The 128492-nt window shown below is 34.6% G+C and overlaps 1 protein-coding gene and 1 non-coding gene across 14 annotated transcripts; one reads left to right on the top strand and one right to left on the bottom strand.

Annotated features, from left to right (window-relative positions):
• Positions 1–12965: 12965 nt before the first annotated feature.
• SCN3A (sodium voltage-gated channel alpha subunit 3) lies at positions 12966–114790 on the bottom strand. Of its 13 annotated transcripts, none has more exons than XM_044666548.1 (27): positions 114524–114790; positions 109904–110022; positions 104462–104551; positions 96284–96412; positions 95662–95753; positions 94378–94650; positions 94053–94116; positions 91526–91667; positions 89609–89815; positions 89134–89136; positions 84662–84946; positions 79274–79624; positions 78028–78160; positions 73866–74104; positions 64845–65018; positions 63424–63780; positions 60936–61412; positions 48608–48728; positions 45894–46048; positions 44960–45133; positions 34030–34152; positions 31370–31642; positions 28495–28548; positions 27589–27726; positions 25894–25998; positions 23560–23830; positions 12966–14161 (listed from the first exon to the last, which is right to left on the bottom strand). In XM_044666548.1, the coding sequence occupies exons 1-27, from the start codon at positions 114788–114790 to the stop codon at positions 12966–12968; spliced, it is 6012 nt and encodes a 2003-aa protein (XP_044522483.1). The 13 variants fall into 13 exon arrangements, with proteins under 13 accessions (XP_044522483.1, XP_044522482.1, XP_044522480.1 ...); XM_044666547.1 differs by lacking the exon at positions 95662–95753 and adding an exon at positions 95477–95568; XM_044666545.1 differs by lacking the exon at positions 89134–89136.
• LOC123243375 lies at positions 38928–39034 on the top strand. Its single transcript, XR_006505918.1, has one exon. It is a non-coding gene; the product is annotated as a U6 spliceosomal RNA (small nuclear RNA).
• Positions 114791–128492: the final 13702 nt, after the last annotated feature.

Below are 128492 nucleotides of genomic sequence, written 5' to 3'. Positions count from 1 at the left end.
TCTTAGTTGATTCTCTAGGATTTTTTAAGTAGACCATCATATCATCTGCAAAGAGTGATAGCTTAGTCTCCTCATTGCCTATTTTGATACCTTCGATTTCTTTTTCTTCTCTAATTGCTATTGCTAGTGTTTCTAGTACTATGTTGAATAATAAAGGTGATAATGGGCATCCTTGTTTCACTCCTGATCTTATTGGGAAGGCTTCTAATTTATCCCCATTGCATATAATACTTGTTGATGGTTTTAGGTACATATTGTTTATTATTTTTAGGAAAGGTCCTTCTATTTCTATACTTTTCAGTGTTTTCAATAGGAATGGATGCTGTATTTTGTCAAAGGATTTTTCAGCATCTATTGAGATAATCATGTGGTTTTTGTTTGTTAGACTGTTGATATGGTCAATTATGTGGATGGTTTTCCTAATGTTGAACCATCCTTGCATTCCTGGTATAAATCCCACCTGATCATGGTGGATGACCTTCTTAATTACTTGCTGGAGTCTCTTTGCTAATATTCTATTTAAGATTTTTGCATCTATGTTCATTAGGGAGATTGGTCTGTAGTTTTCTTTTTCTGTTTTTGGTCTACCTGGCTTTGGAATGAGTACCATATTTGTGTCATAAAAGGAGTTTGGTAGGACTCCTTCTTTGCTTATCATATCAAATAATTTGTATAGTATTGGGATTAGTTGCTCTTTGAATGTCTGATAGAATTCACTTGTGAATCCATCAGGTCCTGGTGATTTTTTCTTAGGGAGTTCTTTAATGGCTTGTTCAATTTCTATTTCTGATATGGGATTATTTAGGTATTCTATTTCTTCTGCTGTTAATCTAGGCAATTTATATTTTTGTAAATATTCATCCATATCTCCTAAATTATTATATTTGTTGCCATATAATTGGGCGAAATAGTTCTTAATGATTGCCTTAATTTCCCCTTCATTATAGGTGAGGTCTCCCTTTTCATCTCTAATACTGTCAATTTGGTTTTCTTCTTTCCTTTTTCTTATTAGATTGACTAGTACTTTGTCTATTTTATCTGTTTTTTCAAAATACCAGCTTCTAGTCTTATTTATTAATTCAATAGTTCTTTTACTTTCAATTTTATTAATTTCTCCCTTAATTTTTAGTATTTCTAATTTAGTTTTCATCTGGGGGTTTTTTATTTGTTCACTTTCTAATTTTTTGAGTTGCATGCCCAATTCATTAATCTCTGCCCTCCTTAATTTGTTAATATATGCACTCAAGGATATAAATTTCCCCCTGAGTACTGCCTTGGCTGCATCCCACAAAGTTTGGTAGGATGTCTCATCATTGTCATTCTCTTCAATGAAATTGTTGATTGTTTCTATGATTTCTTCTTTGACAATTTGGTTTTGGAGAATCATATTGTTTAATTTCCAATTGGTTTTTGACTTGCCTGTCCAGGTGCCCTTACTGATTATTATTTTTATTGCATTATGATCTGAGAAGGTTACATTTATTATATCTGCTCTTTTGCATTTGTTTGCCATGATTCTATGCCCTATTACATGGTCAGTCTTTGTAAATGTACCATGTGCAGCTGAAAAGAAGGTGTATTCCTTTTTGTCCCTATTTATTTTTCTCCACATATCAATTAAATCTAATTTTTCTAGGACTTCATTCATCTCTCTTACCTCTTTCTTATTTATTTTTTGGTTTGATTTATCTAGATCTGAAAGAGGAATATTTAGATCTCCCACTATTATGGTTTTACTATCTATTTCCTTCTTGAGCTCTGCCAATTTCTCCTTTATGAATTTGGATGCTATACCACTTGGTGCATATATATTGAGCAGTGTTATTTCCTCATTGTTTATACTGCGTTTAATCAGGATGTAATGACCTTCCCTGTCTTTTTTAATCATATCTATTTTTACTTTGGCTTTGTCAGAGATCATGATAGCCACTCCTGCCTTCTTTTTCTCATTTGATGCCCAAAAGATTTTGCTCATACCCTTAACCTTGAACTTGTGTGTGTCTACCCGCCTCATATGTGTTTCTTGTAGACAACCTATGGTAGGATTTTGGTTTCTGATCCGCTCTGCTATTTGCTTCCGTTTTATGAGTGAGTTCATCCCGTTCACATTCAGAGTTACAATTGTTAGTTGTGTATTCACTGACATTTTTGTATCCTCCCCTAGACCCACTCCTTCTTATTACACTATTTTCTTTTACACCAGTGGTTTGCTTTAAGCTGGTATCCCTTATCCCTTCCCTTGATTGACTTCCCTTTCTGCCCCCTCCCTTGTTGTTTCCCTCTTTTTGTTTTTTTTAAAGACCAAATGAATTCCCTCCCCCTTCTTCTCCTCTCCCTTTTTTGGCCTCCCCACTCCCCTGCTCCCTTTGGTTTATCCCTTCTGACTTTCTCAGTAGGGTTAGATAGAGTTTTTTATCCGGATGGATAATAAGGCTACTCTTCCTTCTCCGGGTTGATTACACTGAGAGTAAGGTTTGATTATGCTCTCTTCCTCTCCTTCTTATGATATTATTCATCCCCTCCCCTTCCCACGCCCTCTTTGTGTGTAATAGAATATCTTATTTTTCTTATTTACTCGGATTTTTCTTGGTGTCCCCTACTATTCCTCCCCTCTTTCCCACCCCCCCCATGTCTTCTTAGACCATTTAGTATCCTGTCCTCTCCCTATGAATTATTCTTCTGGTTGCTATAATAGTGAATATTATAATAGTGTATAGAGTTCACTACAGAGAATTATACATAGCATTTCTCCACCTAGTAATACAGATAATTAGATCTTATTTATGCCCTTAAAGAGTCAAGCTTAAAAGACTATGAGTTTTCTTTCTTTTCCCTCTGTTTCTTATTTACCTTTTCATCTTTCTCTTGATATTTGTGGTTGAGTGTCAAACTTTCCATTTAGTCCCGGTCTCTTTTGTGCAAAACCTTGGAATTCTTCAATTTTGTTGAATGCCCATACTTTCCCCTGAAAGTATATGGTTAGTTTCGCTGGGTAGTTGATTCGTGGCTGAAGGCCCAGCTCTCTTGCCTTTCTGAATATTGTATTCCAAGCCTTTCGGTCTTTTAGCGTGGAGGCTGCCAGATCCTGTGTGATCCTTATTGGTGCTCCTTGATATTTGAATTGTCTCTTTCTGGCTTCTTGTAAGATTTTTTCTTTAACTTGAAAGCTTTTCAATTTCGCTATTATATTTCTGGGTGTTGACTTTTCTGGGTCCAGTGTAGAGGGTGTTCTATGGATCCTTTCAATGTCTATATTGCCCTCTAGTTGTAGAACTTCAGGGCAATTTTGCTGAATAATTTCTTTAAGTATGGAATCCAAGTTTCTATTAATTTCTGCCTTTTCTGGAATACCAATGATTCTCAAGTTGTCTCTTCTAGACTGGTTTTCTTGGTCTGTCACTCTCTCATTGAGATATTTCATGTTTCCTTCTATTTTATCAGTCTTTTGACTTTGTTTTATTTGTTCTTGTTGTCTTGAGAGATCATTGGTTTCTAAATGTTCGATTCTAGCCTTTAAGGACTGGTTTTTGGCTTTAATGTTTTGGTTTTTGGCTTTAATGTTTTGGTTTTCCTTTTCAATCTGGTCATTTTTGGTCTTCAGTTGTCTTGTCTCACTTTCCAATTGTGAAATTCTGCCTTTTAAACTGTTATTTTCTTGCCAGATTTCTTCCATCTTCCTCAGCATTTCATTTTTAAACTCTTCCATAGCTTGTGACCAGCTTTCATTTTTTTGGGGAGGTTTGGATTTTTGTTTTCCCTCCTCTGTTGTCTGGATTTTCTCTGTGTAGAAGTTGTCCAGTGTTCCAGAGTTTCTATTGATGGTCTTTTTCTTCTGGACTTCCTTATTGCTGGCCATTGTTAGCCCCGCCCCTTTTCAGCTTTGTCTTTGCACTCAGGGTCTGCCTGGGCCTTGCAAGCTTGGGGTGGGGGGGCTCCGGTCTCCTAGTCCTCGGGGTCAGGCCTCCTGGTAGTTCCCGGTCAGCCCCTCTGCCCGAGGTTCCTTCAGCAGCCTTTGGGGCTGCTTCCACTGCCATGCTCTGGTCTGCACTGGGTGCTCACTGGAGGTCCAAGCCTGGGCTGGAGATCGTTATTCAAGCCTAGGGCACTGCCTTTGCATGCGCTGATGCTCTTAGGGCCCTGCCTTCACACCCCCCCTCCACCCCCCTGCAGAACATAGTGAAAATCTGTGGGCTGGAGATCTTTATTCACACCTGAGGGGATGCTTTCAGCGATTGGGAAAGGCGGTGTTTTAGGGGCCTTTGTCCTGGCCCGAGGGGGTGCCTTCACCCATGTGGAGGCTTGGGGAAAGTCCATGCGTGCCCCTAGCCACCTGGGATCCCTCCTCTTGCAGCACACAGGTACAAGCCCCGGGTTGGCCAGTGATTATCTGGTTGCCCCAGTCCTGTTTTCACTCTTGTGTGTTGGCGTTGTTTGAGGTTTGGGGGGTGGGGGAGGGGCTTCCTCCTCTCCCGTTTTAGTGAGAGCTGTTTCACCCCTTTATAGCGTGGAAATGCCCCGATTCTGCGTACCTTCAATGCTGCGCCCTGTTGTGGGGTTCCTTCGTTCCTCTGGACTCGTTTTTATTTCCCCTTGAGGGGTCCTGTATGCTTCAGTCAGGAGAGATCGAGCAGCTGCTCCTTACTCTGCCGCCATCTTAACCGGAAGACCTGTTTAGTCCGAATTGTATTTTTTTGTCTAGCATGCTCTTTCCAAATTGATTTACTTTTTGGCTAAGGATTTGATTAGTAGGATTTATCTTGACTCTAATGTCTAACAGTGGCCAGATTAAAAGTGTTAGGTATTTTTTCCCCCTTAGAGAGTCCTAAAAATGAAATAATATTTTAAACAGCACTATCACTTTGTTCTATTATATATAATTTAATGCAAGGGATAACTATGTATGCTAATTTAAAAGCTTTTAATATAATCCTTCCTTGAAATCTAATTATTATATACAAATGAAGTAAAACACAGAAGGAAAATCCATGCTTCCAATTGTTTAAATTTGCAATGGTTGTATCAGAAAGCAAAAGCAAACCTTAAGTATGCTTTTGATGCAGCCAGCCTCCTCCCAACTTTATATAACTAAATGAAATGATACCTTGTTGACAGAATTGGTGCAATGAAATTTTTTTCCATAAAGCAACATACATTAATTGCTAATCACAGCCTCACGACATTTAGTATTTTCATATTTTTCATTATTCTTCATTGATTCTACTTTTGCCTCAGCAGCAGCTGAGGGAAATCTAGAAGTGATAAACTGGTAATCATCAGTGAGGGGGTGCAGGGGAACCAGCCTTCTGACCTGTTTTTTTTTTCCTTTTTGAAATGGGTCTGACTTTCACAGATTTCATTTGCTACTATCTGAGATGAGCGACAATACTGCTGTTTTCTGCAAGAAAAAAGAAATATTAATAGACACTATCATAAGGTTCGCAAATAATGTGTTTTTTTTTGTTCTTCTCCAATTGTTACTCCAGTGAATAATAGTAACAACAAACTTAACTTCTTTGCTAAATAATAGAATAGATTAATATGAGAAATCATAAAATGTTAACACTTGAAAGAAGTTGAGTATTATCTAACTCAATAGATTTATTTTGTAAATGATGAAACTGAAGCCTTGTCAGAAAAATGGAATGGCTTGGTTGAGCTCATATGGTCCCCATTAAAAATAGGCCTATTTTTCTGTTCTCTTAACTCCCTGAGGCCCAGAAAGGTTCAGTAGGCTAGTCCAAGGTTATAGGGGGAGTGAATAGCTGAGCCAGGATTTGAACTCAAACTATATTTACTCTAGAGCTGTGATGCTGAACTTACGGCACGTGTGCCAAAAAGGACACACAGAGCTCTCCCTATGGGCTCATGAGCCATTGCCTGCCAGAGTTTGTTATTAGAAAGGCAGAGGGACTCTGGTGGAGTTGCTCCCCTCCCCCTCTCCACCATGTTTGATGACATTTTTTCACATCCCTGCCCCACTGCCTAGGGGCCAATGGGAGCACACAGGGTAAGCTGGGTGATTCACAGGTAGCAGAGATGGAGGGGAGCAGAGCACTGGAGCCATTCCCCTCCCCATCTCTGTACTTGGTGAGGACATTTTTTCACTTCACTCACCCCTCTTGCCAAGCATCCTAATGGGAACACATCACATGTGTTAGAGCTGGGAGGGGAGCAGAGAGGAGTGCTTAGGCCACTCCCCTCCCCCTCTCCACTTTACCCGCCCCTCTTCTCAGCAGTCCAATGGGAGTGCTTCCTCCTTTGTCTGGGGTAAGGAGGGGTGCCCAGGTGGCACATAGTATCTGAGGGGATCACTGCATGCGGTCCCTAAAAGGTTCGCCATTGCTGTTTTAGAGTTAATGTTTCACTGCCTGTCATAGAGGGGAGCTACAATTAGGCTTTGAAGAACAATATTTGATCCAAAGTAAAGTTGAATCTATGGAATTACAAGTCATATGAAATTAGTTGACTATAATTTATATTTAAACCAAAAGTACTAACTGTATTAGATATCAAATACAAAGGTTTCATTTTACCCTAAATCATCATGTTGATTCTCTCTATAATGATAACATATTTGCAAGGCAACCTTTACATTTACAAAGCACTTTTCTAACTGCAACCCCTTGAATCAGTACAACCATTTTCCATTTTATGGATAAGGAAATTGATGCACTAGAAAGTTAAAAGAGTTGTTTGACATCAGATAAGCATCAAAACATGGGCTAGCTTTCTTTTTTTGTACTTTAAGATTTATTATTTTTTAAAATTTTATTTTGTTTACCCTCAATTATATGTAAAAACTATTTCCAACATTTTATTTTATTTTATTTTATTTTATTTTTTCAAAACCTTTACCTTCTGTCTTGGAATCAATACTGTGTATTGGCTCCAAGGCAGAAGAGTGGTAAGGGTAGGCAATGGGGGTCAAGTGACTTTCCTGGGGTCACACAACTAAGAAGTGTCTGAGTTCAGATTTGAACCCAGGACCTCCCGTCTCTAGTCTTGGCTCTCATTCCACTGAGCCACCTAGTTGCCCCCTTTCCAACATTTTAAAAAGAATCTTGAGCCTCAATTTCTTTCCCTACTTCCCCCAGTCACTGAGATGATAGTCTCATATAGATTTTACATGTATAATCATGTAAAATATTTTTTCTTATTAATTGTTTTGTAGAAGAAAACAGAAAAAAAATCAGAAAGAAAGTGAAAAAAGCTTGCTTTGGTTGGAGAAGTTTTCTAAAGTAAAAGTCTAATCAGTTTCTGCTATTACACTGACTGCCTATTTTTGAACCAGAAGCCCCTAAAGCTGTGGCAAATTCAGTTTTCTCATTGTAATTTAAGTCTTCTATCTTGAAATAGGGTAGCTTTGAAATATAAACTCTCTCTGCTATTAAGTAGAACTCTGTTGAAAGGTATTTAGTATTCAAAATTCTGAACCAAGGATACTGCAAGTTCTCAGTATATCTTCTGAGTGATCAAAAGGGAAACTGAACATGTTCAGAATAGTTTTAGTTTTAAATATATTTTAATATATTCTAACTTTGGGGAAATCTTAAACTTCACTTAGCCATAATGTTAAACCATTAAAATACTTATTTCCTGGACCTACCAGATAATTCAAAAAGAATTTTTTTTTTACCAAGTAAAAGAGTAGGAACCTAGCACCATAAATGTGAATTTCTTTGTAAATGTGAATTCTTTTCACTGGATTTCCATGTTTTTATTCTTAGGGCCAACTCAACCAAACATTCTGGAATTTCTTTGAGAAACAGATCTATGTACAAGCTTTAATAAGAGAGATTTTTTTTTGCTAGAAGTGATTTTAAGGCTGACAAGATCCAATTGGCTTTCTTGTTTGTTTAAATCCATATTTTGGGGAAAGATATTTAGAGGAGTGAAAAGGGCATCAGATCAGGAAATCTAAGTTCAAATTCCAACTCTAATATTTTTTATTTACATTACTATAAGACCATAGGTTGGAGGCAGCTAGTTGGTTCAGTGAATAGAACAGGGGGCCTGGAGACAGGAAGACCTGAGTTCAAATTTGACCTCAGATATTTATTAGCTTTGTGATCCTGGGCAAGTCACTTAACCTCTGTTTGCCTTAATCCGTTGAAGGAGGAAATGGCAAACCACTCCAGTATCTTTGCCAAGAAAATTGCATGGCTAGTATGGTCCACAGGGTCACAAAAACTCAGACCCGACTCAACAACAAGAGCATAGGTTGGTTTCAAATTCATCTGTAGTGTGGGAATAATTATATTTATTCTATGTAACTCATGGGGTCATTGTGTTACCTGAGCTTTGTACAACAATGTGATTATAAATGTTACTATCCTTTTACTGGTGTAGGAATAATGAGAGCCAGCTACCAATATTGTGATAGAATGGGAGAGAGAGAGAGTCTATGAGGTGAGACTCTCTTCTAGCTCTCCCCTCCCGCCAGTTATATACTGGAGACTTCGAGGGGGTGTCACCCCGAAACTGGGTGACCTGGATTGTTGTGCTGCCCCATAGGAGTTGGGGGAGAGGCTTTCCTATAAGATGCAGTATGTGCTACCTTAATCGGATTCTGAATGAGGGCGGGGTTCACGCAAGCCTCCCCCGTGGTCAGTCAATTTCACAGTGAGTGGTCTGGCTTTAAGATGGAGGCAGCTAGACCAAGCTGATGATTCCTTTCCCCCTCGTTGTCTCTCAGGCACTATGGAACACTATCTGACTAGTGAATGGCTTTTATTATTCACAATTTAGGGGTTGGGGAAAGGGGTGAGAGGCAGAGGGATTTTGGGGTGCCCTCTTCTCTATTTCTATGGGGTCCATCACTTGGGTGGGAACCTTTGGGGTTCCCACTCCCAAGCTTCTTCCCTTGCCTTTTCTCTTTCTGTTTCTGTTTCTCTTTCTATCCTTTCTATAATTGTAAGTTAGACTAGAAAGGGTCTCGCAGCAAGGTTGGTAATGGGGGAAGGAGCCCAAGAGATCGCTCCCAAAATGGAGTCCAAACACTTAGCTGACTCTGAGGTTGAAGTCTTGATGGGTGAGATGCAATGGAATCTTTAACCAGAGAATCAGGGTTTCAGTGTCCAAAGAAAGATCCTCAGGACTGGATCTGAGCTGGGATGTCCTCTGCTGGAACCCTCTTCCTCCTCTTCCTTTCTCTGGAGCTTTACCCAGAATTTTCTCTGGTCTCTCAACTGTCAGTAACTGTCACCAACTGCCAGCCACTCCTTCTTTGGCTCCTTTTCTCCCATCCCTCTTGCACAAATCCCGTCCTTATATTGGAAAGAACTTTGAATATTTTTTTCCATGAAAATTTATTCCAAATCACTTCATTTTGCTGATGGGCAGCTGTGCAGTTATTCCCCAACATCATCCTACTCTTATTCCTTATTGTGTCAAAGAAATGAGCCTGGGTTCTCAGAGGTGATGCCAGTGAAGCATGCAAGACCTGCCAACCTGGGAAGGCTTTTGGTCTGAATCTGGAAATGGACTGTATGTCATGAAAAGACTAGCTTAGTAAAAAGGAAGAGGTTCATTACCAGATTGGCTGTAGAATGGTGTGTTTTTTGGCCACAGCAATATTTGAAGATTATCTATTCAGTTTGATCTGAATCTGAGGTACACATACACTAATGAAATTACAGCGTTAAGTGTTTGAGATGTATTATTCAGTTGCAATGCAAATGATTAATAAATTAGTTGATTAATGATGGCATCATATGATGAGCAAGCTGACCAGGAAATTGCAAAGCATCATGTAGCATCTCCATGATGTTTGTTCATCTGTTCTGATGAGCAAAAAACCACAAGCAGATGAAACCCACAGAGTTTCATCAGTCATTATTTATCACTTAATCAGAAATGTTAGAAGCAATTTAGGAATTCTTTCTATTTTAAGTAATACCACACTTAAAAATGTATGCTTGGTAATTGAAGATTTTTCCAATGACCCTCACAAAAATGGATTAAATAGCACTAGTAAAAAGATTACTAGACCACAAACCAGAATGTCCAGGTTCCAGTTATGGTTCAGTTTCTAATTAGCTGAGACTTTGGGAAAATCACCAAACCTATTTCTGGATTTTTTCATTTGTAAAATGAAGGAACAAGGCAGATCTTATAAAATCCAGCTCTAAAATTATCTGATTATGTGATTTTAATAATTAAATTATGTGATTATATAAAATAAATTTAATTTAATCTCCCCCTCATAAATCTTTAGTCCAAAAAACAGTGTAGGATTTCATAGAAAGCAAAACTACAAAACAGATGATGTAACATGCTAATAAAAAAGTTGGAGAAAGAGCCCAATTACTTTGGAAAGATTTGGGATCAGAATTCAGGATGCTAGGATAATAATCATTAGGAACTGGCAATCATAATTAGGAAGCACTATTAAAAATATTATAGAAGGATATTAATTTTGCTATTTATGTTTTGGGGACAAATAGGAACAGGGAAGCCATCATACACAGAAATGTTTACATATACACTAATACTAATAATGAATCTTTTTTTTTCTCTTCTTGAGATGATGTACCATATTCTTATAATAATTAACAAGAAATTTTACAAGTTTAGTTATGAAAATCTGCACAAAATTCCCAAATTAACAACAGTCTATCTTTTTAGCTTTCAACAATAAAAGAGCAGAGGCCAAGAAATTAAATATAATAAAAAATGAAATATTTATTCTTTTGGCTCAATAATAATGTATCTCACCATTCTTTAAGGGAATAGCATTTTCTCGCATGCAAGTCACCAAATACACTCACTACAAGTTAATAGCTTTATAAAAGGAAGGACTCTAGACATTAAATTTTTGCTTGTGTAAGAAACACAAATTGTTTTATGTTGGGTAATTATACGATTTTGCTACTTCGCTTTTGTGACTCAAGAGTGGTGATCCCACAGAATTTCTGCAACAAGTCTAGAGCAGCATGGATTAAAGAATATAAGAATTATCTATGCAAATAAATACTGAAAGATCGAATGATTACAAAAATGGATTATGTTGCAATGAGTATAGTTGGAAACAAATTAACTGATTTTTTTTCAAACAATGCATTTTGCAATGTAAAATGATTGGAAATATTGTATCAAATCAAAGGAACCCACAAATACCCTTTCTCTTACTTTTATTTTGAGAAGTTTTTCATTGAAAAGTATTATGGATTCAAAAGTTTGTAGTTGTTACTCGTTTTTTAAAAAAAGTGAAAGCAGAAAGTAAAATAAACTTGCCATGACACCAAACTGAAAATAATTTTCTTATGTACAGAATGCTGACAAATAAAACAAAACTTTTACAATATTTATATTTTAAACATGTTATAACATATGTTTTTTAAAACAAAAAAATGATGTAAAGGTGTTTTAACAGAATAGCAGGCAATCTGCAAGGTGTTTTCTTAAATCTTGATAGACACCATATGATATTCACTTAAAATTTGAAAAGCAAAACTAAAGAAGCTGTTAAAGAACTGTAAACTATTACTCATGACACAGTAGACAGAGGTCTGGTTGAATATTTGTTTTCACTTTTCCACCAACATATGGCTTCCTATAATAGACATGAAGAATGGAAAGAGTCAGAAGCTATAGCAGCAGCACAGGCAATATTAACATGCGTTAGTGAGAGCCTCCAAACTATGTATAATGAATGGTACAGGATACATCATATTTGTTGCTGCACGCTTGCAAAAAAATACACATACTGTGGTACATATTTGATTCAATAAAAGTTATTTATCTGGCCATATATATTTGCTCAAACATGCACCACAGAATAAAATAATTATTTACATAACAGAGGCTGTTTCATTGACAAAAATGTCAGCTTTGTTGAGAGCAGAAGATGGCTAAGCAATACTGCAGGAGAATGTGGGAACAACTATACTCATGTGATATGTTTTGTCTGTTACTTTGCTGAAGCAGATTCACTCATCTGCTTTCTAGAAAGCAACATTTAATCGAAACAAAATATAGGACTTTGATAATTGGAAGGAAATTTGCACTTGCTGAAACAGAATTATTTTCATAAAAACAATCCATTTAAAAAATTTGAAGAGACTTTACAGGCACATAAAAACCGTTTAGAATGAGATACACATAACAAGCTGAAATACTACCAGATTTAGGGCCATATAAGAAATGGAAGGATTGCAAATATTGTTGACATTATGTATCATTTCCCTCCCTGGGCATAAACTAGAATTGTAGCTATCATGATAGCAAATAACTTCTGTCTGTATAATTGAGGAACAATAGAGCAGAACCCTTGGTTCTTATCATTTTCCTAAAAAATTTAAACACATTTACAGAAAGAGTTACAAAGGATAGTGAACAACTTGTGGATTAAGGAAATGATAAAATAACTCGGTCAAATTTTGCTTTAAAAAAACAGCAAATAGGGGCAGCTGGGTAGCTCGGTGGATTGAGAGTCAGGCCTAGAGACAGGAGGTCCTAGGTTCAATTCCGGCCTCAGATACTTCCCAGCTGTGTGACCCTGGGCAAGTCACTTGACCCCCATAGCCTACCCTTACCAATCTTCCACCTAAAAGTCAATATACAGAAAGTTAAGGGTTTAAAAAAAACAAATTCATGGCAAATATCACATGTGAAATACAGTGGATATAGTTACTATACTAAAAGTGTTTGGTGTTTATGTTATCACATTGATCACTTTGCAGAACTTAACCGATCCCTACAGACTAAGTAGCCATTTTGTCTTTTCTCTTCTGCAGTGTCAGTTGGTAGTGAGAACAGAAACCCTCTGTCAGTGTTGTTACCCTGTTTTACAGAGTTACAGTGATAGAGAAGGGTCACTGTCTTGTGAGAGGCACTGACCTTAAGTATGTTTGAAAAAAAACAGTCAGTTTGGCATAGACCTCCTAAAGGAGTCCAGTTGACACAAACACATCACCTTCACAGGCTGTAAACAATTGATCACAAAGACAGTTCTTTGTTTCTTTTTACTTTTTATTTTCCCTGACATCTTTTCCTTTACTTCCATTTTCTAGTTTGTCCATTTCAAACTTTTCTTTATCTGGTTTCGTTACACTATCATATGAAGGTGGAGAGGTGGTAGAGGAACTTTCATCTGTCTTTTCTGGAGTAGTGTTACCATTTAGTTTATCAATAATTAAATGTTCTTTAATTGGTAGGTCTACCCTACCTTTACCATTATCATCGTTATAGTCATTTGGTACCCTTTTAAGCCTTTGTCTAAAAAGATAGCATTTGAAATTTCGCTGAATGATAGCAGCAGAAACTTCTTCTTGTTTCCGTTTCAAAGTAGTTGTGATTGGCTCATAAGAGACTTTGGAAGGATTAGATGCCATAAACCGATCTTCCATCTGTATTCGGAGAGCATCCATCTCTCCACTTTCACCCAAAACACGCTTTGTAAAAGCAAATAAGATGTCAAGGCAGTGAATTCTGTCTCCACTTACCATGGGCAGATCCATGGCTATGAGTTGGACTTTGTTTGGTTTTGCTATAAGAAGAGGTGGATCGAGGGCGGCTGCAAAATCAGAGAGTTTACTGTATTCTATGAATTGGGTAGCATCGGGGTCAAACTTCTCCCAAACCTCATAGAACATCTCAAAATCATCCTCACTCAGCGGCTCAGCACTTTCTTCAGTAGCAACACTGAAGTTCTCCAGGATCACAGCGATGTACATGTTTACCACCACCAGGAATGAGATGATGATATAACTGACAAAAAAGAAAATCCCAACAGAGGGGTTGCCACAATCTCCTTTGACTGAGCTTCCAGGGTGAATTGTTTCTGGGTCGCAGTCTGGGGGTCCACTGTTAAGAATGGGTGCGAGCAAACCATCCCAACCAGCAGATGTGGTGATTTGGAAGAGGCAGATCATGCTGTTGCCAAAGGTCTCAAAGTTGAACATGTCATCGATTCCATATTCCTTCTTAACATAAGCAAAGTTGGACATTCCAAAGATGGCATAGATAAACATGACCAGGAAGAGCAGGAGCCCGATGTTGAACAGAGCAGGGAGGGACATCATCAAAGCAAAGAGAAGTGTGCGGATCCCCTTTGCTCCTTTGATAAGACGGAGGATTCGTCCAATCCTGGCAAGACGGATCACTCGAAATAGGGTAGGGGACACGAAATATTTTTCTATCATTTCAGCTAGAAACATACCTGTTGGAAAAATGAATAAAATCTTTGTAAAGTTCATCTTTTGTAACTTCTTTAATTTTTACTAAAATGATATATAAAATATTAAGCTAGACATTGCATATGCACATTTTATTTTAGAATTCTGCTTCTACAAAGTGTCATGAACTCATGGTCTGAAGTAAACTTATTAATGAAATATCATTAAATTTTAGTAAATAGTTTGAAGGTTTCGCAGAACCAAATTGCATGAGTCAATAAAGTCACTTCCACTTAGGAATCTATAAATATTTTCATTTATTTATTTGTTTGTTTATTTATCTATTTTAAACCCTTAACTTTTGCGTATTGGCTTCTTGGTGGAAGAGTGGTAAGGGTGGGCAATGGGGGGCCAAGTGACTTGCCCAGGGTCACACAGCTGGGAAGTGTCTGAGGTCGGATTTGAACCTAGGACCTCCTATCTCTAGGCCTGACTCTTAATCCACTGAGCTACCCAGCTGCCCAAGGAATCTATAAATATTAAATCTTGCCCAGCTAATCTAATCTCCTAATATCCTTATTAAATCTGAGATAATTGCAATTAACTTCAAGTAAATATTCATGAAGTACCTACTATGTGCAAGTCACTATAAGATGCTAGAAATATCTAGATAAAAAATGACACAATTCCTGACCTCAGGGATTTAACTAACATGAGGGATAAAGATGTGTGTAAAAATGACAAAAGGAAATGTGCAGTGGGAAAAACCGAAAGATCCAGGCAAAGTTCTTTAAGAAAATTTGATGAGTAGTTTCTGCAGCCAGGGGAACAAGAAGAAATCTTTCAGAGTAGGTGGTACCCTTAATGGGCCTTGAAGAAAAGGACTTTACTAGAGGGAGTTTCCTTATCTACAGCTTCCTACTATGATGATATAACAATCTGGACAAAATAGGAAGCTATCGAAGGTTTTTTTTTTTTTGAGGAGAATGGTATAGATAGACTTATGTATTATTCTGACAAGTATGAGAAGGATGAACTGGCATGGAGAAGAAGGGAAGGTAAGGAAGGCAGCTTAGGAGACTGTGAGAGGTAATAAATGCTTAAACTAGAGTGCTTGTAGTATGAGTGGAGTGAGATAGAAGTATCAAACTCAAGGCCCACAAAATCCCTAAGTATTATCTGAACCAAATTAAAATGTAATTGGGAAATGATTAACAAAGTGATTAAAATGCAATACATATAGATAATGTTAAATTGCAATTTTCTAAGACAGTTCAGGGTCCTACTTCTGGTTGAGTTTTACACCACTGACAGAAGAGATATAGTGGTCATAGAATCAATAACATTAGATATTATGATTAGGAGAGAAGGAAAAGACCAAGATGACAGCTTGTAGCCCAGGTAACTCCGTTATTACCAGTAATAGGAAAGGGAGTAAGACCAGCATGTTTTGACAAATATGAATTCACATTTGGAATTGCTGAGTGTGAGGTGCTGGTGGATTGTCCATTCAGAGGGAGAGGTTTAGCAGGCAGTTGGAATAACAGTATACAGAAGAATCATGAATCAAAGTTGATAGAGAAAGAGCCTCAGTTAGGAAAACCAGAGTTCAAAGTCTTTCCTCTGCAACACACGTACTTAATGAATGGAGATAAGTCATAGCCTTTCAGTATCCCAAACATAGTGTCAAACTCGAATAGAAATTCGAGGTGGTATATTGACTTAGAAAACCACAAATTAACATTATCTATATTATATTTTACTTTTATATACTTTGTTAAACATTTCCCAATTATGTTTTAACCTGATTCAGGTTCACTTGGGAGTTTTGCTGCTATGTGTTTGACACCTCTCTTAGACTAGTTATAGAATAGCTGTCTAGCTGTTTTAGTGAAGGAACTTTTCTTTCCATAAAACCCCCATATCTATGCAGTCACAAGTCCATAACTGACCTTTCCAAACATAATTTAACATGTGCACATTTCATTAGAATGACTATTATTTTTATTGTCACAAAACCTCCACATTTTCTTTGTAATTTTGCCCAACATACTACTGTAATATATGTGGATGCCTATTTGGTCTTTTATTTTTGATAAATAGTGATATAACCTACTTCCTTTTTAGCACACATATCCTTGATGGTGTCTTTTAAGCTACATTGTTACTTGAAACTCATCTTGGGTGAAATACTATAGTATCTCTACCATATTTTTTTCATTTCCCAATAAAGCAGCTGAAATTCTCATTTTTTTGAGATCATAAAGTATGATGATTCAGAGATGGATAATATCATGGAGAATATTGTCTTAAAAGATGGACTTTTGAGACAAAGTAGTTTGGGATCCATGACACAATGATTTCCTAAGGATAATTCAGTCCAATTTACTCTTCCTATTGAATTCTACACCCAACTCATTGTTCATTGACTGGTCAACATTTAGGAAGCTTCAAGCCATCTTCTTGTTGCATTAAAAACCTTTATCAAAGTGTGAACGTGACCCTGGATTCTTGAAGGCTAGGCTAGTAGATCACCAGCTTCAGCAGGATCTTCCATATCATAAAGGCCTCATGTATGACTTTGCTAAGAGAAGTTTGTTTTCTGAGGACCAGCCTGAGCAATTATAAGCAGAGCATCATTAGTAGGCTGTACACCTGCTGAAACCTTTTTTTTTTTGTTTTGCCTATGGAAATCCATTAAATGAAAGTATGGTTAGGGAAAAAGAAACGAGAAGGATAGAATAAAAAGAAGCTTTGTGCCTCTGTATTATGAATGCTTTTTAAAATAAAATTATTGGTAGGTATTAAACAGGGGAAGCACCAAATAACACACAGGAAAAGTTTGTTACTGATAAGGTAATTATCTATCTGTATAAAGGCAGACCATTGACTCATCAGAACTAAGGTGAGATTTTATTTTGAAAAAAAAATGAGAAAAATACATTGAACAAAATTAAAATGATTGGACCCTGAATTATCTAAACAAGTATTTGAAAAAATATGAATGAACAAGAGAACCAACATTAATATAAATTATAGTTAGAGTATTAGACCTGGAATCAGGAAGCCGGAATTCAAATCTAACCTCAAAGACTTACTAGCTATGATGATCAAATGAAATAATATTTTTAAAATACTTATCACAATGCCTTACATATAGAAGGTACTTAATACATTTTTTTCACAACCCTCCATAATAATTTTATCCAAAAAGTTTAAATACTGTAAATCAATTGCCCAACATAGACTAAAAAGTCCAGAATCATTTTAGTGAGTGAAAACATCTGATTTCTTCAAACTGTGGGATATGTGAAGGCAACATCATGTTTGAATATAAACTTATCTGCAAAATCTTATGAAGGAAGGGTGATTAATGATTATGAGTAATATAATATCAAAAAGAAGAGTAGAGCAAAAAGGGTAAATTCAGTTTAAAGAAAATGTGGCAAGATATTCAACTGAAATTGAAAATGGTAAAGATTACAACAGAAAAAAATGGAAAATCTTTTTTAAAAATCTTTTTAGCAAACTTTGTCCATCAATAAAGTAAAGTTCTTAGAAAGGAAATTGAAATAACAATAAAGGAATAAAATAGGAAAAGCAGGTGAATTGGACCAAGTATATAGTCAGTCAAATGAGATATATACTGGATAAATGATGAAAATCTTACAGGGAAGACATTAGCATTAAGGAGCATCAGGAAAGGCTTATTTTGTAAGTATAATGTTAGCTGGGCCTTAAAGGAAGACACAGGAGATGGAGATAAAGAGGGAGAGAATTAAAGGCATGGGATATAGTCAGTTCACTGAGTAGGGTGATAGAATGTCCTATGAGAGGAAAAGCAAGGTCAGTGTCACTGTATCACAAAGCAAATGAGGGTAGAGTAAGGCTTAAGAAGACTGGAAAGGAAGTGGAGGCAACTTATGAAGGAGTTTGAATGCTATGCAGCAGATTTCATATATGAGACATGAGGTGAAAGGAAGTTCCTTGAGTTAATTTAGTTAGGGCAGAGTGAGTTGGCAGAGTCAAACCTGTTCTTTAGGAAGATCACTTTGATAATTGGGGGGAGAGAATTATGACAAGGAGACCAAACAGGAGGCTATCATGATAGATTAGCAGGAGGTGATGAGGGTCAGGGTAGTAGCAAAGTAAGAGGAGAAAATCATTGGCGTAAAGATAATCATTGAATCCATGAAAGCTGATGTTATCACCAAGTGAATAGTATAGAAGAGATGAAGGGCAAGGATAGAATCCTGGGACACAGCCATGATTAGCAGATGTGACTTGGATGAAGATCTGGTAAAAGAGACTGAGAAGGAATAGTCAGTTAGGAGGAAAATCAGGATGGAGAAATGTCACAAAATGGGAGATGTTGTAAAGGTCAAAGCAACAAGACATGGCAATGGACTGGATATGAGAGATGAAAGAGTAGTCAAGGATGACAGATTACGAGCCTGAATGAATAAGGGAGTTTTATACTACCCTCTATAGCAATGGGGAATTTAAGAAATGGGAGGTTTTGGTGTGAGATCAGTTTTTGGCATGTATTTAAATTACCTAATCTCTTCAAGATGTCCAATAGTACATAGAGACTAGAGGTCAACAGAGAGGTTATGCCTGGAAAAATAGATTTAAGAATCATTAGCCGAGACATGATAATTAAATCCATGGAAGTCAATGATATCACCAAGTGAAATAGTATAGAAGAAGAAGAGATGAAAGTCTAGTACAGAATCCTGGGGGACATCCAGGTGCCAAGGCATGACTTAAACAAAGATCCGGAAAGAGACTAAGGAATAATCAAAATAGGTAGGAGAAGTGTAGTGTCACCAAAACATAATGAAGAGTATAAAAGGAGGAAGAATGATCGACAGTATAAAAGGCTACAAAAAGGAAGTAGACGCTGGAAGCAATATGATTGTGAGTATGTTGAGAGACTAATATATAAAGTATTTGAAGGAACTGATGAAGCTAGGAAGCACAGTGCATTATATTCAGTCACAAACACTTACTAGTGTGATCCTGGGCAAGTCACTTAATCCATTTGCCTCAGTTCCTTCATTTGTCAAATGAACTGGAGAAGGAACTGGCAAACTACTCCAATAGCTTTGCTGAGAAAACCCCAAATAGGATCACAGAGAATGAGCACACCTGAAATGGGCTCAACAACAACATCTCAAAGGCATGGGAAAAAACCCACAAACCTTGTTAATACCAAAAAAAATCCTGTCCTTCAATGTATATATAAAATCATTATGAGAGTCATTTATACACAAATCAGCATTCTTGATAAGAGTAGTAGCAGGGAACAATAATCTCTCACAAGTGGTACTAAACAATGGATCACTTCCTTATTATCTCACAATTAAGTGAAAGTTGTAGAGTATTATAACATCCAATTGTGCTTATTGTTTTTTAAATTTGGTTAGAATGAACAAATTCTGTCCTAAAAGCTCTTTGAAGAAAATTTTTGCCTGGCTAAGGTGGGTGGGTGTACGTAGGATACAATAATAATTAATGAAGAACTCTAAAGAAGGACAGGATTAAAGGACATCAAAAAGGAAGTGTATGGCAGAAAAATGGGCTGGCCATGTGGCAAAGAGTGAGAGGTAACAAGTAAAAAGAGTATTCCACTGGTATAGGAAATATTTTAGAGGAAGTGAGGAAGACCTCCACCACAGGAGGTGGACCCCATATGTTGAACTTTTTTTTTTTTAATTTTTTAAACCCTTAACTTTCTGTGTATTGATTTTATAGGTGGAAGATTGGCAAGGGTAGGCAATGGGGGTCAAGTGACTTGCCCAGGGTCACACAGCTGGGAAGTGTCTGAGGCCGGATTTGAACCTAGGACCTCCTGTCTCTAGGCCTGGCTCTCAATCCACTGAGCTACCCAGCTGCCCCCATATGTTGAACTTTTGGAAAGATATGGACAAGAATCTCACAGTATGGGTATGCAAGGATAGATTATAGTCTGAAACAGTAAAGGGAGCTCCCAAATCAATGAGATCACAGATCCATCTGAGTATTCTTCTCATTCACATATGTAGACATATACATACATGCATACATATATACACAAACTCAACAGGCTGGTTATGCCACTACAGGTTATAATCTGGGCAGTGAAAATTCTAAATTAATTTTTCCTTAACATAGGTAGCTAGTTTTATCTCTCATTGAGAAAATCCTATAGTGTCCTGGGATTTGATGCAGTCAACACAATGTCATCCATGAATAGTGGCAGTCTAAAAAACTGCAATTAATGGGAAGGAAAATACTTGGATTCTGTCTTTTACTCTATTACATAATATTTGTGTGAGCTTGGACAAATCATCATCATATGGAAACTCAGTTTCCTCATTGGTAAAACTAGAGGGACAAAATAAGGTCCACTTTACCCCTAAAATATACTATAATCACTCTTCTGCTTACATTCTGTGAATGACAGATATCCACCATGATAGACACAGACCATCTTAGGTGAACGCCTACTCTTAGTTGTATGTCTTATTTTGACATTGGTCAACATGTTTCTAGTGGCTATATATTCTCTTATAATTTCAAAATGTATTAACTTTTTAAAACAACTGTTAACAGGTAGCATTTTGTACTAAAATAGGAGTTCTTAAACTGGGGCTATGAACTTTTTTCAAAAAATGTTTTTGGCTGCATTTCAATATAGTTGGTTTCTTCATAAATCTTGTATTTTTTTCTCATGCACTTAAAATATTCTGAAATTTTATCTCATGCACTTAAAAATATTCTGAAAAGGTATCTGTAGGTTTGACCAGACTGTCAAAGGGTTGCATGACACAGAAAAATCAGCAATGAGGTCTTATATTTTCTATACATCTTATTCAACTGTAAAGCCTGCCAAAATGTGCATAAATACAAATTTTTATAGATTTAAAGAAGTAGGGATAGTTGATAATATATCCTTATTTATTTGTAAAGTATCTAGTCATTTTTGTTTTGTTTTTTTGTAATCTCCCTTACTTTAAGATATATTGAAAATCAATGGTGATCTTATTACACAAAGATAGTTAATTTCCAATTGACTGCTAAGTTGTTTTTCTATCTGTTGAGATTCAGTCATTTAAATTTTATGATGTTTAATGTTTCCATGTTAAGCTTCCTCTTATTCTAGAATAAATATTCATAATGGACAAAAATGATGCTTTTTTTTGGTGCCCCTTTTCATTTCTTGATCCTGAACTACATTTTTTGAAGCAGTTCCTTCCAACCACCCCTGTGCCTATCATTGCATTATTGTCACCACAGTATCCAGGTATATGTTAGCAGTTTGAAAGATTTTATCATGTTATTCATAGATATTTTCTGTCTTTATCTTCTGTAACACATTGAAAAATGAATTCTAATTATTTCATGGTAGTTTGTCTGCTTCATGAGCACCTCATGGCAATATGACCAAATATTACTTGGAATGATATTCCTTATTACCTTAGACAGTCAATGAAACCAGATCAACAAATTCTTTTGTTCTCTGCAGGTGAAAACTAATAAACAATCTTCATATTTGTCTTTTGATTCTTTATGTTTTAGTCGATTAGTCAGTAAGTATTTATTAAGTCCCTATTAAGTGCTAAGCACTCTGGTTAGCATTGGGGATACAAAAAGAGGCAAAAGATAGGCCCTCAAGGAGTTAACAATCTAGATTCATTTAAAGTATGAATGTCTGTATGGATGTAGTTTGTTTTCCTTGGTAGGAGATCAGCTCTTTAGTCCTTACCCAAAACTTGTACATTGAATTCTGATAGTTAAAGCAATATTTGTGATTGTCTATAAATTATTTGATTCTTAGCATACCCAGATAAGAATTTAATTTCTGTCATCACTTCCAGAGGAGCCTTCACAGAGCTGGGGCCATTTTGTATTTTTGTCTTCTTTTTAGTTCTCTTAGCCAAAGAATTCTTGTTTCTCTCTGAATTTAACTAAGCTGGTCCTTGGACAGTAGATAAAACCTACAATCTATGATTACCTAGAGTTAAATCTTTGTCATTGGAATGATATCTTATCTTTGAAATAGAGCATTTGTAAGGGGATTCTAATTATTAATAGAGAAAGACAGAACATTTATTAAATTTCCCAGGATGGATTCAGAGATAAGGGAGAGAAGTAGAGCTAGAGGAGAAAGAGAGGAGAGAAGAAGAGTGGGATGGAGAGAGGAGAAAAGGATAGAGAGGAGGAAAGAAGAGAGAGGGAATGAGGGAAAGAGTGCTACCCTGATTACTCAGCCATTTTGTTCTTACCTTTAAATGCATTTGAATGACAAAGAGCATGTGGGAGATGAGGGGAATCTTGTTTTACTAGACAACTCATAGCACCTCTGGAGTTTTATCAGCTTCCGTTTTTTAATAGGCTTTAGAACTACAGACCTTCAGGGATTTAACTGGAGTTAAAAAAAATGTTCTTACTCCAAGTCTGATGGATGTCTGATGAGTCGGCATCAGGGAAAAAAGAGAGTCAAAAGAATCAACTTAACTTAATGGGAGAGGCATTATCTGCTGAGGGTCACAGAGACTACCTCATTGTTCGTAAGGCCAGAGGACCCAGTGTGACAGAATCAAAAGACTTCATACTCAAAGCCATGCTGAAAGTGTAATGCAGAATTATGAGAATTATATAAGTGTGGTTTGTCTTGGCCACACATATATGCCCTCCATATGTTTTCTCTAGTCACATATGTTTCTGGTTTATCGATCCCTTCTCTTATGTTCCAGTCAAACATGTATATATACTCCATGAATTTCTTGGTCATATATATTCTTTTTGTGAACTTTCAATCTTTTGATGTATGGTAATGTGGGAAAGTGTACCCTAATGTGGGCCTGGAGATACATTTTCCTATAACATAATTTTGTAAGTTATTTGATTAAATTTCTTTTTTGTGATTTACTGTATCTTTTGGTTGGCTAAAGTAAACACAGTAGGGACTCATGAACAATGGGTTCAAATGGGTGCTAACCTGAATGCTGACAACCTAGCATCACATCTGGGGAACTTCTTTTTTTAATCTTTTTTTTTTTTTTTTTTGCCTTTACCTGCCATTTTAGAATCTTTGATAAGTATTGGTTCCAAGGCAGAGGGGTTAGGCAATTGGGGTTAAGCAACTTGCCCAGAGTTACACAGAGGGGAAGTATCTGAGGCAATCTGTTAAATCTAGGACCTCCCATCTCCAGGCCTGGTACTCTATCTGCTGAGCCATCCTGCTCTCCCTTGGGGAACTTCTTAAATGAGGAGTTCCTATATGCCACATGAAGTTAAGTTAAACATCCATATACTTAAGATATTTTGTGGTATATGTTTTTTGGTACCTCCAGCAAATATGTCTATATGTATATAGATTTATGTTCTAATTTTGAAGTAAATTTAAACCAAAGTCAACTCTATTTGAACTCTCCTAAAACAAAGCATATCTTACCCACAATGGAAAGGATGACCACCACAAAATCAAAAATGTTCCAGCCTATGGTGAAATAATAATGGCGGAGAGAGATCATCTTCAGTACACATTCTCCAGTGAAGAGGACAATGAACACCAGGTTAATTCGGGACAGAATGTTAGTCATATCATCGCTCTGATCGTCAGTCTCCACCATCATGGTGACCATATTAAGGCAGATGAGAATCATGATGCTGATATCGAAGACTTGTCTGGTTACAAAATCAAAGACCATTCCCTGGAATTTATTCTGCAAAATATAGAATGTTGTCATTTAATTTCTTTTTCTTCAAAAGAAGAATGAAAGAATTACAAGTGCAGTATAATGACAAAAAAGTCCTTATTCATATGAGTGTCAGGATTGGTAGACAAAAGCAGCTCTCCCTAAATTATCATTGTTATTTTTATTCATATACTTTCTTAAAGGCTTTCCCCTTTTTCTCCATTTTCCTCTCCCTTGTTGTATTATGTGGAAAAAAAAGTTAAAAAAACAAACCAACTCTTTAGCATCTAGTAAAATATTTAAAATAAAAACCTCATTAGCCTATGTGAACTTGTTTTGGTCTCATGAGAAACAAAAAATCAAGCATGTCAGAAACTGAGCAATTAACTCACATTCCTTTAATACTCATAGACCTTTTTTGATTTTAAGGATAATGATTTAGTTCCTGATACGGAACTAACAACCTATTGTTTATGGAGTTGTTTAATTTGGAAAAGCTTTGTAAAAGTTGATTACATTATTAAAAAATATTTCCAAGTGGAGCAATGCATAAAGTCTGGATCTGCAGTCAGAGAGATCTGAGTTCAAATATAGCCCTGGTGACCCTAGATAAGTCAATTCACCTCTACCTGCCTCATTTTTCTCATCTATAAAATAGGAATAATAATAACACCTATCTCCAAGGATTGTTGTGGAGATAAAACAAAATATTTACAAAACATTTTTCAAATCTTAAAACACTATATAAAGATATTATCATCATTGTTTTGAAATAATGTCTTAATTTTTGTTTCAAATCCATTGATTTGATAAAATATTCTCTTTAAGATTTATGTATTCATATTTAAGATAAACACAGTAAGAAGTACTAAAGAAAGAATTTTTTAGAAAAAAACACTAAAGCTAAAGTCAACATGATTTAAGCTTAAATTCTTACTTGCTAAGACAAATTCAGAAAGTATTTTCTCTGATTCCTCATTTTCCTCACAACAGAGTACAAATTTCTTAGCCTGATATGCAAAATCTCTGCATTCTGGTTCCAACCTATCTGGTTGGCTTTATACTATTCACTTTTGCATATTTTGTTCCAATCAAACTGTACTACTCAATCTTATTCTTTTTTCCATGTTATAGTTCAACCCTGCCTCATCTCTGACAGTTGAAATCCAACCCTTCTTTAAAGGTCCAACTCAAGTCTCATCTGCTCCATGAAACCTTCTCTGATGTTTCCAGATGGAAATAGCTTCTCCCCTTTTGAACATTTCACAGAACCTTTTATGAGCTTCTGCTCTGCCCTTCTCTAAGGTATAAGGCTGGGTCTATCTCAGAATCTCTAGCACCTAGCATTGTGTCATTCAAGTAATGGTTCTGCATTTATGTCTACTGGATTAAATGAATTGCTCTTTGTTAAATTCTGAGATGCAAATTTCTTCCCTGGAAGTAGAGGGTGGGGAGGGTAGAAGTCACTCTTTTATGGAACTTCCTGTGATTCCTATGTGGGTGCTATCTGTACTTTTATATGACTATCCACATGGGACTTTGAGATAAAACATGATAAGCACATTGACTATTTTCTGAAACACTGGATGAAATACCGAGTTGTTTCAGTAAAAACTTCCTCTTTAAAAGAAGACTATTTTCTATCCAAAATGGTAAACAGAGCAAGACAAAATAAAGCAACAGAAAAGGATGACATAAAAATGCTGAAAAGGGACAAGTTCCTATACAGTACAGTGGTGTGGAAGTTGAAAAGAGATAAAAAAATACTGACTAAGCTGTGGGAGAATCAGATAAAATTTTCATGATTTGGCCAGGGCTACAGTCAGACTAATGAAGACTAATGCTATTTTGTCTAGGGATGTGTAAATTTGGAGCATTACTGTGCCTAGATTACAAATGGGTAATTTCATTTGGCCTCATTTTTAGAGGCTGCTAATTCTTAGTCACATTCAGGACAAGAACAAATTCTTCACTCTTAAATGAACCTTGCAATAAGAACCACATAGGGATGATGCCACAAAAATGTGTTTGATTTGCATCACATTCACCAAGCCAATATGTTCATAGTTAAGATAAAGGGTTTTTCTTACTGCTGGTCTAGGAATAGGTTTCTGGGGTTTCTTCGATCCTAGTTTCTTCATTGCATTATAATATTTTTTCTGTTCCTCCGTCATAAAGATGTCTTGCCCTCCAAAGTAAAGAAACATTATGAAAACTGGTTACAACCATTGTCACATTCAATATGTTACAGAAATTATTTTAATAAAATACTTCTGAAATACTAAGCCAACTTGTTTGGGTTTTGAAATTTTCATGTTTGCATTCTGAGTTACTAAGTTTTATGCTCCCCAAGGTTATATGGTATGAAAGGTTAAGGTTATGAAACATTTATGGAATAAATAATAGAGTGGTTGCTGGCCTTCAAATCAAGAAATCTCTGTGTAAATCTGGGCTCTGATACTAATTGTGTGACCATGGACCAGTGACTTCCTCAATTTCCTTTTATGTAAGGTGAGAAGAACAATTTGATCTATATCATTGGATTGTTGCTGGGAAGTAGCTTTGTAAAACTAAAAAACAATTCCTAAATAGGAGTTATACTATAAATAAGAAATAATGATTCACATTCTTTTATAGCACCTTTGATTTAGGTAAACTTGTTGAATATGGGGAAAACTAAGTTGTTTGTTTATAAAACATGGGAGTACCCTTGCAAATATAAGTCCCTAGCCCTTCATAACCTGTCCCCACTTTATCTTTCCAGCCTCATTATTTATTATTCATTATTCTTCTTCTTGTACTTTATAATCTAGCCAAACTGGCTTTGTTGTTCTTCACACAACACATTCCTTCCTGACTCTGTGCATTTACCCTGGCTGACCCCATGTTTACCATACACTCTCTGCTCATCTCCTCCCTGTAGAAGTCTTTGCTTCCTTTCTTACTCAGCTCAAACCCTACCTAACACATAAAGCCCCTCTTGATTCCTCTAGCTGCTGGTGCCCGCTCTTCACTAATTGCCTAAATTTAATTTTGTATCATTCTATATATGCTTTTATCTTTACAAGCTGTCTCCTCTCATAGAATGCTAGTTCCTTGAGCACAGGGATTGTTTTATTTTTGTTTTTGTATATCTAGTGCCAAGCATAGTACCTGGCATATAGTAGTAGGCACTAAATAAAAATTTATTGGTTGATTTCAGTTCTCTGGTAGGTAAGCTTTAAGAGTAAATTCATAATGAAATAATCTTTTTGCTTTGACATAAGCAAAAGAAACAGCAACAATAGAACAGTTTGTTCTCTTTCATCCTATAATCTTTTCTGAGAATCATCTTTAGATAATTCCTTAAGCAGTTTGTAGATTTTTGTGGATAATTCTAAAATGATGTCACCAGGTTCTCCTCCTACAATCATGCGAAAGCAAAAAACACTTGTTCTTTCAAACACAGCAAATTAATTTGATTATACAGTGAGAGAGGTAAGGGAAAACTCTCTTTTGTTTGAGAAACTGAATCTAGGTAATATTTTTCTTAGTTACTAAGCCACTTTCTAAATCTCATATGCAGCTAACTGGACCAGAATATGAAAGAGTCAGTTGGTTCATTTTACTATGGTGGATAATCTGGATGGATTCACTACAGCTAAGTGGAGCATGCCTACATCTAGTTAGAGTGTTAAAATGGTCACTATCTGGGTATAATATAACCAGATCTGGTCTGGTAGTTGTAGAGGGCTTCTAGAGACCTATCTCAGGCTGGGATGAGGTAAAATATCTGGAATACTTATCTTCTTTTTCTGCTGGTTGAAGTTGTCTATGATGACACCAATGAATAGGTTCAGGGTGAAGAATGACCCAAAAATGATAAAGATGACAAAGTATAAATACATGTATAAATTGACTTCATAGTCAGGTTGTTGCTTTACCTAAACAATAAGCAAACATAGCATAAGCATTCAGTCCAGATTTATATAAAGCAAGCAAGTTTGTGGGTTAAGGTAAGTTATTTAACATAAAAACAATTTCTATTTTGTAAAATGTTTAATCCAGAGTATTTGTTCCAAATTACTGTGTTCGACCTCACTAGAGTTTCAGACACCAAGTCTTCTGACCGACTCAAAGTGCACTTGGCTTAGCTCTAGGAAGCCCTTTGGAGCTAAATGAATACTAAAGAAGACAACAGAAGGTTTGGAGTCAATACAGAGCATATGTGTTGTCAGCAGAAACTGAGTTATACTGTTATTACTTTCATTTTTAAGAGAATATTTAAGACAAAATAAACAAATTCTGAAATGGTACTTTAATTTTCTCAGTATATTTGAGTCAATTGGAAGTTGCTTGATTTTACATTTCATCCTGAAGTTGCTTCGCAAATAATCACAACTTATTCTTTCAGAGCCAAGAAGGATCCTAAATATCTGTCCCTCTTTCCCATTCCTCCCAAGTTCTCATTTCTGTCATGAACAATCTTACTAGATTGGACAATTAAGCATCACAAGTCATTCAGTTAGAAGTTCTTTCTTACTTAAGTACATGGACATTTAGAATATTTTGCTTTTCAAAATGTAATGCTTAAAACAACTGTTATATTATAATTTATAACATTCTGAGCACCCAATCTAGGAACTGTAATTCTAGTACATGTTTATTATAGAAAAATCTAACTATATAAATAGCATATAAATGATACTCACTTCTCGTGAATCAACAGCTGCATACATAATATCCATCCATCCTTTAAATGTGGCCTATAAACAAGACATATTTAAATTCTACAAGAAATCCTGCTTCTGGAATATAAATGGCACTTTCTCAGACAATTACTTGATAGTCTTATTTTAAATAACTATTTTCATCCATTATTTTAAGATGCTGTTATAAAACAAGATTTGCAGATGTAGGCAGATTCTTGGCTTCTTTTATTTATTCTTGGAAACATTTTCCATTTCCGTTCTAAAAAATTACAAATCCAGTAATGCATGCATTATTCTTAATGCATACAACCATCCAAAAAGTTCAAGTCATTAATAACAAATTGAATTCTTTAAGTGCTAAGACAGTTTCTGTATCTACACATGACTGACTCTACTTGACAAAATTATTAATCAATTTCTAGAGCAAATAATACATATATAGTAAACTCAACGAGGAGTAATTACTAAGTGCTTTCCTGTTTACAAGACAGTGTACCCAGTGTAGAATATACAAATAAAAAAGTAAATCCTTTACCCTTAAAGAATTACATTCTCCTAAAAGAGAGGGTGGTGAATATAGGATGTAAACATTATAAATGTCAATATAGTCAATCTAATACAAAGTAGCATTAAGAAGGAGAGAACACTAAGAATTGTGAAGATAGAAGGCTATGTGCTGGAGGTGGCATTTCAGGAGAGACTCAAAGACAGTTAGGGATGAAATGTGGTGAATGAGGAACAGTAAGTAAGCCAATTTGACTACGCTATAGAATGCAAAATGGAGGAGTAAAATGGTGTGTTTGGAAATAGAGGTTGGAGTCATATTGTGAAAGGTTTTGCCCATCAAACAGAGGAATTTACTTTTGGTCCTGGAGGCTTGTTGTGTGGAGGAATGATATAGTTATGGAATGTGAGGGAGAGTTTAGAGTCAAAGATCACTCCAATGTGGTGAACCTAGATATCTGGAAGAATAGAGTTATTCTAGACAGAAATGGGCATGTTTGAAAGGGAGATGGGCTTGGAAGGAAAGATAATGAATTCTATTTGGGACACATTGACTTTAAGGTGACTAACAAGAAATTGGTGATTCAAGAATAGAAAGACAAAGGATTTATTTATATTTTCATATGTATTTATATATATGTATATATTTGCATGTATATATTGAGTTAACTTCGGAGACTTAATAACTAAATTTAAGAGAACAGATGAGATTGCTGGAAGAAAAGAGGTCCCAAGAGAGAACTCTGCAGAATAATCATGGTTAGGGGACATGATATGGATGATGATAGAGAACTGGAAAAGAAAGTATCATTAAAAGTCAGAGAGAATAAAGTATCTAGGAAGAGGGGGTAGTCTACAGAGAGGCCAAAAAGATAAAGAATGAGAAAAGACAATAACATAGGAATTATCAAGGACTTGATAATCTTGGAGAAAGCAATTTCAAACAAGTGGTGAGGTTGGTAACCATATTTAAAAGATTTAAGAAGTGACAGTGAATAAAGAAAGTGGGGGCAATGAGTTTAGATAGCTATAAAAGGGAAGAGAAATATAGCGTCATAATTTGAGGGGATGGCAGAGTCAGTTGAATATGTTTTAAGAATGGGGAAGCCCTGGGCATGTCTATAAGCATCAGGGAAGAAGCCTGTGGGAAAAGTGAGACTGAAAAGTAGAAAGAGAAATAATTGAAGGGACAAAGCTACTGGAGTTGCAAGAAAGGGAAAGAATCAAGAATATAATAGAAGGGTTGACAGAGAAAGGTCAACCTTTTGTCAGAGACAAAAATTAAACGAATGGTGGGGAATGAAGTTTAGGGGATTTAAGGTATGGAATTAGGGAGTAAAAACAGGTCATGAGAGACTAAAGTACTTTTTAGTCTTTTGGTAAAGTCTAAGGAAACATCCTGTCTCAGGAGAGGGAAAAAAAGGTAGGATTTGAAGAGAGAAAAAAATGTTTTGGACAGATGCTGGGAGAAAGTGATAGTTGATATTAAATAAGGAGAAAGGATTAGCTTGCAGCAATGAGAGTCCAATTGATGTTAGATAAACATTTGTAGTGGATTTAATTGGTTATTTCCTTCAGAGATGTTCACCAACACACAGAGTAGTGGAGAATTAAGAAGTAAAGGTTTGGCAGTATGTGAGGAATGATGTGCCTCTTGGCCAGAGTATTCAAGGGTAGATGATATTGTTAAGTGGAATTGCTTAGGTATAGGATGAAAGCAATGAAAGGACATAAATGTGGCTAAAACGGGAATAATGAACTAGGAAAAACATCGAGGAAGGAATGGAGTGACTAGAAATCATGATGAATACAAAGAATAGGCTTAAGAAGAATAAGGCAAAGGAAGAGGTGAATGGAAAAAAGGGTTGCAGTCTAAAATAGCAATTTCAATAAAGAATCACTTTAGCTAAAATGTCTAAACCATTTGTAGACAAAGGCAAAGTTTGTGATATTATACTAGGATTTTAACCTCGCGTTATAGCGAAACTCTGCAATCATATGTATATTAGAAATATGTTTTTTCTCCTTAGGAAACTGAGTATAGTAAGTAGAACCTAGGAAGGCTACAAGTCTGCAAAATGACATAATAAGGATATAAAACACTATAAAATAAAATTCACTTTAAAAATTAATTGGAGAATACAGAACATTTAAAGGAACTACAAATCATTTTCTTCTCAAAGTTTAAAAAAGTTTTCCAAGTGTTAGGAATATAAACTGAATTAACATCATCCATTTTTCCATCATAAATTTAAACAATCAAAAAGGCCATCCCAACAGTGTAAGGATTATACTTGTTGAAAAATTTTAGGTCACCATTCACTTTGGTATTGCTAATCATAACCATACAAGCAGACTGATAGATACTCACCACTTGAAGCAGGGCAAGATATCCAGCTCCCACATTATCAAAGTTTACTTTCACATTTTTCCACCGAGCCTGATCTCCAAGAGCCTGACAGTCAGTAATATTGTTGACTTCCTTAACCTCGAACTTGATACCAGTTGTGACATTAACACAGTGGTAAAATTTGCCAGCAAATAAATTTACTCCCATGATGCTGAAGATGAGCCAGAATATGAGACAAACCAACAGGACATTCATGATGGAGGGAATGGCTCCAACCAGAGCATTCACAACCACCTAGCTCAGAAAAAGAAAACCATACATTAAAAAAAATGAAACAACTTTTTAACTTAGGTACTATTTGATTTCCTACTAAAATAGCATTGTGCATGTTTTTAGCAAAACATGCATAAAAGAATTGTAACTTCCAGCTTCAATGTTTAAAATAAAATAAATATTTGGTAAATGTAAAAGGAAGTGACAGAACTTAAGATCTAAAGCATATTTGAAAAGCAATAGTATGCCAAAATATGAAAAGAAATAAAGGAAAACCTGGTAGTAAGATGGAGTCATAAAATGTCTGCTAGAGGAAAAAAAGGAGAGAGAGAGGCATTAAATATCAACAAAAGAAATTAAAAATAACAAGCAGTACAAAATAATTTGCAGGAAAAAAGTTAGACATGAAATTAATGAACTTATAGACAGGATGGTTATGCAAAAGACTTTACAAATAAAACAAAGTGTTACATTTTCCTTCAATTTTTTAAATGTTCAGAATCTGAGAAATATTAATAATAATTTGTTTCCTTTCTACTTGCTTGTTAATAGTTTCTAAAAAGTATATTGCTACAAAAGTAAATTTTTGTCTGAAGACATAACATTACCGCTCCAAATTTGTCTAAGTATGTTGGTGGAATTTGAGATGTCTTTCATTTAGATCAAGGCACATTTTATTTAAAAAATCTTAAGTAAGACTAGGCACATTTTATTTAAAAAATCTTAAGTAAGACTAATCTAGTGAGGAAATAGAATACTCTAGTTTTTATCTGAAATGAGCAGGATCAGCCTAGCCTAATGGTAAGATATTTGAAATTTTAAAGAAAATTTAGATTGAACACATAATTTTCCTTTTAGTTAATCAGCCCACTTCCTCAAAGACTATAATATACTCTTACTTTAATTTAGGAGACTAGGTTGCACAGTGGGCAGAGCATAGAATTTGAAATCAGAAGGACCTGAATTCAAATCCAGACTTAGATACCTATTGGCCCTAGTAAGTGACAAAATTTCTGTCTGCCTGTTTCTGCTTCTGTAAAATAGGAATGACAATATTAACACTCCTAGGATTGTCATAAGGATAAATTGAGTAGATATTTCTAAAACATTTCACAAACCTTAAAGCACCTATTTTTGTATATTCAGTATACAAAGATAAGTGGTAGACTGAATTTGGCCCTTAAACTGTAATCTATCAACCTTTAATTTAGAGTAAGTATAAAACAAACGATGTATTCAAGAACTTAAAAAACCTGAATCTCAATAAACTTGGAATTAATAACTCACATGACTGGTTTGAGGGTCAAAAATATTAGTTTTATGACAGTTCATTTAAAAATTAAAATAAAATGTAATTGTCTTCTATTTTTATTATTGTTATTTCAAATCGTCAAGGAAAACATACACACTAAAATTATTTTTTTCATTTTTTATTACTTTACTTTTACAGAAATTGAAAACTATAATACAAGGTGGCCACTTATTCTTATCCCCAAAATAATGTGTGGAAATTACCTTCATAATGATGTATGCTTAATTTTATACAATTTCAAACATACATCAGAAGTCACTACTATAATTAGTAATAAAAAGGGTGTAACTATACTCTTCAAATTAGAATACAAGTAATAAGAAGAAAGTGAACTATGCTCACTGTTCAGAGGTCTAGGATATAATTTATAATTACATAGGTAGTTAATGAAAAGAAAAAGATTTCCTCAAAGGCAGTTTTGTCTTTAGTAACTTCCAACTTCCTATTTTTGCTCTGCCTCCAAAACTATTAAAAGAGGCTGAAATGTTAGGCTTTTTTCTTTTACATTAAAAATTACGTATTACTATTACATAGAAATTATTTACTTTTAACTACCAATAAATTTTTGAGAACTCTGAATAATACCTGTGAAGAGGAAAAACATCTATCTGTTCAGGCTTTACTCTGTATTTATTAGCTGTGTGATCTTAGAAAACTTGCTTCCCTTTTTAGGCCTCAGTTTCTTAGTTTGTAAAGTGAATGAGGATGAATTAGATACTTTCTTCAAACTAAATCCTATGTCATTATTATTGATTCGAGTAAGAAATATGAGCCAAAATGAGTTAATGTAATATGTGTGGTTACATATAGCCTATTATTTGTCAAGCAGTGTGATTTTGGTGCAGTAGAAAAGCCAATGAACTCAGAGTCAAAAAATCTGATTTTTAGTCTTAATTCTTCCATTAATTAACTATATGCTCTTGTCTGGTTCATAAAATCTCTTTGTGATTTAGATATCTCAAGATAAAGATGAGCCAAATTCTCTGATTTTATGATTCTTTGAAATATAAGCAAATAAATTAAGTACAGCTTCATAAATTGCTCATTTTATTATTTGGTAAAGCATAATTTTGAGAAATTTTCATGTATTTCTTACCCTCATTCCTTCAAATCTGGATAATGCTCTCAGAGGTCTTAAAGCTCGTAGTGTTCGAAGGGATTTGATGGCACCAAGTTCTGAGTACCCCAGGGCATTGGCTACCAAGCTAACCAATGATACCTATGCAATTCAAAAAATAAAAATAATAATTTTAATTAAGCAGTTCTATCATAAAATGGACAAGGATATAAATGCCCATATCTTAACAAGGGAAATTTACCTGAAAAACTTTTTAACAGACCATAAACACTTAATAAAATCTGGTTACTATTTGATTGAATATAAAACCATGGGCAATTAATTCTTTTTACCTTTTTGAGCCTCAGTTTTCTTAAGTGTAAAATGAAGACAATATTTGTAATACATCCCTCCCCTGTAGGGTTTTTTTTTTGCATGGATCAGATGCATGTATTTATGTAAATTGCTTTATAAATGTCAGCTATCATTATCAGTACCATGTTAAGTTAAACTATGGAACTAGTTGGCTGGATTATAGATGTAACATAGCTCTGTAGCTCTACAATCTCTACATATATAAACATTTGAATTGGATACTTCGATATTTCAATGAATCTGATTTAATTGATGTATATACTTTTTCCAGTGTGCAGATGACATATTTTCTCATGTTGGCTTATTCTTTTCCATGTTTTTCCATAAATCTTTCACAAAGAATCTACCCAATATGTGAGGGTCTTAATATAACACAGCACTTTAAACACAGGCACCAGTATAGTACACAGTCTATTTATATGTTATTACTTTTTATTGCTATATAATCATGGAACCTCATTTTTTATCCCATCTCTTTGGATGCTATTATTTATGCCATTTCTTTCATAGAATTCATTTTTGAAAACACATTGAAGCCTATTAACATCTAGTTTTGTCATTTGGGTGACCTGCAATTTTACTTCTTTAGGATAGTGGTATTCTATTCTTTGGTTACTCTTTCATTTTAATACAGTAAAAATTGATAAAGACATGTTCCTTTAAAAAAACTACTTGAGGGGCAGCTGGGTAGCTCAGTGGGGGGCAGCTGGGTAGCTCAGTGGATTGAGAGCCAGGCCTAGAGACAGGAGGTCCTAGGTTCAAATCCGGCCTCAGACACTTCCCAGCTGTGTGACCCTGGGCAAGTCACTTAACCCCCATTGCCTAGCCCTTACCACTCTTCTGCCTTGGAGCCAATACACAGTATTGACTCCAAGACGGAAGGTAAGGGTTTTAAAAAAAAAAACAAAAAAAAAAAACAAAAAAAAAAAAACTACTTGCTTTTACTGTGTTTCAAGATGGCTTACTGAAGTCCAAGTCATAAACACCTAAAATACCTTTTGGTGAGGTATCAAATTTAGCCAAAATCAGCCTACAATCTATAAAAGTTACTGTGGAACAAATAGGCAAACCCAAGTGCTAAGTGATTGAGTTAAACAGACCTTATTTCACTCAAATAGTTCTTGTTAAGATAGCTTGAAATTAATTATTTTTGTGCAGTTGTGGTGCATCTTCCCTGACCATTTTAAATTATTTTGCTACTGTAGTTCTGAAATAAATTTATAGCCCAAGAATTACATTCTAAAAACAGAAACCATTCCAGGAGTTCTTCAGGAAGAGGTAGCTAAGAGCAAGTCCCCATGAGACTTCAGCCTGAACAGCTTTAAATATGCAAGCTACTTGATAGTTCTCTGTAGCTGACCCAAGACAGATTGCTGAGTTTAAGCATCAGTAGTTGAAAAAACATATACAGTGATCAAAAAGCATTCAAACATGAAAAATAAAGTGGCAAGATTCTCAGAGAGAGGGAAGCAGAGAGGGGGAGTAATCCTGAAAGACATGTCATATTCAATTCAATAAATATTTATTTAAGCACTAGCTTCAGGCAGGGTGATGATGCAAGATAGAGTGCTGCATGTACTTCAATTTAGGAAGACCTACGTTCAAAGGCTGCTTCTGGTACTTATTAGTTGTTTAGGCAAGTCACTTAATCTCCCCCTAAGTTTCACACAACTTTGACTAAGTTATATATGAATTACTGGTTTGTAATATGCCTCAGTGGTGATATCTACTGCACCAACAAAATCCCAGGTTGTTAGCATATTGAATTATGTGCAAAGCACTTTTATGTACTAGGGGAGATTTCTCCCTCCCTCTGATTTGTCCTGAGATTTGTCCTGAGGAATTCCCCACAAAGAAACTCTATAAATGTAGAGCAGCACTGGCCTTGCCACTTACAGGCTGCAAAAGCCTTAGATGGAAAGTGAACCTAAGTCTTCCTGACTCAAAGGCCAGATCACCAGTGAAAATACATAGTTTAAACACTCTGTTTCTTTCCTCATGAAGTTCCGGGGTCTATTTTTAAAATGTGATTATAAACCTCAGAATTATCTCTGGGGCACCTTCCTACCATAATTTCTATTACTGCGTATGGGGTCAGAGCGGGCAAATTCCATTTATACCCGGGAAAGTCCAGAGTTACTGTCTTTCAATTGGGTTTTCAGATGCCACAGAGGAGGAAGGAGACTATGGGAATAATAAAATTTGGTAAAGTGAATCATACTACTATTTCTCCATTGCTCAGATGATCAATGCCTCATAAATATGTATAAATAATAGGGAGGCTTGAACCCTGCTTCACACTTTGCTTGTAAATTACTATATATAGAAATCCATAAATCGAATACCTATGTCATATATAGATTGGCAATTCAGAAGAGAGTGGGAAACAGAAGAGAAAAAAAGTAATTCTAAAATAAATATTATTGTCATCCAAATTACTCCAAAAGAAAATTTTTAATTGTACTTCATGGGGCACTATCATCCTTTAAGTCTTCCAGATTCACCTTGGTATCATCTTCAACTAATTATTCTTCCCTATCCGAAGTATTTGGTCAGTTGCCTAAGCTTGTTTTAGATGTCATCTCTAGAATATATCTTTTTTTCTAAACTCAAAAAGCCACTACCACAATTGAAGCCCTCATTCTCTCTCACCAGATTTATCTTAAAAGTTCCTAATTGTCTTCTTTTACAACATGATGAACATGGAATTATGTCTTGTATGATAACACATGTACGACCCATATCATATTTCTTACCATCTTGGGGAGGGGAGGAGGGATGGGAAGGAGGAAAAGAGCAGGGATTGCAAAATATCAGGAAATGATTATTGAAAATTATATCACCATGTGATCTGTAAAAAAAAAAAAAAAGCTAAAAAAGAATTTAAAAGTTCCTAATTGGTCTCCTGCCTGTGAAAATGGAATTATCTCTCCCATATTTATTCTTTAGACTTTAGCTACCAGGAATGTATACACCCCACCCAACTTAAGAATTAAGTGGCAAGGGATGGGGTTGGGGGTCTATGACCCATGTGTGCTAGCGAATCACAAATCACAAACAACTAACTGCCCCCTGGGCAGTCCAAAGCAAGGTTAAAGCCGACATTTGTCCACGTAAAACTGGAAGGTGGACACAGGAAATGATGGGAAGAACTGCCTTTTAAATATGATGGTAACTTCCTGTGTGTGTGTGTATGTATGGGGGATTTTGCCCTTTGAACTTGGCCTTGGAGGAGCTCGGGCTTGAGACCTCAGACTGCTTCCTTTTGGATTGCCATATGGGGTAAGTGAAGGGCTGACTCTCTTTCCTTGGCTTTTCTGGAGGCACTAGCCTCTGAAGAGGCCTCTTTTCTTGGAAGAGGTTTCTTGCCTTGTTTAATTAACCTCTGTGCTTCCCTTTGCTGGGGCCTCTAAAGCCCTGCCTGGTTTGGACCTTTGGACCAGGCTGGAGTAATTCATTAATTCTCTCTCTGTCTCTCTCTCTCTCTCTCTCTCTCTCTCTCTCTCTCTCTCTGTCTCTCTCTGTCTCTCTCTCTCTCTGTCTCTCTCTCTCTCTTTCTGTCTCTCTCTGTCTCTCTCTCTCTCTCTTTCTTGTTTTCACTCTTTCCTACTTGTAAATAAACTACCATAAAAGTCATTCTGACTTGAGTCTTTTATTTGGAATTGAGTAATCAATTCCTGGCAAACCTACTCTTAAATAATTTGGTCCAACCATAATTTTTACCCTTTACATGACTCAAGATGCAGACCAACCACTGCTCAGTTGCAAAAGTGATTTTCCTGAAGTACAGGAATGACGGTCATTCTCTCCTGCTCAGAAAACTTCAGTGGCAACATAGTGCCTCTAGGATAAAAAATAAACTTTCTTGGTGGGTATTTAAAGCTGCTTTACCTGACCTCTTCTTCCTTCACTGGTCTTTATACACTGTCCACATGCACTGTGTCCAGTCTTCTTGGTCTAATAGCTGTACCTCAATAGGATAATTCATCTCTCATCTCCATGACTTTGTACGGGCTACCTATCCATCATGGCTGAAATACTTTCGTTCCATATCCCTATCTCACAGAGTCCCTAGGTTGAGGCTTGGCTCAAATCCACCTCTAGTAGAAGGCCTTTCCTGGTCCTCTTAGCTCTTTGTTCCTTCCTTTCCAAGGTTACCTTGTGTTTTGTGTCTTTGCATATTCCCTGAATATTTTCTTATAATATATAATGCATAATATTTATGTCATATATTATGTTACCTTATGTTGTGCATCTTTGTATGTTTCCTGAATATCATTGCACATGTATATGTTTTTTTTCCCACAGGGGCTATTTCATTTTTGTCTTTTTATCCCTAGCATCTAGCACCTATTACAGTTCCTGGCACATAGCTGGTGTTTTATAATGCTTGTTGCCTTGCCTTTCCTATCCTTTGCTCTGTAATTTATTGTTCTTTTAAACATAATGGTGTTATATACACTTATGCATACTCTCTACTTTAGTTTCTTTTGAGATTTTGCTGAATTAGAGCTGCCACTGATTACAAGATATACATACATATATATGTGTGTGTGTGTATAGTGCTTGCTTCAGCAGCACATATACTAAAAATGGAATGAAACAGAGAAGATTAGCATGGCTCATGTGCAATGATAATATGCAAATATGTGAAGGGTTTCATATTGAAAAATTATCTTTGTGTGTCTGTATATATGTAATTCTCTTTAAATAATTTGTGATATCAGTTGAGTATATATATATATATAATTTATAGAAATAAACTGCCCACAATTTTAAATATATTAGAAATTCTACAATTATTTTTTACAAAATGAAATTAATTTCATTAAAAAATTTAAAAATGACAGCACTTTAAAAAAATTTATATTGTTAGTGTGCCAATGACATGTATATCCTCCAACTTTCAGTTCTCTAGCAGTTAGAATTATAGCATAGTAGCTATGATATAATTTGTATATTTTCAAAAATAAATAACAATATTTGTTAAACACCTACTAAGTGCCAGACTCTGTTTATAACTGGAGATATAGAGAAAGGCAAAAATAGGCTCTACTATGAAGGATCTTACAGTTTAGTGGAGGAAACATTATATAAACAACTATAAGCAAACATTAGATACAGGATAAATCAGAGATTATCTCAGAGAGAAGGCACTATCATTAGGGAGAAGTGGGAAAGGCTTCTTGAAGAAGGGATTTTAGCTGACACTTAAAGGAAAACAGTTGGAAGTGTAAGAATAAAGAGAGCCATCCTTACAGAGGAGATGAAGGAGAACATTCAAGTCATGGTGCACAGTCAATCAGAAAGCATGGAGTGAGAAGAGGGAGCTCCAAGCTCAAGGAATAATAAGGATGCCAGTGTCACTGGATGATAGAGTTTTTAGAGTAAATATGTTCTATCATCCAGTGACACTGGCATCCTTTGGTAAGGTATAAAAACCCTAGATAAATAAGAACTCACCAAATATTAGGATAAGGACTCACTATTTGACAAAAACTGCTAAAAAAATTAGACAATGGTATTGAAAGAATTAGAGTTGGATCTATACCTCACATCTTATACAAAGAAAACCTACAAATGTGTATGAGATCTAGATAATAAAGGTCACACCATAAACAAATTAGAGAAAGTGGAAAAAATATCTATCCAATCTATGGATAGGAAAATGTGTATGACCAAATATGAATAGAGAGGTTCACAAAAGAGAAAATTGATCATTTTGATTACCTAATATTAAAATAGTTTGCCAAATTTAACAATTTAAAATTAAAAGGGAAAACACATGTGAAAAACCTTTGCAGCAAGTTTCTCTGATAAAGGTATCATTTCTAAGACATATAAAGAACTTGTTCAAGTTTATACTAAAAAAGAGCCATTCCCCAACTAAAAAATAATCTAAGGATATAAACAGGCAATTCTAAAAAGGAAGAAACCCTTGTTATCTATAGCCATATTAAAGATACTCTAAATAATTACTAATGAGAGAAAAGCAAATTAAAGGAATTCTCAGATTCTACCTCACATCCATCAGAGTGGTAAAGATTATAAAAACTCTAATAACAAATGTTGGGGGGGGCGACTTTTGGATAACAAGCACATTGATACAATATTGGTGGACCTGTGAATGGGTAAAACCATTCTGGAAATTAATTTGAAATTATAGATAAGAAATTGACTAGAAAGTATATGCTTCTTAACCCAGTTATACTACTGGTAGGCCTATGCCCAAGAGAGACTAAAAGAGGAGGAGATCTTTTGTGTACAAAAATATTTGTAGCCGCTTTTTTGGGGTAGCAAAATCTGGAAAGTAATAGGATTCCCATCAATTTCATTTCATTATTTCTCTTGAGATTCTTAACCTTTCCCCCCTTCCATAAGAGTTGTGTTATTTTTTCTATTCTATAAAGTAATACTTTAATATTTTGGTAGGCATTGCATTGAATAAAAATTGTGGTATTTGAATATGATAGAGTATTGTTGTGCTTTAAGAAATGAAGAAATAAATAATTTATAAAGGAAAAAGAAAGACATATCAATGGATACAGAGTGAAGTGAGTAGACCAGAAGAACAACATATATTATGGCATCTATATTATAAATATGAAAAATTTTGAGAACTTTTTTAGCTGATAAAAAATGAAAAGAATAGAATCTGAAAAGCAATTCCTACTAATGTATGAACAGCACTATAAAATGAAACAACTTTGAAAACTTCAAGAATTAATGACCATTCATGATTCCAGAGACCTGATGATGGACTGCATACTATCCATTACTAAGAGGAGAAAGATTTAGAGCGAGGAATGATATATATATATATATTTTTTTTTTTCCTTCAAACAGTATCTAGTGTACTTTTTTGGTTCTGTTTGTTTCACTCTTCATAATTTCATGTATGTCTTTCTATGTTGATTTTTTTAAACCTGTTTGTCATTTCTCAGAGTACAGTAAGTAGTATTCCATCCCAATCATACACCACAACTTGTTTAATCATTCCTCAGTTATTTTTCAGTAGCAGAATGCCACTGAACTCAGGCCTTATGAGTATATGCAAAGTGCCATTGATAACAGTTCTCCAGGGAAGAGGCTGGGATGGGGTTTAATGGAAGTGTCTTAGAGGGATTTTGAGCATGCACAGATATTTTGGAACTAAGTTTGCTCTTTTTATTAAGGGATTATCACGAGCCTCTTTGATTGATTGCATTTAAAGATCAAAGAGCCTTCATCAGCTTTTTTTCCCTTTCTTGGCTTGACTTCTCTTCTTTGACTTTTTCCTGCTGTCAGCGTTCAAAAGAGAAGAAAGATAAAATTCTATTCACTGGTAGATGAAAGTGGGAAGAGCCTATTCCACAGGTGGACTATGGCATTAGTAAAGAAATTCCTCAATTTTATTTTCCTTGAGAGGGAATGAAGTCAGGTCATATTTATAAAAATGGAAAAAAAAGTTAGCACTGATCCTTTGAAAAATCGCATTTATTTTTCCACTCATAAAAATAGCCATGTATCCCTATTTTGGATCTTTTGTTTTTTAAATTAGTTTTCTCTTAACAAAATATTTTCATGGGTTGCATTATGACTTAATTTAAAAAAGGAATTTGTGTTCAGTTCACCAAAAGCTTTTTTTTTTTTTTCAAATCTAAACAGTATGATTAGACACTCATTTAGAGATACAGCATGGTATAATAGAGGGAAATGCTGAACTTGGATGCAGAAAAAAAACTTTTTTCAAAATTTACTTTTGTCACTTCACAGTTTTGTTATCATGGGTAAGTTATTTAACTTCACTGAAGTTTGCTAATTAATCTGTAAAATGTTAATAATGACTTAGGCAGCATCTACTTCACAGAGCTATGGTGAGGCTTAAATGAGATAGTGTATTTAACATGTTGAGCAGATTTTAAAGTACTATATAAGTGTCAGTTACTATTATTCTTTGGTGAAATAGCAATTCATTATTATATTGCTTAAAACAGGTATTCCCCTTTAAAATATCAACTCAATAATTGAATTGGTTTAACAGCTAATAAAATGAAATCCATCTACAGTATGCTATATTAGAATCAAATTAGTGGAATTTTGAATTTTTTAGTTTCTTGAGTGATAGTAATTAATTGCTGTGCTTTCTCTTAATATTGTCAATGATTATGCTGTCAGGACTCTTGGCGATGTGACAGTATATGTATTTTATTGACTCTCACGACTGAGCTCTTGTGTATGGTTGCTGGACTATAACATTTATACTCTCTAGTGGTTGTAGATTCCTAGTCTTTTTCTCTAAATCTCCCTTAGTTCTTTGTTGTTCTTTCTCCCACATATATTTAAAGACAAAGAAAAAAGATCTTTTCATTCCCAAAACTCTAGTTGGTATGCATAGAATTATGCAATGTGAAGAGCTTTTTGTTTCATTATAAATTTGTGCTAATATAATATGTTGTTTTAGTATGTCTTGGCACCAATTTTCCCAATGGAATGCTTCATCAATTGTAGAAGAAAAACAGAAAAAAGAGCACGTGTGGGAAACAAGAAGTCTAGGTTATAGTCTGGTCACTAGGTAACCATGCAAATTTGTAAGAATTAATTAAATTTTCTGGGCATCATTTTCCCTGTATTTATAAAGTGATAGGTTTGGACTAGATGATCTCTAATGTTTCTTCCATCTTTGAATAGACTATGATTTTGGGATATTAATTTTCCTTTTATGAAAAACTTGTTAGAAATCTCTCTGTTTTGGATATTAAAGTATTGCTATGTTGATATTTTCATTGGGTTACTTGGCGTATCAGAACTGAAAATGCAAAGCAATTGCTTGCTTAGGTGAAAGCTAGTGGGTGGAAAGTTTGTTAAAGCAAAACAAAGCAAATGGATTAAATATAATATTATGATTAAAGAGGTAAGAGATGCTATATATTAAGGAACATTCAGACTTGAGACAGAGGACCAGAGATGGCACAAGAGGGTAAAGAGAATGAATATAGATATATTATGACCTGTGATTCATGTTGGTGTATGTTACAGTAGATGATAAAGTGACCACGAGTAATTAATTGTTAACCCATCAAGACAATGTTATGTGTCTTGTTTAGTTGAGCTATTTCAGTGTCACACAATGAAACATGGAAGACCATGCAAAACTAGGCACGCGTGTTGAGTAGTGACAGTATTTCTTCCTCAACAGGAAAGCAGAAAAGAGTCTATTAGCTCTGTAACATATAATTGGCAATGTATCAGTGACTACACTATAGAGCAGTGATTCTCAAAGGGGGTGCCACTGCCCCCTGGTGGGTGCTGTAGCGATCCAGGGGACTGGTGATGGCCACAGGTGCATTTATCTTTCCTATTAATTGCTATTAAAATTAAAAAAATTAATTTCCAGGGGGCTAAGTAATATTTTTCTGGAAAGGAGGTGGTAGGCTAAAAAAGTTAGGAACCACTGCTAACCAGAGGCATCTGCAAAAGCGAGCTCTGTATCTGTCTTTCCACAGAATGTATGTCTTAGCAATGCACATAAGAACATAATATATGTATATACACACATACCCTCTCTGAAGATATGTGTATGAATGAATGTTTCAATAAATGAATGAGGTAAGTTTTTGACTCTATTATGTTTATGCTTTAGTAATAATTTCCAGATTTTAAAAGTGAAATTTATATCATTGATGATCTGTAATCATTTCTGATTTCACTATCTTAAAATCTTTCTCATCAATAATAGACACTTCTGTTTGGCATGTAAAGTCCTTCATAAAGTGCCTCCAACCTAACTTTCTATATCTTAGCATATATTACTATCTTTAAAGCAGTCTAGTCTAGTTGGTCTGGCCTGCTTGCTGTTTCTTAAAAAAATATCCCATTTATTTCCCTTTGCAGTCCTCCTCCATGTATGTTTTACCTCTTTCCTTCATCCCTTAGCATTCATATTTCCCCTCAAAATTCAGGTGAAATACCAACTCTTCCATGAAGTATTTCTTGATTTTTCTAGCTATTTGGTATCCTCTTTCCCCATTCTATTACATTGTTACACACATACACACATATATTATATAGATATATACATATATGAAGCATACATTTATTTTATTTAAACTTCTATGTGTACATGAAGTCTCTTCTCTATAGCATTTGAGCCCCCTGAGAAGAGGAACTGTTTCATTTTTGTCTTTTTATCTCCATTGTTTATCTTTGTACCTGGAATATAGAAGATGCATAATAAATCCCTGAGATTGGTTGGTTGATAGAGCCATTTCTAAAATAAGAGTGTGGATCTAGTAATCAGTGTTTTCATTTAATGCAGCTGATGGTAAAAGCCTGAATACTGTAGTTGTCGCTTCATAATAAATGAACAGGAGTTTTAGTTTAGAAATAATTGTCTGATCTCCTCTGCTATTTTCTTACAACTCTCTTTGTCCCCAGTACTTCTTTCCTAATTGCTACAATTAAAAAAAATAATTGCACAAATGTGCACAAAAGTGGCCTCAGGCACTCGCATTGACTGAATTTTTACCTGAAGAGCATAGCAACAATTGATTTAATATCAACCATGACCTTTTTTTTTTGGTAAACAGAATATTTAAAAATTTATATTACTTACATCAACAATCAAGAAATCCAGCCAGCACCAAGCATTAGTGAAATATGTTTGAAAACCATAGGCCACCCACTTTAGGAGCATTTCCAGAATGAAAATATAAGTGAAGACCTTGTCAGCATATTCCAACATTGTCTTAATGGTCTTTCGTTGTTCAATGTAAATGTCTTCAAAAGCCTGTGAACCATAAGGTTTTTTTAGACTATTTTTATCCTCTAAGTATTATACAAGACTGTTCAGTACAATGCTATTCCCAAAGTGGAACCTGATAGATATTGGATAATGATATAAACTATCTTCTAATTCAAAAGGGAATAATAGATGTCAGCAAGAAAATGAACAGAGAGATTTCAATCTTTCCACCAATGTCTCTGAGTCCATTTCCTTTTATTTACTTGGTTCTAACACAACTCTTACTATATTTCAAATTATCCTTATAAAATGTAACTGAAGAGAATTGAGCTTGTAGTTTGAGCAATAGGTTTACTTATTAGAAATGGAGGTATCGTAGATGTCTCTTAGGTCATCTCTAGTCCTAGTATTCTATGATTATATGAAAGATTAAATTGATTAGATGTTTAAAAAACTGAACAGAATATATGATGCTGTAAGCATCATGTTTATTTGGAGAAGACTGAATGATAGTTTATGTTGAATGTAACATTCTATTGGGCTATCTGAAAAAAATGAGAAAAAGTAGTCTGTTTAAACATCTGTTAGATAAACACAAGATGAGAAATTCCATCTGGCCAACTGATTTGTTTGATTTGTTCTGTACTAAATTCTCTATTATTTCATTCCTTAAATGGCAAACTCTGCAGGATATGGTTGTTTCCCCTCCTTTCATTCTGAAATGCATCGAAGATTTAACAATATTTTAGCAGAAAAATAAATTTGATCAAAATCTTATTTATTCACAGTGATGTGTTTCACTTACCAGAGCACCACTGCTGAGAAGGATCATGAAGACAATAAATGTTTCAAACCAATTGTGTTCAACAATGCTGTAGCAGGTTTTCCTAAGATTCCACCAGATTTTTCCTTTGCCTTCTTCTATACTTACTTGGCAAAATGGGAACTTCTTTATGCAGCCTGAAAAAAATGTCATTTGAGCATGACAAATTTGAAAAGAGGAATCTCTTATTCTTACTAGTTTTTGAAGGAGTTAATAACACATCTGCTTATGATTGTACCAGTTTATACACAGAGACAAATGCTTAGACTAGTGTTAATATGAGTTACTGTGAGATATGCCAGGGGTCACCAGTCTACTTATTTACATAAAAACATTTATATAAAAGCCTATGAATGAACATAGGGCAAATCATCTCTCAAGGGGGTAGCAACATTTCAAATCATGTTGGGCTACATGGCTCAAGATTATCAGCAACTTGTATCACATAGGGGAAAAGCCAGGGACATCCCTAAAATTTAAGCACCCTGTAGTTAATGTGGGTCTTTCCCACTGTTACCATTTAAATCAGGGGTTGGCAACGTATGCCTCTTGAGCCATATCTGGCTCGTTTGAGGATATGGCTCTTTCTGCAGGAGCCATAAAGTCAATTTTTTTTCAGGCGCTGTTACAGGAGCGCGCACTGTGAGCACTGTACGGCTCTCATGAAATTACATTTTAAAAAATGTGGCGTTTATGGCTCTCACGGCCAAAAAGGTTGCCGACCCCTGATTTAAATTATCATAGGGTATCTCTGACACATAGTAGGTACTTAATAAATAATTAGTGACTTTTTAAAGCTATAACTTCAATTATCTTTTATATCACATATTTCCCAGATTGAAAATTCATTAAACAAGAGCGTAAGGAGTCTAGGGCTATAAACTGTATTTTGGACTAAATGTATGATTTCTTTGGTGTATCAAATGTCCAGTAAGGACAATCTCTCTACCAATTAAAGTTGGCCCCTTCTTTGCTACGTAAGTCTTAGAGAGCTGCCTAGAGTGACTTGCCCAAGAGCATATGATCAAGATGTGTCAGAGAAGGGACTTGAGCCCATGTCTTCAGCCAGATCTCAGCACCATGTAATCTGTGTACGTAATAAAAATATATGCCAAAATACTATATACAGAAGTGAAAACTTTATAAGTACACAGTGCAGTTACAAAGTCCTTTGCCTAGGTAAAAAGATGTTACCTCTCAGGCCAGTTAGTCTCTTTGAGGCTCTAGGTTCTTGATGTATTTGACTGTAACTCCCTTTTAAGACTTTTTAAGACTGCCTTTTATATTTCTTTGTATCTCCTGAAAGTATCACATTGCCTGAACCCTAGTCAGTGCTCAACAAATGCTTGATAGTTATTGACTGATGTATAAAGGTGTCCTTTCTGGCTGACACCTTGGCACAATTTGCATGCTCATGTCAAAGATGCTCTTCCAAATTATTTCTTCTGTTTTTCCTGATATGTATGCCCAGAAATCTTTCTCTACTGGATCTCCTTACAAAGTGTACAGTCCATTATCAAGTTCCCTAAGCATCTCCTTTCCAGGTCCTCCTTTTGGTTTAGTCACACTGATAAGTAACTGTGACCGTCACCTCCCTTTGTCCATTCATAATCCCTTCTCTACAAATATCTATTTTATACATTCCTATGCTACAACCTATCAGTGATACTACTTGTTTAATACAATTAACAAATATTTTTGAATACCTACTAAGTGCACTGTGAAGAATATCACTAGTAGCATGATTATTTTTGTTCCTATAAGTTAGACCTCTGGTCCATTACAAATAATTTTTTTGTAAGTTAATTGCAAGGAACAGTAATGAAGAATTAGCTATGAAGTCAGGAAGACCTGAGTCCAAATTCCTGGCTTTGTGAATCTTGGCAAATAACTTAAGCTCCCAAAGCTTAGAGGCAGCTCTATTAAAATATAAGTTGCTGAGCTGCCAACATGCATTGATAGAACAATTTTTCTTACCTGAGAGTTCTCAAACCAAGGAAATCTCAAGTTTTGCCCCTACACATATAACATTTTAAAATAGGGTTTTATCCATATCAATTAAAAAAGGTGCACAAGATACTCCATAATTGAAGTGAAAATGACTTACTATAATAGCACATATAAAGCAAATCACAGCATTTCGGTCTTAAGAGTAGAATCAACTCAATAATGCATATTATCTGCTGCTGATCATAAAGGTAAGTAAGGTGATAGAAAAAAGACAACGACCCTCTAGTTTTGAATACAAATATGTTCTATTATATTCATTTCACATTTTAGTTATTATATATTCATTGTTCACCTATTGTACATATCATTTCATGCATCAGTTTCACTCTGCTACAATTCATAAAAAATCATGGCTTCATTATTCCTAAATCCCTCCTTAGGGCCAAGCCCAGTTTTTTGCCCATACTAAGCACTTCATAAATAAATCAGTTCTGAATAAACTAATGCTTTCATTCATGACCACTACAAGGATTCTAGGATATTCTCTCATACTATTCCAGAAGTATATCTAATCAGATTTCTTGGAAAAGAATTACATGATCCTGTCCAATGAAAAGACATTTGCAATGAAAGTGTCTTTATCATTTCTTCTAAATTTTCCTCATAAATTTAAAAAGTGTCTTTTTAAAGAACATAGCGTATATTGAACAAAATTGTGTTCAGTTGTATTAAATAAAATGCCTAACCTTCAGTAAAACAGGCTTCTGGCTCAAGGTCTTCTTCAGGTTCAATTTCAGCTTGTTCACCTTCTCTGGGAGGGGCAACATCAACTGTGCTGCCTTCAGATGAACTGGATGCATTTAATTTCTGAAAACAAAACCCCATAAGCAAAATTTTTTCTCTTTGCTTACAGTAACTGTAACATTCTTGATATATTATAAGACAAATTGCAAAGATGGTCTACAAATCCTTACTAGGATAACCAATAAATATGCATTGAGAGCTTAAAGATAACTAATGCCCCAGTAATGTGATTACTTATATGAGAGGAGAAATAAAAGATAATTTCTCTTAGATGAGGGCAATATGAAAAAGAAACATCAATTATTTTCAGAAACTTTACATATTAGGCTTCATTGTGAATTGACATCAAAATGTTCTTTTAGAAAGGCCAAATCAAGTGTAGTCTGATAAAAAATTTTTTTGGCCTGCTTCTACCATTATGGATCGCATTCATTAAATATGTATCACATCAAGCCAATTTCTACCTCTGAAATTGCAACTCACTGGGGTAAAAGAATATGACCAGTTGCTCCTAAGCACTGTCCATGTGTCTATAATTTTAGAAAGGAAGAATATCCCATTCATATTAGTCATCATCATCATCATATTTCAACTTTGAGCTATATTTTTCTCTGGCTCACTTATTTTTCCTTTTACTTTAAGAAGGCTCATAAATTTTGTTTTGAAGAACTGAATAATTACCAAAGAATTTTGAAAGAAATTGACATTTCGTCACATGAGGAAGTTTCAAAAAATTATGCTAAATCTAATCAGGAGAACATTCTGAGTTCAATATGTAATCAGATTATGAACACCTACTTTAAATTATAGTGATGTGCTAACTGGCTAGAAAAAACATATTTAATGTTACAGGGATGTATTTGGTATTGCGAGGTCATTTTCTTGAACATATTACAAAGTGTAACGTATTTTATATAAGTTGATACAAACACATGAAGCAGAATAGATATTTGGAAGTGGAAATATTTTAATCAATGAATATATAGTCTGAAAATAATAATCATGCTAAATTCTCCCATAACTTAAGTAGGATTCAAAAGGTCTAAGAGTTAATATACCTTACAAAAGTGCCTGAATTGTTTCTCCCATGTAGCCTAAGTTAATGGAAACATTGGGTACTAGGTGCATAGCTCGTTAGAATTCTAATGCAGATGCACTTTCATACTTCAGAGTACATGTGAGTTAAATGAAGCAGGCAGGTTGGAATAGGGTGGTGTGAGGCATCTTTAGCATGTCATTGAAGTCAGAAGACCTGGGATACAGGACTGCTTCAGACACATACTTGCTGTGGCATCATGGGCAGGCAAGTTACATGACTTCTCAGTGTCCTAACCAAGACTTCTATGATTTTAACTTAGAGATGAGATTCTGATCATTGTTGGTGGAGGAAATATCTACACTGAGAATTTCCATTCACCAAGAAAAATCACAAATTTGGACCAAGAATGTAGATTGTTCTTTCTGTGGCACTTCAGGTGAAGTAACAACCAGGTAATAGCTAAATAAAGATATTCTGGTAATTAACTTGGGGCAGAATATAACTATAACTTGGATCCTTGAATCATAATTATGAGAGCTTATTAATTGAATCAGCACCATGAAATGAGTAGACGAGGCTCATTATTGCTGATGAGCATGGAAAGGAGCTTTAGAAGATGATTATAGTAAAGGAATTTCTACAATGGCCTTTGTTCTGTCATACTAACCAATGTATTTTGCCTCATCTAGAGGGGAAGAGCCTCCCATTCTCCTAGAACTCCTCAGCTACCACTTGTGAAGGAAAAATAAGCAGAAGAGTTGCTCATATCTCTTTCTAAGAGATAAAGGAAAGTACTTAATAGAAAATACACCAGCAGTTATAGGGCAATTGGGAAAACTGTTTTTCAGCATAATTAATGTTGTTTTCCCTCATAGGCTTTGCTCAACCCTGTTTGATGACTAAGAAATAGGGCTGTTAATCAGTGGCAATCTGTAGAAAATCTTTCCTACCTATCCCCACTTCTTGAATCCCTATGGCATTTATAGTCTGCATTTTATATTCTTGCATTCATTGCTGTTATAAGTTCATGCTGTTTTATCTCATTCCATAGCTTTTAATTATCTAGTGTGATAAACTCTAATCATTTGGAGAGTAAAGTCCATGTTTTCTACTTCTTTTGCTTCTCCTAGGGTGTATACAATAGATCTGGGAACAGAGTAGGCTAATAAATGCCTATTGACTACACAATAGCTTCAATTCTCCTTCTTTTCTTGTATGACTATCGATTTCTTAATGTAAAACTCCCATGTAAAGGTTCATTTTTATTATGGAGTGTAGCAGAAATTAGTTAATGAATGTTTTGTGTATAAAAGCACTTGGGTTTTTCTAAGATTAATTATTTTTCTTTTATGAAATGCAGATTTCAAATTTTAAAATGGGCAAATGTTAATAAAGTCATATATATTTAAGGGACTTCAGAAAAGCACTATGGTATAGTGGGAAAATATCTGGACATAGAGCCATAGGAACTGAGTTACAAACCTGGCTGTGCTACTTATTACCTGGGCAAGTCACTTAATCTCTCTGAGCTCACCTATAAGATGTGAGGGCTTTATGACTTCTAAGGACTCCTTCAGTTTTTATCTAAGATCCACTTATCTTTTGCTTTCGCAGATATCACTTGTTTCAGTGAAGTTGCATGATAATCAGCTTTTCACTCTACAGTTTACTGCCATATAGTTTATTGATACATTCTCATATGTGAAAGCATTTGATTTTCTAACACTTGGAAAAAGGCTGAATTCAAAGTTCCTGAAGGAATGGCATTTATTTATCTCAGTTCTATCTTATTGTTTCTGAAGCACACAATGACACGCCTTCTTTAGGAATGAAGGGGGGAAAGTCCCCCACTTGTACTCCACTCTATGATTCTCTGCCCAAATGAATACAAATCCATTTATTGTAGGGACTTGTTATTATCCTGTAGCCTATGAGATTTACAACTTCTACAGCTTCTTAAGCTCTGAAAAGCTGCTTAAGGAATGGAACAGCATGGTGCTATCGCTGTTCAATTACAGGATGCAGGTACGTAGGACTCTAGAGCACCAGACCAAGGCTAATGTTGGGGCTTAAGTTCTTGCATTATTCTGGGTAAAATCATATCCATTTCTCTTTCATGAATTCATAAAGGACATCCCTTAAATTTTATAATTAGCAGCCTCTAACTTCTGCATTTGTGTTTTAACATCTTAATCCAGAAATATCATTGTAATAATAATTTTTGATCCCTAGTCTATAACAATGCCTTCAAAATATAGGGTATGGGGAGAAATACTTATTCATATCTAATATATAGTAATTTCCAAAAAGTACTGACATGTGATTTTCATGTTTTAAAATGATTTTATTATGAAAATACATCCGTTTTCTAGACTCTGGTAACTGGAGTATCCCCCAAAGACCCTCCAGTCACTGGGAACATAGGCCATTCTACTTCTACTCTGAAAAGTAGCACAAAATTAAAGTCTAAATGATCTTTAAGATAAGTTAAATTTGGTAGAATGATATTCATTTAACCAAGGTCAAATTTTCTCTCTCATGAGGATAGTTCCTCTTTATGGCATACCCTATAATAATCCTATCAACACAATTGCTCATATAATTTAAAAGCAAAACACAGAATGGTGATTGATAAACATGACAAATAATAACTCATTCCTTTACTGAACTATAGCTGAATGAAGAAACTCAAATAAGTTCACATTTTGAGGAACTTAAATTCTTCTGATGAAATGACTTTACCAAGTAACTGAAATAAATTTGATTTCTGAAGTACTTGGAAAAGAGAAACAGGTAATAGACATGATGTAACAGGCAAACTAAGCATAACATGACCAAGTGCAAGTCAAACTCGTGTTCTTAAACTTTTTTTTTTAATATTATGTTTGAATTTAGATTTCCATCCCTTGTAGACCTTAGTCTGGTCCTACAGAGAGATGGTGACTTATACTCTATATATACACACTGAAAAGCATGTTATGTTATTTGTTTTTTGTTGTTTTTTATTTTTTTTTAGGATGCAACATTCTCAAGGCCTGATTCAGCCATGAAAAACATGCCTGGCTCGAGCAGAAGCCCAGCGCAATGCTATGGAAGCTGCATACTGAACAAAGAACCATGTTCTCAACATCAAGATTCTAATATGTGGAATAATCCCAAAAGGTAACTGAAAGTACTACGTGGAGGAATAGACCAATTCAAGATAGACAATGACATAATCAGCACTAAAATGGGCCACAAATACATCAAAAACCATCAGACTTTGTTTCTACTTATATATCATCCTATATAGGAATTCTCCTTTATAATGAAATAGCTCTTGTTTTTTAACCAATTAAATGATGAAATTTAATAATACCCAGGAGAGAATAGTGGCCTATTTCCATGAAATGCGCTCACAGTTCATTTATTTTCAATCAGCTACTAAATGTTTGAGTTTCATGAACTGTCTTATGATTCAGGAGTCAAAATTTAAAAGAAGAGATTCAGCCATTAAAGATGGTCTTTAGATAAATACATTACTCTTAAACCTCACGTGCTTTGTCTTGCAAATAGAGGGGGGGATAAAACACAACTTTTACACACACACTTCCAGGAGGGCCTTAGTCTGATCTTTTGGATTTGCTTATGCATATCTTGACTTTAAATATTGTCACATGCACTACAGCCAGGGGAGGGAGGAGAGCTGCTTCCCTCCTGGCCCCAGGCATTTAGACCAAAGATAAACAAATAGCTTTCTGGATCACCTGTGGTCATTCTGACACCATGAAATACAGGAAGAAAGCTACTGAAGCCACCTCTCACCATCAGAGGTTTCAAATATACCTTCCCCCAGTGATCCTTATTAACCTTATTCTCAGGTTAGGAAGCAATGAAGGTGACAGGCAAATAAAGTATTTAAAGTTTTTAAGCTGGTATTGCTGAGACCTGAAAACAGTGTGCACAGCACACTCTTCCAGCATTTTGAAGAGCAGGAGATATGAGCACAAAAAAAAAGCCAAGAGACAAAACATATGCTTGTGGTATTCATCTTGTAAACATATATATACACTTTCATCCACACTAGCCTTTTTTCAAACACAATTAACTGAAGATACTTGATAATTACCCAGAGCATTCGGTCATAAACACTTGTCATTCCAACTCTCATCTTTGCCCATGGAGAAGCTGTCTCCATCTGAGCTTCCAGAAATGTAACTGGAAGATATTGGGGCCACAGAAGGAGAGGGAGAAAACTAGAGCTGGATGTGATTTTTGTAAACAACAAATGACTAGACAATTCATATAAAAAAAAGAGCAAACGGTTTTAGTGGACCAAATAAAAGTAAACAGCACCATCTGTATCAACAATGTGACATGGCAGCCAAAGAAGCTAATGATATTTTAGGCAGCATTAACACGGGTATAAAAAGCAGCTGGGGATGCCATCGTTTATAGTCAGGATGATCTGAATTCAATCAGATAAAGCCTGTGGGATGCTGGGCAAGTCACTTTACCTCTGTTTACCTCAGTTTCCTCATCTGTAAAATGGGAATAACAGCAATCTAGTTGTTGTGAGGATCAAATGACATACTAATAGTAAAGTGCTTCCTAGCACATAGTAAGCATTATAGAATATTATCATTGTTATCACCATCATCATCATCATCATCATTATCTCAAAAAGGGAAATAATACTCCCACTATAGTTAGCCATGTCTCACTTGGATCATGATATTCAGTTCTGGCTACAGCATTTTAAGATAGATATTTATATGTCAGAATATAACTAGAGTCATGTGAGATGGGTATGTATTATGGAAAAATAAGATTGATGTAGAAAAGAAAGCCGATGGGAGACTTGCAGGAGCTATGTTTAAGAAGAATGAGATAAGCTCCATTTCCCAAGGGAAAAACTAGGACCAATAAATGGAAGTTTAATGGAAGATACATTTCAGCTTGACCCAAGGAAAAAACTTTCTAATTATTAGATGTGTCCAAAATTGGAATGGATGGCCTTTAAAAGTAGTGGGTTCTCCATCACTGGGATTCTCTTCAAGTAGATGCCAGATGCTTATATTTCATAGATGTTGTTAAAGGGATTCATATTTAGCTTTGGTTTAGGGATTAAGCTAGACGACACCTGAAATTCCTTCCATCCTATAATTCCTCACACTCTAAAAGCATTTAAGAATGCCTAAAACTTTGCACATTATAGGCATAAGCCTTCAGATTTAGACAGGCACTTGGGATTTCTAGAAATTGTTTTTATTCTGAAATTCATAAGAAAAGGTCTTCTTGTTATAAACATATTGCTTTCATTCTGCAAATGTTAGATTATTTTCACTTCTGCTATTGAAAGGAATTATCAGATTTTCTATAGAGTGATTTCCCCCTCCCCTAAAAAAATCCTATCTAAAAGTTCAGTGCTTAGTGAAAAAGCATTGAACAATTCACTAAGCACTCACTGTCCTCTGTCCCTCACTACACTGTTATTTCTGGATTTGTATCAAAATATAGTAAACTAAATTATTACTGATTATAAGGAAAGTAGAAATATATTAGATCTGCAAACAACTCAATCTCTATTTTAGAGATTAACTTATATTTCTTTCTGTAAAAAGATTTTGCAATAGCCAAGATAGCATTCCAGCGACTTATGATTCAGTATCTCCCTCCCACTGCCTTCATTCTAGTGGAGGTTTAAAAAAAAAAGCAGTTAAATGAATGAAAGGTGAATAGCAGGACAGAAGAAAATTAGTCAAGGAAATAATCCAAGCATTTGGAAAATCCACCAAGTATATAATTGGCTTGGGAGTTGACTTTATTTACCAAACAATTAAAAATAATAAAGACCATAAAGTCCCCAAGCTCCATTTTGCCTCCTCAATTCTAAAGTAGAGAATTTAGGAAGAAAATGTCATGAAACTTATGTGAATCATGGAGGGTCTAAAACAAAAGGTGAGTGTAGAACACCAATTACACAAAGGCTGATGATACTCTGCTAACCTTTTAATTTTTCTGGGATGATCACCATTTCCTGCATATCCAAAACACGATAATTAATCACACTCATGATGTAACCCTGTAACATGCCATTTGCTACACAGAATTTCATAAAAAGCCCAAGATATGTGGTGCCCAAATGAATACAGACTACGGCCCTTCAAATCTCAAAAACTCAGATTACCTCTCATATTATAAAATATTTTCCAATATAAATAAAAACAAATGTTACCATTTGGAGCATCTGATTTGAGGGTACTGTAAACTAAGGCATGCTGAATATAGCTGCTTAGGTTGTTATTGGTCTTATTTTAGACATATTTCACTGATTAGGGCTGAATCAAGAAAGGGTAGTGGTTTCATTTTTGTAAAGTTAAAGCAAACAAACAGGAAGTACATGCTCCATTTATCTACCCTTATATATATTATTCTTAACCCTCCTGTCTAGCTTAATTGTATATTCTAAAGCCTCCTGAGCATGCAATCATTTTTCTTGAGGATGGCAGAGAATATAGCTTTAAAACCTCAGTAGCAAAATCTTGTATGATGTTGGGGCTGCCCATCTTGCCTGACCAAGCTGTGATGTGAGTTACATGATTCAGCAGAGAGCAGCTGTGCATGTATCTACTGTTTTGCGATGGAGAAGGGAGGGACGTAGCTGAGAAGCATGCAGGCCAATCAATATCCATTTTAAAAGTTATTATATATGTAGAACTTGCTTAGGTAACCTGGGTAAAAGTGATGGCACGTGCCTCTGTCTGGTTAATAAGCACCAGAGCTGCATTCTTGATTGCTCCAGCTTGATTTTACCCCTGTGAGAAGTAAGAATGGTAAGTAGTGAAGTTCATGATAGGATATTGCTAGATTTTCCTCTGGAAACTACTTCAAACATGATTTTTAAGAAAAGAAACATTTCATCTTTTTTATCCCATTTTTACCGGCATGAAAGTAAATGAAACCAACACATTTTTAATATCTAATGATAAAATTGGAATCGGAACTTTTATACCTCAAAAAGCATAATTAGCAAAATTCCACATAATACCTTAGCCATCAGACTTATATCAGGCTAAATACAAAGAAGACTAAAAATCACCACTTTTAAATTTATGTTTTAGGATCTCCTCCATTCCTTCAAAATTCTGCTTACTTATATACCAACCATTATTGCTTAAAGATTCAGAAAATTATAGCAAAGATTCATATGTTTCCTTAAAGGTTTCAGAAATCATCTTTTCCTACCTGGATTATTAATCAGTTAAATTTTATTCATAAGAAGCAGAATAAGTGAATGTTGAACTTTACAAATACCTTCTATATTTGCCAGTATTTACTGCCTTTATCCAAGCAGAATTATATTTCCAAAGATTTATTAGATGTGTCAAAGTTGGTGTATGGATTGTTTACTTAAGACAAGCTAAAAAGAATGGTTTGCCTTCTGAATCAGAGCCAAGCATTTGACTGTCTCTAAATCTTGTCTTATAAAAGAAAAGAATTGTCTTTTACATGCACTTGACAGGTATGAATAATTAAAAAAGAAATAGGCAAACAAATAAAGTTAATCTAGATTGAATTTAATTCGTATGTGAATAATTTCTGAGTATTTCAAATAAAATGTGCATTTCATAGGGAAATAAATAAATCTCCTCAGCAATCTAAGAGCACAATACTTTTTTACTTTTATGAATGTACACATTGGCCTTCCTTGAGCTTTTTATCCTTACCCCCCTCCAAAATAGTTCCTTTTCCAAAATATATCATCTCTATCAATGGTACCACCAATCTTTCAGTCTCCAAAGCCAGAACTCTTGAAGTCATATTTGTGCCTTCTATCTCCTTGATTTCCTAGCTACCACCAAATGCTATTTCTTCTAAGATTTTTTTCAGTTTTAGACCTTTCTTCTTAATTACTATTGATACTTGACATATTAAGAATGCCAGATACAAGAAATTTATTCCTCTAATTTCATTTGATTACCTATAGCAAATATCTTATACTATTTGAAGGTATACTTGTGTTCAACCCTAAAACTAAAAAAAAAAGGTTTTTAAAACTGTGTTACTTATGGCATTTATTTTCCCATTAATTTTCCATATACATTGAACCATTCTGTTATATTCTACAGGTTGACAACTTATTTAGCACCATCTTGAAAGAGAAGAGTGTAGTATAATAAAATCACCAAGTATATGACATTTTATAAATGGGAATGAAAAGTGGGCAAGAGTTTGATGACAAGTGAATTATTGAATTCTGCATTGAATTCGATCTAATTTATGGAAGGATTCTCTCTAGAAAATGAGAAGAACTCTCTTGAGTAGACATATAAAATATCCATGTACTTTAATCAGGCTTAGATATATTTTAAGACCATATACACTTTTTATTCTGAAATCTCTTAAGGTATATACCCTACTTTCCAAGGCACTAATAGAGCAAAAACTATAATGTTTAAAAATGGCTACCCTTGTGTTTTTTGTTTATTTGTCTTTTTATCTTTGAATGTTCCTTTTTCTCCTTCTGTTTCAAAATTTGAGTGTACTCTAAGACTCTGGCCTTTGCCCTCTTCACAAATAACTATAGATATTCCACTGATATTCTAGTCTTTGATACATTTCATAGTTTACATTATCAACTTATATTGATGATTCATCAATCTATATTTGTTTTCTTGAACTCTTATCCAAGGAATCCCATAATTCTACTTGACTATGCCACAAATATCACTTTAATCTCAAATATCTAAAACTGAAACTCATCTTTCCCTCAAAAAAATTGGCTTCTTTACCTAAAGACATCATTTCCAGTAGTATCACCAAACTTTCAGGCTCCCAAGCTAGATATCTTGGGAGTCATCTTTGATCCTTTCTTCTTCTTCTTTCACCTCTTTACTACTACAAAATCAAAGCTTATATGAAGTTTAACACTTCCTTTCAATTCCTATTAAAAACTATTCTAGCTCAGGCCCTCATCACATTATTACTAAATTATTATAATAATCCTCTAGCTGATCTCTATGCCTCTTGTTTTTCTCTACTTCAACCTGACTTACATATTACTGCCAAGCTACCTTCCCAGAGTACCATTTTCTTATTTTTTAAAACCCTTATCTTCTGCCTTGGAATCAATACTGTGTGTTGGTTCCAAGGCAGAAAAGTGGTAAGGGCTAGGCAATGGGAGTTAAGTGACTTGGCCAGGGTCACTTATGCTGCTATGAAGTGTCTGTGGCCAGCTTTGAACCTAGGACCTCCTGGCTTTCAAAGCACTGCCACATAGGTGACCCATAGGAGTGCCATTTTCATCATATTCCTATGCTTAAGAACATACGAAGGTTCTTTGTTTGCTGTGATATCAGGTTCAAACTCTTCTGGCTGGATTTCAAGGCCATCCATAATATAATTTAACCATTCCTTCAACTAAGCACTTTCCACATTTGAGAGGCCAGTCTCATCATTGTCTTCTATACATATGATACTTTTGCCTCTATGTTTCCGCTCATATTGCTTTTTTCTCTTGAAATGCTTTCCATTCTTTTCTGATTTTACCTTTTTGTTATTCATCCTTCAAGTTGCACCTTACCAATAATGCATTTTCATTCTAGTACAGCTTGCCCTGAACTCTTCTTTCTCTTGCAAATCAGAATTGCATACTTAGCACATTTTTCTCTTAATTGTTTCACATGCATGGGTTTTCTCTCCTTAGCCAGATGGTAAGTTTCTTGGAGCAGCAGAAACCACTAGAATCTTTTGAATCCAGTAAGCCTAGCACTGTGCTTGTCTGTGCTAAATAATTTTGGATTGATGGGTTTTTCTTTTTCTTTTCTTTTTTGTTTTTAAGAAATCTAAGCCAGAAGTTAAGGAACATATTAATTTTTAAGCATGTATAACTACAATTAAACTTAATTTCATTAAAGAGATCCATAGAATTGGTTCTGATAAGAAATGATAAGAATAATCAAATACTTTTGCATAGTGCTTTAAAGTTTACAAAACACTTTCACATTAGCTATGATATGTTGGCAACTGAAATTTCTACAAAATGGCTAGAATAGAATGAGTTGTAACTTGGTTACTCACTGCAGTAGGTATTCTGATGTTATGTAATTTGGGATAAAAATCCCACATCCACACTAAAAAAAGTCTGGTCTCAAAATAGAATTAGACAGCAACATGGATCTGATTACTATGCTGGCAATACTAAACCTACATAGCAAAACATCAAGTTTTATAACATTTTCTATTGACATGCTAAGTATATCTTGAAGGATGATTTGAAGAATTTATAACAGCTTCTAATTCTTGTCTACACACAAACTTTGAGTTGCCACATTTGGTGGTATTAATCTTACTATATCAGTTGGCCCTACCATGGAAAATAGAGTATATTCTGTGTATCTGTGTTTGAAATTTGCAGTAATAAGACAAGAACATATTTATAAATGTATGAAATAAAGAATCAAAATTGGGTTGCATTATCAGGTTTAAGAATAGTACTTTTTCAGAAAACTGATATCTCGTTCTAATTGGCAAAAGGACAAATAACCTTTATGATTTCTATATGCTATATCTAAAGACAAAATACCGAGGCCCTACAAATAAGATGCTATGTACTATGAATGTCTAAACAATTTTTTGGAATCAGTGTTTAGAAGACAAGGCAAATTATTCCAATATTCTTTTCCCATTGATTTATTTATACCCTAAACATGCAACACTCACTCATTGCCCCATCAACTTTCCAGATATGTGGAGAGAGTAAAATTTTAGTTATCTAATTGTCATTAATTATATTCATGAATGGTTTATTTATGTAGGTTCAGATGTGCATGGATAACTGTTAAATAATAAATAAACTTTCTCACCAAATGTTTGCCATAAATGATATATTGTGCATCATTAGGTGCATACTTGGAGTAACAGAACTATAATAAATATAATTTCCCAAACAAGAAATGATGCAGTGCTATGTTGTATGGGGGACAGCTATTTTTGGAAGGCCAAATGGAGTTTGTTAGAAAGGCTTTTTTTTAAACATAGAACTTGAGAAACATTTTTTTTGAGAAAATTAATTTCTAGACCTTTCATAGACATTATTTTCATGTGAAAATGTGTGATTTTCTAAAATAGGCGTAAATGCTATAGGTTTATAAATTTATCAGAAATATAATAATTGATACCATATTGATATATAATTAAGGCATATATCACTATCAGTAGTTACACAAATGTAGCTTTAAAAAACATACCTCTTTGCTTTCTTCCAGTTCTGATTCACTGCTAAAATCTTCAGTATTTAAGTTTTCAAAATCAGATTCTCCAACTGCAATTGGTACTGTTACAGTAAGGCTGGGGTTGTTTATGAATGACATGTAATCATTTTCATCAATTATATATTTTTCCACACTGCTTCCTGTACCGACACCACTGGTAGTTCCATTACCATCTTTCAGATAATTAAGGTCTTTGCTTATTTCAACTGGAGTATTATTGGAAATGCAGCTTTCTATCTTATTGCCTTCAAGGACTTTAATTTCTATAGCTTTTGGCTTTCCAACAAATGCTTTTTGGACACATTCCCGTATTTCTTTTTTCACATAATCTATCCCCTTCTGCATTCTCCCAACAGCAATCTGGAGATTGTTCATTTCATTATCATCATCAGTAGCAGCAAGATTGTCTGAACTAAATGAGCTCAACAGCAAGGCCAGAAACAGATTCAGCACCTAAGGAAAAATAGGAGATCAATGTAACTGCATTTATTTTTACATATGTTCAAAATCTTCAAACATTACTTTCCAAATAATTACAATTTAGCATAAAGTACAGGACAACATAGAGGTGCATGGTGATTATGAATAGACTGCAACACATAACAAATTAGGACTTGTGAAGAACTGGAGTAAAGCATACTATCAAAGAAATATATGCTGGAAAAAAAGATGGACTGGGCATGTGGTATGAGCAAAATACAACCAGCAAAATGCAGCATTAAAGTTTTGTGAGTTCTTAGACCCTACACTTACTACTAAAACAAAACAAAGCAAACAAAAGCAAATCTCTTCCTGTTACCAAAAGGATAATGAAACATCACAAACTTCCCACCCATCCTCTTCTGTTGCTGTCCCATCAACCCCCCCCCAACCCCGAATACAATTAAAGCCTTGCTAGTTATAAAGAACAAACATTAGTTAACAATCATGGTAAGGCAGAATGTTCAGCAAATAGATTCTAGTTCTATTGAGTCTTTATTCTTAAATCCAAACTGTGATAAATGTTGGCATTATTAGGCAGTATTGCCATGGTAGATATAAAAGGGTCTGTTCTTTCTCTCCCTTTCCCTTAAACTAGAAGCTTTAACACTTTCCTGGTTTGAACTTTCTTTTTGTTCATTATTAAGTGACTTCAAATATAGATTACCTTAAGTAAGACCTTCTTCAGATAAAGGGCTGTTATAATAGAGCAAATTATTTTAAACAAAAATTTCTAGATAGGAAAATTGTACATTTGTACAAGGCTTTAAGTGGTCTTATCATAAAAATACCTTGCAATTCATGTGTGCAAATAATTTAAAAGAGAGGCACATGCAGATAATTTGAACCATAATCATGTGCACAAACTGCTTTTGTCTCTTATCTTTTGCCACCAATGAAATATGATGTGAGTTGACAAGCCAACTGAAATGCTAGCAACAGCAACAGGAAATGTGGAAGCAATTAAGTGATAAACTAATAAGCTATGATGGATACAGTTGTATTCTGCTATTGCTGACGTAAAGGGAAATTTATTTAGAGTTATTTCTGTGGCATAAGGTGTCTCCATAAATTCATTATCTATTTGATAACTAGACACATATGAGAGATAAAGATCCTAGTTTGCCTCCTAGCTCTCCTCTAGATTCTCCTAAAGCCTCTTGATTTTGAAATCTGAAAAGGATAATTTTATTTATATATACATATGTGTCTACATCTACATATATATTATCATACCATTATAAATTCTTTAAAAAATACAAACTTCAGCTTCTTCTAAGAGGCCAGTCTAATATCACCAGGAATTGCTTTTTAATTCATTGAAAGATGATTGAGACATTTTAACATTAAGTAACATAAATTCACAGTTTATTCAATTATGCTTAAATTATACCTCCTATCAGGACGCAGCTCAAATGAATGGAGGCTTATAAAATGCCTAGCAAAACTGGGAAATCTAAACAATTTGTATAATTTAGATCCAAGTCCCTAGTTTCTTCTCCCTTCCCCCCACCCTTTCTTTCTAGGTAATTCAAACTGATAACATGAGGGAAAGCACTAATAACTTATTCCTGTTTTTGTCACTGTGCCCATCAGACCTAATGCAAGGCTTTGTGATTAATAGGGATTCAGTAAATATTTGTTTCATGAATTAATGAATTAGTCAGTAAAAGAATTCAATACACTCATTAGGTATTCTGTAAATTTAAAAATGTTTTTTGTCTGAAGTATATAAATTATATAAACTGATTTTATCCCAGTAAATAAAATAGCATCAGAGTTTCAATTCTCTCCAAAGTTTGATAGTCATGTAATATGCTTTCTCATATTTGGCAAATATTATTGGGATATAAAGACAGAACAAATTATAGAAATATTTCTGTCAGAACCAGATATGTTCCTACATGCATATTTGTATATGGACAAATAAGTTTATATAATTAATGACAAATATATCTTTGAATTATTTGTAATGAAAACATACCACCAGGTTCCCAATCACCATGACCAACATGAAAACAATAAGGCACATGGTTTGGCCTGCCACCTCCATACAGTCCCACATAGTCTCTATCCATTCTCCACACAGCACCCGGAACACAATCAGGAAGGAATGGAAGAAGTCATGCATGTGCCAGCGTGGAAGTTCACAATCACTAGAGATCTTGCAGACACATTCTTTGTAGCTCTTGCCAAAAAGCTGCATGCCGACCACAGCAAAAATAAAGACAATGATGGCCAACACCAAGGTCAGGTTTCCCAGAGCCCCCACTGAGTTGCCAATGATCTTTATCAGCATGTTCAGTGTTGGCCAAGATTTTGCCAACTTGAAAACCCGAAGCTGGAAACAAGGGAAAAGATGCTTTCAGTATTAATCATAGCGAAGGTTTGGAAGTTTTTTGTTTTGTCTGAAATGTTTTCAGTACACCTCTAAATGATGGTGAAAGTCAATGCACACTACGCCAATTCTATTTTGATATTTTAAAAGAAAATTCAATATTATTGGTGCCCGAAACTAAGAAATTGTATTATTATGAAAGTATTCATGCTGTATGATTTCATAGTGCATGAAATTCTTGTTAAATAGTAAAGAAAAAATAAATACTTAACCAGTGATAATGAAACCAAAATTATTGAAGGACTTATCTTGTCAGAATAGTGAATTAATTCTAAACCTGGCTTAGAAGATAAGTCCCATCTCTGACACATATTGGTTGTGTGTTCTTTGATAAGTAGCTACTTTTCTGTGCTCTAGGCAATTTTCTTAGATCATGAATTACCAAGAAAGTGCTGACTTTCATGGGTAGAGGGTGTTTCCTAATATGAGAGTTCTTTGTACCAGTAAAATTCACAGATCCAGTCCCTATTCTAGCCTCAAAAAAGAGAATAGTTAAATAGTATTTTAAGTGATTTTTAAATCAAATTTAAAAAAGATATTTTTAAGAATAAAATATATTTTCCATCAAAATTTTAAATCATAATACCTATAGATTTTACTAAGCATTTATTGAAGAAATACTAAAGAAAAAAATTAAAATACTAAAACATTTTGTAAAATTTTGATTTAATGTAGTGAATGGCTCAGGTTAATAATGATTTGTAAATTTAATTATGTTTGACATAAGAAATGACAAAAATAAACTGTTTGCTTTATTTCTTTCAAATTCCAAAAGCACATTTACTGGTCCTTTACATATCCATCAAATGTTATCATTTTGTTGTAAATACCAACAGTTCTCTTGGTTCTTAGAGCATAGGCATTCATATCTAAGCATTTATGGAAACTGCATCATCTCACATATTATTTCTTCTTGAAAGTTGGTAATCATAGAAACATACAATTACATTTCAAAATAAATTTCAAAATAATAAGGCAGAATATAAAGATAGTGACTCTGCAGCTACCAGTCTAAATGATCGGAGAACTGACAATCCTTCCACGTTGGCTAGGCCGAGCTCCATTAAACTAAGGCTGACAATAATGCCATCAAAGATATTCCAACCCTCTTGGAAATAATAATATGGATCCATAGCAATTATCTTGAGAACCATTTCAGCTGTGAAGATTCCAGTAAAGACCTAATGTAAAATATAAATGATTACTCTCATGACATTAAAAAATGCTGATACAATTATTTACAATTCAAATATTTAAAAAGTGAATAATATGGTAGCTCTTAATATAATATTACTCTAATTTAGAAAGTAATTTAATGGTGGAACATGTCTATCAAAGTTTAGGAAATTTTTTTAATGTAGCTTAAAGCATTGAACTTTTCCTCCAATTATAAAACAATTTATGTTGTAGGTTACTGGGCAAATGCTAATTTTTATTTTTAATTTCATCATAACCAATTTCTAATCTGTGGTTGATATACTACTGAAATGACTGCAATGATGTAATCTTTTTGAAATACGTATCTTTCCCACTTCCATCATCACCTATTTCATTGCCAAATTAATTTGTTTCATTTTTTTTGAAAAGGATAATAATACATCACTTATAAGGAAACCTTGATCACTTTTCTAAATGCTAATAATAAGTTAAGAAAATTATCACAAAATGATAAAATGATAGTATTATCCTTTTTTTGCTTAAAGCTCATTGCTTTCTTATTATAATAATATAAGCATTCCCTAAACAATAAAAACATGTTTTCACAAGTGTTGTAAATTAGTGACCTCCAGGTGCATGCTCTAGATTAAGGTTAATGGATTCATACAGTAAGTAACCAAAGATTTAATTAAAACCATTGAAAAACATCCTTAGTTTGCACATACCCCTAATTAAGATTAATGAGTTATTTCAGTAAATAACTAAAGTACTAATTGGAGCAAGAAAAGAAAACAATGAGACAAATTCAAAGTTTGTGTTAGCTAGAAAAGATTGGTTAAAATGGCCAAGAAGATGGGAAGAAGCCTATCAAATTACACATCCAGAAAATTGTTAAGCAAATCATATTAACTTGGAATAATTGAAGACCATATTTTAAGGAGGTACAGTCAAGCTTACCCTCTATTTAGTTGCCTTAAAGGAACATTGTAAAAGTGAATAAGCTCCAAAACATGTCGTCTCCTAAAGTACAACTTTAATACAAAGAAAACAATCAGCTTTTCTAAATGTGTCAATGTTGATAAAATCCCAGATTTCCCAAACTACAGAGAGTACTAGACATAGGTGAATTCAGTGATTGGCATGTGAAATGATGTTACCCATTCCCCGAAGCACTAGAATATTGTACTCTGTGGAAAAAAGATATATACACATATATATGTATGTGTACATACATACATATATAATTTAATGTATACACTAGGAAGGTAGTCTTCATTTTGCAATACTATTCCTCGCATGGAAGAAAAACTCATTATAACATTACTTAAATATGTGATTGCCTCAAATACTTCTGCAATATTATTTTATTTAAATACCCTTTTCATAAAATGATAATACTATTAATAGCTAGGATTTATATATTGCTCAGTGTGTGCAATTCTAAGTGCTAAAGTGCTAGACATTTAATAGATTATCTCTTTTGCTTTTCACAGCAACCCAGGAAGATAGGTACCTCTATTATTCCTATTTTACAGTTAGAAAACTGAGGCAAACAGAAATTATGTAACTTGCCCAAGGTCACAGAGCTAATAATTGTCTGAAATGAGAGTAGAACTCAGGTCTTCCTCACTTCAGGTCTGGTGCTTTATTCACTAAGCTACCTAGATACCTTGATAGGATCCCACTATTTTTCAGAAATAAATCTATTATTGCATAAGCTATCACTGATAGATAATAGATAATGAATTAAAGATAGATATATAGATAAATAGAGATCAAAAATGGAAAGATATTTCAGATAAAATGACCATGACAACTATGGTGAATCCAGGTTGTTTGTCTAAAAACCTCTATTTATGAGAGAAATATGGGAAAAATAAGATAATCTTTTTTTTCAGTGTTTTTTATTATTACTTATTCAAGGACTCTAACAATTGAATAAATGCTTTAAAAACAAACTTTTTCATCTGAAAATTTCTACATGTATCATAATAACATTTTTAAAAGCAGCTTGTTATTCTAAAATTATTCAGTTTAAAATTGCAACTATTCATATTGCCTTGGCATTGGAAATAGAATTCATTGTAGAGAGCAGAAAATATCTTTCTTCCAATATATAGCTGAAAATTCTTCTCAATTGAAGAAATGTAAAAGAATGAGTTTTTAAATTTATTTTCCTGTTAGTTTAGTTATCTCTGTCATACAAGAGCTCCCATGAAATAGCTTTCATTCTAGATAAGGATACACCAGCATGGTTTTATGGCTGTTGGACTTGGACTGCTGGTCTTGAACACCTGGGTTTGTTTGCCAACTCAGACACTTATTGAGTGTGGCCTGCATGAATTATTTAGTTTTTCTTCACTTCAAGGTCCATAAATATAAAATGGAAAAATACTATTTGAATTACCTGAAAATACTGTACATGAAGAAAATTCTTTGAAAACGTAAAGGCTATATATTCCTGAGTGTTACTGTTGTAATGTTGGGAATGGAGAGTAATTTGATCTGTAGGATGCTATTCAATTTGATATTTATCCCCCTCTCTATCAATCTGATGGGATTTCAAAACCTTTGTTAGAAAATGGAGGAAGACAGGTACCCTATGTCCTTACTGAACAATATACATTCTAGCCCTTGCTAAGAGGACACAAGGAACTTCCTTAATTTGTCCCCAATGATTTATTTAGCTGATCCAAAAATGAATAGCAATTGTCAGTTGGGGGGCCTAGATTCTTGTCAGGGAAACCCAAGAGTGAAGTGAGAAAAAAATTTGTCTTTTAAAATCCCCTTTCCCTTAGAATTCCAGTCTAGAGTGCTACAGGAACAGAATTTCCCTCACCCCCCTTTCTCCCTCCTACCCCCCAACTTCACTCACATAGCTGTAGCAAATTTTTGGTAAACATTTCTTTTCTATGAACAGCAGTGAACTCCACATGACAGTGAGAATCATAAGCTTGCTCAGACAAACTTGACACTGGAGCTTGAGAACCTTCCAATTACTGGCCACCTTTTTCTGTTTCTTTTTCTTTCCTATGTTGGTTCTTAGTGATACTGAGAAACGGAAGTTTCCAGGCTCAAGGCTTTAACTGGTAGATAATTCTAAGTTCAAGTTCCTGAGCTTGGAACTTATGTACCAGCTGTTTGGAGGTAAGAGTTTTTCTTGGTGGTATGTTTATTAGAAGAGAAAAGGACCATGACAAGGAGAGTCCTGCCACTAAAGAACCTCGACCTTGCCAATCCTCCTTGATAATAACTGTCATTAGCTTGCACAGTGCAGAATTGAGGTGAATGGGAAATGTCTGAATAGCATTTTCACAAAGGGTATTTACTTTTCAGGGTATTGTAATAAATTTAATGGGTTAAGTGGTAGGTGGTGGTGGTGGAGTTTTTCCTTCAAATTGTAAATGTACTTGTTCAGGAACACCTGTAAATTCATTGCATCCTATGCATTTTCTATGGCAAAGGAAATAAAGTTCTCCTATGTCAGATGGCCATGTTGTGTGTAAAGTATCTTTGTAGAATGGAATCTATTACCCACTTTTGGAGAAGTATTATACGGGAGCCATACTTACAATTTATTTTAGAGATTTCCCTGGAATTTTACAAATTTGTTCCATATGAGACTAGAGTCCCTTCTGATGGAATCCCTGGACCACAAGTTATAGTTACTAGTCCATAAATTTACATCCATAATTTCAATGTTTGATCTCCCAGAAATATTTTAAAATGATTCAAAATACCTTCTGTTAGAGAAATATTTTCCACATTGCTTAATCAGTCTATCAATCAGTTAATCAACAAATATTATTAAACTCCTATTATGTGCCAGGCACTGTGTCATGTTCTGGGAACAGAAAGAGGCTAATGATAGTCCCTGCCTTCAAGACTTCACATTCTATGTAAATTATCTTAAGGTGTTTGGATTTTATTTACATATTTAAAATCCCTATTGAATCTACATAGTATTATAAAACATAAAAATGGAAACTAATAGGACTAAATTCTAGGGGAAAGAAACAAAAAGAAGTGGGCAGAAACACTTGAATTTCTTTAAAAGGAGAAGTCAGCTTAAAGGTCTTTGAAGCTATGTAACAATAGGCAGGGTGGACTTTGTTTTCATATTTCAGTAAAAGGAAAATTAGAACTCTAATAGAAACTTCTTTTTTAATGTTACGTGCTTTCTGAAATCAAAGGTTACTGCTGTAAAACATGGTTCTGCCAATACAATGCTGATTTAAATTTAGTCAGAATTGCTTTGCAAGCAGGATACAGTTGAAAGGACTAGATTTAGAATTTTTGCACCAAAGTTTTAGAGAAGTTTAAGCATTAACATGAACATCAAACTTGACCTAAGAAGAAAATAAGTTACATCTATACTAAATGAAATACTTATTATGACTTCACTTCATTTTAAAATTGGTCTGAAAATCAAAGAATCTGGGCTCTGTCACTAACTAGCTAGTGTGACCCTGGGCAAGTCATCTGGTCCCTCATTCCCCTTGCACAAATCCCATTGTTACAAAGGAAGGCATTGAACAATATAGTCTCTGAGTTTCTTCTTGGGTCTACTGTGGTTTATAAGAGGAATTTCTTCAAAGCTTTAAGGGATACACTGAATAGTAGAATCCAGATAACAACAGGCTGGAAACTGGCCTTAATATAAAGAAATAAAATGGAATAGAGGTGATGATAGAATCCTGTACATAGGTTCAAAAAACCCAAATGTACAAGATGGAAATAAAGTGACTATACCACAGTTCAGGTAAAAAAGACCTTTGGGTTTTAGTTAACTATGAACACAACATCAGTCAGTTTAATATGTCTGACCAAAGGCTCATAGGCTTATGGATTGCTTTAGGAGAAATCTAGGGTCTAGAATAAGAGAAGTAATGATCCCATTGTACTGTCATCCTGGCCAAACCACATTGGGAGAATTGTGTTCAGTTATGAGCAAAGCATTTCAGGAAGATCATTGACAATCTATTTTGTTTTTATTTGGAAGAGGTTAATGGGTTCTAATAAGGGATTCCACACCTTGGAGGATAGTGGGAAATAGGGCTGGAAATTAGACTGGGACAAAATTGTGGGTACTGTAGTCTTAAAAACCAGTCAGAAGAGTTTGGATTTGTTATAATAAGAAACCATTTTTGGTTCTTGATAAAGAAGTGATAGGGTAGAAGTTGATAGGATAGGAATATTGGTATAGGAGTGATATGTAAGAGTAAATGGATGAAGGAAATGGAAAAGAGAAATTTTTGGGAAAAAAGAAAATGACAAAATTGGTGACAAATTGGATAAGAGGAATGAAATAAAGGAAAGAGTCAAAGATGACCCCAAGGTTTCTGTCTTGGAGATTGGGTGTTACCTCTGAATAAAATGGATTTTTTAGGGAAAAGAGTTTGGAGATGAGACTAATGAGTTCAATTTTTGACCTATTAGATTTAATATTATGGTAGGGAGTTGAACTAGAGATATAGGCTGTTAAAAATTTGGAATTAGAGAGCCATAAATACAGCTAAGTTCACAGATGTGGTAAGTGTAGAAATAGAAAATCATTCAACCAAGGATAGAGCGTTATGGGATGTCTACGTTTTAGGATGAGAGGAGGAAGAGAAGGTAGCAAAGGAAATTAAAGAGTACGGTTCATAAAAGAAAGAAGAAATTCAGAATGTTCTAGAGTTATGGAAGCCTAAGAAAGAAAGAGGTAACCCTGTTACTTTTCAGGGCAGCTATTAACAAGTTTTGTCATTTTAAACTCCACAAGTGTATATATCTCCTTTATCACTCATAGCATCACCACCCTAGTGTAGACCCTTATAAGCTCATGCCTGGATTATTGCAATGACTTTCTGCTTGGTTCCCCTGTTTTGCCTCACCTCACTTTATTCTGTCTTTCACTCAGCTGAACCAATCCTCAGTTTGGTTTTTAAAGCCCTTGAAACCTGGCCCATTCCTACCATTTCAGTCTTTTTTAAACTTTACTGCCCTCTAGCAATACTGGTTTTCTTGCTGTTCCTTGCAAATGACACATGCCTGTAATGTTCCACCTGAATACTCTTGTCTCCTGGTTTTACTAACTTCTTTCAAGATTCAGGCCAAATTCTACCTTCTTAAGGAGCCTTTCCCTGATTCCCCTCACATATTCCCTCTGATATCTTTATCTATATCTATATCTATATATATTTGTGTGTGTATACATATAGGTATATGTGTATATAGATATATGCAAGAAAGAAAACAACTTACAAAAGTGACTTACTCTTCTAATATTAGGCTGTCAGCCAACAAATATTTATTAATAAGTGCTAAGCTCAAGGGATACAAAGAAAGAAAAAAACATGGTTTCTTCTTGTAAGGAATTCATACTCTAACTGGGAAGACATCTACTATGTCAATACAAGAGAGTGATAGGTAGATTTACATGTCTATGCTTATACATATCTCTCTATTTGCACATGTGTATTATAATCTCTACATGTCTATAGACATATTTATACCTATATATACATTTGTATACATATAAAACATGTACATATGTATAGAAATATTCATATATACCTGTACATATATTAAGAGCTATCTTATATTTATATAATTATCTTTCTAATTAGAACATAAACTCATTTAGGAAAGGAATAATATTTTGCCCTTTTTTTTTTGTATATCCCTAAGGCTTCTTATAGAACCTGGCACCTATTGGGGATGTAATAAATATTTGTTGTCTGACTGACAGCAAATGAGTAGAAGAATAAGTCACTAGTATAAGTTATCTTTTTTCTTTCTCATCCATCACCTTCTTTGGAGTAAATTAAAGTGAAAACATCTATATATAGTTGACAATACAGTATAGGTATATTTGATCAAAGCAACACGTTCTGTGTGTGGACACAGAGTCTTTTTTTTTTTAATTTGGTATTTCAAGTTTGGAATCTCTGTGTCACCACTGAACAGAAATGAATCCCTGAGTCCCCCCCTGAAGGGAACTGGGCCATTCCTTTTAATGTCCCTACTTTTATTGACGGTGCATCACTATGCTTCTAGTCACCTAGCTATTCAAAATCTATGTCAGAATAAATCCCTGACTTTTCCCTCACTCTGACATCCAGTAAGATGCCATATCCTGTATTATAGCTCTTCCCTCTAATGAGTCTCTTCATTTATTCAGTCTCTACTCATGCCACCACCACTCTAATGTAAGTCCTCAAAAAAAGACTATAATAAAAGTCTTCCTGACTTTGGTCTTTCTCCAACTCAATTTGGATTTCTCAAAGCTGCCAAATTATTCTTTCAATTACACAGGTCAGACCTGTGCTAAAAAGCACCAAATAAAAACAAATAAAAATCTTTAGTGAAGCTTTATTGCGAAGAGGATGAAATATAAAATCTTTAACATTTTAAGTTCTCCATAATCTGGTTCCAACCTAGCTTCCTAGCTTTAATTCTATAAAACTATGGCCTATCACACCATACTTGTAGAACTACCTAGTCCCACCCTGGGAGCTACCCATCTACCCTGACTCTTTTTGAATCATTATGCTTCTCAAGAGTTTACTCTGGAAAAATTTCTGAATATACCTTTTCAGTTTTCCTATTTGTGGATCCAAATGTGTCCCAGATTCCTTATAAATTGTCAGGATAAAAATGCAGATGATAGGTTTAGAACTGTCTTTAGTCTACTCCCTAGAAAATGCAAAGGACTCACAAGATCCCATAAATAATACACAAAACAAATAACAGAATCATTATGGTTCATAAACAGAAAATACAATTCTCTTCCCACTCATGACTCCCACTTTCCAAAATAACATATTCAGTCCCCTGGATTTACAGAATCATCCTGTGATTTGTATTTCCCTTGTCTGGGAAACAGATTTGGGGTTAATAGAGAGGCAACTCCCTTCCCACTGAACTTGCATTATTCAAATAACCCTTGGAAAAAGCATGTACACAATCCAGGTCTTTTATTACCCACTATATTAACTTGGTTTCTTTGCTGTTAATCTTGCTTCAAGACCACATACATAATTTTCTCCCCAAGAGGTAGGGACAACTCATACATTTAGAAAGTACACTTTCTCTGATATAAGGCTATATTGTGCAAAGACAAGTCCCAAGACTGGCCAGCACTACCTAGAAAATCTTCTTTGATAAAAAGTTAGATTCTTGGAAATATCCCTCACCTTTTACTCTTAAGGCTCTCTTTCAGAAATCACAATCTTGGGGGTCCTTACGGGGACCAGCCCAAGGTGGATACTACATAGGAGTTTCACCCCATTTTTTAAAGAAAGATGGGATTTAGAATTCTCACCATTCAGACCAGGTGATTTCCCTTTCCAAAGCTACTCTGTGTTTGGGAGAGTGTATCAGTGCTTCTCCAAGGCTGTTGTAATCGGCCTTGGAGGACCACAAAGTCTGGACTGCCTAGCAGGCTTTTTATACAGCCATTACAGCTGAACATTTTCCCTTCTGATGAGTTTGTCAGATTATCACTGGGGCCTAATATACTGTGCCTTGGCATGGATTCCTCTTGTCTGGGTGTCCCCTCACAAAATCCCTTCCTTCAAAATCTGTCTCAGTTTTATGGTTACGAACATTCTTCCCCTATTGTAAGTACTGTGTATATCTTTTCAATTTCCTTTTTTATGTGTACTTGTTGCATTTCCCCAGTCAATTATAAACTCCTTGAGAGTAGTACTGATTTTGTTTAGGCCTTTATATTCTGGAATATCTAGTTGAGAGTCTTGCATGTGGTAAGCACTTCAAAAATGTTTATTGAATGCAACCAAATTGAATTTTCTTCTGTCTAGTATACATGGATTTCTCTAATGAAATATATTTGCATATCACTTTGTGTATTTAGATGGACTTACCAGGTTTCCTACAGACAGCACACTGTTGAATTGCTGAGTCATAGGGTAGTGTTCCATGGCCATAAATAGAGTGTTTAAGACAATGCAGATGGTGATGGCAAGATCAACAAATGGATCCATCACAATTAGATTAACAATGCGTTTCACTTTTAACCATGGATCCCAGCAGTCCCAGATGAGGAAAGTATTAGCAAATCTATACCAACATGGTGGACATTTCTGCCTGGATTCTTCAAGTTCTAGGGGGAAAGAGGAGGAATTGTAAAGGACTAAATACATCGTTCCTTCTTATTGTTGCTAATAGAAACAGATTATATTTACTAGCTAATATTAATTCTGAAATCTAAAGAACAAATATTCCTGACATTAAGTTTAATTCACTATAGAAAACAAATCCATTATCTATTTTCATTGATGTTTATTAATAGGAATTTCATTTATATGTCTTGTCCTTGGCTTTTATCCAATTCAAAAATATTTTTTATTAAACTAATGTAATAATTTAATTCTGATTGAGTGACAGGGTTTAAGGTAAAAAGCCATATGCACTATAACTGTCTAGCTTAATAGCTTATTCTTTTAAAGTTATATCCACATTCTGATTTCACTTGGTAACATCTTTCTTTCGATATCTTCTATTGCTCCTATTCTTATTCATACAAGTGCTTCTCTATCTCTCTTCTCTAGAGAGCAGAATCTTTAGGTTAATTCCCTTTATCTATAATGAGAGTGTACATATAGTCTAATTTTAGATCTGGGAACATAATTACCTTTTTCTTCTTCACTTAGCCAATTTCTGAGAATATTTTTAATTATAAGAAATGAGTGTTTAAGAAATATATTTAAGATGAACTTAAAAATAAATTATTTTGTGGTTTATGTTTATAAATAAAATATAAAAAGACCAAAATTTTATAGATTACTTGCAAATTTTATATCTATGTGTCATGAATACGCTATTCAAGAAGAGAGACCAAAGTCAACAGATGCAGGAAATAGAATTCAAAAATGATTTGAAACCATTCATATCTTAGCAGACAAGAAGCTAATGTCTGCTTGCTAATGTGGAAATTATTTCAGAATCAGCTGTATTTGTGTAACCAAGTCTTAACTACTTAGAGTAAGGAACAAAATTAATACAAATTAGAAGGATAAAGATACGTCATGATTATGAGTTCAGATCTAACTTTTTTGAGTATCCTGTTTATCCTGAAAAAAAAAAGAAATAAAAAACTAAAGATATTAACTTAAATGAAAATTAATTTCTTAGAAAAGTTTCAACATTTAAAACAATGACCTTTTCTGGGGCAAAAGACCTCAGAAACCACATTACCCACAAACATGATCCCTTTGTCTAGACAAAAGATTTGGCATCTAAGGGCAACATTATTTTAGAATATGAGATTATGTTAAAACATTATTCAGATTCATGATACAAAATTATGACTAATATCTCACATCGCTAAAAAATCCAGGGGAAGAAGAAACAAGCTATAAAAATGATTGTTGTGAGCGCCAATTAAGTCAGATCATTCCAAGAGTAATGATAGAAAAAAGTAATCAGAAGATAACAAATAGAAGCAAAATGGAACAGATTTGTCAGCATTTTGAGAGATCTATTTTTATCATCATTGATAGTGGAACTACCACAATTAGATTCTAACATTACTATGCTTAATGTGCTATGAGAGGAAGCAGATATTTCACTTAAAAATAGGTGAGAAAGATTGGACCTGGTTAGATAAGAAATCTGTCCTAGGATTGATTGCATTTTCAAGGCACTTGTGGATTGATTTTCAAAATGCTTTTAAAGAGAAAGTTTGGAAGAATGAAAATAACCCAGGATGGCATTAAAACCTAAAAAAGTAACTCAGAAGACTTCAATAATTTTTAACCTATATTTGTCTAAGTTCTTATATTTTGAAGGTATGCTTGATGAAAATATAAGGAGGAAATAGGCATATTTTCAAAAATGATATTCTACAACATAACACATGAAGGTAAAATTGACTGGACAATAGAGAATACAAGATCCCATTTTCCTGCTTTATTGACTATAAAACATTTTATTGAATAGAGCAAAATGTAGCTTTCAGGGCTTTCCTGAAACAATGTATTTTATATGTACATTTTAAAATCATATAAGATTTCCTGATAGATGAAATAACAGAGACACTTTTTCAATAATCCTTTGATTATTAACATTAAGTGAAGCGTAAAACAAGGAGACATGCTCACCAAAGTACATTAGAATCACAGGAGATGTTTTATATTGAAGTGCATATAGAAGAAGGATATCTTCTTTATGGTTGATAAGGTACATATGATAGCAAGCTCTAGAATATGAGAGGACTTACTAAATTTGACCAGTAGCTATTCTAAATAGGTTTGCCTAACAATCCATATCACAAGAACCAAGTGGATGAAGAATGCTTCTCCTCTAGATTATGGCATATCTGGATACATCCTATTCGGTTAAGCATTAGTACTTACAGCTTTCAAACATCTGCACACTACAGAAGAACAGTGAGCTCGATACAGAATTGTAATAGGATAAGAACAAATTGGTTGGATTACATTTGGAAATTTATTCAGTACTTTCAGACATCTCATGCTGCCATCTGATCACAAATGCCCATTTATTCAACACTATTTTCCCAGAGATACTACATGTTGAAAATTCATAGAACACTGTGATATCCAAAGAATTTATAATTAATACTGAAGTTGTCACAAAAGAGAAAGAAAAGATGCATCATGAGTATAAACAGGTGAGAGCATATTACATATAATGAGTTCAGTGCAAGGAGTGCTGTAAAAGTTATCATCAAAAAAATATACAACTGGAAAAGGAAGCAGACTGATCAAATAACCAGAACAAGAAATAAATGGATAGCCAAGTGTCGGATTGGTATTCAAAAATATTTTTTAAGACTTAGAAGATGGTGTCCAGAATGTTGGGTATATCTTCTATAGAAGACTTATAGAAGAGTATTGACATGAATTATATGTGATGAAAAGGTATTGGTGGGTTGCGATCTGCACCAGTGGAGGTAATGCCCATGTCAATTAAATCTTATATACATTGAAATATCTATGGATATGCAGAATCTTCAAGTATAACTATAAAATTATGTACATCGATGGTCATGCAAAATAATGAATTTTGGATTTTTACGTTTATTATTAGACTTTTGGTTTAAGAAATTGGAGACCTTATAACCTATACTAGGAAATTTTGTTATTAAATCACAACATACAAACATACACTCAAATATGCTTTCAAATGGTCAAGATGATTAATATTATTAGTATTTTTCTGAATTGTGGTATGTTGGAATTATATAACATATATTGTGACACCAGTCACATCATGCCTTACTTTCCATGGGGGTAGGGAGAAAGAAAAATTATCACAAATGCTGCAGTATATAATATGTACTCTTTTTGACAAATTCAGATGAGGGTATGAGATATGGTTCCACGACTCATGCTTCCTTGACCTACTTGAAAGACACAAATAGATTTTTCTCCAGTCACATGAGAGTGACCAGTATGAACACTAATTTTTTTCAATGTGTCTGCCGTATAAGGGGAAGGAACCTTTAATCAATCACTTTGACTAAGTATAATGGAATTCCTGAAATGTCCAATTAATTTACTACTTTTCCCTCTAACACTGTAGAATATTGGTTCCTTGGGTTAAAGAAGAAAATCCAACTGATTTTTGTCTTGAAAACCATTTTTTAGTAATCTACAACAGTATTACAAAGAGTTGTTTTATCCAAGATTATGATTGTTGAATTTTTAAATTCATATAAGAAAACATCATAACAAGAAATGTATAATAATGAAGTACCTTAGCATTATGAGCTGCAGTGCTTTGGATCAGAGACAGAGCAGAGCTCAGAGAGGAAGTTTAGCAACTTTCTTATCCATAAGACAGAACTATATTCAATATGTTAGCTCCCATCAATCATATTTCTCTGATCTCATGTATTCCAAAATGAATTCTAACTTTTCTACGAATTGGATTAATTTCCAAGGTCAAAGCCAGATATGTACGGACAAAGCATATCACAGATATTCATTTTAAGAAAGCAATGACTAAAGATCAGATGATCCCACGACAAGTCTGAGTTTTGTGCAGCCCACTACATACCTTCCATGGTGTTAGTTAATATGCTGGCTATACTCATAGCTCTTTGCCTTCCAGAGGAATCTTCTAGCATCTCCATAGAAATCTGGTAAGAACTTAACCTCCTTTTTCTCACTTCAGTTTCTGTAGTGGTACCCTGCAAATAAAATACTGATGGCTCAAACCAGTATCTTAAATTGAATGCTAAAGCATTACAAAGCAACTAAGAAGACTTTTAGAAAGTCATGCTTCATGCAAGCTTGTGTATAATGTAGTATAGGTTATGCAATTTGTCATTCATTTATAAAGCAGATTTATTTAACTATCTAAATTTGATAGGTTTTACTAGGGATTCACCTGTTTAGTGAGCAATCAATATTGAAAAATCCTAACATCAGTATATTATTAACAATCACCAAATTTTTCAGTGATAAAGGTATTACTATAATTTTGAATGATAATTTTTTTCTTTAAACATACCAAAAGCCATATATAACCAGTTCTATATGACATATTCCTATTTTCATTAAAACATAAAAATCTTTTGCTTATTCAAAATTATACTGTTCAGTTTTGTCTGAATTTTATTTTTCTCTCAAAAGAAAAATAAATATTTGAATTCAATATTCTTTAGGTGGATTCATTTTCTTTAATGCTACATTACAACACTGACATTCATGGGCCAATTTTTTTTTCTCCATGCACGAACACAAATGTGCACTGAAATGTGTGTGCTTTCCTATTTCATTTTTAGTTACTTTAAATTTGGATTTCTAACCTGAAGAGTCACCTAGAGGTCTCTAAATCAAGAAACAAAATAATAATAATAATAATTTCATCTTATAGCCCTTTGAACATAGCACTATTAGCAATGATAGATTCTCTGATTAAAAGTAGTGCTACCAAAAAGATCAAGTTAATATCCATGAACCAGAATTCAGAGCAGATTTTTAATAATATATTGGTTTTATAGATCCTTGTATGTGACTGTACACTTTTAGAATGAATGTACATAATGCAAAGCTTCAGTTCCAAAATAATCATTTGTAAGTCTATGAAAAATGAGTTTGCTATTTAGCTTAATGTTTTAGAGTACTAAAAGAACTCTGATGGAATCTCTTAGATTCTGTAGTTTGTCACTTAGCCAGACAGTATTTTTGTGATTTTTGTTGTGTAGAAACACAGTAGCATAAAAAAACAAACAAACCCCGGCCTGACCTGTGTCAAATTCACGTATCATGTCAATAGTAGTGTGTTTATCTATTATCACCTCTGGTGGAAGATGTCCAGGAGGTGAAGTAAGTGTTGAAGGTCCACCCACCAAGGAAACCACACCATTGCAATCCACAGTGCTGTGCATCTTCCCATTGGCTGGAAGCACTGGCACCACCATCCTGGATGACATACTGGCCTGACTAACGTTACTGTGGCGTCGTTCTCCATGTCTGTGCGGCACAAATAGTGAGTCTCTCCTGCTCTCATTGTCTTCAAATGTGCTGTGCTCATCATCAGCAAAATCATTTTCAGAGCCGACATCCTTTGCTCGACCTCTGAAGCTGAAAATGCTCGTTTTGCTATTGCGCCTTGGGGAAAACAGGGAGCCACGGATGCTCAGCAGAGACTGAACACAGAAAAGAAAAGGAAAGCAAAAATTTCAATACTTAGACTGTGGATGCAGAGGGCTCCTTAGAAATCACTTCATGTCCCTCATTTTGCACACAAGGAAACAGGATCAATACGGTTAAGTGACATGTCCAGAGTCAGACAGATAGTCACAGAGCTTGGGTCCTCTTTGCTCTCTATCCTAGTCTATGTTAAATTCTTTAAAATGTTCAGTTATATTTCTTTCGAGTCAGGGTAGCCATCTTATAGAACTGTGTAATCAATGTTATTTAAAACACAAGTCACTTTTGGGGGAAATTTTACTGAGGAACATATCGAAAGTTAGATGCAAAGCATTCTTTCTGTCTGTGAAGGTAATGTGGCTAGAAATGAATGTGACTCGGAAAATAATTCTTTTTGCCCCCTCCTATCCTCGAACAATATGAATAGGTTGTTGACTGGAGTTAGAAATTCTTATCAAAGGTTCCCTTTTATGGAGTCTAATAAGGAAGTAAATTAACTGTTCTTTTCTTTCCTCCTTTTATGAATATAGAAGAAAATTAATTTTACTTTCATGTATTGAGAAAAACACTAAAAGCAAGTGCATAAGATTAGTCATATCTGTCTGGCCATCCATGCTTTTAGAACAACACTAATGTTTCTGCAGAGTTGTCTATAGTATTTCTGATAGTTGCTTATGGCCAGCTCCACTGAGTATTTCCAAATCCAGGAAAGAAGTTAGCAGTTGGAGTAAGGAAGATTTGAGTTCAAATTCTGTCTTAAACACTAACTGTGTGACCCTGGACAAGTTTCATAATGTTATTCCACCTTGATGAGAATAGTAATAGCACATACCTTAAAATTGTTGTGAAGATCAAATGAAATAACATAAGCAAAGTGATTTCCAAACCATAAAGTGTTATATTAATTCTATCCTTCTCCTCATCACCATTTATTATTTATTCATCATTTGATTAACCAGGCAGTATTTCTGTGTTGCTTGTTCTGTAGAAATATTGGCTGGCATAACAGAGAAAAGACTATCCAGGCTTTACCTTTGTCAAATATATATTAAAAATTCTAAGATTGATAAGAAAAAGAAGCAGATACATATGCAGCTACCAAAGACTACAAAAATAGATAATAGCACAGAGGAAAGAAAAGGTAACCAATCTCTTCTGTTATCGCTTTAATTATAATACAAAAAAAACCTATGATTCAGAGAATGTCATCTACCACCTAAATTCACAAATAAATAAAACAAGTACTAGTTCTATAGCTAGTGCTTGTAATCTAGCATTGAATCTGCCCTTTTACTGTTATGAATATTCTTTTTTTTTTAAATCAACTATTTTAGAGCTCATGAGATGTGCTCATGAGATGCACTCATTAGCAACACTAAATAAATATGTTGTTTAGGCAGCATTTCAAAAATAATTGAATGCAAAATTTTTGTTTACTCCACTTGCCACAAATGTGATCTGTCCCATACCTCATCACCCAATACCTTTCTTCTTCTATTTCTTCCTACAATACTAGAGTAAAAGAACAAAAGAGCCATGGGCCAACAATAGCAAAAGCCCTCAGAATTCTCTGGTTCTCTTAACTAGGTTTCCATGAAATTAAAAAAAGATAGTAGGAAGGTCAGGTTGCAAAGAATAGTTATATCTCTTTTAGGCTTCTTGCCTAATTATGAATATGCTATTTTTTGTAAGTCTCTAGGCTGCTAATTATTTGCATGCTCTTCCCACCCTGCAAGGAGGATGGTACATTAATTTGTTTTGATGGGACTCTGAAGAGATTGTTTATATGTTCTCCCCACATAACATCTTTGTGCTTTGATTGGAATAAACACCAGCTCTGCTGAGAGGCAGGTTGTTGATGTCCAGTGCTAGACTTGGAATCAAGAAGTTTGGGTTTGAATCCTTCCTCAGATGCATACTAGGTATATGACCATGAAGAGATCATATAACCTCTCAGAGTTTCCTCATCAACAAAACAGGATAATGCTCTCTGCATTACCTATTTTTCATGTTTGTTGTAAGGAAAATGCTTTTCAAACCTTAAAACCCCTTGTCAGAACACTGTTTGGAATAGGCTATTCAGTTCTGAGACTCACAGAGATGATCATCAAGTTATAAAACCCATAGCTTTTCCTTACTTAATGGCACCAGTCATGCTTTTTGCTATCAAGAAGTAGCACATTGTTTTTAATCTTAATTGGTGAAATGAAGAATAATCATGATATATATGTATATAAATTTAATTTGCAATTGATGCTAGCCACAAAAATAATCATTGTGATATAAAATATTTTAAAATTAGAATAAGAAATGTAGATCTTTATTATCCTATGCCTTCTAACTCAATTTTTGTTACTTTTGAAAACTGTTTGGCTATGTGATAATAATTACTATTGTATAGTGTTTAAGATTTGCAAAGTGCTTTCTACATATTTTTTCACAATAACCTTGCACTCAAGTACTACAGGTGTCATAATCTCCATTTTACATAGTGGGAATTTGGGGCTCTGAGTGGATTTGTCAATGACTGTATAGTTAGTCAGTGTCACAGCCAGGATTTGAATGAATTTATCTTCAAACTTCAAATTTTTTCCAATATATTTTTCTGCTTCTTTTTTTTAAACCCTTAACTTCTGTGTATTGGCTCACAGGCGGAAGAGTGGTAAGGGTGGGCAATGGGGGTCAAGTGACTTGCCCAGGGTCACACAGCTGGGAAGTGTCTGAGGCAGGACTTGAACCTAGGACCTCCCGTCTCTAGGCCTGACTCTCAATCCACTGAGCTACCCAGCTGCCCCCTAATCCGCTTCTTGATTAAGTGGAAAAAGGATTTGTCTTAGACTCCAATGATCTGAGTTAATGTCCTCACTCTAATACTTATTAGCAGTGTGATTTTGGACACATCTTTTAAGGTATCAGTTTCCTTATTTGTAAAATAAGTGTTGGATTAGATTACCTCTGAGATTCAGTACAACTCAAACACTTTGCAGTCCTGTTTTTAGAAATAAGTTACAAGAACTCGAACTCAAACCTAGTAGTTTTTCCTAATGTGGGAAGCACACTAGAAAATTATTTTACATTTGAGGGAACAAAAACCTCTTTTTGATATTTAGGTTAATTATCACAGACACTATAGACCATTTAGTCTCACCCCTTTATTGTACAGATGTGAAAGTGAAGGTTAAAGAAAACTGAAATGATTTGCCTACTACCACACAAGTAGCTAGTAGCAGAACTGATAACCATATTAAAATTCTTATTATCAAATAATAATGGAAGTTAATTATTCTACAAAACACTAAGCTGTTTTGACATAGTAAAATATATATTAGAAATAAAATTGAATTGTGATTTCAGAATAATATTGTATATATTTAAGAGAAGGGAAAAGATGATTTTATAAATGGACACAGCATAATGCTGTGACCAATAATTTCTCAGTTCAAACAAATGTAGTTAAATATAAGAGTCAAAATTAAATAAAAATCTCATCAGAGAAATCAAGAAATGAATAACAATTGGTGGGAAAACCTAAATAAAAATTTAAACCTGCTATTTCCTGACTAAATTACTATTTTCAAGCCATTTGAACATCCAGGCTCCCTTCTTTCTCTGCCGTGCTCACCTCTCTATTACTCTTTTTGACCAGGCATTCCTTTGGACAATTCAAGTTTTTTAATTCAATGATTTAAAGCTTGCTGTATGCACATTCCTGTTAATCGACTATTCTGTGTGAAGTATATGCACAGACATATTTAAGTCCCATTTCCTCCGAGCTATGTAAATAATTAGTAAGGTAGTATATTTGAAGTTTATGTGATTTATGTCTTTCAGTAATAAAACTCATTATCAAATAACTAATTTGCCTGGGTGAAAAGAGTTTCTTCTCTTGGAGTTACCTGTAGTGACTAAATACTAGGTCCAGATTGGGGGAAAAAATAAACTAATCAAGTACGTGCTTGCCTAATAATGGAGCCTAATAAATATGCCTAATATTTATGCCTAATAAATATGGAAATAATTGTTTCCTTAACTATGAGTTAGTTGTATGGGTGAATATACACAAACATGCATATATTCAAGCTTGATTTGCTCTTCCCTTTCAATTAAACTCAATACAAAGCCCTTCCAAATATTCATGTCCCTAATATTCATGTCCCTAATATTGTCAGAACAATATAATCTGTTGAGAACTCAGATCAAGAAAACAATCCAAAAATATGACTAAAAGGAGAAAAAACAACAACTTTAGGTCAATTTCTACAGAAAGTTTCTTTGACTTTATCTGTACATATTCTCAATCTTCTTGCATTTGGGGAAAATAAACTTTCATACTGTGTGTAGATAGATATAACATTATAAATAGGATCATGTGATTTTTTTTCCTAATTTAGTCCCATGATTGGTACTTTTATGATGCAGATGATTGTTATTCAGGAGTTCATTCCAGTATGATATGTAGTCAAACCATAGCATCACAGAAACTTCAAAGTCCAAATTGTATTTATTCTAGTTTCCTAAACATACATTTATTCTTTTTTATTTTACCTTTAAGATATCTTGATGTGATAATAGTATAATGGAAATTCAAAATAGTACAGTTTTCATTTATCCTCTGTCTGAAAGGAGGGTAGATCCAAAGAAATATCTTTTGTTCTATCTTCATACCAATCTTACAGTTACTACTTTTGACAAATGTAGAATTTTTCTGGCAACTTGAACATCCTGATAATAATTTCATTACTGTTTCAAAAGGACACTGGTAGAAAAATGAAGAAATTCCAGACTGTCTGACAAAGAAGACATTTCTGATAAACTGCTTCATATCTATAAACTGAATTTTCTCAAAGCATGGGAATACTTTTAGTTGAACAAGTGGAAGAAATACATGGTGGTGTTTTATGATTTAGAAACACTGATGAGTAAATAAGTACATTAAATGTAAGTTCATCTATTCTTTCACTTTTTCAGACAATGAAATCACAATTATGTATTGCCACAGCTTCCCAAATAGTGAAATTAATAAGGATAAATACCTGGTGAGGAGAAGAGAATCTCTTTTCATAATTCAGTCGACTTCCATCCACAGATATATGGAAACTTCTCCTGACACTGTCTTCGGATTCAGATTTGGGAAACTTATCACTCTCTCCTTGACCTCCTCCAGATTGCTCCTTCTGTTTTCTTTTCTTCCTTCTGTTTCTTCTTTCTTTAGCACTTTTAGAGCTCAATTTTGATGCTTCTGAAGAGCTTTCCAAGAGCTCCCCTAGCCCACCTATTCCACTGAAATCTCTTGACGCAGCTGATGCTGCTGCTACTGCCTATTGTACCACAAAATCATACACTTTAGCATGCAAAACTTTAAAACACCACAAAATTAACTTACACACTTTACAACATACCAAAACAAATATTTCTAATTTTAAGTTATATTTGAAAAATATTCCTATATGTTCAACTTTTATATAAATTGATCTTATCTAGTAGTGAGAATTATTCTTTCTTTTTGACTTAGGTAAGATACAAGCTAATATGATTTTTGGGTTTCATATGGCATGGACTATATTTCCTGGATCAGTCATTTATTTTTTACTCACTACCTAATGGTAAAAAATGATCCCTTAGTATATCCATTGTTACCAATTATATGAATTTTCTATGATATTCTTAGATAGCACTGGGAATTTTGGTGGAGTCATCATGACAGCCTAGCACAAATGGTAGATTCCATGGTCATAAACACTGATAGATGGAACTAATAGTTCGATCCCTTCTTTTAACTGTCTTTTTTGAGAGTGGCAAAATAGTAACTGGCATTATTGCCCTTACTATAGGAAAAAATACATTTTGCTTTCTTATAAATCCAGAGAGCATGCCTCCTAGCACTAACCTTAGGTACTGGCCTTATCATCAAGAAGAAAATAGATACACTCAATTTTTTATTTGGATTAAGTGATTTCTTAAAGTTCATGATCTTGAATAAAATTTGGACTTAGATGATGTTGATTTATTGTATTTCAAGCGTTTCCCGCTAATGTTTAAATTCTAAAACTATTTATTCATTAAATGAAGGATAAGACAGAACAATGCCTTTACGATAAATTCCTTCTGTATTAAGAAACCATACTATATCCTTCTCTTAAGCTTTCAATTTGAAGCACCCCACAGCAGTTTCACAGATTCTTTTAACCAAGACTACCTCACTACTTCTGAAAGTCAGCCAGATCTTAGGGGGAAAAATGGCAGCCATTCTATGATTTCACTTTGAGGATAAATATTTTCAGCATGGAAATTTAAGTGTTATCTATTAACCATATCTACAGAAAAGAAGAAAATAAACAGAGGGTGAATGGTAGAGCACAAATCTTACAAGAACAAAACAGCATTGTGATATCCATCCTTTTATTAACTTGTATTATTAGTAAAGTCACTTAATGTTAGGATTTCAGGCTCATGGCTTATTTATAGCCTGGTAATGGGACTGTATTTTAAATGAATAAAAATATTTTGTATAAGGAAGGAAAACAATCTTATTTCAACCCACATGAAGGACAGAGAATATAGAAGTGACTAGAATTAGATGGCAGCAAGCAAGCAATTTAGAAAGTAATTAGATGTTGCTTACAGACATGAAAACTAATTGAAATCAGCAAAACACATTGGCCAAACTTTTTTTCAAATTTATATTTCTGTTTTGGTGATTCAGCTGCATTGCCTCCCTGGCAGCGCTAACACAGAGGTACTTACCAACATAATATATTTTTTATCTAGTCCTCTCTGTTGCTCATAACTGCCACTGTTCTAGTGATTTGTCATTAGTACTGAATATGAATGTTTCTTATTAACTCTTGGGTCTATATATCTGTTCATAGCTAACATTGCAACGTTGTCAGTGTACTATTTTGCTTAGAATGTTATTACTTTCATAACTGATTTGCTAATCATAAAAGAAACAAGATTATTTTATTCTCACAGCTTCCCTGTATTCTAAGAATTCTGGCCTCTTATAAGTGTACTTTCCATTAATTCCTTAGGGTAAAAATCAGATATTAAAATTTCCCACATGATTAAAAAAATATAGGTTCTAACCCTTTTCTGCATGTAGGACTATATTTAGTTCTCATAAATTACATTTCTCATTTTTCTATTGTCTTCTAAAATGTTTTTCTTCTGAGTCCAATAGAATCTGCTGTACGTGAGAGATAATGGGCTGTATTGATGCTCCACATTTAAAGATCAAATACTGAGTGGCTAAATATAATTGCCCAGGACAAAACTACCTATTCTTCTCTTGTGGTTTTGTATTTTCCCTTACTATTTAAGATGCACTTAGGATATGAATCCACTGGGCTGATCTTTCTCTATATCTAAACATTGATGAGTATATGACTATCCCATAGCAGATGTTAAACTGAAACTGAGATTCATTAAATCATTGGTTGGATGGTACCTTGTAAAATATTGCAGGTGGTGAGATTTGATGATTCAGCAAGATAAATTGGGATATGAAATGATCTCATATGTTATACTCCTCTGTCTTATCGTCTGTTACTTCTATTTTGTTGGATTGCATTATAATGGCAGACCTATGCTCTTTTTACTTGAAAATTTTATAATTTAATTAAATTTAAGAAACATTTTAAAATTAAAAATAAAGTATACATAGTGGAATATGATCATGGCACCAACTGCTAAGAATTTTCTGGTTGTTAAACTTTTTGTATGTAGAAAGTGAAAGGTTCACCCATGTTTTATTTTATTTTATTTTATTTTTAAAACCCTGACATTCTGTCTTAGAATCAATACTGTAGGGTTAGACAGTGGGAGTTAAGTGACTTGCTCAAGGTCACACTAGGAAATGTCTGAATCCAGATTTGAACCAGGCAGGACCTCCCATGTCTAGACCTGACTCTCAATCCACTGAGCCACTTAGCTGCCCCTATCCACTTTTTATTAATTGAGCAGTGGAATCTAATAGCATTCTTTTGTTAAATTCAAAGACGCAAACTTTAATTTTGCTAGTCATTGCTAGTCATTTGCTACTATATTTATCGATTTACATTCTACTTGTCTAAACTCCATTTTTACTTTCTGCTACATATAACAGGTTCTTATTTCCAAGAGTGTACTCATGTGAATGGTGCCACATTTTACCCTCAAAAATGACTGTATTTCAGAAGCAAAAGGTTAACTTATAAAATTTGTCAGTCTAGCTTTGTAAAACTTGCTGTATTCTTGCATGTTTTGTACTAGTATTATTCAATAGAGATAATGTGCAAAGTATTGAGATTATTTCTTACATAGCATCAGATGCATATATTAAATACCAGAGCAAACATAAAGAGTCAGAATAAAGTAACTTCTATCTTATGTCAGTATCAGTTTGTTGGGGTGCATATTATTCTGTTCTCATTTAGTGAGCTAAAGTAAAACATAAATAATTAAAATATCTTCAATACAACCCCCCTTCCCTGAGAGTTAATGACTTGCTAAAGACACAGATGGCAAGAAGTAGGTTCAGCATTTGAATCCAGGTCTTCTTAGTCAAAATCTAAAGAATGTGGCACTTACTACTCTACTATGCTGTTTCTTAGAAAGATTTCTCATCACACGACGTGTATTTGTTTTAAAATCTCAAGGAAACAATGTGTGTGGGGTGGGGGATGGCAAGACTGTACTCATTTAGTGATAAAGATGCTGAGAGAAAGAAAGGTGAAAATATTCTTTTAAAGGCCTCACTCAAATTCTTTCCACACAAGAACAGCACCAGTAAAGAAATGGACAAGTTTGTATAGTCCTGGATAGTACTTTGGAGTAACTGTAATTTAATTTTTCCTGAAACATCTTTTAGAAAAATGGTTTTAATTGGAATATTTAATCACTTGGATGTGAGAAAAACACATAACCTGTTTGTATACTGTAAAGTTGAGAATGAAGGAATGATTGTGAATTCTTTGAGGCCAGGGATGGTCTTTACTGACTGACAATGGTTTATCGGGCTGAAATGTATTTTATGCAAAGAAGTATCTAAGGTCACATTTGAACCCAGGACCTCCTTTGTTTAGGCTCTCTATCCACTGGACCACCTAGCTACCCCTTTCTGCTTATATCTTAACTTTTCTCCTAGAGTTATACTCTCTTCACTATTTCCCCCATAACTGAGCCTGCTTTAATTTCATTTAAATGGACTGATCTAAGGCGGTAAGCTGGTTATAGGACTTTTATAAGATATAGTGTAACATCCTTTCATAAACTGTGCATTTTAAAATCTACTTTGGCTTAATCTAGGCCACAGGCAAGTGTTTTAACTTTTTTATATCATAGATCCCTTTGGCAGTGTGGTAAAGACTCCATGCCCCTTCTCAAATTAATGTTTTTAAGTGGTAAAAGGAAATGTTATGTTTCAGTTAGAGGTTAAGGAAAAGAAATAGGTCATTTTTCCTCCATTCAAGTTCATAATCCCCCATCCCCAGAAATATCTCTGTGGACGTAGGTGTGTGCTGGAGACAGCCTGTATAGGCTTGTTAAGAGCCAGATTAAATTTATTTACCAACATACTCCTTAATGGGGAATGAGGTATCTGAGGATCCCTGGTTAAAAACCCTAGAGACAGTATAATGTGGAAAGCAATATAGCATGCTTATCATTTTTGTATTGATTATATTCTTTTTTCAGTTCCAAATTAGATACTGACACATTTCATGAAAGAACATTTGGTATCATATAGCAAACCTTAACATGAATTTATCTATTTTTACAGCTTTCAGTCAATTTCCTTAGATATGTAAATATTTTTATTGAAATGAACTTAGTCCAATTTAATTCGGAAGAGATTTTAACTTTTAAGGAAGATTCTATTCCTTATGAAAATTCTTTTATATGTTAGAGGATGCCGTGTTCTAATTTTATCTGTCTAATGTAGCAAAAAAACACATTTTGGAATATAGGACCAAGAATAAAGCATTTTAATACTATAACTGTACCTGAGCTTCTTCTTGTTGTTTTTTAAGTTGTTCCAGCATCTGCTGAAACTCAGCCTCCTTCTGTTCTGCCTCTTCTAAGGTGGCCTGATTTTGTTCCTCATAAGCCATGGCAACCACAGCTAGGATCAAGTTCACCAAATAGAACGAGCCCAAGAAAATCACCAGAACAAAAAATATCATATATGTTTTTCCTGCAGCACGTAGTGTCTAAAGAAAAGAAAAGTCAGTACTTTAACCTCATAATGCAATGGAGGAGGCTGCTTCCACAAGTTAAGAGGTCAGCCTCTAATTTATTCATAAGATTTTTTTCTAGAACAAATGAGGCTACTGGATTCAGTCTAAATATAATCTTTCTTCAACTTGATTTCCACTTCCTGTTCTTGCCACAATATTTTAGGAAGGGGATTGATAAGGTACTCTTTGGAGAAGGCGAAGGGCTTTGAGGAAATGCCATATGAAGAGCAGTTGACTGGAATAGTTGATTGAGGACATGATAGCTGTGTTTAAGTATATGAAGGATTGTCATGAGGAAGAAATACTAGCCTTCTGCTTAGTCCTAGAGGGCAGAACTAGGAGCAGCAGGTAGAAGTTGCAAAGAGACACATTTAACTTGAATGTTGGGAAAAACTTGGTATTAAGTAGGGTTGCCCAAAAGTCAGATGGGCTGCCTAGGGCAATAGGAAGTTTCTGTTCCTGGTAGGTCTTCAAACAGAGATTAGTGGATCACTTGTCAGAGCATTGCAAAAGAGATACACGTTTCTCTATGAATAGAAATAGATGGTCCTAGAGGTCCTTTTCAATTCACTCTGAATTTCTGTGATTGTATAATATTCTAACATTTTGACTAAAACTCAATTATAGTACAAAAGACACTTTATTCCAAAAGTTCACTATAAAAATTTCACTGCTATAAAACTTTATTTTTAAATATGCATGATATGTATTGTTTTGGGGGTAGTCATATCTCACCTTCATGAGTTTCTTCTGGAGAAAATAGTATTTGTCCCATCTCTGAACTCTGTACTTACTCACTATGCCACAAATTTGGCTTTTTCTTTGGTGCAGAGTTGTAATTTCATTAATGAGAGAAGTTGCCCTTCTAGGGATATACCAGCATGGAAACGCCTTCCATTGATAATGATTGACAGATCCCTCTAAAATTTAGAGTCTAAATGATTGTTTTAGGAGACTTGCCAGCAATCATATAGCTAGAATGCGTCAGAGGCAATACTGGAATCCAGGCCTTCCTGACTCCAAACCAACACTCTAACACTTTATTACCTTATATCTTTTTAGTTATATGATCATGTAATTATGCTTTTTCCTTCTAACTATAATGGAAAGCTCCTTGAAGTCAAGATATTGTGTCTTATCATCATCATAATCCCTAGCGTTTTTATAGTATTTTAAAGTTTAAAAAGAACTTTGCTTGGGGCAGTTGATGACTCAGTGGACATAGAGTCAGATGTGGAGATGGAAGGTCCCGAGTTCAAATATGACCTCTGACACTTCCTAGCTATGTGACCCTGGGCAAGTCATTTAACCCCAATGGCCTAATCCTTACCATTCTTCTGCCTTGAAATTATGTATAAATTCTAATACTAAGTATTGATTTTAAGACAAAAGGTAAGGATTGAAAAAAACAAAGAGATTTGCTCATTTAACTATTTTAATCTCATGTAATAAGATGATAACAAAGGCCTTAAAGTTCTTAAAGTCCTTTGTATTCCCTATGGTGCCTAGCAAAGCATCTCATCCATAAAAGGTGCTTAGTGCATATTTTCTGATTGATGAAGTGACAAGATAGACTTTACATTAAATTGTACTGTATAGCAAATAACATTATATTAAGGTTTCAGTTACATATCATCTTTTATGGGATCATAAATTTTTGAAAATCTATTACACAAGCCTCACCAGCTGGTAAAGGTTTTCCCAGTAATCTTGAGTCATTAGTCGGAACAAAGACAAGAAGGCCCAGCTGAAGGTGTCAAAGCTAGTGTAGCCATAATTGGGATTAATACCAGCTTTCACACATATATATCCTTCTGGACAATGACTGCAAATGATAAATAGAAATGAAGATATGGTTAGTATGTTGATTTGGGATCATGCGAGCATTGAATAATCTGAGTATCCTTGTATAATGGATTTGCTCCCCTTTACTCTTATAAAACATTTTTGACTCTAACTATAGTTAAATGTCTCTCAGATGAATTTTCCTAGGCAAAAGAGTTATTATAAAACTAAGGTTCCATATTTGACAAAAACTGCTGGGAAAATTAGAAAACAGTATGGGAGAGATTGAGTTTAGAACAACATTTCACACCCTACACCAAGATAAATTCAGAATGGGTGAATGATTTGAATATAATGAAGGAAACTATAAGTAAATTAGGCAAACACAGAATAGTATACTTGTCAGATCTCTGGGAAAGGAAAGATTTTAAGACCAAAAGCAAGAGTTAGAAAAAATTACAAAATGTAAAATAAGTAATTTTGATTACATTAAATTAAAAAGGTTTTATACAAACAAAACCAATACAGCCAAAATTAGAAGGGAAGCAACAAATTGGGAAAAAAATCTTTATAACAAAAACCTCTGACTAAGGTCAGAGCTAAATCAATTGTACAAATATATAAGGAGCTAAATCAACTGTACAAAAAAGTAAGCCATTCCCCAATTGATAAATGGGCAAGGAGTATGAATAGGCAATTTTCAGATAAAGAAACCAAAACTATCAATAAGCACATGAAAAAGTGTACTAAATCTCTTATAATTAGAGAAATGCAAATTAAAACAGCTCTGAGGTAACACTTCACACCTAGCAGATTAGCTAACATGACGGTAAAGGAAAGTAATAAATGTTGGAGGGAAAGTGTCAAAATTGGGACATTAATTCATTGCTGGTGGAGTTGTGAATTTATCCAACCATTCTGGAGGGCAATTCGGAACTATGCTCAGAGGGCTTTTTAAAAGACTGTCTGCCCTTTGATCCAGCTGCACCACTGCTGGGTTTATATCCCAAAGAGATTATAGGGAAAAAGGCTTGTACAAAAATATTTATGGCCGCACTCTTTGTGGTGGAAAAAAATTGGAAAATGAGAGAATGTCCTTCAATTGGAGAATGGCTGAATAAATTGTGGTATCTGTTGGTGATGGAATGCTATTGTGCTCAAAGGAATAATGAACTGGAGGAATTTCATGTGAATTGAAATGATCTCCAGGAATTGATGCAGAGCAAAAGGAGCAGAACCAGGAGAATATTGTACACAGAGATGGATACACTGTGGCACAATCGAATGTAATGGACTTCTCTACTAGCAGCAATGCAATGACCCAGGACAATTATGGGGGACTTATGAGAAAGAACACAATTCACATCCAGAGAACTGTGGAAGTAGAAAAACAACTGCTTGATCACATGGATTGATGGGGATGTGATTGGGGACGCAGATTCTAAACAAGCACCCTAGTGTAAATATTAATAATATAGAAATAGGTCTTGATCAATGATATATGTAAAACTCAGTGAAATTGTGTGTTGACTATGGGGGGCTGTTGGGGAGTTCAGAGGAGAGGGAAAGAGCATGAATCATGTAACCATGGAAAAATATCTAAATTAATTAATTAAATAAAACATTTCAATTAAAAAATAAATAAAACTTAGCTTCCAATCAAAGATAGGAGCATGGAGAAACGAATCCACTTTTGTCTTTTACAGTCAGAAAGACCTCTCATATACTGATGCTACTTTCGAAGGGATAAATAGGAAATAATTAAAAGGGAGAAAACCCTGGCATTAAGAAGGGCTGGGGGATTTCTTGTAGAAGATGGACTTTTAGTTGGGACTTAAAGGAATCCTGGGAGGTGCGAGTGGGAATGGAAGAGGTAGAGTTTTCCAGGTCTGGATGATCATCTGAGAGGATGCTGATAGCTGGAGATGTTCATGGAATAGCTAAGCCAGTATCACAAGACTGAAGAGGATGTGCCCAAGAATAAATTGTTAGAAGACTAGATAGGTAGGAGGGGGCTTGGTTAGGCAGGGCTTTGATACCTGGTCCCCCTCTACCACAAACATACACATACAGATCTCTCTAAAACCTTTTTGTCCAATATCCTGTATTCATTCAGGGCCTTATTCTCTACTTTCCAAGTAAACAAGTAATGAGTGCAATTATGTATGGATAGATTTTAATGTAGTAATGAGAGGCCATTCACTAGACTCTTATTTTGCTCCACAGATGCCATGTAACCTTCTGAAGACCAGGGCTTAACTCAGAGGAACAGCTTTCTGGTGTAAAGTTTAGGTGATGTGAGAAAAAAAGTAAAGAAAAATTCCAAGTCCCATTGGGAAGCCTGTTCTTTCTAGGTTCTTGTGTCTATTTGCTTCTTCTGCTTTCGATATTATAATAAAACATGCTTCTTAATAATCTTCCTTACCCTGCATCTGAGCTGTTTCCACAGAGTAAAGCATCATTTTGTCCATCCAAAAAATAAAAATGGCCTGTTAATTAAAAGAATAAAACATTTATTAATTCCATTAACATGAAGTCAATACTATATTGTCTACAAAACGATGATTTGCATTTACATTCATTCCATAGGCCTAAAATACTCCTTACTTTCCATAAGAACAGACATTAAATTTCTCAATAGCACTTGATGTCAGATATTTACAAAAAAATAACTCTCATCTCTTCATCTATTGGCATTTATAAAAGTTTTGGCGATAAACAGGTTAATATTATATAGTATATTTTCTTACTTTTATCTTCAATGTAGTCCTTCCAGTTAAATGTGCTCATTGTTGTGTTAACAGATGTCCCATTTACATCTATTGTACTATTAAAGTAGGAAGTAATGTTTGTTTCAAAAGTAAAATTGCCTGGGGGCCATTGCAAACATTTATTCCTCAGGTTGCCCATGAACAGCTGGAGCCCAATGAGTGCAAATACACTCAGACAAAACACAGTCAGGATCATGACATCAGAAAGCTTCTTCACTGACTGGATCAGGGCCCCCACAATAGTTTTTAAACCTGCAAAGAGAGAATGAGAGAAAAAAACATGAATATAGCCACAAATCATGGTTTCTTATTAATCATGCATGAGCATCCTTTCCTCTTCATTCCCCAAATGATTGTTTGGCTTGTGAGATAATAAAGCCCAGAAAACAACCTAAGGGTTTGGGAAATGAAAGAAGAACAAATTTCTATGTAAGCAGTGCACTTTCTAGCTCCCCAATATGACTTTTAATTTTAAAACAGGAAATTTTGTTCATGTGCTACATGTCCACAGGACCATGTAAAGAAAATCTTCCTGTTCTTTCTTTTTATTCAGCTCTTTCTTTTTACGTTTTCTTTCCTTTAAACATTGTCATATACTATTATTTGCCTGGCAATGGTTTAGAGGAAAAAAATCAAAATAACATTTTAAAAATCCAATGTTATGTTGAAGCTATTTTTAAAAATTATCTTGTCTCCCTTGAAGATAACTTTTTTCAAAATAGATTTCTATTTTCAGTCATAAGCATTTTTAATAAATGGTAAAATTTAAATCAGTAATTAAGCTGAATAGTATTAAAGCTTTTTCTAAGTGAGAGAAAGCTTCATAATGATGAAGCTTCATAAAAATGAGACTAAACTTCTTTTAAAATAGCTGTCTCATGCAATACTTTGTTAAACTCAGAGGCTGACTTTATAAATACAAATATAAAAATGTAAAGATTTATTATCATTAAAATTCTTCTGTGTATTTACTGCATTTTATTAATGTAAATAACCAAAGAAAGGCTAATTACTGCAAAGTTGTGCTTTCAACTTGAATATATTTAAAATCAGCCTCGATGTTTAATCTCACTCTCACCTGGAACGACCGAAATAGTTTTCAGTGCTCGGAGAACTCTGAATGTTCTCAACGCTGAGACATTGCCCAGGTCCACAAATTCTGTCACATATCTGTATAAGGGAGTTCACATACAAACACAATAACACACAAGAAATAGTTGGATATATGAGGGGCCTAATCCCTTACACCAGTTAACTTCTTACCTGGGATTACAGAAATAGTTTTCAAAGCTCTCAAGACTCTGAAAGTTCGAAGAGCTGAAACATTGCCTAGGTTTACAAATTCTGTTACATACCTGTAGAATTAAACCAGAGTTATTGAGGATTTTGGCAGAGTTTATGCTAAAAAAAGTAATTAATGTTGCATTTGGCTCACAGACCACTTTGACAAAAGAATCTAATGAAATTGCTAGAGTTTGAAGTTAACCTTTCCTTTCAATTTATACTTCAAGAATATAGTTTAGAGATTATTAATTAGTTCAGCTTAAATGGCAAAAGTTAATGTACAAAATTTATTTCCCCAATTGCAGCTGGTGGCACTGGAATATCTAAAGTCAGAAAATAACTTTAACATATTCAAGTAGAAAGAATTTAGGATATTGGTTAATGCCCCTTCCTTGCAGTTACTCTTAGAACTTATATGTAATATCTACTGCCTTAGTTGATTTTTGTTTTGAAATAAAGAACGTGTTCTAAAAATACATGCAATTGACAAATAGTTATATCAACTAACAAGAAATCTCTATAATGATAAAATGAGGTTTAATATGTTTTTTGCTGAAATTAATTTCATGCCTTTCATTATCTGAGCATTTCAAACACTTACGCCATTAAAATGACACTGAAATCCAACCAGTTCCATGGATCACGAAGGAAAGTAAAGCCTTCCAAGCAGAAACCTCTTGCCAAAATTTTAATAAGTGATTCAAAGGTATAAATTCCTGTAAATGTGTACCTAAGAGAAACATCCAAACAAAATTTAATATTGTATAATAGTTTTCAGTATAAGGCTTTTTAAAACTCCATCATCTCACTAATACTTTTCACTATAGAACAAAAATACAGGTCTCTCTTGGGCCATATTCAAGGGAATTTAGTAACTGACACACTATAAACATGGTATTATAAGGTTGTTCACCTTATAATACACAGGAGTGCTTTTTTAAGCCCTCCCCTCCTATCTTAGAAATGATATTGGTTTCAAGACAGAGTATCAGTGAGGACTAGGCAGCTAGGGTTAAGTGACTTGCCCAGGGTCACATGGCTAGGAAATGTTTGAGGTCAGTTTGAAATTAGATTTGAACCTGGATCCTCCTGACTCCAGGCCTGGCTTTCAATCCTCTAAGCCACTAATGACTGAGTTAATTATTAGTTAAGTAGGTTGCTATTATTTTTAAAGTTCTCAAATAATTTTAGAATGACTTGATAAATTATATTCTCAACATTTATAATAATAATAATATTATAATAGGGAATATAATTTTCAAACTAGTAGACAATTTTAAATACTAAGTTATATTTTTTAAAGATGTATTTTTTACCCATACTTCAGTCTGTTAATTCTTCTATATCAGCCCAAAGAGCCACCATGTTTCTATGCTGCCAGTGGCTGTGAAGAGTTCCTTTGACCTTTTGATATGTCATCTTTCTTTTATGAAAGGCCTGCTGAACCTACTCCTCAACCTCTGAGAGGGAGGGAGCAAGTCTAGACCTGAATCTGAGAACTAAAAAAACAATTACAGGGCTTTACTCTTTCCTTTGGGCCCTTAAGGTTACAGTCAGGAGATTATCAATTATTCTCCCCCAATCCCTAAAGAGTTCTTATGCTTGAATAGAGAAATGAAAGCCAAGGCAATCACAGCAACCTATGACCTTTAATTACACAGCAGCTGTGAAGTATGAATAGTCACCAACAATGAGAAATGAACATACTTCTTGCCTAAAAGGGGGCCACCCCTGTATATTTGAAGAATATGCCATAGGTATTTTGCGGATTTTCATAATCTTTCCCCAATATACCATTAGGCAAAATTCTATAAAGGATTGTTAAAAAATAATTTGTGAGCATTTAGAAAAGAACATGAAAATCCATAGGCATCAGCAAAGGTTTACTAAGAACATGTCAGGTTTCCTTTTTACTAGGTCAGAGAAATGCCATACACATAGTATATCTTGATTTTATGAAAGCATCTGACAAAGCCTCTAACATTCTTGTGGCTAAAACAATGGAATGCAGGCTAGATGATAGTAGTGTTGATCCTTAGTCCCATCTTATTCAGCATTTTTACATGAAGATATGAAAGGTGTTTTTATTATATCTTCAAGTAACATAAATGTTGGAGGGTTAATGCCTACCATAACACCTAGAAGAGTGCCTTACAAGGTAGGGAATAAACAAATATTTGATGAATGAATAAAATCTTGATGGTAATTGACAATATCAGGAGTAAACTACCTTGATAGGTTAGAATAATAGATTAGAATGAACAAGATGAAATTTAACAAGGATAAATATAAAATGAGACACTGTAATATTTTGTTGCATTAGGAGGAAGGAGTATGAAGTTCATGGAAAAAGATTTAGGAGTATTACTTGATCATGAGGTCAATATTAACATATAGTGCCAAAAAACTATTTAAATTTTGTTGCAATCACAGATTTCTGGTGTTCCAGTAATAGAAAATAATAGCTTCACTTTATGTTATAATGCTCAGACTATATCTGGAATACTATGTTTAGTTTTGGAGCTCATATTTCAAAAGATACATTGAAAACTAGAGTGGCTCATGAAAAAGGTCACTTAGATTCTGAGGGAATTTGCAATGTATGCCACACAGGGCATGCTGGTAGAACTGAAGATGTTTAGGGGATAGAGCACTGGACCTGGAATCAGGAAGAGACTTGTGTTCAAACCCAACCTTAGATATTTGCTATCTGTATAACATTGGGCAAATCACTTAGTCTTAATTTACTCATCTATAGAATGGGAAAAATAATACCAACAAGTTGTTGGGGGTATACAGTGAGATAAAATTTGTAAAACTCTTTGCAAACATTAGAATGCTTTTTCATGCTAGCTATATGATAAGAAAAAACTAAAGATAAATATTATCTCTTTCTTTTAACATTTTAGGTATTTTCATGTGGAAGGAATAGTAGACTTGTTTTATGTTTTTCCAAAAGACAAAACTGGAATTACTCATAAATTTTAAATTTCTAAATATGGATATATCTCATTGTATATGGAAATTGGTTAAGTATTAAAGCTAACAGAACTATGAGTTACTTAGTGAAGTCCATGAATTCATAAAGTCTAGATTTATTCAATTAGAGGTTAGATGATAATCTGTCAGAGATGAGGAGGCTGAACTCAATGAACTCCAGGGTTCCATACAACTCTTTAGATTCAATGATTCATTCTTCTTTTTAAAAATTACTTTATATCTTTATATAAAATAACTTTATATAAAGTTTATTAGTTACCAAAGGCAATGAAAAGTCTCTTGCCCCTTATTTCTACATAGCAAAGTTGTTTGTTTGTTTTTAATGTCTCTTCAGACCTCCAACAATTCTGCTTAAGAGTATAAACTAAAGAAAAGATGACATATTTTTAGATTTCTTTAATACTAGATAGTCCTTAGGGAAACTGATTCTCACTGATTTTAATAAAAGTGTTGGTTTTTTAAAGACATCACTTTCATTTAACATATAGTCACAAAGATTGATTCTTGAAACTAAATTTTCTTGTGGACAATTATGGGAGAGAAATTGCCCAAGAATTTCTTGACTATTATGCTTTTTCTGTCAGGCACATTTTATGTCTTTCCCTGCTTATTTAAAAAAGTCGACTTTCTTAGATCATTAAAAGAATCAGTGCATTAATTAACACTTTACAGCTTCTCAAGTAAGTGAATGAAAAGATAATGTTTTTTGGCATTACAAATATAAAACATGTTTTTCAAAGTGGAAAACAATATTTTTTATAAAATATAATACCTGAAATTGTGCTATATTTCTGATTATTTGAGAACTGTTAGGAACAATTAAAGAAAACCAGCACAGTTTTCAATGCCAGAATGACTAGTTTCTCCCCTTTCACCTTCTTCCCTTTCACTTCTTCAAGTATTGTTTGTTTGTTTGTTTTACATCTCAGGTCATTTCAAATTCTCTCTTTCCATCTCCTCTTTCCTTAAACTCAATGTACATTAGCAATACTCAAAGTAGGGTCACAGATATTAGTTATTAAATAAATACTCCTGCATGTTTGAAATTACAACTGGAGATACTTGCTTAACTTTTCTATGACTCATTTTCTTTGCCTGTAGAACGACTTGATATTCTCCCACAGTTGTTTCATTTTAGCGTTTAATTTTCCTTTATGTACTGTTTACAGTTTTTTTGTTTGCTGTTCTTCTCAATGGGACATTTGAGGAAGCCAATCAGTGAGTCAACAAATATTTATTAAGTGCTCACTATTTGCCAAGAGCCATGCTAAAATTTGGAGAATACAAAGAAAAACAAAAACAGTCCCATTGCTCAGTATCATCACATTCTAATGGGAAAGACAACTTGTAAATAAGATATGTTCATCTATGAGAGGTTACCAGGGAGGGCAAGGCAGTAACTGCTGGGGCTGGGAGAGGGGAAAAGGGTTAGCCTCTTATAGAAGATAGGATATCAGCTGTGTCTTGAGGAGCCTCTGAATGTTTGGTACTAAGAGCCAGAGCTGAAAGCCCCTACATTCATTTTATGAATAAAAGCCAGTGCAAATAAGGTAGAGAGAAAAGGACATGGAGTGTCCTATTGGAGAAATGGCAAGTAGGCCAAAGTTTCTCTTATTAACTATGATATTCTTTAAAAACAAAACAAATTTAAAAAAAACCTAAATTTCTCTTCCCTAGGGCATCCATGTCCCCAAACTACAATGGTTTGATTTACTAAAAACTGAATGTGTTCTTTCATTGGTATAGTGAGCTTTTAGAAAGATAAATCCCTCTACCAATCCTTTCATTTGTCACTTTAAATATATGCCACCGTTGCTTACATTTTGACTTGACATGTGGAGAAACTATGGTAGTTAATCTAATATTCTCAAAAATATTTCCTGACTACATTTCTCTCTCTTGCAAGAGCTCAGAGAATGTGTGAAAGAATTGAGAAATCGCTCCAACTGTTTAAACTTTTCTATTTTTTCCCATGCAAATAGGAGGTATATACATGAATATATTTCTTCTTCTCCATAGACTGTCATTTTCATGGGGAATATTTCTAACAGCTATAATTTTATGCAATTCAAGAGAAAGGATCTAGATAGGCTAAGATTTATCTTTTATTTTGTAAAGTAGATTCCCTTTCTGACTTTGCTGAGTGAGTCATTATTTTTATGATCTGCGATTAAATATGTTTGTAGCTACCATGACATTCTAGAAGGAGGTGTTACTTAATCCACAAAACATTTTTTGATCATTCCCTTCCTTCCATCCTTTCCAATTGGTAGTATTATCTCTAACCTTAATTTATTTTAAATCCTGATTAGTACAAATATGAATTCTCTCCTTGAAGTGGTTGCATTATTTGAATTTTCAGTACCCATTTCAGTTGGACTGGAACCAATTAGCATACTTCACATAATTATAACTTTGAATAATACAAATTTTAACAAATGATACCACTTCATGGGATCTCTCTCTCTCTCTCTCTCTCTCTCTCTCTCTCTCTCTCTCTCTCTCTTTTAAGCAATCAGGACCTAGCTGCATTATACTGATTTTAATGCAAGTTAGATGTAGACTTGTCCACATTAAGATGTAAGTAACTTGGAGTAAGAGTAAGGATCAGTTTTGGTTTTGCCTTCATAGCTTGGTACGGTGCTCTGCACATAATAAATATTTAACAATTATTCACTGAATGAAATTGAATTAACTGAGTCTAAACCTTTAAACTGTGCTTACCATATCACTAGTCTTGTCCCAGTGCTAAAATATCAATACTATATTAAGGTTCTTGTATCATTCCTTCATGATTGAATCTAAGAAAGAAGTTTCCGTTCTTTTCCTATTCCTTGGTAAATAAATGATTAAGACCATCTCTAAGACATCCCAAGAGCACACTGTGAGTTTCTTGTGAACAAGCTCAATAACACAAACTACCTGATTTGGCTTGATACTGTTCTTGACACATAAGTGCTCAATGAAATGCTTGAGTGGGAAGCAAAATACTCAAGCTTTTTTCCTGATTCAAATATTAACTATGTGACCCAAAACACATGAGTTAAACTTTCTGTGCTACATTTTCTCAAAAACTGAAATGAGAACAAAGGTACTTTAAATCAGCAATGTTTAGAAATACATATATGCACATACATGTTTGTGTGTACATAGACACATTTATATGATCATTTTGGTCATCATTTATCTTCTTTTCTGATTAAACTTCACCTAGCAAATTCCATTAATAATTGATTTTTGACATTGTTTCTACCCACAGACCCTCTTCTGTTAAATAGTTTGAATGATCTATAAACAACCGCTTAAATACTCTTACTTCAAATAAACTTGCAGAGTTTTAGTGGCTTCCATTAAATATATATGAGCAAGTTATACATTTACAAAATCATAGGACCATAGATTTAGAGCTAGAAGGAACCTAGGAGCTCATTTAGTCAAATCTTATTTTACAAATAAGGAAGAACAGAAAAGTTTAAAGAATTGTCCAAGATCACACAGAAAATAAATGACAATGAAGAGATTTGAACCCAGGTCTTCTGATTCCAAATGCATTGATCTTTTCATCAGACTATCTGCTACTTAGTCATCTACAATCTAGTCCTAGCTTACTTATTCAGCCTTATCTGATACATTCTCATTCATATAGTCTATACTTTAATCAAAATGAATTCTCCCAATTTTCACCATTCCAGTCAACATGCTATTCATCACACAGTCTTCTATGTCTAGAGGCATTTTCCTCCTCTACTGTTTTCCATCTCCACTTGTTTATTTCCTTCCTTTTAATGCCCAATTTAGGCATTTTCCTGATTTCCCTACTTGAAGTGATTTCTGTTTCCCGCATTGTTCTTTGTTTTCATATTGCTTTTGCAGTCAATCTATCCTATTTATATTATATTAATTTGTGTCCAGGGATTCTACTTTATCAGATTTCAAGTTATTTGAGAGCAAAGATTTTCTTATTTTATTTTTGTTTTTCTATTAGCTGGGACAGCAACCTCACTCAATAGATACTTCATCAGTGTTTGTTGAATGACTGAAAATTGTATTATTTTGAGAAGCTAAGATCACTTCATAATGGAAAAAATGACCAAAATCACATTTTTATCTATTTTCTGAGTTTATATTGTGTTATGAGTCACTTTAAGTAATAGTAACTTCTTACATGCTTATATCTTATGCACTACATGACAAATAATTTGAATTTTTCAATGGAAAGATACCATATGGAAAACACACATTCTTTTCCAATTATGCTGTAAATGGAATGGATGGTGCATTGAGCCTGTTAAAGTAGGGAATTATTTAAAAAGAATTATACTCTGGGTATTGCCATGTAGACTAATAAGCAGAAGTTATGACTAGAAATGTATAGGTCAAAACTGAGAATTTTGATGTCCTGATATCAGTCCAGAAAAAACATAAAAGCATGAGTTGTTGGACACTTTTAATTATTGGTGAGTTGGCAGCAAAATTTCTTAAGTTGATCTGGCTTTTACATCTAGGTAAACTTGCCTCATCTTTGTGAAAACAAAAGTTAAGTACCTTGTAATGCCAATATGTTACCCAGTCAAAGGAACCAGACACTATTTTTAAAATCTAGTACTACTTCTTACCCTCTTTATCGCAACTTCTTCCTCTGAGTGGTTCTATTGGTGATCTTTTCCACATTATATCAAACTATTTGTTTTATGTCTAATAAGCCCCACATTCTAGACTACATGATGCTGTTTCATGAATCTCTACATTATATCTACACACAGCATATCATCACCTTTCAATTAGCCCCTGTTCTCTCTTTGACACTAATCTTACAATGGATATTGGGCTTTACTGCTAAGTGAACTTAAAGTAAATGTGTTTAGTATGAATAAAAGTTCTAGTTTACAATATTTTCTTGGAGATTAGACCATCTGGCCTAATGCTTGTTTGATATTCAGGTAAAACTAAAAAATAAGGTTTGTGACTCAACATCATATACACAAACACAAATATCACATGTCAAGAGTTCAATTGCTCTTTTTCCATCTAATGGCACAAGGAACTATAAACAAGAACCAAGGATATTATTCTTAAATAGGATTACATAGGTAGATAAACACAGTGGATAGAGTCCTGGACTTCAAGTCAGAAACACCAGAGTTCAAGAATAGCCTAACTTTGTGACCCTGACTAAATCATTTAAACTCTGTCTATCTCCATTTCTTTATTTAGAAGTGGGGCTCCCAGGGATGTTGGAAAGTACTTTGCAAACCTTAAAATACTTTATAAATTCTAGGTATAGTGATTTAATCAATGACTAATAAAACTCAATAAAAACAACTTGAAAGGAGACATTGTGATACTTGGAAAGGCTTTCTTTTTCTTTTACATTCCCTTTTATGATATAATAACATTAATAGGAACTTCCATTAGGAAAAATACTTTTTAATCATTAACATGCAGGAAGCTGTAGTCTTTGCTTTACTTAAAATGATCAAATATATTCTTGCACTAAAAACATACTCTTTACATTTACATTAATTTTTTAGCATACCACGTGTTGATTCAGCACAAAAATTCAGTGAATATCCTGAGGGGGGGAAAACCCACTTACCTCATATAATGACCTCCTCATCTTTATATACATATGGAATAGCCCTTTGTAGAAAAGGAATTATGAGGAAAGATATTCAACCTAGTCTCAGAGAGTGGAATCATCAGTAAGGCCAGAGGCAAAGAGTCATATCTAAGAGCATTTTTAAGTCAATCTCATATACCAAGAATCATTTCCACTTACTCTACATTCTTTGTCCATTCCGGAGGGTTACTCATGGTCATAAATACACAGTTGGTCAGAATAGTGCACATAATGAGCATGCTGAATAAAGTAGATTATAGTTAAGGAAAAGATATGAGTAGACTTAATAAGATAAGGATAGTGAGATAGTGATAACTCTGTGGAAACTGAGAGATTGCCTATATATAAAATATCAATTTTTTTTACTGTCCAAAGAAATATATGCTTTTCTCATTTTAATGTTAATTAAAAAATAATTGCCAGAACAAATTCCTGGAAGGTAACCTCATTTTACCTGGGGCAGCTAGGTGGCACAATAGAAAGCCATCTTCATGAGTTCAAATCCAGCCCTTCAGATACTTACTATCTCTGTGACTTTGGGCAAGTCACTTAATCCTGTTTGTCTTGGTTCTTCATCTGTAACAATGAACTGGAAAAGGAAATGACAAACCACTCCAGTAATTTTGCTAACAAAACCTCAAATGGGGTCACAAAGACTTGGACATAACTGAAATGCTTTTATCTTTTTATTATTATTTTAGATATGCAGTGGTTAGAGTGGTGTGCCTAGAATCAGGAAGATTCCTGATTCTTCCTTCTTGAGTTCAGATGCAACCCCTCAGATGCTTACTAGCTGTGTAAGCATTGACAAGTAACTTACTCTTGTTTGCCTCAGTTCTTCGTCTGTAAAAAAAGAACAGGGAAAAGAAATGGCAAATCACTCCAGCATCTTTGCCAAGAAAACTCCAAATGGGGACATGAAGAGTTGGACATAACTGAAAAATGACTAAAGTCCCATTTTGCTCCATAACCAATGGATTATATATACCTCCTTTAAAATTTAATTGGAATTCTCCTTTCAAGTGAACTGTGGCTCTATCAGAGGAAGAGACCTTTTTAGTAAGTATAAAATACTGTTTAAATATGTAGGCTGAACTGTGGGCATAATTTAATTCTCTATTTCCATACAAAGATTAATGATTGCAATATAGAAAGTTGAGAGTGTTCAGATAATAAATACATTGATTTATTCTCTGCAACTAAGAATTAAATAAAGAGTATGTCATAAATAAATGCTATTGCAGCTCTGCACAATGCAATTAGTTATTTACCAGCTGAAAAATAGGAGTATCAGAAGCCAGAACCAATCTCTGATTACTTTTCATAGTATCTTATCTGTGCAAAGGGTTATTGTGTTATTCTATCTCCCTAAAAGGTAGGAGAGTAGAGGAAGAGTGGTGAGTTTGTTTGGACATAAAAATGTGATTTTGGACAAATTTGTTCATCTGTCTAGGCCTCCACAATGGTAAGTGAGGACATCTAGGTGGTTCAGTGGATAGAAAGCCACGCCTAGAGATGGCAAATCCTGGGTTAAAATCTGGCCTAAGGTACTTCCTAGATCTGTGACCCTGGGCAAGTCATTTAACTCCAATTTCCCAGCCATTAGCACTTTTCTGCCTTGGAGCTGATACTTAGTATTGATTCTATGATGAAAGGTAAGAGTTTTAAAAAAGTAATGGCAAATGGACATATTGGACAAGATGAAATATGGAGTCAAATGGGAAAAAAGATTCATCATAAATTTGGCATTTTCCATTATTCTGGTCATTATTTTAAGAGAGTTTTTAAGTCCCTTGCCTAAAGTTCAAAGTAATCATGACCTTCCTTCTTCCAAAACAGATTATACAAACTACGTCAGCAGATTAGCACCTGTTGTTGGTGGTGTTCAGTCCTATCCTACATGTCATGTTCCTATTTGGGGTTTTCTTGGCAAAGATGACAGAGTGATTTGCCATTTCCTTCTCCACCATATTTTATAAATGAGGAAACTGAGGCAAACAGGATTAAGCAATTTGCCTGGGATCATATAGCTAGTAAGTGTCTGAGGCCAGATTTGAACCCAAGAAGATGACTCTCTGCCTCCAGGGCCTATATTCTATCTTCTGCATCTACCTACATGCCCAGATTGACACCTACACTTCTTTAAAAGATTGCAGAGGGGAGCAGCTAAGTTGCTCAGTGGATAGAGAACCAGACCTAGAGAAGGGAGGTCCTGGGTTCAAATGTGACTTCATATATTTCCTAGCTCTGTGATCCTGGGCAAGTCATTTAACTACCTTTGCTTAGCCCTTACTACCCTTTTGCCTTGGAACCAATACACAATGATTCTAGGACAGAAGGTAAGGTTTTTTTTTAAAGGAATCTTTCAGAGAAGACTTCAGTCTCATACTTTCTTAGCTTTAGCCTAAGTCCTTTATGCTGAAATTTAAATAATTTCTGATCCTTCAGTTACCCCATAAAAGACTTCTAAAGGTAATCAGATTCATTTCCACTACCTCAGAGATAGATTTGGTTACTCTCTATTCTGAAGGCTCCTTGACTAAGTGCCTTTCTCTTGAAACTCCCTCTCAGTGTTAATCCTGAATGCTGTAGTTTGTAACTTCACATTTTTCATACTAACTCTAATTAACTCTGAAGAGTTGAGAGCAACTTATACATTTATATGAATTAATTTTACCATATGACCCTACACTTGCAAAAGCATTTCTTGTCTCTGGTTGTTCCAGGCTATTGCATCTCTTCTTATCTCCACCTAAAATATAAGATCTTTTCCAGAAAGGATGTTTGGTACCATCTCCCAAAGAAACAAAGCTTAGTGCTGAATCCACATGTGACAATTATTGAATTTTGAAATGTTTTCACAATAGTCAAAGTAGTACCAAAGGCTGTGTTCATGAGATCACTTGGTGAATCCACCAGTTCCCCTGGGTTTAGTTACGTCTAGGTACATGATAGGCAGAGCTGTATATCCAGCCCTAATCTCTATCCTGAACTAGAGTTCTCATCAGTAGCTGCCTTTTGGACATCTCCAAATGGATTGCCGTCAACATCTCAAATGCAATATGTCCAAGACAGAATTCATTATCTTCTTCCCTTCCCAAACCATGCCTTCTTCTAAGGTACCTTATATACTGGAGCCATAATTCTGGGACCTTCATTATTCCCTTATATCACATACTGAATCAGTTGTTAAATCTTGTTTTTCCTGCATAACATCTTTCATACACATTTCCTTCTTTCCAATTTTAGAGCTATCGGCCTAGTTCAGGCCTTTATCACCTCTTGCCTGGGCAATTTCGACAGCTTTCTGGTTGACCTCTCTTCCTCAAGTCTTTCCACTGAAGTCCATCCTCTACTCAACTGCCAGTGTCTGACTGTGCCCCTTCTCTCTCCCCTGCCAATTCAGTGAGGTCCAGTGAGTCCTTATTATCTATAAGGTAAAATGTAAAATTCTTTGGCTTTTCACATATTTGCCCTAAATGCCTTTCCAATATTTTTTTTCTTATACTTTGCTCTTCTCCACTCACTCAATGCTTTTGCTATATTGGCCACTTATTATTTCTCTTTTACAGCCTGCCACCTCTCATCTCTTTTCCATTGCCTTGGCCATTCCCCATGCCTGGAATGCTCTGGTTCCACTCCTTCATCTCTTAGTTTCTCTGGTTTCCTTCAAGACTGAGCTCAAATTTTACCTTCTGCAGGAGGTCTAAACTGGTTCTCCTGCCTGCCCAATGCCTTTTCTTCTGAGTTTTCCTTCTCTATTCTGTGCCTGTCTTGTATGTCACAAGTTCTTTACATGTCTCTCCCATTAGAATCTGTACCTCCTAGGGGCAAGTGTAGTTTCTGACTTCCTCTGAATCTTTGGTGTTTAGCCCAGTGCCTGGCAAATACCAAGTACTTAATAAATGCATGTTGACTAATTGACTGATTGTTCTGTTAGTAATACTTCAGTAAGGGTCTTACTGTAGGTAATAGATGGTATAATTAGAATAACATATTGTTCTCATGTAATGTTTTTAACTCCTATAACCCAGGATCAAAAAGCCTTTTTTTTCCAACTCTTACCTTCTGTCCAAAACTATGTATTGGTTCTAAGGCAAAAAAGTAATAAGAGCTAGGCAATGGAGGTTAACTGACTTACCCAGGGTCACATAGCTAGGAAGTGACTGTGGGCAGACTTGAATCCAGGACCTCTCATCTTTTGATCTGGCTCTTTATCCACTGAGCTACTTAGCTTCCCCCTTAAAGTCTTTTTTTTTAACTCCAAAATTAACCATTTAAAAATATTTTAGATTACTTATATTCTGGGTATTGGGATTGGTGCTAGAGATACAAAATAAAAAAATGTAATTCTTGCCTTCAAGGAACTTGCATTCGATAAGCAGAGACAATCTGTAAACATATAGATATAAACTTGGCTTCAAACCTGTGAAAACTCTATGTTGGTGGCAAGATGGATGACTCAGTGCTGCAGACCTGTGTGAGGCACAAATTTGGTCTAAGAGATTGAAAGCAGAAAATTCTTCTTCCTTCCTACCCTTATAAGGGATTCATGTAATTCCAGCTACTCCTAAAGAAGAAATTCATTAACACAGTAGGAAAAGCTAAACCTTTATCATGTCCCTGATTTCTGGTTGCCTTCTTATTAGGGGAATTTCTCCACATGATCAAGGCTTCTCTCCCTTGAGTGATCTGAGGGTGAGTTTGTCTCATACATTCTAATCTCTATAACTTCTCTGATTTTTGTTACTATCTGCTTAAGTAAATGGCTTTATTCTTTAGTCGCTCTATGTTAGTCTTTTGTGGAATCACCATTTACTAGTAAAAAGTCAAGACTTTAGATAAAAACTGATATGGTCATCTCTATGCTTAAAGAAAAATCATTTTGGCAGTGTGTAGATGAATATCAGAGGGGGTAGCCTTGAGATAAGGAGACCAAATAGAGTCTAATTGCAGATGGTAGCTAGGTGGTACAGTGGATAGAGTGTCAAGTCTTGGACTCAGGTAAGACTCAACTTCCTACGTTCAAATTCACCCTTAAACATTTAACTACCTATGTGACCATAGGTAAATCTCTTAATCCTCTTCACCTCAGTTTCTCATCTATTAAATGAGCCAGAGAAAGAAATGGAAAACCACTCTAGTATCTTTGCCAAGAAAACCCCAAATGGGGATGGGGTGGGGAGTCATGAAGAATCAGATATGGCTGAAATGACCGAACAACCACAAATACTGTCTAAACTAAGGTTATAGGCAAGTGGGTAGAGAGAAAGGGAGGGATGCTAGATATGTTGTGGAGGTATATGGGATAAGACTTGGCAACTGATTGGATGTGTGGGATGAGGAAAAATGAGAAATAACACTATTTACCTGAATAGCTGAGAAAATGGTATCTGAAAAAATTGTTCATTAATTGCCTCAGCAGTCAATGTCTCTATGTATTAATAGCCGAAAATCAGAGTCAAGAACAAATTAAATTAATAAACCAACATTGACTTCAAAGACATTCTTTACATAGTTAATGTAGAAATGTTTTTTTATCTTTTAAAAAGTCAGGTTTTTAGAAATATAAATTAAAAAAAAAACATTCCAAAAGGATATGAATGTACCAAAATCTTAATAGCAATTTTTCTAACAGGGTTGAGAGGAGTTAAAATATACAAGGCAGATGTGGCACTGAATCGAAAGATTGCCTTTCCTTTATTCAATACTATAAAAGTCTGAAAAAGAAAAAAGAAAATATTAAAATTATAATAATAAACAATTAGTACAGGCATATATATATTATAAGCAAATTTTATAGACAATTTATATTAGCTAATTTGAATTTTCACAGCAGCATGAAACTACAACTTAACAATGTAATAAATTATCCTATCTTAGATTTTCTCTATCAGTATTTCACCCTTGCTTTCAACTTAGAACCAGTTCTCATTCTTTTTCTATCATTTGCTTTCCTTATGGAATCTTTTATTGCTGCTCTTCTTAGAAGTTTCTCATTTGTTATGTTATGTTCTGCTCACACCCACCAGGCACCTCTCAATTACCTTAGGTGTGATGCTCATTTTCATAGTGGCTTCCTACAACATACTTGCAAATATCATCCATCAAGAACATTCTTCAGCAGGCTGTCTAATACTATTTGATCATCTCCTTGAAGAACTGGTTCAAAACTCACCTGCCAGTAATCTCATCCAATCAAGCAGATATTAGTTTAGCATCTACTTGCAAGGGAATATACTGAATGCTGCCCATTCAAAGACTTTTCCTTCAGAAAACTTTTCCAGAGTAAATCCACCTTAATCCGATTACTGAATGTGTCTTTTCAGGATTAGATCATCATAAAGTTATCTTACATTTGTTGATATGGAATTTTACAATTTTTCTTAAATAATTTCAAAAGTACATTTTTGACTTCCTCAATTTTAATATCCTTCAAGGCAGAGAAAGTGAAATTGTTTCCTTTTCAACCACAGTACTTAGTATAGTGTGCTCTCTTGTCCTCTTTCCCATCACTCTCTATGTATCCATACATATGCATATACATACATATAAGCCAATGCATATATTTTCAACTTGCAGTTTTTCAGTATTTCATTATTTCACATCTATTTTGATCTGATAGATTAGAATCTACTTATAGATTCATCTGCTTAACTTTTTTAGGAAGAGTCAAGAATATATTTCTGCCTTTTAGCCAAAAATTCTTAGTGCTCCAATTACATATATTTGTTTTCTTGGCAACAAGCACTATTAAAATAGAAATATTTACATTCTGGCCAGCTAGGTGGCACAGTATGACAGAGCACTAGGCTTGGAATCATGTTCTTAAGTTCAAATCTGGCCTAGACACTAGTGTGATCCTAGGCAAGTCACTTAACCCTTGCTTCAGTTTCCTCATATGTAAAAATGAAGGAAATGGAAAACCACTCCAGGTTCTTTGCCAAGCCAACCCCAAATGGGGTTATGAGGAGTCAGACATGACTAAACAACAACAACAAATTTACATTGTAAATTCAATGGGCTTAGAGAAAAAGTCTTTCCTTTGTGTTCTTTGTGTTTAAAGACCATTCTTTTTAGAAAAATGCCTTATTAAGTGTTTTCTATGAATTTCACTTGGCAAATTTGAACGATTATATAACAAGGATAAATAAACTCCAAATCTCCAAAGCAAAGACATTATCCAAGAGGCATCTATTAACTTTATTAAGGTAGCAGAGAAACTGTAATTGAGAATCTGCTAAATGATTTCTCATAATTCAAAATCTTAACAACTTAGCATTATCAGTCACAGATCTAAGTAACTTTTCTGGTTTTTAATTAAAATATTTGAATGTAAAATTCACTGTTAATCAAATTTAAAATGAGAATATGGATGGCTACTAAGAAATAATTTAGCCTTCTAAATAATTTGCCATTTGCCACATCAGAAAATAATTTAGACAATGACAACCAATACACCCTATAACAACCCCCCCATCCAACAAAAGGATAGAAAAACTGTAAGGAAAGACTGTAATACCCCATCTCACTCTACGATCACTATTCTTCTTTTTATTTTTCTATATCTGTTGACCCACCAGTGAAATCAGATTTGATGTTCCAGGGACACTTTTGCTGAATTTTACAAGGTCCATTTACCAAACCTTATGAACCCAAGACTTTAAATTAATAAACCAAACAACTCCTGGGTCTAGGAAAAGAAATAGAAGGTTGTTACATCTTAAAAAAATAATTTCAGATAATTTCCATAGTTTTTGGAGGCTTTATCCTAAGTCTTAATAATAGATATTAGCTGACAAGAAAGGAAGAAGATAGAGAGAGTGACTACCCAAGTTTTAATGAAATCTGGAAGATATACCTTATTACTGGGACATAGTGGAGAGAATGAGAGATTGGTATAGTAGATAAGAGTGCTAACCTTGTGTAAATCCTCATCTGACACATATACTAGCTATGTGAGCATGGACAAGCCATGTGACTTCTTACTGCTCCTTGGTAACTCTCTCTTTTGCACCCCCTTTCCCCAATGCCATGAGTATCAGTCTTCTAAATTCTGAAGAAATAGAATGAAAATGTTTGGAAGCTTTACTGTAAACTAGAAAAAAGAAATTAAGTGAAGCTAAATAAGGGGAATAGCAACTTAACATTTGGGGAAAGTCAGTCATAGCTTCCAAGGATAACTTGAAACTGTTGATGAGTTTTCTTTGGGCATTGATAGAGTTGAGTAAAAGGAATGGACCTTGAAGTCCTTTCTGAATGGAGACTTTTGAAGGATTTTTCCCCCCTCAGAGCTCTAATCAGATGACTAAAGTATGCTAACATCCTAGTGTGTTGTATCAATGACTGGAGGCACCCTGGATAAAACTGGCTTGAACAAGACTGAAACATTGTAAAGTGACTTCAGGCCATATTGAACCAATTTAGACCAGTTTCTTTACTGTTTACTCACATTTCAAGGTACCAGCACTCCAATCATAGGACTAGAGCAGTGATGGCAAACCTTTTAGAACTCTTTCAAGATTGTATGCCGGGCCCCCTCTCCAGCTTCCCCGCAAACCCCATCCCCAGCTTGCCACCTACCCCAAAAGAGGGGAGGAATAAAGGGAGGGAAATGGTCTGGGTGTTCTACTCAGGAGAGGGAATAAGCGCTTCGATTAGGCTACTAGGTGGAGGGACTGGGAAAAGCAGTGGAGAGGGGGAAGGGAGCAGCTCCACAGAGTCCCTCTGCCTTTCTAGTAACTAACTCTGATGGGTGGCATGTGCCCACAGAAAGGTCTCTGTGTGCCATCTTTGGCACATGTTCCATAGGTTCGCTATCACAGGATTAGAGCATATTGAATGCACTAATGAGATGTGTCTCAACACTATCATAATCTATATGTATATCCATACACTCATCTGTAAATCAATGTATATCCATATAGTCATCTGTAAACCAATCTTATAAGGTTAAATTATTTATGTGTGTATAGTGAATTCATCTTTTATAAAAAAGTTTTCATTTTTTTTTATTAAAAAAATTCATCTTTTATAAAAAGTGTCATTATTTTATAGGCAATCAAGGGTCAAACTTTATACTCTACACTGTAATTGTTCTTTTGCCTTTATCTCATGTGGTTGCTTTGTCATTGTGTAAATACAGAAATAATTGTTGCTTAAACACAGCTTAGAGTTCTTAGGAAAAATGTTTCTAGCTCATGTTCTCTTCACATTTTCCTTTAAAGTGATATTAGAGATAATCATATGCTAGCTTAGGACAATTGCTTTCATTAATATGTATCCTAAATTGAAAAAAAAAACCTTTGAGAAAAATTAAGTCCAAATTCATCCCATCTTCATATAGAAAGATATAAATTTGTGGACTTTCCAATATATTGGTAAATAGTTTTCTCTTGCAAAGAAATCATTAAGAAGACTCAAAATCTGAAATAAGAAGCATATATTTCTGGACAAATGGCTAACACTAATTTATATATTGAAATATTTAGAGTTGGCAATATTTAACTTTTTGCCCATAAATCACTTAAGAATTTCAGATTGCAGATGATAACACATGATTTATCACTTGTTTATTTGGGTATATGATTTAGGGTTTTGGTTTTATGAGATTATTCACTTGCAAAAGTGAATAATATGGAAATATGTTTTGCTTGAGAATACATGCATAACCCAGATTGAAATGCTTGTCAACTCTGGGAGTGGGGAAGAAGAAGGGATGGAGACAACATGAATCACATAACTTTGGAAAACTCATGTGGAAATTTGTTATTAAAGTAAAATAAAGAAAAAAATAATCTCAGAGTTACTAAGTATATCAATTAAACAAAATGCATTTTGCTTTTTTCATTGATGACTTAACCATTTATTTAATTTACTATGACTTCATATATAGATGTAGATTATATCAGTGCATTTTTGAGGGGGGAACTTTACACTTGCCTATAGCTCTTATTGTAACAAAATCATTAACTGTCATAATGTATTTTATACAATTATTATTTTGGTCATACTATGCTTCCAAAATCTAAGGAATATTCTATCGTTTACATGTTAGCCTGTGACATAAGAAAAATGCTCATGGTTTATTTGCAAATCTAAGAAATGCATGAATATAACAATGCATTGTGTAATACATTATATGTAATAATCCATACAAGGGAATGCTATAGTCTGTATGCACTACAAGGATTAGTAAGGATAACCTTCCTTAGGACTCACTTTTTTGTTGATATAGTATGGGTCAAGGTCCTCCAAGGGTTCTGACACCATTCCAGGAGGAATGTCTCCATAAATAAATGGGAGAGATTTTCCTGCTTCCAAGTCACTATTTGGCTTTGGCTTGTTTTCATCATCATCCTCTTTGAGTTCTCTTTTGGCCTTCTTAGCTTTCTCTTCTGCAGAGCGTTTTTCGATAGTAGCGAGAGATTCTCTAGTAAAATATCGGAAGCTGTCAGGTCCTGGGGGTACCAGCAGTGCCTGTGCCATCTTTTCATCCTGCAAATTTAATTTCGTTTAGCCTCTCGCATAAGAATCTCCTATGAGGATAAAAGGGGAAAAATTGATACTAGTTAGGAGGAAAGTAATGAAAAAGAGAGTGAAAAAAATCAACCAAGATGGTATTTAATGCTTCATCTGGTTTTGCCAGTAAATAAGAAAATAGTCTCTATAAACATTAAGTAGAGCATTTAGTGCTGTGCCACAATTTTTACTTGTAAACATTATTACTGTTCAATCTGATTCTCTATAAACCAACTTCATAAGACATCTGTTCTTGGCTTTTGAGCCAAGAAAAACAGAAATATGGTTATTTACTTCTGGTAAAGGATATGTTCTCATAAGGCTTACAAATAGAGCTAGTTCTTGATTTTTGTCCACCTGATATTTTTCCTTTCTATCCACTGCCCCACTAGCATTGTGGAAAAGGTATTTGTGGATGTGTGTTTTAAATGTTTTTTTTTTTTTTTTTTTTTTTACTTACCACATGTGGTGGGTGTGTTTTTGGCACTGGGATGACCTAATCAGCAGTCTGGCTCATCCACACCTTGCACTTCTCTTTGTTGGACTGGCCCTCCTTACGTTAATTATTAACCTAAACTGGACAAACAAGAAGACACAGCAGCTGCTCAGACCAGTAGATTGGACCTTTGTACATTCAAGGCCAAAAAACAGTCAGTGTATAAAAGTGAATGACCAGACTCTTCAAAAGAAAAGACTAATTTCGCTGCAACAACTAAATGATTGCTAATACAGAGAAACTAAATGGGATGCACACAATGTGACAGTCTGAGAAAATTCTTTTAAATTCAGTAGCCAGCTGGTGAATAGGTGTTTGTTTTGATTTTTGTATCTTTTTGATGTTCATTTTGAAGTTGCCATAAATTATTTCAGTTTTTTTTCTTTAAATCCCATTTGCTTTTATAATTGAATCACCCCATAGCAAGTTCTTTTGACTTCCAGAATTCAGTGCAGTGATATAGGGCTCAATTTTACCCATGCTGGGTCCATTAATATAGCATTAAGAAACCTGAGGGTAGCTAGATAGTACAGTAGATAGATTGACAGGTCTGAAGTCAGGAAGACTCAGCTTCCCAAGTTCAAATCTGACCTCAAACACTTACTACCTGTGTGACCCTGAACCAGTCACTTAATCCCTGTCTGCCTCAGTTTCCTCATATGTAAAATGAGCTGGAGAAGGAAATGGCAAACCACTACAGCCCAAACCAAAAAAAAACCCAAATGGGGTCATGTAGTGTCAGAAACAATTAAAATGACTAGACATTTTGGGAAATGCCTGTTTATTCTTCTCCTTGAAGAAACCCAAGACTTGTAAAAATTGTTTTGCTTGATACCATGATATGAGGACCTAATATTCATTTATATTATCCACATGTATATGTTTATTATGCATTTTACAAATGAACATGTATTTGTTGTAATTTATTAACTATAGTAAATTTGAAATATGTCTTTGTCTAATTTCAGTTTCAAGGTATATTGACCACTATGCTTGGCATTGGATGAGATAAAAAAATATGAAATAAGAAATAGTCTCTGCTCCCATGGAGATCATGACTGCATAATGTAATAATTTCAGTAACCTGTTACCACAACAAAAGAATATGGAAAGATACTCTTACGGGGCATGTATAATATATTATTTTTTAAATTCTATTTTTAAGTGATCCCCTTATAAAATATTTTCCGAGGATCTATTATATGACATATTCATTAACTACAAAACAATTTTCATGGGCACAAAATCAATTTAAAATACATTTAAAAGCACTATTACATATTCTGTTATATATATAACTTATTATATTCTTAGGACTCACCAAATGCATTACTATATTGGATAGGCGCTATTATTCTTTATCTCACCAAATGCTATGCATGAAGCACTTTGAAGTAATAACATTTTACATTGAGTTGATGCTTTGTATTTTATGAAACTGTTTCACATGGATTATTTCATTTCACTCTACCAATGACCCTGTAAAGGAGGCAGGACAAGTATGGTCACCCCATATTACAGATGTGAAAACAAACCAAGAAGTTAAGTGACTTTCCCAATTTAATATGGCTAACAAATAGAAAGGACCATAAAATATTTTTATTCAAGTCACATAAAGTATTATGGGATTCAGATAGCTTTGATTCATTTTACAGTTGAAGAAACTGATTTACAGAGAAGGCATGTAGCCTACCCAATCCCATGTGTAATCAGTAGAACTAAGACTAGAACCCAGTTCTCCTTATTCCTAGTCCACTGTTTTTCCCTGTGCCGATTTAAGAGGCAAAATTTCCAAGTAGTGTTGGTAATGCTTCCTATCCTAAATTCAGAGAGAATCGAACTAACCATTCAGTAAAAAAGAACTAAATGTAGACTCTGAACTATTTTTATTTCATAATCATTTCACTATCAATACCCAGACACAAAGGATCATAGATTTAGAGACAGATGAATCTGAGGTCATTTAGTCTAATACCAACATCATTTTACAGATGGCAAAACTGAGGCCAAGAGAAGTTAAATGTTAGCCTAAGATAGGATTGTCAGATAAGGGATTTGAACTGCGATTTTCTGACTACAAAGCAATCATGCCTTCCAGGACAGTGCACACCTTTCTCAACATCATAATGATTTTTGTATAGAAGAAAATAAAGGTTGTTGGTGTTAGAGTGTGAAACTATGTTATCACCATCTTTTCTTGCTGCTTTACCTTCATGAGGCTGATTTTGCCAGCAGAAGTTTGGTTTGTGTTTAATTCTTGTTTAACATTTTATTTCAATTAGACACCTTCCATTCATTGGAAATGAAGATTTCATCTGAGTATTTCCGGGTCTTTGATGTATCACTACAGACTGAAAATGAGACAGGTTTTGATGGAAGATACTCAGTACATTCTATTTTTGACTGTCTTTCCTGGCTATAGTTGACATTTTGTACTGTACTGAGACTCTGATTTGTCATTAAAAAGGCATCTGTGCTGTATGCTGATAACCACTGATGGATGGATTTTATGTCTCTTTTCACTTTGCCATTCTTAGATGGCACTGTGATATCATAATATAAATCAAATAGCACAATGCTTTGCATCATTTTAATGAAGATTAAATGATTATGCTAATGGAAACTAACGTATTTGGTTAATGAATGTTACACCAATTTTGAATCTGATAAAATGCAATCCTGGCTATTTTGAGACATTGCTGAGGTGAAGGATAGGAAAGCCCACCTCCCTCTGACCGTGCGACCTGAAAGATCTCTTCCTGACAAACCATATAGAAATGCAGAAATCTAGTGGATTCAGTCTCTGTCTATTTTGTTAAAGTCAATATTCTCTTCCCATGTGGGTACTTTTATTATTATTTTTGCAGACAAAATCGATTAGTTCTGGTCTGTTCCCATAGAAACAAAGCTATGTCAGGGGACTGTAAATCTGCCATCTCCAAGAATGGAAGCTTGGCCAGGTCTCCACATATCCAAGAGAGCAAACCTAGATGACTAACTCGAACTTACACTTAAGATACTGGATCTGGATCAGAGGACCTGGATTCCAGTTCTGCTTCAACTGCTGAATGCCTGGTAGACCTTAGGCAAAACAGTTAATTTCCTTCTTTTTCATTGATCAAATCATTCCTCATTGATCAAATGAGAGCTGGACAAAGCAATCTCTAAAGGCATCTTTCACATCTAAATCCTTTGTTCCTAAACATGTTTTCTCATGGTCATATTTATATATCCCATGACAGATCACTGAGCAAAGAGCTAGTTCTAAATTGACTCCCTAAAATGTAATTTCCCATCTATTCATAGCATTCTCTATTCATAGTTTTCGTTTATTTTATTATTTGGCTTTTTGTCATGTTCATGTGTATACTTCTTTTCTCCCTCCAAACACATTTTAAAGTCCTTGAATAAAGGGATATATTTGTTTTTTGAGGATCTCGCTTCCTCTTTCCTGTCCTCTTTGTGCCTAACACAGAGGATCTGGTAAGTACTCAATAAATATCTGTGGAATGATGTGGAACAGATGGTGCCTGCAAGGTACTAGGTCTATTATTGGAGGTCAGAGGGATTAAGAACTCAGAGATATATTAGAAAGCATTTAGTCATTTAACTTATTTTACAGATCAAGTCTGTATATGGAATGTAAGTTCTTCAAAGTAACATGGTAGGTAGTGGCAAACCCAAGTGGCCCAAATACCAGTCTAGTCTTCATTCTACTATATCATATTTTTGAAACAAAGTATGTGCTAGGAAAATGGGATTAAGTGACTTGCCCAGGGATAGCTAGAAGTGTCTGAGGTCCTATTTGAACCCAGCACCTCCTACCTCCAGGCATAGCATTCTATTCACTGTACTACCTAGCTGCCTTCTCCCCTCCCCTTTCTTTACCTTCTGTCTTAGTATCAGGTCCAAGACAGAAGAGCAGCAAAGGCTAGGTAATCAAGGTTAAGTGACTTGCCCAGGGTCATATAGCTAGGAAATGTCTGAGACTAGATTTGAACCCAGGTCCTCCCAACTCTAGGTCTGGTACTTTATCCTCTGTGCTACATAGCTACCCCTCTATCTTGTTATTGTATCAGTTTGCTTTATACTCTGTGCTGTTTATCTGCCTCTTTATCTTGTTAAGGTATCAGTTAACAATACATTATGAATCCTTTGTGTATGGAGCAAACAATAGGAATCAAGAAGATTAAAAAAGTATTTTTTACCCTATTTGCCAATGTAATTTTAAAAATCAATCTCTCTCTCTCTCTCTCTCTCTCTCTCTCTCTCTCTCTCTCTCTCTCTCTCTCTCTCTCTCTTTCTCTGCGTGTGTGTGTGTGTGTGTGTGTGTGTGTGTGTGTGTGTGTGTGTGTGTGTGTTATATTTCCAGTACTGGGTTGTAAGCTTTTATTGTAAAAGTTTTATCTGTAAGGTTTTATCTGAACTTTGTATTTTCCTCTGCACCTAGAAGAGTCTTCTGCACATACTTAGCATTAACTAAATATAGGTAGATTTGAACTGAAAATTCATGGAGTTTACATGTTAATAGGATAAAAAACTTTAAAGTGCAAAAATGAATAAATCTAGGTATATGCTCCAAAGGTGAATATAAATTCTTATTCATGTAATAGGGGATTATCAAAGGCAAATTTCAATCCTAAGCTAACATCTATCATAAAAGTATTTTCTGTGTGAAGCCAATGAACTCACATTTATTAAAAAATAATTTTGGATTCTTAATGCCCACTGATTCTCTCCCTTCTTTTGTTTTGCTCTTGTTGCTTTGCCTTTTGACCACGTCATGATTTATTATTACTTACCAGCAAGGAAAAGAGAGAAGAATTCTAATCAACCAATCTTACTGCAGGTTGAGTAAATGGTTTGGTGACAAAAGATGCTGTATCTATTGATTAAATGCCATAGAGTATGTATAGATTGAATCTATTGAAGTTCTCCCTGACCTCTGTTGTGAACACTGAGAACTGATTAAAGTACGTCTCTTTAGGATCCATTCTTATTTTAAGACAACCTTATTATAAGACATTTTGATGAGCCTTTGACTTTAAACCTTTTAAAAAGACTAAGCCTTAACCTTGTATCTGTTTATATTCTCCCTGCTACCATGAGTAAAAAAAAAAAAAGAAAGAAGAGAATTTGGCAAACCTTGCCTTTCTCCATCCCCTAGAGCCTCTAAAATGCATTGTCCAAAAGAGGGGAGAGCTTCAAGGTCTTTCCAAACAAGATCTGACAGGCTTCTAGTCTTAGCCAGGCTATGTCATAACTAACCACTCACTGGAAATTTAGAAATCCTTCTCTCTCTGCTGCCAGATGGGCTGTGAACAAATTTACCAACTACAAACCAGTTTTCTTTATTAAGTACACACAATCAGCCTCTTTTAAAGAAAGAAAAAAGTTATATGGATGTCTCTCTTCCTGACCTTAATACTACATTGATTCAGTTCCTCAGTCTAAGCCATTCCTTTATGATATTTTCCTGTTCATAGGTGCTAGCAGACAAGGGTAAGATAAGGAGGGATGTTCCTATATTTCTTAATCAGGGCACAGTTGATCTTATGAATTAGCGAATCAATATTTGAATCTCTTTTGACAGTCATAATAGAATACATATTACACAATATGTAGAATACACAATAATAGAATACCTTAGATTTATATACCACCTTTCTTCTGAAAAGCTGATTTTTTTTCTTTTTTGATTAGCTCATTTGTTCTGATAATATCCCTATGAGACTCTGTATCTCCCCATCTCCCTGCAGTATATGGTGCTATAGTGCTTGGAAGATATCTTGGGTCATGATCAACATGGATGTAGCTTCTGTTTCATGTTCCTTGACCCATGATAGGCGCTGGAAAGGAACATACAATCATGTTCATCTGAACATACAATCATGTTCATCTGAACACACAATCATGTTCATCATAATTCTTTTCCTTTTATCTGTTTCCCCTTCCTCCGTCTTTCTCTTTTCTTTTCTATCTCTTCTCTTCCTCAAAATTCTCTTTGGCCTAATAATGTCTATGCAGCATGTGATCTGGGTGGGGATGGTAGGGAAACCATCCTGATTATCACTTCCCCAGCTCTTAACTTGTGATATTTTACTGACAACTAGGTTAAATCCTAAATACCTAATCCAACGGCTTTTAGAAATAAAACTATAGTTAACTTAGATGAGTGATGAGAACACTGAGCTCTGGCTTTCTATAACCTAACTTTGCTAACATTTCTGCTCCCTGTCAAGAATAACCTTACATAAATGCATCTTTAATATTAGATCTGAAAGGAATGGTGAATAATTCCACAGTGGATAGTTTGTTGCTGCTGTCATTTTTATTTTAGGTGTAATAATCTATAATTTTCAATTCAAAAGTAATAAACACATTTTACCTAATATAAATATATAAACGAAGGACATTTATTCCCAAAGTCATATAAAAGAGACAGAAACTGAGAAATAGCTAAAGAATGCTTATTAATAAAACTATCTAAAGATGCCAGTTGATAGAGAGTTGATATTGGGGTGAGGAAGATGCAGACTAAGTTCTAACTCTTTCTCACACATCCTGGCTTGGAGACCCTGAGTGACCCCTGGCTTGGAGACCCTGAGTGAGTCATTTCCCCTTTCAATGACCAGGCAGCTCTCTAAGAATATGATGGACAAAGCAAGGGACAAACTGCATCAGTAAAGGATGTTTCTTCCATAGATTAAAACAATCATCTGGTCCAAATGTAGAAATGACATTTTTCTGCAAATGTTTAAATTTTTATTGTCTCTATCATTTTATTCAAAACTTAGCCATATAGAATGAAATAACATTTAAGGAAAAAATGAAAAGGATTGCACAAAATTGTTTACCAAAAATGTTTAGCTAACAGAATAGCCAATTTTATAATCAAAATGTTAAATTACTTCACCTTCATACATAATTTCTTTATGTCTAGAAAAGTTAACCCAGCAACACAGTAGTATATTTTTAAATCCTGAATTGTGTGCCAGGAACAATATTTGTTTTGATGACTAGACACTTGACAGCTCTTTTCTCCTACAGTTAACTGGATTCTAAGAGGGCTAGCTAAGGAACTTGTGCTTTTCTGTGTGTTCATGATGGCAAACCTATGGCATGTGTGCCAGAGATGGCACTCCCCAGTAGGAGTTAGTAAGCAGGTCTCTTCCATATAGCATCCCTTGCAGGACAAGATTGCCCCACCCCATTCAGAATACAATGTCCTCTTAATTACCTTTGGCCTCAGTGAGGCAGAAACAACTTATGCCTTTACTATCAGAATCAACCAGTGTCTTTGTCTTTACTATACAAAGTATTTTGGGGATTTGGGCTTATGTCTTTTGAGTTTGTACTTTAAAAATATCAAAACTGTAGGCTAGTGATTTAGAAATAAGTTTTATGAACCCGAGGCTAGGCTAATAGCCTCTTCTCTGTTCTATAGCTCCCTTCCCCAGGTTCTTTCTCAAGCAAACTTGGGCTTTGCAAATTTGCATTCTTCTCCTTACTTCTTACTAGTTTGTTCAATTTGCATTCAAATGGGTGTCTGCCTGAGGGAGAAAGGTAGGCTAGAAGCTCTGGAAAGCACAATATTGACTTGTGGTCATCTCCAGATCATCCCCTCATCCAGATTAAAACCTGAATTCAATCAACCCTTGGTATTTGCTAAAAAGGTTCATTTGGAGGATACCCCCTTCAGGAAGGCTGGAATGTGACTGTGAATATGTCAGGATGATGTCACTTAACCTGAGGGTTGTATTTCCCTATAAATAAGGGGTTTTCCTGTAAGGGGGGACTTTTTGCTCTTTTACTCCCTAGGTTTGAGGGGACCATAGCTCACTTAACTAGAGGGGGGCAGAGTAGAGTACTTGTACCCCTCACCTCTCTCTCTCCCTCTCCCCAAACCTAACTACATTACCCACTCCCTGCCCAGCAGTATAATGGGAATGCTTCCTCCCTCCCCTGGGAAGGTGGGGGGGGGCAGGGCATGCCTGACACTCAGTAGGGGGAAGGGTACAGAATGTGGTCTGGGGGTGGCATGGACATAGTACTTGGTCTGGGGACAGTAGGGTCTGGGAGGGGCCTGACACTCCATCTCTAAAAGGTGCTCCATTACTGTTATAGGCTGAATCTTATTTCAATATATGGACCAATGTTTTCTCACTTTGCTGACAAGTCTGAAATGAAAAAAAAAAAGCTATGACTGGCAACAACTGCTACAAAAGTTACTGAAAATGCACTGATCTACATAAATAAACTTTCACCGACTGGCTTGAAAGATTTCTCCCCTCTTTATTTGTCCTCATTTCGGAAGGATCTCTTCTGCTTATCCTTTTTAATCAAAAGAGAGAAGATCACTTTTTAAATCAAACTGTAGAAGTCTGGTCTCCCATGAAGTGCACCAATGATCATTTCATTGCAAATTCCAATGGCTTTTACTCAGTCCTCATCTGTCTTGACAATATTGATCAACCTCTTCTCCTGAATGTTCTTCTTCCTTTTTTTAAAATGACTATTCCTTCCTATCAAATAATCCCTTCTCATTCTCCTTTGCTTATTCATAATTCATTGTCCCAACTTCTATTTGTGGCTGCACCATAGAGCTCTATTCTGGTCTTTCTCTCTTTTCTTTTCCACTCTGGTGGAAATCCTTTTGTTGCATTCTTCAACATGTCTCCCTTACATATTATATACTTTTTCTGCTGAGCTCTTTGAATCTGCCTTTTCTCATTATATATAATCTATCCTTAGCATGCAGTGCAAACCATTAATCATTCTGGATTGTAGATGAAAATTCTCAGGTACTCCAGTGTTCATGCCAAGGGAGGAAAAGAAGACCAAGATCAAGATTGAGGCAAAAGTACTTCTCCCCAAAGAATTTCCTTCTCAGGGCCTTGGTTCTCTCGCCTCTCAAATGCTAGATAGACTATTCGAATCCTCAGGTTCCAAACTGGTTTGCTTTTTCATAAATGACTCCCAGGATGTGACCAAGTTTTTTCAATAATTTATCCATTGGATTTCAAGGATATTTAAAATGATTAAGAACTTTTTCACATGTAGTCTAAAGTTTGTGATTGGTGCAGTGAATAAGTGTTTTTACCTGGCTTACATATCAGGTTGTAGCATCTTAATCCTTTAAATAGGATAAAATGATTTGATTGATTCGATCAGCTCTCATCCTGACCACACTAGGCCCATAATGGTGAAGCTATGGCAAGAGGGCACACAGAGAACTTTCTGTGGGCATGTGTGCCATTGCCTACAGAGTCTTTTACTGAAAAAGCAAAGGGACTGGAGCAGAGCTGCTCCCTTCCTCCTTTTCTGTGCCTGATGACATTTTTTCCCATCACCCACCGCTCTCCCCAGCAACCCAAATTGGAGTGATTCCTCCATCCCCTCTATGAGGTAAGGGGGTGGAGGGTGTTGCATAGGGAAGTCAGTCTGGGGAGGGGGAAGGACACAGCATAGGGTCTCTAGGGGGGCAGTGGTCAGGGCATGGCACATGGTCTCTAAAAGGTTCACCATCACTATATTAGACTATAATAAACAATATACCTAAAATCTTTCTGGACCTAAACAATTGAACCAAAATTGATATTTTCTTATTAAGTTCCTCATGGCCAGTATAAAACTGGAAAGGTTTCCAAATATACTAATAGTGAATTTATTTGGAATTCATACCTCTAAATCATCTCATGTATCCTCAATATGACCAGCAGTCTCTATGCCACAAAGAACTCTAAGCATTTGATAGCCAACACAAATACCCACATGGTTTAATTTTGGAAGACAGCCTAGTTTTAAAGTCTTTCCCCAGGTAATGGTGACTGAAATACAACAGCAGATTACGAAAGCACCAAAGACACCTAGACAACTGAAAGTCACAACTGACAGTACAAGGACAGAAAAAAAAAGATATAAAAAGCAAATAGAGTTCATTGATTCCACAGCCTCCAATAGTGGCTTACAGGAAACAGGTAGATCATTCTGACAAGTCCCCAGTCCTCTACAGAGGATAATTCCTTGTATTCCAACTGAAAATTTACATGTATTGTTGCTTTTTTTATTCCATTCTAGACCTATAATTTCTTTAGGGTAGGACATTACTGTTAAGGAAACTCCTACTAATATAGATTGGCAACCTGTTTGTAATCAATAGTGCTAAGAGATTTGTCCAAGAACCCTGAAAGTTTAAGACTCTTACCCATAACCACAGAATCAGTATGTGTCAAAGGCAGAACACGAACCCAGATCTTCTTGACTGCAACAAATGGCTCCCTATACACCACGCTACAATGTCTCTCTTAATTACCTATCTTTGTTATATTTTGTAGTACTATTATCTGCATCATACTGTCAGGCATTTCTGATATTTTAAGTTTCAAACAACTGACTTTTTGAGGCTATCTATATTCTATTTTTTAAAAAGTTTAATCTGCATAATACCTTTTTAAAAAGGTTTCCATATAAAATGTTTCCAAAAGCACATTTTGTCACTTTAAAAACACATCTTCGATAACCTTGGAAACTCTATCCTTAATAATTTTGAATAAAGCACTAATATGCTAATATTTTTGGTTTTTATGATCAATACTCTTCATACTCCTAATTTTAACTATCTTCTATATAGGTCTGCCCTTATTGTATAAAAAACTGAGAAATACAGAAAAAGAAAAGAGGAAACTGATTATGTACACATTAACCGAAGATGCCCATTATCAAATTATCAGATTCCTCTGAGTGTGTTGGGAAATGTGGATCCCTATTAGAATGAATATTTTCAAGCCAGAAGGTCCCTTATACATCATTTAGGCCAATGCTGTAGTTTTAAAGATAAGGAATTACCCAGAGCAGATCAGTTACTTTCCTAAAGTTAGCAAATTAGTGAAAGGACTATAAACAAAACCTGGGTCTATAGGCTGCCAGTCTAATGATTCTGTCATCACACTACACTGTCCTGACTGTTTAAAGTTATTATTATATATGCCAGAAAATGTTCTATTGTTCATCCATTGAAAGGCTATTGAATTTCTAGAATAATTGAATTTTAGAATTATAAGAGACCTCAAAGCATGAATCCATTCTACAACATCTCCTACAAGAGTTCATTTAAACTTCAGATTTTAACATTTTCAAATAAAGAATGCATTACCTCTGAAGCAAAGCCATTCTGTTTTGAAAAATTATACTTGTTAGGGAGTTTCTTTTTATATTGACCTCATCTTTGCTTCCTTATAACTTCCATCCATCTGCCCTAATGCTGACCTTTGGATTCACATGAATTAAACCCAATCCCTTTTTCACTTGACAACCTTTTGAATATATGAGGGACAGTTAAAGGAATGTGTGATATTCATCTTGGAAAAGAGAGGACTTAGAAGGGATATAACTGTCCTCAAGTGTTTTAAGCTCCTCATGTGACATATTTTCAAGTATTCTTGAAGCAATGAACTCTATTTAGTAGTGGGGACAGGAGAGATAATGAAGATTTCAATCAGAGAATGAAATGATGAAATTGATGCATTAGGAAGATTAATTCCATGGTTGGAGGTAGATTAGTGGTGTAAGAGAATAACTGTAGTGAGACTTACAGGTTAATAGGATTTAGTTCTCAGAGGTTAAGTGAGAAACAGATCTTCGAGGCCATCTAATCCAACAACATTTTAATACATAAGGGAAGTAAAGCCCAGAGAGGTTAACATTTCTACTTCAGTAGGTAATAAAACCATGAATCCAGTCTAGGTGTTATAGACAGCTAATGGTTATAATCAGAAAAGGGACTTAAGTTATATAGTCAAGTTGTGTCAAATTCAAGTAGAAACAGATCCCTACAGGTTACATATGGATTTAGAAAACCACTAATTAACATTACCTGTGTTGTATTGTATTTTATTTTTGTTAACTATTTTCTAATTACATTTTAATCTGGCTCCCACTCCAAAGTTTTTTGAGGGTCCATGGCTACAAGTTTGACATTTTTGAATTTTATAGATGAGGAAATCATGGCCCAGATATATTTTCTTTCTATTACATCATGCTGCTTCTCATTGTGCAAAAAAAGGGGCTTTGAAATTTGGGTATAAGGTGATGAAACCTAAGAGTAGAAGCAGTGAAGAAATCTGATATCCATTAAAGAAAGATAACAGTTTTAGGGTGAAAAATAATATCTATATATCTTTGTAATCTATATCTACCTATATTCATATCTCTTCTAGATTAATATATATCTACAGAATAGCTATCAATCAGATGCATCTATAAACTAGATATATCAGTATCTATAATCTACATAATTATCTTTAGACTGAAAATTCTCAAATCCACCTCTCTTGTCCCAGCATTTCTGCTGACCTTCATTGCTGTATCTACAACTCCTTTTCACATATCCCAAATGTAATGTTCAATAGATATCTTTAACTAACCATGTCCAAAATGGGATTTACTTTCTTTCCTCCTAAATCCTCCCACCTTCCTACCTCTATATTACTCTAAAGGGCAATACTTTCCTCTTAGTCCCTTAGATTTACAACCTGGGAGTCATCCTGAACTCTTCACTATTTTTCACATTTGATGTTGTATCTTTTGTCAAGGTCTGTTGATTTTGCCTTTGCATCAAATTTTGTATATTCTTCCTTTTCTCCTCTGATATTGCAATACTTAGCCTTCCATCCAGTGATGTTTGTGTCCTAACAGTTCTACAAATTCAATATCCATCTCTCAACTCCAATCATTTTCTCAGGCTGTCCTCCATGTCTGAAAAGGTCTTACTTCTCAATTCTAAGTACTGAACTCTTTGGCTTCCTTTAAGTCCTGATGAAAATCCTACCTTCTGCAGAAATCTTCTCCAAACTCTTTTAATCCCAGTAACTTCTGGAATTAAGTTCCAGTGACTGTTAATTATCACCTATTCATCACACATGTAGCCTGCTTTGCACTTGTTTGTTTATATATTTTCTCTCTTATTGACTGTGAGATCCTTGAGGGCAGATTTGTATTTTGTTGCTTTGGAATGGTCATGGAATTTAGATCCAGAATAAATCTTGGGGATCATCCACTCCAATTGCAAACTGAGGTCATAAGAAACAAAATTACAAATTTAAAGTCAAACAAGTAGTAAGTAGCAGAGCTGATGTTTGGCTCTATATGGAATGTTGTTTCTACTAGATGGCA

The sequence above is a fragment of the Gracilinanus agilis genome, chromosome 3, assembly GCF_016433145.1.
Source record: "Gracilinanus agilis isolate LMUSP501 chromosome 3, AgileGrace, whole genome shotgun sequence".
In the NCBI taxonomy this organism is placed as follows: domain Eukaryota; kingdom Metazoa; phylum Chordata; class Mammalia; order Didelphimorphia; family Didelphidae; genus Gracilinanus; species Gracilinanus agilis.
This window is presented reverse-complemented; position numbering and strand designations above follow the sequence as displayed.

What these genes read in the sequence shown, in the direction of transcription:
- SCN3A (XM_044666543.1), bottom strand. Translation starts at nt 114,790, where the DNA reads ATGGCACAGGCACTGCTGGTACCCCCAGGACCTGACAGCTTCCGATAT. An exon ending in TTCTCCGATCATTTAGACTG is followed by an intron (nt 63,781 to 64,844) that starts GTAGCTGCAGAG and finishes CCTTGTTTCCAG; the next exon opens with CTTCGGGTTTTCAAGTTGGC. An exon ending in TGGTGATTGGGAACCTGGTG is followed by an intron (nt 61,413 to 63,423) that starts GTATGTTTTCAT and finishes ATTTTTCCTTAG; the next exon opens with GTGCTGAATCTGTTTCTGGC.